We start from the raw sequence: 143437 nt of genomic DNA, 5'->3' as shown, positions 1-143437 counted from the left end.
CCTCCAAAGGAAGGGAACATTGGATATATCTTTGTCTCTGCGTGCTCCAATTAAAACTGACCGAACTCTTTACTTGTGCATTTTCCTTTGTGATAACCTTCGATCTTGAAGTACTTTGTATCATAATATAGGATGCCTCACCTAGTTTGCATTAGGATGACTTATATTTCCGTGAATTATTCTATAATTGTAAAATAAATCAAAGAATATTTGTTGAACCTATATAACCCCCCTCTTGGTTACCATGTACATTATTCTAGATCTAATTTGCTATTTGAGTATTGATCAATTTCAATGCCCTTAAGGACACTTGAAGAAACATAGCATATAAATGGGGTTAATATCTAGTATTGTCTGGATAAGGATTCTTTTAGACTGATCTAGGGATAAAAAATTTCCCTCTACAGAGATTCATTCTACAAAGAAGGTTGTCTACTAGAGGTTGAAAATTCTCTCCGACCTAAATATTTAACAGGAAATTTCCCTTCTACACATTGAAACATATCCAGAAAGTTAGTATGCATGAATTCTAATAACACCCAAGAGGAGGAGATCACTATAGCACCTATCAATGTGAAAATATGGGTAACCGTAACTGCAAGAAGGAAAACTATTTACTCTCTCCAACTAGAGTGTCACAATTCTAATTTTCTATGCACTAAACAAAACATAAAATAAAAAAGTGTCCAATCCTCTAAATGCAAGAGGACAAGACAGATACTTACTCTTATAGAAACAATGGACCCGGGTACATGGTTTCACTTGATCTTTCTCTCTCAAACATTGGTGGCTATCATGTTACAAGATGATAAAAATATACACAATTGTCATTCTTTAATGGATAACATTTATAGCGGCTACATGTCCTACAACACATAGTGGAAAAGAAGTCCACATATTGTATGATGTGTCGTGCAGCGTGTGATTATTGTCACTTCTCCACATCATACTTATCCCCTTTTTACCCAAAGACAAAGGATGTCGGTGGTATCGTTTCTATAACTTGGCTATGTCATTCTGGTCATACACCCCTCATCTACATGCACACATCATACTTTAGGCCACCGCCAACTCCGCAAATGGATAGATTGTGACCGTCCACATTCACGCGGACTAAAAACGAGCCCCAACGGAAGGGAGCAAAAAGCGGTGGTCCATTTTATATCCATTCAACCGCTTTCCGTGAGCTAATTTGGGGCAAGTTTGCTTCCATACGGATAGTGCCAGCGCGTCCGCGACATCTCTGATCCGCAACATCCAGCCTCATAGATGCATGCAAGCCAATAGCTGAGGAGAGAGAGCATGTCACTGGCTACTAATTGGTCCTGCAAATGAGACTTGGCCTAAAAAAATTATTGTAAAGCTGTGTTATTTTTTTCATTTTTTGCTTAAAATATAAGTAATTTTGAATTGTAAATTTGCATGATGTTAGTGTACATCCTTGGCTACATGCAAATATTTTTTTCAAATTTTTTTGAAAACTTTTTTCCTGTTGGGCATCACTGTTGGGGGCGAAGACCATCCCAAGCGGACAGCGGTCCGTTTCTATTCGTGCGGAGACCGCAAATGGACCAAAACGGATAGTTTCACTCCCCGAAATGCTTCCCTCCATTGGAGATGGCCTTATATAAAAATAGACTACAACACTATAAAAAAGGTTTTGTTTGTTGTGCTTATACCGCATCTCTCTCATCTCCTACACTTAGTAATGTCAAACACCCTGTGATGTGGGATGACAAGGAATTACCTATTGACATGGGTGTATGCCAAATGGGCATATCACATATACCCCTGGTTATGTTTTCAAGCATCTGAGGATTTGAAAGACTACGGACCCGAAGATTTGGAGACCCACGAAGCCGAAGATGTGCGGCCCATGAAAGTAGAGTCAATATAGAGGAACTTGTAACAATATGTGAAAAGGCCCAACACGGCGTGATGTTTGTATACTTGTACAACACGGAAAACCTCAGCTTCGCCTCCTATATAAGGGTGAAGTTGAGGGCGAAAAGAGGATCAATTATGGTAAAACCCTAGTCACCATATTATTTCTAGTTAGACGCCTTTGTTCGTATGACCACCTTCGAGTTATACTTGCCCTCTATTTCCACGAAACCCTAAGTCTAAAAACCGTAGGCATTGACGAGTTGATACCTCGTCAATTGGCGCCGTCTGTGGGGATTGGGATTGCAAGGTCCTGATGTCGATGGCATCATCATCATCGTCCGCATCAAGCAACACAATGGAAGGAGGTAAACAAATCCAATTTGATCTTTTCAATTTTGTTTATCACCCTCCCGCCCATTTGCCTGCATATGCCAACGAGAAGCAATAGAGATGACGTTCGGGAGTTTCCGCTTCCTCGTCGGGACAGTAGGTTCACATCGCTTTTTGGCCCTGATTTTTTCTGGACCATCGGCGGCCGAGCCTGAATCCTCGAGATCCTAGACACCATCCATTGACTCAGGCGAAGAGGAGATTTCGCCGTTATGCTTCACCAAGCCTGAAGACAGCGGGAAACTCACTGATCTACTCTGCGAGATCACTTTCGAGTCAACAGCTGAAACCGGTCTGCTTCAGGGCACCAACTCTGATAGCTTCGCCAACTTCGACTTCACCAACAACACCAATCTCACCGCTAGCGAGGTGGTATGGACAGTGTCACCTACCCTCTGCATGGTGCGCATATGCTAATTCTAGTACCACGCAGAAAGAACTTGATGATCCAACATCCCGAACTCGACGATAGCGCAGACTCGACACACCACCAGATATGCATGCTCATAGCGTCGGGTCGCGAAGTAGAGGAAGATGAGCAATCTGAGGCTTTCGACCCATTGGGTAACCCCTATGTCGATCCCGCAGATCTCACAAAAGGAACAAAAAACAAATATGTTGGAGCCTAGCCAAGAGAGCAGGTGCATCTTTCCCAAGCTGCATGGGACAGAGCCGTAAGGTCCATAAACAGCACAGAACCGATGACAACGCAAGCAACGCTGGAGGATCTAACTGCATATCAATATAAACTGGATGCAAGGAAAGTTGCGGCGGACGAATCCAGGGAACGCAGGGCTAATCTGAGTGCACGATCAGGGATTTCAGGAAACAACCACAGAGAACCCCGAGGAAGAGCAAGGTATAGGATGGAAGGCATACCCAAAGCTGAGCGAGGGGAACATCTGATTCAAGATCTCGACATGTCCTTCATGTCGATAGATTCGAGAGGGCATATAACACCCAAGACGCCAGAAGCAGCTTACATCGCAACGCATGCGTATCTGATGGCAACTAGGCCACCTCAGGGTGATCCTCGAGCATCCTTATATCAAACTTCTATGGCGGGTCGGTGTTATGGGGGCAACAATAGCCGGCATAGAAGTCATCCAGCAAACCGCGAGATCTCCATGCCGTAATAGTCCAAGGCAAGGAGGGCATCACAGATCAAGGTCACCACACCGGCAAAATAGCCCTCGGCAGGCAGTGGGAACAACTCGAAATATCCAAACAAAGGGTGATGCAAGGAACAATGCGGCTCAGGCATGAGTCGATAGAGCGCGGGAAGAGAGAGGTCGTGAAGACAGAAGCCGAGAAAATCGTCAAAAAATGGATGATGGCAAAGAGGAATTATGCAGACTCCCTTGCTTTACCCGTAAGGTTCACAAGACTTGCATACCTGCTAGTTTAAAACTACCCGATAGTTACAAAAAATTTGATGGCCTCCAAGATCCAGAGGATTGGTTGGTCGACTACCTGGTAATAGTAAAGTTAACTGGCGGCATAAGAGCGACGGCAATGCCAAGCATTTAGGTTCACCTTAGCGAAGCCACAAGATCATGGATGAGAAAATTGTCAGGGGGGTCGTCGATAGACATCTATGAAACCTTCGAGAGGTTGTTTGTGCAAAACTTCAAATCCACATGCAAAAAAGCCAGCATCGATTGAGCAGCTGAGAACCTGCACGCAAAAATCAGGCGAGTCAATGCGACCATACATCCAGCGGTGGAGTCTCATAAAAAATTCGGCTAAGCATGTGTCTGATGAGAGAGAAATGAATGCGTTCATTGGAGGCATCCGCAGAACAGACCTAGTGGAAGAGCTGGGAAGGGCGAACTGATACGTCTCAAACGTATCTATAATTTCTTATGTTCCATGCTAGTTTTATGACAATACTCACATGTTTTATATACACTTTATATCATTTTTATGCATTTTCTGGCACTAACCTATTAACAAGATGCCGAAGCGCTAGTTCCTGTTTTCTGCTGTTTTTGGTTTCAGAAATCCTACACAGGAAATATTCTCGGAATTGAATGAAACAAAAGCCCACGGTCTTATTTTCCACGGAGTCTTCCAGAACACCGAAGGAGAGACGGAGAGGAGCCGAGGGGGCCCCACACCACCTGACGGCGCGGCCAAGGGGGGGCGCCGCCCTATGGGGTGGGCCCCTCGAGCACCTCCCGACTCTGCCCCTTTGCCTATATATTCTCTCTGTCGCGAAAACCCTATTATCGAGAGCCACGATACGAGAAAAGTTCCAGAGACGCCGTCGCCGCCAATCCCATCTCGGGGGATTCAGGAGATCGCCTCCGGCACCCTGCCGGAGAGGGGAATCATCACCCGGAGGACTCTACATCACCATGCCCGCCTCCAGATTGATGCGTGAGTAGTTCATCCTCGGACTATGGGTCCATAGCAGTAGCTAGATGGTTGTCTTCTCCTCTTGTGCTATCATGTTTAGATCTTCTGAGCTGCCTATCATGATCAAGATCATCTATTAGTACTGCTACATGTTGTATTTGTTGGGATCCGATGAATATGGAATAATATGTCAAGTTGATTATTGATCTATCATATATGTGTTGTTTATGATCTTGCATGCTCTCCGTTGCTAGTAGAGGCTCTAGCCAAGTTGATACTTGTGACTTCAAGAGGGAGTATTTATGCTCGATAGTGGGTTCATGCCTCCATTGAATCTGGGACAGTGACAGAAAGTTCTAAGGTTATGGATGTGCTGTTGCCACTAGGGATAAAACAACAATGCTTTGTCTAAGGATATTTGTATTGTTTACATTACGCACACTACTTAATGCAATTGTCTGTTGTTTGCAACTTAATACTGGAAGGGGTGCGGACGCTAACCCAAAGATGGACTTTTTAGGCATAGATGCATGCTGGATAGCGGTCTATGTTCTTTGTCGTAATGCCCTAAGTAAATCTCATATTAGTCATCATGATATGTATGTGCATTGTTATGCTCTCTCTATTTGTCAATTGCCCAACTGTAATTTGTTCACCCAACATGCTATTTATCTTATTGGAGAGACATCACTAGTGAACTGTGGACCCCGGTCCATTCTTTTACATCTGAAATACAATCTACTGCAATCATTGTTCTCTACTGTTCTTTGCAAACAAACATCATTCTCCACACCATACGTTGAATCCTTTGTTTACAACAAGCCAGTGAGATTGACAACCTCACTGTTAAGTTGGGGCAAAGTATTTTGATTGTGTTGTGCAGGTTTCACGTTGGCGCCGGAATCCCTGGTGTTGCGCCGCACTACACTCCTTCACCAACAACCTTCACGTGGCCTTCATCTCCTACTGGTTCGATAACCTTGGTTTCTTACTGAGGGAAAACTTGCTGCTGTACGCACCACACCTTCCTCTTGGGGTTTCCAACGGACGTGTGCTTCACGCGTTATCAAGCTCTTTTTCTGGCGCCGTTGTCGGGGACGTGAAGGAAAATTACACCACATAGATTTCTAACTCCCACGTCAACTGCACGCCAGCAAATCTTTTTCTGGCGCCGTTGCCGGGGAGATCAAGACACGCTGCAAGGGGAGTCTCTCACATCCAATCTCTTTACTTTGTTTATTGTCTTGCTTTACTTTATTTTATTTTCTGTTTTGCTTACTTTCTTTATATCAAAAACACACAAAAATTTAGTTACTTGCATTTACTTTATTTTGTTATCATGACTAGTCCTGTAGCTGTTACTCTGTCACCTGAGGAATTGATCTTTACCTTTAAACAAGGGGATGAGGAGAGTTTTAAGGGATCTTGGTCTAGAATTTTTGATTCTTATGGTAAAACTGAACCTAAAATGACTCTAAGCCCGCTTCTTAGTAACTTTTATTTTGGGCTTATTCTTCGCTATAGATATGCCTTGGATGCTGTAGTGGGAGGAGATTTCCTTCATTGCGATGGGGATCAAGCTTTTAATGCCATAAAAAAATTGGTTGCATCATCCAGCTCAGCTAATAATTTTGATCCATCTCTTGCTAGTATTTATAATAGATTAAACACTCTCGAGACAAATATATCTTGTTTAAAAGAAGGGTATAGTAAGATTCGTGAGAATTTTGATTATGTCCCAGTAAACTTTGAACCTTCAATGTGGGACCCTACTATTAAAGTTGCTATTTGCGGTGAAACTTTTTATGCCCGTTGTAATATCATGTCTGAGTTTTGCCTTATGCCTAAAAGTATTTATGAATCTTTGACACTTTGGGGACTTACTGAAGGAGGAGAAGGAATAACTCTTACTGATAACTCTGTTATAATTCCCAAGGGAATAGCTGAAGGTGTGTTCACAACCTTTCTTGGAAGAACGGTATCCACTGATTATCTCGTTATTGAATGTGTAGGGACAGGACAAATCACACTTGGAAGATCCCTGCTAAAACTCGTGGGAGCAACCATAGATGTGGGGAAAGGCACTCTAAATTTTACCTCTACACCCAGATGCGGCCATATATTCCCTAAACCAAAGAGTAAGAATAAGAGTAAGAAGGGTAGGCGCAAAGCCCCTGGTAATAATGTTAATTCTTCCTCTTTTGATAATACTTGATTCACACTTTCTGCGCCTAGCTGAAAGGCGTTAAAGAAAAGCGCTTATGGGAGACAACCCATTATTTTACTTCTGCAATTTTTGTTTCATATTTGTGTCTTGGAAGTTGTTACTACTGTAGCAAACTCTCCTTATCTTTATTTTATTGCATTGTTGTGCCAAGTAAAGTCTTTGATAGTAAGGTTGATACTAAATTTGGATTACTGCGCAGAAATAGATTTCTAGATGTCACGAATTTGAGTAGATCTCTCTGTAGAAAACTCAGAAAAATCTGCGAAAAATCATGAGTAATCCTCAGATATGTACGCAACTTTCATTCAATTTGAGCTTCTTCATCGGAGCATTTTAAGTGCCTCGAAAAAATTCGTCTTTACTGACTGTTCTGTTTTGACAGATTCTGCCTTTTATTTCACATTGCCTCTTTTACTGTGTTTGAATGGATTTCTTTGCTCCATTAACTTTCAGTAGCTTTGGGTAATGTCCGGAAGTGTTAGGAATGATTGTGTCCTCTCTGAATATGTGAATTTTTGATTATGCACTAACCCTCTAATGAGATTGTTTTGAGTTTGGTGTGGGGGAAGTTTTCAAGGGTCAAGAGAGGAGGATGATATAATATGATCAAGAAGAGTGAAAATTCTAAGCTTGGGGATGCCCCCGTGGTTCATCCCTGCATATTTCAAGAAGACTCAAGCATCTAAGCTTGGGGATGCCCAAGACATCCCCTTTTTCATCGACAACTTATCATGTCACCTCTAGTGAAACTATATTTTTATTCCGTCACATCTTATGTGCTTTACTTGGAGCGTCTGTATGTTTTTATTTTTGTTTGTGTTTGAATAAAATCGGATCCTAGCATTCCTTGTGTGGGAGAGAGACACGCTCCGCTTGTTCATATGAACACTGGTGTTCTTAGCTTTACTTTTAATGTTCATGGCGAAGGTTGGAAACCGCTTCGTTCATTGCTATTTGGTTGGAAACAGAAAATGCTTCATGTGGTAATTGGTATATTATCTTGAATAATTTGATACTTGGCAATTGTGTTGAGCTCTCAAATAGATCATGTTTAAGCTCTTGCATCATGTAGTTTGAACCTATTAGTGGAGAATTACTGTAGAGTTTGTGATATGGGCACGGAGGCCTATGTGGAGCCCAATTTCAGGACTCCACCAACCTAGGTGGTACGCCATCGAGGATTCAGGAGTGACACGCTAGGACAACCTACGCCATGTAATAATTAAGTCTAAGGTTGTGTCATTCATTCTATGTTAGGAAATAATGTAGCCAGGTCATGCTGTGGGCCATCTAGGGTTTTAATAGAGTCTGTTTGACTTGGGCCTGTCCAAGTCGAACTAGGTTAGGCCCAATAAGGGGGCCGGCCGGTCACCTCTCCCTCATATAAGGAGATGGCACGGCTAGGGTTTAGGATAGAACAAGTTTAGTCTAAAAGTTTAAAGTTTCCCTATTGCGTGTGATCACGTGTATCATCCCTCCGGGGGTACGGCGCTGCCGTTATCTATTATATCCGCTGCGAAGGTTCTTGTGTTCATCAAGGATTGTCTAGCTCTTGGTTTGAGGCGGTCGTTCATCGATCCGTTGCTTGCTGGATTCGTTCCCTCTTCTCCTGGCTGTGTTCATCGCGTTGTTGGGAGGAATCTCTACCCCAGGTTCTCGCTGTGAAAGATCGGGCATCAACTAAGGAGGATCCAGCGGGTCAGCTCTTTATCATGTGGTATCAGATTTCTGGGTTGCTCACGGCGAGGTGTGTTGATCGGTCTCTTTGATCGGTTTGCATCGGAGAAGATTGGCTCTAAGATCGGAGGACTTTGGCTCTCGGTCGAAGGAGGTTGGTTGGAGGAAGTTTGGCGTTGTTTGGTGTAGTTTGGAGGTCATCCATGGCTGTTTCGGAAGTCAAAATCGCGAAAAATCGTGACCGGAATCGGGAAGAAGACGAAATTTCGCGACCAGGAAAAATCTGGTCTGGAATCCGGTCAACCGGGCCAGTGACCGGGCCGGCCGGCGTGGCATCCGGTCAACCGGGCGCCAAACCGGGAAGTTCGCAAAATTTCGTCCGGTTTGGCCCCGGTACGACGCATCCGGTTGGTGCCCGGTCAACCGGGCCAGGGACCGGGCTGGCCGGTCAGGAGGCCGGTCTAACCGGGCCCTAGGCCGGGCGGGCTCCAACTGCTGCGGTTTTTCCTCCGGCGGTTTCTCCTGTTACTCCTGTTTCATCTCCGGCGATGCTACTTGATGCTACTACTGTTGTTGCTTCGTTTTCTGATGATGTACATGGCATACGGTGTTCGCGTGGCACGAAATCCGGTGATATATTCAATGATTTCCTTGACATCCGGAAGGGAGTAACGCATCCCATGTCAGAACTTAAGTGGTATTTATGCCATGACGCGACAATTGAGCAGTACGAAGAATGGGAGAAGTACAAGGAATTGGGTTTCCAACGATGTCGTCGTTACAAAGGGAAGTTCACTGGTTATGATGCATGTATTCTCGCTCACCGGCGAGTGGATGCGGAGTTGGACATATATTGGTGTCATGAAGGTGATAGAGGCGAGTATGCTTATACTTGGGCGGACTTCAATAATTTTCTTCGTGGTGGTTTCGGGTTACCATTGAAGGATAATAAGCAGTCCTCCGGTTTTGGGCATGCATTGAAGGAAGTCAACAAATGTCTAGTGGATGTAATGAAGTCAGTGGACAAGTGCATAGTTACTGCTAAGAGGATTGCTCCACTACCAACAGTCACTGAGGATGATGTGATATCTTCAGAGGAGAGGAAACCTAGCTCTGATACCAAGAGCGCTACTGTGGCTGTTGAGGCGGATGTACCATTGAGCGGGCTGAATATGCAACTCAAGAAGGTACAAGGTGATGCTTGCAAGACAGTTGACAAGGTTCAGCGGCGGAGTTTGTTTCAGGCTCAGTGCTTGATCAAGGGCAAGGCTTGCAAGTTGATGGTTGATGGTGGTAGCTGTACTAATGGCATTAGCAAGGTGATGGTGGCAGCATTGGGGTTGTCTACATGGCGTCTTCCTGAACCTAAACGTCTTGAGTGGTTGAATAGCTGTGGTATGCTGAAGATTACTCATAAGGTGCGTGTGCCATTTACAGTTGAGGATTATGTTGATGAGATTGATTGCGATGTGTTGCCATTGGAGGTGTGTGGATTGCTACTTGCGTGTCCTTGGCAGTATGATCGTAATGTGACACATGCTGGGCGAGCAAATACATATTCTTTTATGCATGGTGGCAAACAGCGGACTTTGAAGCCTATGGGTGATGATCATATCAAGTCCGATGTGGAGTTAGTGGTGCGTAAGGAGAAGTTTCACAAGCCTAATGTGCAGCAAAAGGTGCATGATGATTCGAGCATTGATGTTGGTGATGTTTCAGCCATGCCTGTAGATGACAAGCCAGTTCTTGTTGGTGACAAGCCGGATGAAGCTACACTTGTTGTTGATGTGGATGTTGCAGCATGTGCTACAGTTCCAGTTTGTGTTGATGCCAGTATACAGACTGATGATATTTGTGCTGATGATATTTTGGTACATGTGGCGCAGATGCGCGTGGGAGGAGTGGGAGGTGAGCGCGTCAGTGGAGACAGTGGGCAGCGGCACTACCATGCTAGGAGTACTGTCCAGTTTTCCGCGACACCGCAGATGCATCGAGGAAAGGATGGACGTGTGAGACATCTATGTGGCCCAGGAATTACACATCTTGTGCAGGGTCATGTGCAGCGACACAGGGGTCCATCAAAACCTCGCAAGAAGAAGGAATTGGCGCCGAAGACCAAGCTCATGTGGAGAAGAAAGGAAGCGCCAAGTGCTGTATCAAGTCAAGAAGGCCGCGAGGGATGATGTGGTGTGGAAGGCAAGCAAGACTTGAGGACGGCGAGGACGTGTCATGTTCATATCACGTCACCTTTTCCAGAAGACCCTCACGCGTTGGGGACAACGCTTCTTGAAGGGGGGAGGATGATATGGGCACGGAGGCCTATGTGGAGCCCAATTTCAGGACTCCACCAACCTAGGTGGTACGCCATCGAGGATTCAGGAGTGACACTCTAGGACAACCTATGCCATGCAATAATTAAGTCTAAGGTTGTGTCATTCATTCTATGTTAGGAAATAATGTAGCCAGGTCATGTTGTGGGCCATCTAGGGTTTTAATAGAGTCTGTTTGACTTGGGCATGTCCAAGTCGAACTAGGTTAGGCCCAATAAGGGGGCCGGCCGGCCACCTCTCCCTCATATAAGGAGATGGCACGGCTAGGGTTTAGGATAGAACAAGTTTAGTCTAAAAGTTTAAAGTTTCCCTATTGCGTGTGATCACGTGTATCATCCCTCTGGGGGTACGGCGCTGCCGTTATCTATTATATCCACTGCGAAGGTTCTTGTGTTCATCAAGGATCGTCTAGCTCTTGGTTTGAGGTGGTCGTTCATCGATCCGTTGCTTGCTGGATTCGTTCCCTCTTCTCCAGGCTGTGTTCATCGCGTTGTTGGGAGGAATCTCTACCCCAGGTTCTCGCTGTGAAAGATCGGGCATCAACTAAGGAGGATCCAGCGGGTCAGCTCTTTATCAGTTTGTTGAAATTTGGTTTGCATGATTGGTCTCTCTGAAGTCTAGATATTTTCTGGTAAAAGTGTTTGAACAACAAGGAAGACAGTGTAGAGTCTTATAATGCTTGCAATATGTTCTTATGTAAGTTTTGCTGTACCGGTTCATACTTGTGTTTACTTCAAACAACCATGCTAGCCAAAGCCCTGTACTGAGAGGGAATGCTTCTCCTGCATCCAAAACCTTGAGCCAAAACCTATGACATTTGTGTCCACCATAACTACCTACTATGTGGTATTTCTCTGCCATTCCAAAGTAAATTGCTTGCGTGCTACCTTTAAAATTTCATTCCTTTTATTTGCAATACATAGCTCATGGGAAAGTAGCTTAAAAACTATTGTCGTAAAGAATATGTAGCTTATGTATCTTATTTCTTATAAGTTGCTTGTTGAGCGGTAACCATGTTTCTGGGGACGCCATCAACTGTTACACTTTTGTTGAATACCATGTGAGTTGCTATGCATGTTCGTCTTGTCTGAAGTAAGGGTGATTTGTCATGATTAAATGGTTTGAGTATCCATACTGTTAGAGAAGAACATTGGGCTGCTAACCAAAGCCATGTATCATGGTGGAAGTTTCAGTTTGGATATTAATCCTCAATCTCTTATGAGAATATTATCTGTTGTTGAATGCTTAAGCATTAAAGAGGAGTCCAGTATCTATTTTCTATGTTTTCCCGGTATGGATGTCCTCAAGTTGAGATTTATCAAAAACGAGAAATCAAATGCGATCTATCTCCTTGGACCTTTGTACAGGCGGCATAGAGGTACCCCTTTGTGACACTTGGTTGAAACATATGTAATGCAATGATAATCCATGGATATCCGAGCTAATTAGGACAAGGTGCGAGCACTATTGGTATTCGATGCATGAGGCTTTCAACTTATAGGATGTTTTATGCATAACACATATGAATTATTACTACCGTTGACAAAATTGTTTCCATGTTTTCAAAATAAAAGCTCTAGCACATAAGTAATCCCTGCTTCCCTCTGCGAAGGGCCTTTCTTTTACTTTATGTTGAGTCAGTTTACCTACTTCTTTCCATCTTAGAAGCAAACACTTGTGTCAACTGTGTGCATTTATTCCTACATACTTGCTTATTTGCACTCATCATATTACTTTGTGTTGACAATTATCCATGAGATATACATGTTGAAGTTGAAAGCAACTGCTGAAACTTATATCTTCCTTTGTATTGCTTCAAAACCTTCTATTAAGAATTTATTGCTTTATGAGTTAACTCTTATGCAAGACTTATTGATGCTTGTCTTGAAAGTACTATTCATGAAAAGTCTTTGCTATATGATTCAGTTGTTTAGTCACTGTCTTTACCATTGCTTTGAATCACTTCATTCATCTTATATGCTTTACAATAGTATTGATCAAGATTATGATAGTAGCATGTCACTTCAGAAATTATCCTTATTATCGTTTACCCGAGGGCGAGTAGGAACTAAGCTTGGGGATGCTTGATACGTCTCAAACGTATCTACAATTTCTTATGTTCCATGCTAGTTTTATGACAATACTCACATGTTTTATATACACTTTATATCATTTTTATGCATTTTCCGGCACTAACCTATTAACAAGATGCCGAAGCGCCAGTTCCTGTTTTCTGCTGTTTTTGGTTTCAGAAATCCTACACATGAAATATTATCGGAATTGGACGAATCAAAAGCCCACGGTCTTATTTTCCACGGAGCCTTCCAGAACACCGAAGGAGAGACGGAGAGGAGCCGAGGGGCCCCCACACCACCTGGTGGCGCGGCCAAGGGGGGGGCGCCGCCCTATGGGGTGGGCCCCTCGAGCGCCTCCCGAATCTGCCCCTTCGCCTATATATTCTCTCCGTCGCGAAAACCCTATTACCGAGAGCCACGATACGAGAAAAGTTCCAGAGACGCCGCCGCCGCCAATCCCATCTCGGGGGATTCAGGAGATCGCCTCCGGCACCCTGCCAGAGAGGGGAATCATCACCCGGAGGACTCTACATCACCATGCCCGCCTCCGGATTGATGCGTGAGTAGTTCATCCTCGGACTATGGGTCCATAGCAGTAGCTAGATGGTTGTCTTCTCCTCTTGTGCTATCATGTTTAGATCTTCTGAGCTGCCTATCATGATCAAGATCATCTATTTGTAATGCTACATGTTGTGTTTGTTGGGATCCGATGAATATGGAATACTATGTTGATACGTCTCCAACGTATCTATAATTTCTGATGTTCCATGCTTGTTTTATGACAATACCTACATGTTTTGTTCACACTTTATATCGTTTTTATGCGTTTTCCGGAACTAACCTATTGACGAGATGCCGAAGGGCCAGTTGCTGTTTTCTGCTGTTTTTGGTTTCAGAAATCCTAGTAAGGAAATATTTTCGGAATCGGACGAAATCAACACCGAAGATCTTATAATTCCCGGAAGCTTCCAGAGCACCGGAGAAAGGCCAGAGGGGAGCCAGGGGGCCCCACCCCACAGGGCGGCGCGGCCAAGGGGGGGCGCGCCCCCCTAGTGTGTGGGTCCCCTGTGGCCCCTCCGACTCCGCCTCTTCGCCTATTTAGTCGTCCCTGACCTAAATCCTCGACCCAGTTCGACGAAACCAGAGAAAACCATCCAGAGCCGCCGCCATCGCGAAACTCCAATTCGGGGGACAGAAGTCTCTGTTCCGGCACCCTGCCGAGACGGGGAATTGCCCCCGGAGTTATCTCCACCGCCGTCTCCACCGCCATCTTCACCGCCATCACTGTCTCCATGATGAGGAGGGAGTAATTCACCCCCGGGGCTGAGGGCTCCGCTATAGCTATGTGGTTCATCTCTCTCTCTTTGTGATCAAGTTGAATATCATCTATGTGCTACTCTAGTGATGTTATTAAAGTAGTCTATTCCTCCTGCAAGGTGTAATGGTGACAGTGTGTGCATCGTGTAGTACTTGGCGTGGGTTATGATTGTAATCTCTTGTAGATTATGAAGTTAATTATTGCTATGATAGTATTGATGTGATCTATGCCTCCTTCATAGTGTGATGGTGACAGTGTGCATGCTATGTTAGTACTTGGTATAGTTGTGTTGATCTATCGTGCACTCTAAGGTTATTTAAACATGAATATCGAATATTGTGGAGCTTGTTAACTCCGGCATTGAGGGTTCGTGTAATCCTACACAATTAGTGGTGTTCATCATCCAACAAGAGGGTGTAGAGTCTAGCATCTATCTAGGGTGATACACTTAAGGGAAACTTGCTGCTGTTCTACAAACCTCTGCTCTTGGAGGCCCAACACTGTCTACATGAATAGAAGCACCCGTAGACATCAAGCTATTTTCTGGCGCCGTTGCCGGGGAACGAAAAGCTACACAACAGAGATTTCCTCCCTCGTCAACCACGCGCCAGTCCTGGACAACATCAAGTACTTTTCTGGCGCCGTTGCCGGGGAGGAAAGGTAAAAGGTACTCACACTCCGGATCTCGGCTACTAAGCTATTTTCTCCGTTGTAAGTACTCGAAGCTATTTCCTTTAGATCCTGCAATTGCATCTTTTTGTTTCTTGTTTTACACTAGTAAGGCATAATGGAATACAACTATGAGCTTTTTAATTTATTTCCTAAGTTAAGACATGAATTGTGTGATGCGAAAATTAAAGAACCTATGGAGCCTCAATTGCATGCTAGTAGCAATGTTATTAGTATGAACGCAATCACTGCTAATGCTATGGATAAGTCTAAGCTTGGGGAAGCTAGTTTTTGTGATCTTTTTAGTTTCCCATCTTTAGGGGAGAAAATTTGTTCTGATAATGCTTTATCTCCCATACCCGATAACTCTGATGATGCTTGTGATATTTTAAATCCACCAACTGCAAGTACTGCTTTCAAGATACCCATGAAAATTATTGGACGTGTTATTGATAACCGCTATGAAGGGGATGGAACTGTCCATCCTGGAGATCATTTACTGTTTTTGCATGAATTATGCGGGTTATTCAAGTGTGCAGGTATCTCTATGGATGAAGTGAGGAAGAAGCTATTCTCTGTTTCATTGTCTGGTAAAGCGGCTCATTGGTATAAATTGTTGAAGAATAGTCATTCTCTTGGTTGGGAGGAAATTGCACCTCTCTTTTTTTCTAAATTTTATCCTCCTCATGAAGTGCATATTGATAGAAATTATATTTATAACTTTTATCCTCGTGATGGAGAGAGTATTTCCCAAGCGTGGGGGAGATTGAAGTCACTAATGCTCAAATGTCCCATTCATGAGCTCCCCCGTAATGTTATTATTAATTATTTTTATGCAAGGCTTTCAGGACAACACGAGGACTATCTGGATGCCTGTTCGGAGGGATCTTTCACAAGCAAGGAGGTTGAAGCTAGGTGGGATCTTCTTGATCGGATTGAGGAGAACACTGAAGGATGGGAGAACAACAAAGGTAAAGAGTCAGGTATAAATTATGATTATGAATGCATTGAAGCTTTTATGGATACTGATAAATTCCGAAATATGAGTGCTACTTATGGTCTTGACTCTCAAGTTGCTGCAAATCTTTATAAAGCTTTTGCCTCTCATTTTGAATTGCCTAAGAAGAATTTTGATAAGTATCATGAACCTTTTAAAGAGGCTTGCATGAAGAATGAAATTGTTGTTAATTATTGCAATAAGCATGCTCAAACTCCTAAGAATGCTATTTCCTATAAGCATGTTAATTTTTGTGGAATGCATAGACCTTGTGGAATTAATCAAATCAAAGATGAATATTGTATCCATCATATTAATGAAAAAACTAGAAAGTGGGCTAGGGCTCTAGATGATCTTGGTAAAAAAGTTTGTGCCCTCTATCCTTTTATTTGTGAAGTTTGCCATGAAGTGGGTCATTTTAATTTTCAGTGCTCCTCCAATGATAATTTGAACCCAATGAGTGCTGCAAATTTATATTGTGATGATGAAATTACTCCTAATCAGCATGATGAACTCACTTTATTTTTGTGGTGTCAAGAGTTATCAAGGAAAATTTCTTGGTTAGATATTAATGATCTTGATATTGATGATGTCCTGCATGGGTGTTTTTCTTATTGCATTGATAATAGCCATACAAATACTTACATACAAAATATTTTAGAAGATGACACCCTGCCAAAATATGATAGGATCGCTGTGTGTTTTGAACTAATTAATGAAAAGGAGGAATCCTCCCAAGTTTCTTCTATTGTTTCTGAAAGTAAATCAGGTTATGCGGACAAGCCACCCTTCAAGCCTCTTCCTCCTAAAGAAGGGAACGAGGAGAAGGAAGAGAAGAAGAAGAAGAAGAAGAAGAAGAAGAAGAAGAAGAAGAAGAAGAAGAAGAAGAAGAAGAAGAAGAAGAAGAAGGGAACGAAGAAGAAGAAGAAGAAGAAGAAGAAGAAGAAGAAGAAGAAGAAGAAGAAGAAGGAGGAGAATAAAGAGAAAGAGGTAACGGCATATCCCCGCCTGAATGAGATAACGCTAGGTAACCGTAAGTATGTTGCTCCTAATGATTATTATGATAATGAATCTGAATACAATGATCTTCCTATGCCCTTTACATACATTAGTGATCATGATTTGAAAGAGCACACTACTTTTTATATTGCAAATCTCTGGGAAACTAATTTTGAAAATGATGATGATAATAATTGCCATAGTATCAGTGCTATCCATGCTTCCTCCCATAATGATATAGAAAGCTCTAAGCTTGGGGAAGAGGTGTTTGAAAATCCTTTTGCTACTGATCATTATGTGTTCGATACATCTCCTTCTAATAACAATGATGGTATGGTCACAGATAAACCGACTGTGAAAGATAACTATTCTATTTCTTATGATGACACTGTGCCTCCGACCTTTAATGATTATTATAAAGAATGCTATGGTTATAACTATCCTTATGAAACTTGTCATAGTTATGATTGGACTTCCAAAAACAATTCCCTTAATATGCAATTGTTTACCATGTTCAAATTCTTGATAATAATCTTGCTCCAATTACTATTAATGAGAAGAACTCTTCTTATGCCAAAATTAATGATACTTCTATGCATATGAACCATGATAAGAATGTTTTAAGTGATGGGTATATTGTGGATTTCATCAATGATGCTACTGAAAGTTATTATGAGAGAGGGAAACATGGTTATATGCATCTTAATAATATTAAGTTTCCCCTCTTTATGTTGAGAATCTTGAAGTTACTCGTGTTTTATCCTCTTATGTTTGTCACTTTGTTCTTCATGAATTCAATTGTGTACAAGATTCCTTTTCATAGGAAGCATGTTAGGCTTAAATTTGTTTTGAATTTACCTCTTGATGCTCGCTTTTGCTTCAAATACTATTTCTTGCGAGTGCATCATTAAAACTGCTGAGCCCATCTTAATGGCTATAAAAAAAGAACTTCTTGGGAGATAACCCATGTGTTTATTTTACTACAACAATTTTGTTTTATATTTGTGTCTTGGAAGTTGTTACTACTGTAGCAACCTCTCATTATCTTTATTTTATTGCATTGTTGTGCCAAGTAAAGTCTTTGATAGCAAGGTTGATACTAGATTTGGATTACTGCGCAGAAACAGATTTCTGTCTGTCACGAATTTGGGCAGTGTTCTCTATAGGTGACTCATAAAACTCGGCCAATTTTTGTGTGTGATCCTCAGATATGTACGCAACTTTCATTCAATTTGAGCATTTTCATTTGAGCAAGTATGGTGCCTCTTAGAAATTCGTATTTACGGACTGTTCTGTTTTGACAGATTCTGCCTTTTATTTCGCATTGCCTCTTTTGCTATGTTGAATGGATTTCTTTGTTCCATTAACTTCCAGTAGCTTTAGGCAATGTCCAGAAGTGTTAAGAATGATTGTGTCACCTATGAACATGTGATTTTTTGATTATGCACTAACCCTCTAATGAGTTGTTTTGAGTTTGGTGTGGAGGAAGTTTTCAAGGGTCAAGAGAGGAGGATGATATACTACGATCAAGAAGAGTGAAAAGTCTAAGCTTGGGGATGCCCCGGTGGTTCATCCCTGCATATTTCAAGAAGACTCAAGCATCTAAGCTTGGGGATGCCCAAGGCATCCCCTTCTTCATCGACAAATTTATCAGGTTCCTCCCCTGAAATTATATTTTTATTCGGTCACATCTTATGTACTTTACTTGGAGCGTCTGTTTGTTTTTGTTTTTGTTTTTGTTTGAATAAATGCTTATGTGGGAGAGAGAGACACGCTCCACTGGTTCATATGAACACATGTGTTCTTAGCTTTTAATTTTCATGGCGAAGGTTGAAACTGCTTCGTTAATTGTTATATGGTTGGAAACGGGAAATCTACATGTAGTAATTGGTATGATGTCTTGAATAATGTGATACTTGACAATTGTTGTGCTCATGTTTAAGCTCTTGCATCATATACTTTGCACCTATTAGTGAAGAAATACATAGAGCTTGTTAAAATTTGGTTTGCATGATTGGTCTCTCTAAGGTCTAGATATTTTCTGGTAAAGGTGTTTGAACAACAAGGAAGACAGTGTAGAGTCTTATAATGCTTGCAATATGTTCTTATGTGAGGTTTGCTGTACCGGTTCATACTTGTGTTTGCTTCAAATAGCCTTGCTAGCCTAAGCCTTGTACTGAGAGGGAATACTTCTCATGCATCCAAAATCCTTGAGCCAACCACTATGCCATTTGTGTCCACCATACCTACCTACTACATGGTATTTCTCTGCCATTCCAAAGTAAATTGCTTGAGTGCTACCTTTAAAATTTCTATCCTCTACCTTTGCAATATATAGATCATGGGACAAATAGCCTAAAAACTATTGTGGTATTGAATATGTACTTATGCACTTTATCTCTTATTAAGTTGCTTGTTGTGCGATAACCATGTTTCTGGGGACGCCATCAACACTTTGTTGAATATCATGTGAGTTGCTATGCATGTCCGTCTTGTCTGAAGTAAGGGCGATTTACCACTAGTTGAATGGTTAGAGCATGCATAATGTTAGAGAAGAACATTGGGCCGCTAACTAAAGCCATGAATCATGGTGGAAGTTTCAGTTTTGGACAAATATCCTCAATCTCATATGAGAACATTAATTGTTGTTGAATGCTTAAGCATTAAAGAGGAGTCCATTATCTATTGTCTATGTTGTCCCGGTATGGATGTCTAAGTTGAGAATAATCAAAAGAGAGAAATCCAATCCGAGCTTTCTCCTTAGACCTTTGTACAGGCGGCATAGAGGTACCTGATACGTCTCCGACGTATCGATAATTTCTTATGTTCCATGCCACATTATTGATGTTATCTACATGTTTTATGCACACTTTATGTCATATTCAGGCATTTTCTGGAACTAACCTATTAACAAGATGCCGAAGTGCCAGTTCCTGTTTTCTGCTGTTTTTGGTTTCAGAAATCCTAGTAACGAAATATTCTCGGAATCGGACGAAATCAACGCCCAAGTTCCTATTTTCACCGGAAGCATCCAGAACACCCGGGAAGGACCAGAGGGGGGGCACTGGGCCCCCAGACCATAGGCCGGCGCGGCCCAGGCCCTGGCCGCGCCGCCCTATGGTGTCGTCGCCCCTTCGACCCTCCTGCGCCGCCTCTTCGCCTATTTAAAGCCTCCGTCGCAAAAACCCTGATACGCACGACGAAAACCACAGAAACCTTCCAGAGCCGCCGCCATCGCGAGGCCAAGATCTGGGGGACAGGAGTCTCTGTTCCGGCACGCTGCCGGAGCGGGGAAGTGCCCCCGGAAGGCTTCTCCATCGACACCGCTGCCATCTCCACCGCCATCTTCATCACCGCTGCTGCTCCCATGAGGAGGGAGTAGTTCTCCATCGAGGCTCGGGGCTGTACCGGTAGCTATGTGGTTCATCTCTCTCCTATGTACTTCAATACAATAATCTCATGAGCTGCCTTACATGATTGAGATTCATATGATGATGCTTGTAATCTAGATGTCATTATGCTAGTCAAGTGAGTTTTACTTATGTGATCTCCGGAGACTCCTTGTCCCACGTGTGTAAAGGTGACAGTGTGTGCACCGTGTGGGTCTCTTAGGCTATATTTCACAGAATACTTATTCACTGATGAATGGCATAGTGAGGTGCTTATTTATATCTCTTTATGATTGCAATGTGTTTGTATCACAATTTATCTATGTGCTACTCTAGCAATATTATTAAAGTAGTTCTATTCCTCCTGCACGATGTAATGGTGACAGTGTGTGCATCCGTGTTAGTACTTGGTTTATGCTATGATCATGATCTCTTGTAGATTATGAAGTTAATTATTGCTATGATAGTATTGATGTGATCTATTCCTCCTACATATGCATGAAGGTGACAGTGTGCATGCTATGTTAGTACTTGGTTTAGTCTTTTGATCTATCTTACACTATAAGGTTACTTAAATATGAACATTTAATTGTGGAGCTTGTTAACTCCGGCATTGAGGGTTCGTGTAATCCTACGCAATGTGTTCATCATCCAACAAGAGTATAGAGTATGCATTTATCTGTTCTGTTATGTGATCAATGTTGAGAGTGTCCACTAGTGAAAGTCTAATCCCTAGGCCTTGTTCCTAAATACTGCTGCGTTACTACTGCTTGTTTACTGTTTCACTGTGTTACTACTGCTGCAATACTACCACCATCAACTACACGCCAGCAAGCTATTTTCTGGCACCGTTGCTACTGCTCATATATATTCATACCACCTGTATTTCACTATCTCTTCGCCGAACTAGTGCACCTATTAGGTGTGTTGGGGACACAAGAGACTTCTTGCTTTGTGGTTGCAGGGTTGCATGAGAGGGATATCTTTGACCTCTTCCTCCCTGAGTTCGATAAACCTTGGGTGATCCACTTAAGGGAAAACTTGCTGCTGTTCTACAAACCTCTGCTCTTGGAGGCCCAACACTGTCTACAGGAAAAGGAGGGGGAAGTAGACATCAAGCTATTTTTCTGGCGCCGTTGCCGGGGAGGAAAGGTAAAAGGTACTCACACTCCGGATCCCGGCTACCAAGCTATTTTCCGGCGCATTGTAAGTACTCAAAGCTACTTCCTTTAGATCCTGCAATTGCATCTTTTTGTTTCTTGTTTACACTAGTTTGGCATAATGGACAAGAATGAGCTTCTTATGCTATTTCCTGATTTAAAACATGGATTGTTTGATGCGAAAATTAAAAAACCTATGGAATCTTATTTGCATGCTGGTAGTAATATTAGTATGAACGCTTTGAACACCATTGTTGCTAATGATATGGAAAATTCTAAGCTTGGGGAAGCTGGCTTTGATGAGCATGATCTTTTTAGTCCCGCAAGCATTGAGGAGAAAATTTTCTTTGATGATACTTTGCCTCCCATATATGATGATTATAATGATAGTGGTCTTTTGGTGCCACCTACTATGGAGAGTAAATTTTGTTGTGATTATACTATGCCTCCAACACTTGATGAGAATAATAATGATAGCTACTTTGTTGAATTTGCTCCCACTACAACTAATAAAATTGATTATGCTTATGTGGAGAGTAATAATTTTATGCATGGGACTCATGGTAAGAATGCTTTATGTGATAGTTATATTGTTGAGTTTGCTCATGTTGCTACTGAAAGTTATTATGAGAGAGGAAAATATGGTTGTAGAAATTTTCATGTTACTAAAACACCTCTCTATGTGCTGAAATTTTTGAAACTACGCTTGTTCTATCTTCCTATGCTTGTTACTTTGCTCTTCATGAACTTGTTTATTTACAAGATTCCTATGCATAGGAAGCATGTTAGGCTTAAAGTTGTTTTGAATTTGCCTCTTGATGCTCTCTTTTGCTTCAAATACTATTTCTTGCGAGTGCATCATTAAAACTGCTGAGCCCATCTTAATGGCTATAAAGAAAGAACTTCTTGGGAGATAACCCATGTGTTATTTTGCTACAGTACTTTGTTTTATATTTGTGTCTTGGAAGTTTTTTATACTGTAGCAACCTCTCCTTATCTTAGTTTTGTATTTTGTTGTGCCAAGTGAAGCCTCTAATCGAAGGTTGATACTAGATTTGGATTTCTGCGCAGAAACAGATTCCTATCTGTCACGAATCTGGGCTGTTTTCTCTGTAGAAAAATCAGAAAAATATGCCAATTTACGTGCGTGCTCCTCAGATATGTACGCAACTTTCATTAGTTTTGAGTTTTCTGATCTGAGCAACGGAAGTATTTATTAAAAATTCGTCTTTACGGACTGTTCTGTTTTGACAGATTCTGCCTTTTATTTCGCATTGCTTCTTTCGCTGTGTTGGGTGGATTTCTTTGTTCCATTACCTTCCAGTAGCTTTGAGCAATGTCCAGAAGTGTTAAGAATGATTGTGTCACCTCTGAACATGTGAGTTTTTGATTATGTACTAACCCCTCTAATGAAGTTTATGAGAAGTTTGGTGTGAAGGAAGTTTTCAAGGGTCAAGAGAGGAGGATGATATACTATGATCAAGAAGAGTGAAAGCTCTAAGCTTGGGGATGCCCCGGTGGTTCACCCCTGCATATATCAAGAAGACTCAAGCGTCTAAGCTTGGGGATGCCCAAGGCATCCCCTTCTTCATCGACAAATTATCAGGTTCCTTCTCTTGAAACTATATTTTTATTCGGTCACATCTTATGTGCTTTGCTTGGAACGTCTGTATGTTTCTTATTTTTGTTGTGTTTGAATAAATTGGATTACATCATGCTTGTGTGGGAGAGAGACACGCTCCGCTGGTTCATATGAACACATGTGTTCTTAGCTTTTAATTTTCATGGCGAAGTTTCTTCTTCGATAAATTGTTATATGGTTGGAATTGGAAAATGATACATGTAGTAATTGCTATTAATGTCTTGGGTAATGTGATACGTGGCAATTGTTGTGCTCATGTTTAAGCTCTTGCATCATATACTTTGCACCCATTAATGAAGAAATACATAGAGCATGCTAAAATTTGGTTTGCATATTTGGTTTCTCTAAGGTCTAGATAATATCTAGTATTGAGTTTGAACAACAAGGAAGACGGTGTAGAGTCTTATAATGTTTTCAATATGTCTTTTATGTGAGTTTTGCTGCACCGGTTCATCCTTGTGTTTGTTTCAAATAAGCCTTGCTAGCCTAAACCTTGTATCGAGAGGGAATACTTCTCATGCATCCAAAATACTTGAGCCAACCACTATGCCATTTGTGTCCACCATACCTACCTACTACATGGTATTTTCCGCCATTCCAAAGTAAATTGCTTGAGTGCTACCTTTAAAATTCCATCATTCACCTTTGCAATATATAGCTCATGGGACAAATAGCTTAAAAACTATTGTGGTATTGAATATGTACTTATGCACTTTATCTCTTATTAAGTTGCTTGTTGTGCGATAACCATGTTCACTGGGGACGCCATCAACTACTCTTTGTTGAATTTCATGTGAGTTGCTATGCATGTTCGTCTTGTCTGAAGTAAGAGCGATCTACCACCTTATGGTTAAGCATGCATATTGTTAGAGAAGAACATTGGGCTGCTAACTAAAGCCATGATCCATGGTGGAAGTTTCAGTTTTGGACATATATCCTCAATCTCATATGAGAAAATTATTAATTGTTGCTACATGCTTATGCATAAAAGAGGAGTCCATTATCTGTTGTCTATGTTGTCCCGGTATGGATGTCTAAGTTGAGAATAATCAAAAGCGAGAAATCCAAAATGCGAGCTTTCTCCTTAGACCTTTGTACAGGCGGCATAGAGGTACCCCATTGTGACACTTGGTTAAAACATGTGCATTGCGATGATCCGGTAGTCCAAGCTAATTAGGACAAGGTGCGGGCACTATTAGTACACTATGCATGAGGCTTGCAACTTGTAAGATATAATTTACATGATACATATGCTTTATTACTACCGTTGACAAAATTGTTTCATGTTTTCAAAATCAAAGCTCTAGCACAAATATAGCAATCGATGCTTTTCCTCTATGGAGGACCATTCTTTTACTTTCAATGTTGAGTCAGTTCACCTATTTCTCTCCACCTCAAGAAGCAAACACTTGTGTGAACTGTGCATTGATTCCTACATATTTGCATATTGCACTTGTTATATTACTCTATGTTGACAATATCCATGAGATATACATGTTATAAGTTGAAAGCAACCGCTGAAACTTCATCTTCCTTTGTGTTGCTTCAATGCTTTTACTATGAATTATTGCTTTATGAGTTAACTCTTATGCAAGACTTATTGATGCTTGTCTTGAAAGTACTATTCATGAAAAGTCTTTGCTTTATGATTCAGTTGTTTACTCATGTCATTACCATTGTCTTGGATTGTTGCATTCATTACATATGCTTTACAAATAGTTTGATCAAGGTTATGATGGCATGTCACTCCAGAAATTATCTGTGTTATCGTTTTACCTGCTCGGGACGAGCAGAACTAAGCTTGGGGATGCTGATACGTCTCCGACGTATCGATAATTTCTTATGTTCCATGCCACATTATTGATGTTATCTACATGTTTTATGCACACTTTATGTCATATTCAGGCATTTTCTGGAACTAACCTATTAACAAGATGCCGAAGTGCCAGTTCCTGTTTTCTGCTGTTTTTGGTTTCAGAAATCCTAGTAACGAAATATTCTCGGAATCGGACGAAATCAACGCCCAAGTTCCTATTTTCACCGGAAGCATCCAGAACACCCGGGAAAGACCAGAGGGGGGGCACTGGGCCCCCAGACCATAGGCCGGCGCGGCCCAGGCCCTGGCCGCGCCGCCCTATGGTGTCGTCGCCCCTTCGACCCTCCTGCGCCGCCTCTTCGCCTATTTAAAGCCTCCGTCGCGAAAACCCTGATACGCACGACGAAAACCACAGAAACCTTCCAAAGCCGCCACCATCGCGAGGCCAAGATCTGGGGGACAGGAGTCTCTGTTCCGGCATGCTGCCGGAGCGGGGAAGTGCCCCCGGAAGGCTTCTCCATCGACACCGCTGCCATCTCCACCGCCATCTTCATCACCGCTGCTGCTCCCATGAGGAGGGAGTAGTTCTCCATCGAGGCTCGGGGCTGTACCGGTAGCTATGTGGTTCATCTCTCTCCTATGTACTTCAATACAATAATCTCATGAGCTGCCTTACATGATTGAGATTCATATGATGATGCTTGTAATCTAGATGTCATTATGCTAGTCAAGTGAGTTTTACTTATGTGATCTCCGGAGACTCCTTGTCCCACGTGTGTAAAGGTGACAGTGTGTGCACCGTGTGGGTCTCTTAGGCTATATTTCACAGAATACTTATTCACTGATGAATGGCATAGTGATGTGCTTATTTATATCTCTTTATGATTGCAATGTGTTTGTATCACAATTTATCTATGTGCTACTCTAGCAATATTATTAAAGTAGTTCTATTCCTCCTGCACGACGTAATGGTGACAGTGTGTGCATCCGTGTTAGTACTTGGTTTATGCTATGATCATGATCTCTTGTAGATTATGAAGTTAATTATTGCTATGATAGTATTGATGTGATCTATTCCTCCTACATATGCATGAAGGTGACAGTGTGCATGCTATGTTAGTACTTGGTTTAGTCTTTTGATCTATCTTACACTATAAGGTTACTTAAATATGAACATTTAATTGTGGAGCTTGTTAACTCCGGCATTGAGGGTTCGTGTAATCCTACGCAATGTGTTCATCATCCAACAAGAGTATAGAGTATGCATTTATCTGTTCTGTTATGTGATCAATGTTGAGAGTGTCCACTAGTGAAAGTCTAATCCCTAGGCCTTGTTCCTAAATACTGCTGCGTTACTACTGCTTGTTTACTGTTTCACTGTGTTACTACTGCTGCAATACTACCACCATCAACTACACGCCAGCAAGCTATTTTCTGGCACCGTTGCTACTGCTCATATATATTCATACCACCTGTATTTCACTATCTCTTCGCCGAACTAGTGCACCTATTAGGTGTGTTGGGGACACAAGAGACTTCTTGCTTTGTGGTTGCAGGGTTGCATGAGAGGGATATCTTTGACCTCTTCCTCCCTGAGTTTGATAAACCTTGGGTGATCCACTTAAGGGAAAACTTGCTGCTGTTCTACAAACCTCTGCTCTTGGAGGCCCAACACTGTCTACAGGAAAAGGAGGGGGAAGTAGACATCAGTACCCCTTTGTGACACTTGGTTAAAACATATGTATTGCGATGATAATCCAGGTAATCCGAGCTAATTAGGACAAGGTGCGGGCACTATTAGTATACTATGCATGAGACTTGCAACTTGTAGGATATAATTTACATGATGCATATGCTTTATTACTACCGTTGACAAAATTGTTTCTTGTTTTCAAAACCAAAGCTCTAGCACAAATATAGCAATCAATGCTTCCCTCTGCGAAGGATCATTCTTCTACTTTTATGTTGAGTCAGTTTACCCATTTCTCTCTATCTTGGAAGCAAACACTTGTGTTAACTGTGCATTGATTCTTACATACTTGCTTATTGCACTTGTTATATTGCTTTGCATTGACAACTATCCATGAGATATACATGTTACAAGTTGAAAGCAACCGCTGAAACTTAATCTTCCATTGTGTTGCTTCAATGTATTTACTTTGAATTTATTGCTTTATGAGTTAACCCTTATGCAAGACTTATTGATGCTTGTCTTAAAAGTATTATTCATGAAAAGTCTTTGCTATATGATTCAATTGTTTACTCGTTGCATTACATTGGTTTGAATCGCTGCATTCATCTCATATGCTTTACAATAGTATGATCAAGATTATGTTGGTAGCATGTCACCTCAGAAATTATCCTTTATCGTTTACCTACTCGAGGACGAGTAGGAACTAAGCTTGGGGATGCTGATACGTCTCCAACGTATCTATAATTTCTGATGTTCCATGCTTGTTTTATAACAATACCTACATGTTTTGTTCACACTTTATATCGTTTTTATGCATTTTCCGGAACTAACCTATTGACGAGATGCCGAAGGGCCAGTTGCTGTTTTCTGCTGTTTTTGATTTCAGAAATCCTAGTAAGGAAATATTTTTGGAATCGAACGAAATCAACACCGAAGATCTTATAATTCCCGGAAGCTTCCAGAGCACCGGAGAAAGGCCAGAGGGGAGCCAGGGGGGCCCACCCCACAGGGCGGCGCGGCCAAGGGGGGGCGCGCCCCCCTAGTGTGTGGGTCCCCTGTGGCCCCTCCGACTCCGCCTCTTCGCCTATTTAGTCGTCCCTGACCTAAATCCTCGACCCAGTTCGACGAAACCAGAGAAAACCATCCAGAGCCGCCGCCATCGCGAAACTCCAATTCGGGGGACAGAAGTCTCTGTTCCGGCACCCTGCCGGGACGGGGAATTGCCCCCGGAGTCATCTCCACCGCCGTCTCCACCGCCATCTTCACCACCATCGCTGTCTCCATGATGAGGAGGGAGTAATTCACCCCCGGGGCTGAGGGCTCCGCTGTAGCTATGTGGTTCATCTCTCTCTTTGTGATCAAGTTGAATATCATCTATGTGCTACTCTAGTGATGTTATTAAAGTAGTCTATTCCTCCTGCACGGTGTAATGGTGACAGTGTGTGCATCGTGTAGTACTTGGCGTGGGTTATGATTGTAATCTCTTGTAGATTATGAAGTTAACTATTGCTATGATAGTATTGATGTGATCTATGCCTCCTTCATAGTGTGATGGTGACAGTGTGCATGCTATGTTAGTTCTCGGTGTAATTGTGTTGATCTATCTTGCACTCTAAGGTTATTTAAATATGAACATTGAATATTGTGGAGCTTGTTAACTCCGGCATTGAGGGTTCGTGTAATCCTACACAATTAGTGGTGTTCATCATCCAACAAGAGGGTGTAGAGTAGTCCTATTATGTGATCATTGTTGAGAGTGTCCACTAGTGAAAGCAGGATCCCTAGGCCTTGCTTCCAAGCATTGAATCTCCCTTTGTTTACTGTTTTGTTGCATGTTTACTCGCTGCCATATTTTATTCAGATTGCTATTACCACTCATACTCATCCATATTACTTGCATCTCACTATCTCTTCGCTGAACTAGTGCACCTATACATCTGACAAGTGTATTAGGTGTGTTGGGGACACAAGAGACTTCTTGCATTGTGATCGCAGGGTTGCTCGAGAGGGATATCTTTGACCTCTTCCTCCCTGAGTTCGATAAACCTTGGGTAATCCACTTAAGGGAAACTTGCTGCTGTTCTACAAACCTCTGCTCTTGGAGGCCCAACACTGTCTACAAGAATAGAAGCACCCGTAGACATCATATGTCAAGTAGATTATTGATATATCATATATGTGTTGTTTATGATCTTGCATGCTCTCCATTGCTAGTAGAGGCTCTGGCCAAGTTCATACTTGTGACTCCAAGAGGGAGTATTTATGCTCGATAGTGGGTACATGCCTCCATTGAATCTAAGACAGTGACAGAAAGTTCTATGGTTATGGATGTGCTGTTGCCACTAGGGATAAAACAACAATGCTTTGTCTAAGGATATTTGTATTGTTTACATTACGCACAGTACTTAATGCAATTGTCTGTTGTTTGCAACTTAATACTGGAAGGGGTGCAGACACTAACTCGAAGGTGGACTTTTTAGGCATAGATGCATGCTGGATAGCGGTCTATGTTCTTTGTCGTAATGCCCTAAGTAAATCTCATATTAGTCATCATGATATATATGTGCATTGTTATGCTCTCTCTATTTGTCAATTGCCCAACTGTAATTTGTTCACCCAACATGCTATTTATCTTATTGGAGAGACACCACTAGTGAACTGTGGACCCCGGTCCATTCTTTTACATCTGAAATACAATCTACTGCAATCATTGTTCTCTACTGTTCTTTGCAAACAAACATCATTCTCCACACCATACGTTTAATCCTTTGTTTATAGCAAGCCGGTGAGATTGACAACCTCATTGTTAAGTTGGGGCAAAGTATTTTGATTGTGTTGTGCAGGTTCCACGTTGGCGCCGGAATCCCTGGTGTTGCGCCGCACTACACTCCTTCACCAACAACCTTCACGTGGCCTTCATCTCCTACTAGTTCGATAACCTTGGTTTCTTACTGAGGGAAAACTTGCTGCTGTACGCATCACACCTTCCTCTTGGTGTTCCCAACGGACGTGTGCTTCACGCGTTATCAAGCTCTTTTTCTGGCGCCGTTGCCGGGGACGTGAAGGAAAATTACACCACATAGATTTCTAACTCCCACGTCAACTGCACGCTAGCACGAACCCGAGAACGGTTGCGGAACTCATGGACATAGAAAATAAGTGGGCTGATGGCGAAGATGCCATCCAGAACAAGCGGCCTCGTTGACCCGAGGAAGATCGTAACAGGAACAACAACCAATATAGGCGACGATTTTGAAGCTTTGCGGAATACGACGGTCCCAGCCAAGTTTCGGCTGACTTCCGTGGCAACAATAGTAACAACCACCGCGATGATTACAACGGGAGCAGTGAGCAGCGAAGTGACAATAGAGATGCACAAAATTCTAGCAAGCAGAGCAATCGGTCCAGATATTCACGATCATACAACATGTCACCCGAGGAAATCATGAATGGACCATGCCAGATGCACTTTTATATAGATCCTGAAGGCAGGAGGGCATCAAGTCACCTCAAAAGTATTGTCAAACTTTTCAGGCTCTGCGAAGGATCATGGAAAACGCACAAGCCGAAGCAGTCAACAGAGGATATGCGCAAGGGCCAAGAAGTGACGTGCATGTACCACTACCAGCAATCACCAATGGGAACCAACAAAATCAGTTGCAGATCGTGGGTCCTCCAAACACTAACAGTGGATATAGCCAAAGGGATCAGTAGTAATGATCTAGAAGGGTAGGCCAACGAACATGTCACAAAAGCTAATTACTCGATAGGTAAACATGGAAGTGCTATCACCACCACCAACTGTTGAGTACCTCAATTGGTCCAATCAGCCAATAGGATTCAGTAGAGAGGATCACCCACCCCAGGTGGCGCGGCCAGGACATTCAGCGATGGTGTTACCAATAGTTATCGAAGGGTACGAGATTCCTCGAGTATTCATAGATGGAGGAAGCAGCATAAACCTAATCTAAGCGGATACATTAAGAAAGATGAACATTTCGATGGCTAATCTGATGCCAACGGACACGCGTTTTCATGGAATAATGCTGGAGAAGCCAAACTACCCCTTTGGCAAGATAGCCCTTGATGTACAGTTTGGGACAATGGAGAATTTCAAGAAGGAAAAGCTCGAGTTTGAGGTTATAGACTGGCCATCACAGTATCACGCCCTCCTGGGGCGACAAGCATATGCCAGATTTATGGCAGTACCGCATTACACATACCTATTATGGAGGATTCCCGGACCCAATGGCCCAATAACAGTCAGTGGAAGTTTCGCCGTGTTAGATAAGTGCGACAAGGACTTCCACAAACTTTCCCAGTTGTTTGGAATGCAAGCTGAGTAAGAGGCGACAAAACTCACCACCAACCACGATGTGTTACCAGATGGGGGTAGATCCTTGCAAGAACAAGCTTTTGACACCTCCAATGACTCCAAGGAAGTACAAGTCCACCCAACAGATCCCAAGAAGACAACATCCATTGCGGCCAATCTGGACTGCGAATAGGAAAGTGCGCTCATCGAGTTCCTCCGTGAGCGCGGAAAATTTTCGCATGGTGTCCAATTGATATGCCAGGAGTACCCAAGGAACTTGCCGAGCAAGCACTTAATCTGGATCCAAGAGCGAGACCAGTTCGACAACCTTTGCGCCGCTTCTCCAAGCCAAATCGCAGTGCCATGCTGTCAGAAATTCATCGCCTTGAAGACTCCGGATTCATCAAAGAAATAAAGACTTGGGCCACTTGGGTCACCAATCAAGTGTTGGTCCCAAAGAAAAACACGGAGGTCCTTCGCATGTGCGTCGACTTCACGTGTCTCAATAAACATTGCCGAAAGGATCACTTTCCCCTCCCTTGGATCGACCAAATCATCGACTCCACGACAGGCTGCGAATGTCTTTCCTTTGTAGATGCCTATTAAGGTTACAACCAGATCTGATTAAAAATAGAGGAGAAAGTCAAAAGAGCTTCCATAACCCCTTATGGCGTGTTCTGCTACAAAACAATGTCGTTCGGGTTGAAGAACGTGGGAGCCACATATCAGCGCATGATGCAGAAATGCCTCACAACTCAGATTGGCAAAAACATCCAAGTATACATCGATGACGTGGTCATCACGACAAAACGCGGGTCATCACTAATCGATGATCTCCGTGAAACATTCGACAATCTTGATAAGTTCCGCATCAAATTGAACCCGACAAAATGCTCCTTTGGTGTTCCTGCCGGAGAACTCCTCGGATATTTAATGTCGGCTAGAGGAATTGAAGCAAATCTAGAAAAGATACAAGCCATCCTGACGATGAAGAAACCAACCAAGCTCAAGAAAATACAATAGTTAACGGGGCGTGTCACAACTTTAAGAAGGTTCGTCGCCAGGTTGGGAGAAAAAGATTACCATTTTATGCACTTATAAAATAGGGAGAAAAGTTTGAGTGGAACAAGGAGGCAGATAAAGCTTTCGAGCACTTGAAGTGCACTATTTCGACACCACCAATTTTAGTGACACCAAGTGAAAAAGAACCTTTACTATTGTATATCGCAGCTACCCCGCAGGTGGTCAGCACCGTACTTGTCGTGGAATAGGAAGAAGAAGGAAAATCCATGGAGTTCAACGCCTAGTGTATTTCCTCGGCGAAGTCTTATCTCCATCCAAGCAGCGGTACCCGCATTACCAAAAGCTAGCATATGGTGTCTTTATGTCCGCGAGAAAGTTGAGACCCTACTTTTCGGGTAGTCAATGAAGCGCCCCTCTCGAACATCCTGAACAATCTGGAAGCTACATAACGTGTCTCCCTTTGGGGAATAGAACTTTCCCCTTGGGACATCACGTATGAAAAAACAAAAGCAATCAAGTCGCAGATCTTGCCAGATTTCATCGCATAGTGGATGGAACTCCAAAACATAGGACCACCAGCCCTATCGAGGGGTCCAAGAGAACAGAAGGAGCAGGAGCTGGGGTGATACTCACCTTCCCGCAAGGCGATAAAATGAAGTACATATTGCGGATGACTTTCCCAAATGCATCAAACAATGAAGCGGAATATGATGCTTTGCTCCATGGGATGAGAATGGGAAAAGCATGTGGCGCAACACACCTGAAAATCTTCGCAGACTCACAGCTAGTAGCGCAACAGGTGATGAACAAGTGCGATACGGTCAATGATAGCATGATAGCATATCGGGATGCATACAATGACCTTGAAAAAACCTTCGACGAATGTGAAGTAAATAATGTGAGTAGATTAAGTAATGATGAAGCCGATATTCTGGCAAATATTGGATCACAATGTCTGCCTATACCACCATGAGTATTTTGGGAGGAAATCAACGAGAGGTCAACCAAGCCGAAGAAACTCGCAGCACAGGGGCAGCCAAAGAAAAAGAAGGACAAGTAGAAAAAAAGGCTCGGGGGCTGCAGTAGCCCTAGAATTGTCGACTTCGGACGAGGAGGAGGAACCAAATGAGGTGCTGATGATACAAATTCCATGGATGCGAGCATACTTGGCGTACATCGTAAACAAAGAAATACCAGAGGATCCAGGCAAGGCTCGCAGAGTCATCATGCGATCTAAAGCATTCACAATTGTCAAAGGCGAGCTATATAAACACAGTATCTCAGGCGTCTTACAAAGATGCATCACACCCGAAGAAGGACAGCTTATACTGAAGGACATACATGAAGGGATATGCGGCCATCATGCAAGTAGTCGAGCAATAGAAGCCAAAGCATTCAGAGCAGGTTTTTACTGGATTTCAACCATAGAGGATGCGAAGAACATCGTGCGTACATGTGAAGCTTGCCAAATATTCACGTCCAAGCCACATGCTCCAGCAACCGAGCTGATGCCAATACCTCTGGCATGGCCGTTCACCCAGTGGGGACTTGATCTGGTAGGAAAATTGCACAAGTCCTAGATAGCAGGCCATGTTTACCTACCGGTGGCAGTCGACAGATTCACCAAATAGGTTGAAGCGAAACCAGTGACAACAACAGATCAAACGGCAGCCATAAATTTCATCAAGGGCATCGTCTTTCGGTTTGGTTTACCGAAAAACATAGTAATGGATAATGATAGTAACTTCACCTCCCGAGAATTCAAGGATTACTGTGAAGGACTTGGTATCAAGCTACAATTCGCATCAGTGGCGCATCCAGAAACCAATGGTCAAGTCGAAAAAGCAAACGGCCTCATCTGCAACGGCATCATGAAACGCTTGTTAGCGCCGCTCGAAAAAGCAAGGCACACTTGGGTCAATGAGTTACCCTCCGTGTTATGGAGTTTGCGAACAACACCAAACGTAGCAACTAAGGAAACACCCTTTTTTCAGGTACACGGCGCTGAAGCCGTGCTTCTGGTAGAACTGGCTCATGATTCTCCATGAGTCACAAAATATGACGAAGAAGCTTCGCAAAGAGCACTTGAGGACGGAGTTGATGCAGTCGACGAAGCAAGAGACGTTGTTTTATCTCGAGTAAGCGCATGCCAACAAAACCTGAAGAATTATCATAGTCGTCGACTCCGCCCCCGATCTTTCGAATTCGGTGATCTAGTCCTTCGACTCAAGCAAGATGGCCATGAAAAGCAGGAGTCTCCATGGCTGGGACCATACATTGTCACAGAAGTTATTCCATGCGGTGCTTATCGACTCAAGGATAAGAAGACATGCAAAGCCGAAGGGAACCCGTGGAACGTTGCACAATTGCGATGTTTCTACGCATAGAAAGAAGCAATCAGAGTTCTTCACGTAATGATCATGTAAATACAATGTACCTCGCAAGTTTTCATATGCACTCTTTTCCTTTAAGGGTACCGAGTGGAACTGAAAGTTTTTTAATGAGGTGGGCTTGCTTTGCTGAAATATAGCATGGTCTGAATAAACATAGTTGTATCGATTATTATTATTATTTTGTTCTTTGCAGTCAACGCTCGGGGGCTCAACCCACAAATTCAGTATATCTTAACTCGACAAACATCAAAATATACTCGCTCTGGCTTTGCACAAGTCTCGCGGGTAAATCAATCGTAACCAAGAACTATGGCCACTTGATACTCAGGGGCTTAGTTGGAAGACAAATATTGAAACAACTTGGGTACTTAAAAATATATTTGCCTTGACCACACAAGAATCTAAAAATAGTTTGATAATATGGCGCGCATGGTAAACGACTCTGGCTACCCGATGACCGGGAGCTCAGCCGAAAAATATACACCAAATAAAATACACTTACAAATATGCGTCTTGGTTTGAAAATAACCTCACGCAAAAAATCAATATAGATATACAAGATTATAAGGCAGTATTTACATCCATCTGTCTATATTCTCGTTCCAGACGTGCATTTGTTGTGTCGATTCATCATACCGAAAATTCCTGAAGAAACCAGAGTCTACCTCGAGTAGCGTATCAATTATCTTTTCTGCAGGACCAGATACAGCTTCAATATGACGATCAAACTTTATTTTCCTCTTTGAGCTCTTCAAAAGAACTCCCTTTGCAACTTTGTCGAGATCAATCTTCGGTTGATGGATCCTCAGCCAGATCAAAGCAAACTTTGCCCCAGCAACCATTTGCGCTTTCATGAAGCTATGAATGTCCCGTACATCCTTGAATTTTTGCATCAGTTCAGTAAAATTCTCAGGTTGCGGATTGCGAGAAACATGGAATCGTATACCATACCCATACCCAGTGAACTGCGGGAAAAGTCGATAAATTCACGTGCTTGAGCGGCGCAGTTCTGAAATTGAACAATCACGCGACAGCGTTCTTCGCCCCCTCCCCCCATAAATCAAATTGGCTTCAGCCGCAAGCCGCATGAGACCTCTGGCCCAAAGGTTCACCCTTTTTCTTCAGTACCAGTATCCAAAGAAGAACCTATGCGAAAAGGAAAGCAATATAGTAAGTAATTATCAAGACAAGATTCTTCTATTCAGAAAATTTGGAAAAGGAAGAGTACCAGCCACATCTTGGCCTGCAGTAGTCATAAGCTCAAGCATGTAATTTTCTCATTCAGTGGCACATGTGGCTTTCAAAGAAGCAGTTTTCCAGATTGGTAGATGTTTGTGCTTGAAGAAGAGCAGCTTGTTCACGCTCAGAAAATTTCCTTGCTAGATCCAGGATAGACATGGCTTGTTTCTTCAGTAACTGCAGTTGTTGCTGCAAATCTTCCATATCCCTTTTTAACGAGTCAGGCACCACCGATATGGTTCATTCAGTAGTCTCATGGGTCTCTGTGGACCTCGGTGCATCGTGAGAAGTATCGACATATCCAGTATCAGCATAGTCGTCAAAAAATAACTGGAAAAAGTGTATAATGTTCGACATCAATTACTTGGCAAGCTGATCTTTCATTCATCGTCAAGATATATTAAAAGGGAGAGTCCAAAAGGCCGCAGCCGATAAGTTGCATACAAAATAGCCAAAAAGAACAAAAGGATAAAACTTCTACAAAAACGAAGGCACAAAGTTATCTACTTGACCTCAGTCTGAGTAGTACTGGTGGAGGAGGAAGCCGACGGGTCGATAATGGCGATCAGTTTCTTCGAGAAGGCCTTCCCGTTCCTCAAGAGACCAGTCCATTTTTTCTTTTTTCAGGCCTCGAACAGTCGCCACGTTTGCCCAATCAACCTTTTCACCACTGGCTATTAACAACACAATGGTGCCTTCAACGCCAATTTCCAGAGCAGTTTGGCGATGCGCCAGAACATGGCCGTCCTTGCCTGTAAAGCACTTGGTGAGAGGTTCAAACTTGTCCGGCACAGGATCCTTCGGGAAGATGTGCGGGAACAAATGTTCGAAAGCAGCTCGACTTTACTCCAAGAAGTTGCGTGCAAGGGTGCAGTTCATCTCTAGCGTCTTGAGGGAATCAAAAGTTCATCTTCTTCTTGCTCCTGGTTCTTGGTGTACATCTCACCAATACGCTCTACTGGAAAGAGGGTAATTTGTCAGTACAAGCATGACAACGACATAAGCAAAAATTCAAAGTAGAGACATGGTAACAGTACTCGAGAATCTATCAGATTGTTTGTCGAGCCGCTCAGTTATGTCGGCCTCTCGTTCGACAATCTGCTCGGCCTTGTCCTTCAAGGCCTATTCTGCGGCATCAAGCTTAGATTGAAGATCCTTAGCACTTGCAGTATTTCCTTCGGCATCTCTGCAGGCTTCTTAGCTAGCCTCGATCTTCTTTTCGAGCTCCTTGGTGTGCTATTGTGTGATGCGTAAAGCTCCTAGAAAAAGAAAGTTACATCACAACAATCGCTAAAACGATATTAGAACAAATGCACGAAACTCACTTCTCAAGGTGTTAGCTTCATCGCGGAACCCGATAAAACGAGTAGCCATGTCGAGCATTTCTTTTGCTATAGGCTACAAAACAGTCGAAATGCATAAGAGGGAAGAAGTATAAGAAGATGGTACATTTTAAACAGGAAGGAAGCAAATGAGAGAGAGAGAAGTAAACTTACATGACCAAGATGGGGAGTCAACGAATTTCCGGCGGTAACAACCCCGTTGCCAGCAGCACCCGTTCTTGGTTTTTTCTTTAACCCCCGGGGTATTTTCGTAGGATCGGTGGCTTCAAGGGGGATTTTTGGGTCCTCGGAGAATAACCAATGTTTGTGATGCACTTGTGTTTGCCGGTCCAGAAGCATTATGTTCCAAGTGCATCTCGTCATCCCTGACATAAGAATTATCAGTGTTAAGATAAAAGGATGAAGAAGTCAAGTATAAATGGTGCGGCAAAGGAGAAGAAAACTTACGAGTTCAACTCGACAGCTATCTCGAATGGATCAAAGGCTAGAGGTTGTTCGTGGGAAGACTCTTCTGCCTCATGTTCAGCTAGCTTTGAAGTACCCGAGTCTTCTTCATCAATTTGCCTTTTTCTACCTTCTAGGGAAGTCGCAGAAGGAGGAACAAAGTACGTTTGGGATGAGTCAGAGATGTGCGTCAAACCCGCACTTTTTTTAGATGAACCCGCACTTTTTCAGATTCCGCGGGTTCACAGTCACGAACCGAAGCTTCCTGGGAATCATCAGCAACAATGGTCCATTCGGGCGCTTCCCCATCTTCGGGAACAGGGGGAAGGGAGGAGATTGACTAGTGTTTCTACACAAATAGGTTGCGAGTTAAATTGTGAAAGGTAAGTTAGGCAGGAAAAATAAGTATAATTCGAGATGGGAACTTACAGCTGGAAGGGCATGTGCGCTACTGAATGGCTTCATGCGGCAAGATGCGGGAACTTCAACTTTCTTACTCAGCGAGGTAAAGCGGCGCACCAATTTCTCCAAGTCCTTAACAGGAAGATCCTCGGGTATCCTTGTAGCATCACCAGTGCTGGAATAAAGCCAAAGAGGACCCGAACGAGCTTGGATAGGATGTACAGGAATCCACAGGAAATGTGATACTATGTGCACACCAGACAATTCTTTTCCTCGAATATTCTGCAACTTTTTAATTTGCTCCATCAGATGATATGTTAGTGCGATTTCTTCTGGAGTAGCTTCGGCATCCCAAGACTGATGCCTCAAGATTTCCTGCGACATGCCAAAGGGAGCGAGGCCATATTGCTGGTCGCTAGTTGTTTCATCCTTCACATAGAGACATTTATTGCGCCAGCCTTAGACCGAGTCGGCGAATTTCAAATCAAAATACCCGGCTTCAGGCCGAACGCAGATGCAGACACAACCTACGCGTAGATGGCATCCCTAGAGTTGTTGCGTCAGAGGTAGAAGATGTGTTTCCACAAGCCCCAGTGGGGGTGGATGCCGAGGAAACATTCACCAATTGGTACAGCTGAATCCCGTAAAGAAAAAGGAGTCCCGAAGGAACTCATGAACAGGCAGGGAGAGCCCGCGAATGAGGAAATCAGAAAAAATACCCGATATCCTTCGGGCAGATTGGGGTCGCTTCATCTCCGGGAATCTTCATCTTCCCATCATCCGTGAGCAGCCCCAACTTCATCAGCTTCCGATGATCCATTGGAGTGAACTTAGATCTGTCCCATCCGGACACTTTCTTCTTTTCTGCATGTTCATAGGCGGCGATACCGGCGACGATGTTCTTGGTGCGCTTTGCCCTAACCACGGTGGCGAAAGGAGAGCTAGACCGCGAAGAGGGAGCAAGGAGCAGCACGCGCTGGCAATGGCGAGGAGATGGTTTGGTGCGGCAGAGTAAGAAGGGGAAAATGAGGACCATGGTTCACCTTTTAACCTGGGAGGCGAAGCGGATCAGCTGTTCAATGGAAAAGAAATAAACTTAATCCTACACGTGGCAGAGAAGTAAAAACATTTTTTACGCTCCATTTGGAAGTAATGGATTTACCGCATGCGTGCCAGGCGATTCGGAGAACGTGCGAACTCCACTAAGCACAACGTGGAGGAAGGGCAGTTATACTGGACCCACAAAACAGTGGTCCTGTAACAGTCACAATCTAACAAGTCGACATCACACTACCTTCGTCAGCATTGATGTCAAGGGTAGGAAAATCTTCGAGTCGACGAGACAATATAGGATGCGCAACATAAATTTTGGAGCCTATGTCTAGCTGCAAGCACCCGATCATAGGCTCGGGGGCTACTCTTATCGGCATCATTGTTCATGTTCCCGATAAGACGTAAAATAGTGAAAGAAATATAGAGTTGATTAAAAGTAAGTTGAGCCTACACACCAGTGCTAACACTCGGCTGTAGACTCGGGGACTACTCCCATCGGGAGCGCTGGTCGCGCACCCGATTAAATTTACCAATAAATAAAGTGCAATAAAGTAAGTCAATATAGACTAGTTTGAAGAATTTCGGCGGTGGTTGGACATCTTCGAGTTTTATAAACTCGTCATGTACTCCCATCGGGAGCATCAAGATATTATTCAATAAAATATATTAATCTGAAGAAATGGAGTATTCCATCAGCCGAACAAAGGCACTCGACAATATATTCTCAGAGTGCATCCGTCACGGTAAAAACTCTGAATGCCGTGACTTGTAAAAAGGTTACGAAGGTAAGACCCTAGGATCCGTCTGGTGTGGCGTGGAATCGCACCCGAATGCGCTCTCCCACTGTATCCGCATCAACGAATGTGAAAAAAATCCCAGCGGACACGTTGGGTACCCGATAACTTAGGTAGAATTCAGTTTTTGATAAGTCCTAAAGCAACACGTCCTGAATTACGCCAATATCCCAGGTTCGAGTCCGGGGACTTAAACTTGAAGTAGGTTTATGCGGATTTGCCACAAGAGTCCGGGGCAATTAACTGGTACCTGACCCATTAGATGAACCAGCCTCATTTACCAATATCCATGTACAATATAGATGTCGAAAAAAAATAACGTCTTAAATGACTCGAAATATTTGCGAAGGCGATGAAGAATGGAGATTTTACCCGATTCTACGACTAGTATAATATCTCGGGGATACTAACATGGGTATGCCTAATGGGCATATCACAAATATACCCCTAGTTATGTTTTCAAGCATATGAGGAGTTGAAGGACTATGAACCCGAAGACTTGGAGGCCCACGAAGCCAAAGATGTGCGGCCCAGGAAAGTAGAGTCAATATAGGGAAACTTGTAACAATATATGGAAAGGCCCAACACATCCCGATGTTTATATACTTGTATGACATGGAAAGCCGGCTTCGCCTCCTATATAAGGGCGAAGCTGAGGGAGAAAATAGGATCAATTATGGTAAAACCATAGTCACCATATTATTTATAGTTAGACGCCTTTGTTCGTCTGACCACCTTCGATTTTTACTTGCCCTGTATTTCCATGAAGCTCTAAGTCTACAATCAGTAGGCATCGACGAGTTGATACCTCGTCACCTATCATTACCCCGATGCTTTCGTGACTTATAATAACAAACCAATGCATATATAGGTATCATGAACATGCTTCCAAAGTATGACAAACTATGATCATAGGAATTACACAGATAGCGATGTATCATCTCATATACCACAATATCCACCATAGGAATTACATTGTAATCATGTAGGGAAGCACCACCGGTGGTGAGTTCAACTCCACCGACGACGAGCTCGACACCAACAACAACATCGGCTACCATGAAAGGGGCTACCCCGTCGAGGGAGTGACGAATTCATGGCAGTTTGTGATATAGTATTGGCGTTATTTTTGGCGGGACTGATTTAATTCAAACTTTTGAGCCGAATGGCCATTTGGGAGCGATGTATGGGGGCACGGATGAAAACTGGCGCCTCTCCATGCAAATAACGCTCGCCGACGCCCCTAGACGGCAGGCAAAACGGCATTACCGGACGCCATACAAGGATGCCGAGTGATGATGCTCTTAGTCATTAATTTGAGTCCAACTAACTCAACTAATCATATGTAGTGGCACATTCTTTTTTGAGGTAAATGTAGTGGCACAAATAAACGAGCCCAACCTTACGTGACCAAAAAAGTTAAAGAGGTTAGGGCATCTCCAGCGGGCCAACCGAAATCGGCGATCTAAACTGTCCGTTTCTGTTCATTTGGGTCGGCCCGCAGATACGATGGGGCTTGCGGTCCGTCCTGGCCTGGACAGTGCTCGCAGCGGCGTGACCCATTCGGTCCGCTGGCTAATTGTCCCACGCACAGGAGATAAATAAAATGGCATGAAGTTTTTAAAAAATGATAAATTTTCATTGATTCAAACATAATTTACATAGTTTAAACTAAAATCTACACTAATTCAGGCGTCGTCATCGTCGGAGATGAGGTCGACGAAGGGGGCCTTCGCTGGTTGCGCGTACTGCGGTGGTGCCGATGGCGGCACATACTGCTGAGGAGGTGGAACCTCCTGGCCGTCCCATGCTGCCCATGGAGTGTCGAACCCACGAGGAGCTGATGGTAAACTATCTATTCTCTACAACCCTATAACCCATTTACATGGCCTTTTATGCAAAGTTAGGATCTATGGTGTGTGTATGAAGTGGTTTCTACTAAGAACTAGAAGTGCTGAAATTAAAATGCAAGAAGTAAAAGTAATGCAACAAAAGTTAAGTGCAGTAAAGTAATATGAGATGAAGTGAAGTGAAGTGAAGTGGAGTAACTCAAGGGAGCAAGTGTTTTAGCAAATTTTAACTTCATTTTTGTGGTTGTCATAATTAGTGAAGCACAAAGATAGTCTTTTTATTGTTTCTTCTAGAGAGGAGCCATATATAGGTGTAGCCATGGACATGAGCAAATACACCCCGTGATTGATCCCAAGGCCAATTAAGAGTAAACAAGGGAATTATTAAGACATAAAGTCCAACCACCGCTGTAAGTTTAAAGGTCCCTATAATGAAACCCTATGTTTTCTTAATCATGATTAATACACCATGCATCTAAGAATTAGGACATGGTTTCTGTCAGCTCCCGTTGTCCCTCTCCCTATCAACATGTAACGGTGACAACCTTATGCATCCCCCAATATATGTGTGCACTCATATAGCAGTACAAAATATCATCATAGAAGATAACAAATACTAATATGCAACCATCAAAAAGTATCTCACAATTGCCATGAACAAGACATTACTCAAACATTGACATAGAGATACAATAGATTATGGGAAAACAATATATTGCCTCACACATCAAGTTTGCCGAGAGATTACAAGGGGTAAATGGATATGGTGCTGGTGTAGATGATGATGGATATGATGATCATGCTAATGATGCCCTCACCGGAGCGGTGGAGTCCACCGGATTCCGGTAGCGTTTCCCCCCTCCGATCTCCGGCGGCGGCGGCCTGCTGACTCTCTGTTTATGTCTTTTTTACCTCCACCATCGTAGCCTCGACAAAACACCTAGGGGTCGTATATATAGTGGTTTTTAGGTCAAATTTTTTTGGTGGGAGCGAGATTGAGTTTAATTGGAGGGACGAGATCGGAAAGGACCCAGGTGGCGCGCCCAAAGGGGGTGGACGCGCCACCTGCCCTGTTTCCCATCATGTTGACCACCTGGTGGCCCACTTTAGCTCATTTTGTTTGTCTCAAAATTTTCGAAGCGTGGCCCCTGACCTTGCCCTTTTTGGAGTCTCATAGCTCATGTAATGTCAAAAACAATAAAAAGAGGCGTTTTCTGCCAAACAGAAGTAAAACAGGAAGAGAGTGTATTATTTAGAAAATCCCCTAAAACATCATAAAACATGGGAATAACATTATATAAGATGCAAATAGGTGGTAATATGTTGCAATAAAGCGCACAGTTCATGTATACATTTTACATGCATCGGCGTGCGACAATAGCGGTGGCGGTGGTGGGAGGGAGGGAGGCAACTTGCTCCGCCACCATTGCCGAGAGCTGGACATCCTCCAGTCCTGGCCAGGACCACTAGCCTCCTCGTCATCCATTGACGCGGCCAGGGTGCCGGTCGTGGCTGTCTCCTCATCGTAGTCGTCCGGGACGACTGTAACATCCCAAATTTCAATAAAAAGAAAGTTAGAGAATTCCAGAGAGCAAAATTTCAAACAAACAAAAACTTTTTAAATTGCATATAGTGCCATGCATAGGACTTGTGCATTTGAGTGATATGCCATGATGATTGTTATTACTTGTATTTGCCATGCTCTAAAACCCTAATGTGATCATATGAAGATCACCAACCAAATAAATCAAAGAGGAAGAAAATCCAATAATTGAAAAACCCTAAAAACCCTAACATATGCCCTATGGCATTTTTATAAATTTTGACCCTAGACCAATTTGGTCTTCACCATTAGTTGAATAATGTTATTAAACACTTATTACAACCTTTGGAATCAAAGAATCACAATTCAAATAAATTCCAAATGCAAAACTAGCTCACATATGATAATGGTCAAAAGTGACAATTATAGTCTGATCACTACTTTGAGCCATTGCCATTCAATTTTCTCAAACCAAATCTTGCTAACTCTTTGCACCATTTCAAAGTCAACATCAAGGTGAACAACTTTGGTAAAGATCACCATGCCAAATTCATTCTTGATCAAGAGCTATGCTCATCCAAAGATTCAACTTTTTAACATATGTAACAATCTCCACTTAGCCAATTTTGCAAATTCTTGAATTCTGCAATTCCACCACCACCTCTAATCATCTCTGGTCAATTACAACTTATCTAAACACACACATTTCAAATTGTTCAACCATTTGAATAAAATCAAATTTGGACAAATTCATAAATTTCCAAATATGACACTATTACACACTATTCCAAATAGTGATCTACTCCACCTAATCTACCTCAAACCTATACCAAATTGTCCCCTGGTCCCCTTAAGCCATTTCAATGCTCAATAGAAACCTAGGGAGAGAGAGGGCAAGGCTAGACATGGCCATGCCGGCCATGTCGCCCAACCCGACGAGCTCCCCCTCTCCCATTGCATCTCTGCCCTGGCCACCGCGCCACAGCACGCCACCGCATCGCCTAGCATCGCCTAGCACCGCCATGGTCGAGGAGGACGACGACACTGGCCGGAGATCGCGCGCCCAGCACACGCCCAGACGCCGCTCGCGTCGCGCCAGCACGTGCATGGACACGCTCAGTACACGCGCCGCGCCGCCACCCTGCACTCGCCCTGGCCCCGCTCGAGCGCCGTTGAGCATCACCTCGCCACCTGGACGCCGCCAGACATCACCACGACCAGACCCTGGACCGCCGCCGCCGTGAACGGAGAAGAAGATCCCGCCACTGCCGCGCCATGCCTGGAAGCAACGCGACCCAACCAAGCCTCCCCCGACCAAGTTGTCGCTGCCATTAGACTCGCCTGGACACGTAGAGCACTGCCATGACCTCGCCTAGCTCGACCACCCGCCGGAAACGCCGCGCCATGGTCGACCGCCACCATGCCCCGCAGCACCCATGCGCTGCTATAAAAGGAGAGCTCCCCTGAGCAATCCAAGCACACCACCGCACTCCCCACCTCTCACAGCTACTCAACCACCTCACCACTCATCTGATTCACGCCGGAGCAAGGCCAATCGAGAGCTCGCCACCGCGGAAGCTCTGCAGCGATCGCCGGTGAACCAGTCCACCTCAGGCGACGCCACCTGTACCTGGAGCTTCGCCGTCGTCCACATCTACCCCAAGCACACTGCCATCCCTCGCTGGAGCCCTGGTTAGCCCTCCGACCCCCTACCGCCGCCGCCAGAGCGTCGGGTTCTCGTCGGAGACGACGATGAACTCGAGCCGTTGATCTCTGATCTAATCCTACGTCTCTGGTTCGCCCATACCGTTTCGGGTTTAAACACTCGCTGACACGCGGGACCCGCTGTCAGGCAGCCCGAGCGGCACTGGACCGTGGCTGGGCCGGCTTGGGCCGTTTTATTTGAATCTGGCCCGTTTAGTTTTTCCGCCGGCCTTTTTATTTAAATTGGATTTAAACAAATCTCAAATAATTTCAATACTGCCTCCACTTTGAAAATCAATAGATTTAAATTGGCTAAACCAAATTTAATGAACTTTATATTGTTGGAAAGCTAGTGAAATTATCTACAACATACCACTGGTCCCATGACCAGATTCTTTGTAGAATTAATCTGTTAAAAATAACAAGGCAAGGACTTTTCCCTATTCAAATAATTATTAAAAATCAACCAAAATAGATATTAAGTTAATTCCAACTCTAATAGCTCACATTTGACTTACACTAATTGATTATGCAATAAAATGGTGTGGTCACTTTGCATGATCATGCCCTAGTTTAATTAATGGATAATATGGCTAGTTTAACTAGTTGATATTGTCCAAAACTATTAAAGTAAATTATGTGGAGTCTTATACTTCATTTAAACTTGTCTCACATGAATTCATGGGATGTTTGTACCTCTGGTCCAAACTCTCTCATATGAATCACTTGAGATTTAAATCATATGTAGTGTTATTAAATGATATGAGGTGATCTACCTCATTTAAATCATGTTCACAAATGATGATGATGAACATTTGACTTAGGTCAATATGAGTTCATATATGATTGTTTGAGAAATTAAATCTTAAGAAGATTTCAATGAGAGGAAATTATTTCTCAAGAACCCTATGGAAACTATCATTTACATATTAAATACAAAGAAATGAATTCTATTTAAATAACACAACCCATGCACCCTAGTTAAATTATTTGTGTGCATAGAATAGTTTGTGTGTTTATATGTGATGTATGGAATAGCCATTGAATTAGTGAGTAACTATACTCGTATTCAAATTTAGACGGTAGCACCGGAGAGTACGCCGAAGAAGAAGGTTGCTACCAAGAGGAGGAGGAGGAACAGTTTGAGAACTACCAAGGCAAGCTAATATTCTTGAAAAGTGCAAAGCCCCCTTGGGGCAAGGCACCATAAATCTTACCTTCTCTTACATAAGCCTATCCCAAGTTTTTACTTTACAAGTTTTACTTGTTGTTTTCCCAAGAGTTACTTTTATAGTTAACTTTGATCAAAGTAAAGGATGGTTACTAGAGTAGTGAAGTAGACTAAATCAAGCAAAGCAAGATAGCACCCCTCATGATTTAGAGCTAGTGCTAATGAAATAAAACTTGACTACTTTAGATGGGAACAATGTGAATTTGAAATGAATTTGAAACCTTGGAATGATGAAGCATTCCATTGAATGATTTTTGAAGGTGAATATGACCAAGAGAAGATAGTGATTTTTGATAAACAATGATGTTGGTTTGAATGCGATACCTTTCCAATTATTAAGTACCCCCACAATACCTGATTATGGGTAGGGCTTAACTGGAAGTTTATACATCTTAGTATGGGTTCCCTCTGAACACACATTATAGGGGTTACGCTTGAGACTGCCTCCGTTGTTGAGAAATGATGTGAAATTGAGGTGAATTGTACGGCCAAGCCCTGTGCAGTTCCCAGGTTGACAGTTGGTCTTCACTGGGAGGCCAAGCTCATGGGGAGAGGTGCTCATACTAGGATTTGTAAGTGAAAGGTTATGGTTGATGATCCGCGTACTGTGTTACGATGATTCGGGGTAATCCCGACGGATGAAATCAAATGTTGTGGCACAAGTGTGCAACCTCTGCAGAGTGTAAACCTATTCGAATAGCCGGGCCACGGTTACGGACGGTTGGAAAGGCCATACAGTTTCCGATGTCATATCTTTGAAAAATGATGTTGAAAGATGATGGTGAAACGACTTGTGGTGAATAGAATTGAAATCACCACTTGAAGGGTGGGAATGACACTAATGTTCCCACTTGAGTTAGTTAGCACTTGAATAAGCTTTTCTCAAATATTGCGAACTAAAACTAGCTTTATGCAAATAAACTAGAGCTTAGCAAACCATACTAGAAATGTCTAACACTTACATTAGTATTAGTTTGCGAGTACCTAAAGTACTCACGGCTTTGTCCCTGGCTATTCAAATGGCCAGAGTATGAAGATGAAAAAGGAGATGACCAGCAGGACGCCTACGACAACTAGGAGTCTTCCGACGTCAAGCGTTAGCCTGTGGACTAGAGAGTACTTGTATCTTACGCTTCCGCTATGAACTATGAACTTGTGTTTGTTCGTTGATCAATAGATCAACTATTCGTGTAATATGGATCATGTGATTCCAAATTTGTAAGACTTATGGTTTGTAATGAATGATGACTGTGATACTTAACTATTATGCCTCGCAACAACAATATTCCTGGGATTGCGATGTATGACATAATAGGCATCCAGACTTAAAAATCCGGGTGTTGACAACGACCGCCTCAAGCTTCACTTCGGCTGGAGGCACGCCCTCCTCCTCGTTGTCGTCGTACACGACCTCGTCTTCGCAGTCGGGCGTGGCTTCGCCGGGCATGAAATCCCGGTGGCCACGGATTCCGACGCGCCTTGTGCTCCCAGGCAAGGAAGGCGCGCTGGTACACCTTCTCGTGTTGCATCGCCGGCGGCAGCCGCTCGATTCGCCAACGTATCTCCTGACACAACGTGTGCCGGTCCGTCGGAGGAGGCGGAACAGGGAGCCTCCCCCTGTTCAGGTGTCACCCGTGCGGGAGGGAGACGTCGCGGTGGAGGCGGGGGTCACCCTGCACCCACCGCCGTTGCGCCTCCTGCACCGGCACGTACCACCTATTGCAGCCCGATCGGTGTGGAGGAGGACCCTGTCCCGCTGCCGCAACATGTGGATCGGCAAACAGGTGCGGCTGCGGGGGTGGAGAAACGAGGTGGTCGGTGACGGTTTTCTTCATCCACCTCGGCAGGTTCATCGTTGGCGAGATCGTGGAAGAGTGACAATGGTGGCAGCTGTGGGAGTGGGGGAGAAGAGGCGGGCGGGCGACTGCGGTTTAAGTACCGTTGGCCATCAATGTCGAAGCGTGCACGCGACAGCTTCCAGTGCCACTGGCTTCAATGCCGACGCAAGAGTTGGGTCAGCGATGGCCTTGATGACAAACGTGCAGGCCTGCAGCCGGTCAGCCTTGTGCCATCGAGTCGTTTCCAAGCGGGCCCACGGCACGCGCGGCCGGACACGTGCGCTCTCTGCGAAAGGTCTTTGTCAATGCATCGGTCTCCTAAATTTGAATCACCGATGAGTCGCGGCGCGAGTCGGTCCGTTGAGCGTGCGCGGGCTGTCTGTGTGTGAACCGTTTCGGGAAGCGAGGATCATTTAGATCAGCCGGCTCGAGATGCCTCTCCAACCATGCGACCCAAACGGACGCGCCGGGCCGTCCGTTTTGGGCCGTTTGGGTGGCCATGCGGACACCCGGACAGCGTCCCGCATCCGCGTGTCCGTTTGGGTCGCACGCTACGCGCAACACGCGGATGCAGCGCAAATTCCGAAAAAAAACAAAACGAAATTTTAAACGCTAATTCAAACTAAATTTCATTAAAATATGCCCTATTTTGGGCACATTTGTACATAACCCTATTTTGGGCAAATAAACTAAGAAAATAAGCCCTCTATATGGGCTTTAAAATTAAAAACAACTTAAAAAACCCTAAGCTAGGGTTTGGTCGACGGCGCGGTGGCCGCCGGTGCGCCGCCTAGTCCCTGTGGGCATCGTCGGCGTCGACGACGTCCCAGGGCGGCGAGGCACTGTTGTAGCTCGACCGCGCCGGGGAGTCCGGCCACGGAGACCACAGGGCCTCCTCCCAGGCGGAATGGGGGTCCGGAGCCACCCGAGGAAGCGGCGGCGCACGGAGCAGCGCCTGGAGGCGCTGCTCCCACTCCTGCCAGGCGCGGCGCCCGGCCTTACGCGCCGCTCCTCCTCCGCGCGGCGCCTGGCCTACTCCCGCCGCTGCTCCTCGCGCCGCTCCTCCTCCGCGCGGCGCCTGGCCTCCTCCCGCCGCGCCGCTTCCTCCTCCTCCCGTCGCGCCTGACGGGCCTGGGCGTACAACTCCCAGGCCTCGGCTTCCTCCACCGCCTGCCGGATGGCTTCCTCCATCTCGGAGGTGCGAATGGCCGCATTGAGGTGCGGCCATTTCGCGTCCTCCTCCGGCGCCGAGATGAGCAGGGCGGCACGGAGGTCGGGGTCCTCCTCCGAGGACTCCAGCTTCGGCTCGAGGAGCAGCGGCGGCGGTTGCGGCAATGCCGCGCCGCCGCGGGCGGCCTCTCCGATGTGGAGGCCACCGCGGTTTCCTCCGGCCCGCAGCGCCGGCGGAGGACGGCGGCTGCTGCTCGCCTCCTCGTTGTTGGCTCCGGTAGCGAACCTGTCGCTTCGGGGCCATGGCGGCGGTTGCTCTCGGGGAGTGGACAGTGGAGTGGACTGGAGGGACAGATCCCTCCAGTCCACATTTAATAAGCCTCCCCGGTCACCGACAGGTGGGCCCAAGGGAGACGAGCATCCAAGCGTTCGGACGCGACCGGACGCCGCGTGCCATCCGCTTTTGCGGTGCGTCCCTGCGTTGGGCCGCATTTTTGTCCGGACGCGCGGGCGCGGGATGGGTCGCCGCGTTGGCCCTTATAGATTGTTGAAAGCTGAATCCATCTGGAAAATCCCATGGCCCACGTCCCATGCTGTTGTCTGTGCTACTTCTGCACATGCGACCGCATGCTGAATTATCCGGTTTGACCAAACGGTAGACTGCTGAACCCACCGAACGAAGCGCCTGGCTTCTGTTGAGATGCACTTGGCCCGCGCCTGCATGTACCTGCCTTCCCCCGTTTCCTCATACAAATCCTACGTTTCTCTCCCTCGATCATCGCAGCTCCCTGCTCTCACGACTGAAGCCCTCGCAAATTTCTCCTCCCCCTCCTACTCCAAGCAATGGGAGATCTGGCCGCACCCCTCGTCGCCGATGCCAGGTCTCTCATCCATGATTCGACGACTTCTCTCCAGTCCAAGGCAACTCCAACGAGTTTGACGACGATTGGAGGCTCCTTCCAACATGGTAATTAAGCGAATTAGATCTTACCAGTCCCGTAGATTGGTTTTAGGATCGTATGCACCAGTTCATGAATTACACTTTCCTATACTATATGTACGCGCCATCCCTGCAGTACTAGTTGCATTGCAACGTCCGTCAAGGCGTCAACACACGAGCTTATTATATCCCTTCACTCCTAACTCAATCGTTCTGAAAAACTTGCCAGTTATATCTACTTTCTGTAGCACGTGCAAGCAATGCCATGAAAATTTGAAAATTATATATGTCACAGCAACTGCGTACATATACGGTGGCCAATGAAACTTGCAGTTACAAGCTAACTCTGCACTAGTTTATCATATTTAACCCGTTTACTTCATGGTACAGCATTTCTTCCTTTCAGAATACACGAAGGACATTGCACTTTCTTTAGGCGACTCATGTTAGCAAAAACTAAAAATACATACTCAATAATTTCATGGGTGGAATCTCATTGTTCATTTTCTATGTAATGAATCAAAGTAAGTTGTATCTATTGGTTCAATTTCAATATAATTCCGTGAGCCGATAAATTAAGGTTAAATTTCATACTAACTTTTATAAAAGGACCCCCCAACATTGGCTCACCCTGGACCCATAATGAGACGGGAACGTCCATGTAACTTATTTTCTTACTTGCTATTGTTGCAGCCAGCGGAAAAGTTCGTGACTTGGGGACAATGGACGGTGCAGTGCTACTTGCGTTTGCCACGTCCATCGGCAACATGCTTCAAGGCTGGGACAATGCAAGTATTGCAGGTAAGAGCAGTCGTTTATTTCATTTGATTTCGTTACATCTTCGCTAGCTCGCTCGATAAGTATACTTGTTGTATAATTATCAGCACAGCCGTATGTGGAAGTTTAATTGTATGGAAAATTCTGCCAAGTGGTTAAATTGTTGGCTACAATATTTTGCGCCAAGCTGGGATCCGCATGGGACTGCTCAACCATATCGCATCCACCATGTTATAATCTTTCGATAACCCACATAGCGAGCCACATGTGGTAAAGGTCGTGTGTGGGATCATCGCTTATAGGTTTCAAATAGCATTAGGGAAAAACCTTTAGCTAAACATGCTATTTCACAGTGGGACGGATTCTATATGATATGATTGTCAATAGGCAGCCACAGAGGTGCGGGTGTATTGTTTCTATTTCCTAGAGATCTTTGTTGATATGTACTACATGCTAGGATTTGAAGAAAAAAATGGTCAAGACCTATCACATCTGTGAGCCCATTTAGCTTCAGTGTTAACATTGCAAGTTTGAGCATTAACATGTACAACATTATGTGGGTTATTCCCATGAAGCACCAACAATACATCTTTGATATATACTTGATTTGAATTTCCACGTAATCTAAAATATGCCACGAGTTCGTGACTTGGACCTTTTTCTTCATAGTCCCCCCTTCCCTAGGATGTATATAGTTTTTGGTCAAAGTCAAACTATTTTGAAGTTTGACTAACTATATAGAAAACACATAAATATCTACAATACCAAATGCACACAATATGAAAATACATTTCACGATCATTCTAATAATATTGGTTTGGGATTATAAATGTTGATATCCTTTTTCTATATATTGTTGTCAGACTTTAAGAAGTTTGACTTTGATCAAAAAGTATATGCATCCTATTTTTTAAGGAGGGATTATTATAATGTATGAATCAATATATATGCATAGAGTAACACGTAAATGCATGATAGATATATAAATGCGTACCATTATTCACTTTTATATTTTATTTTTTCTAGAGGTGGTCAAACTTTTACTTTTCTGCTAACGGGTTATAAATTATTGTGTATGATCTTACCAGGTGCTATGTTTTACATAAAAGAGGAATTTAACCTCGATAGCATGCCTATGGTCGAGGGTTGTATTATGGCAATGGCACTTTTTGGTGCGACAGTAATCACAACACTCTCTGGATTGTTATCCGACAAATTTGGCAGGTGGGCAATGCTACTTACCTCAGCAGTATTGTCCCTTGTTAGTGCATTGTTGGTCATATTTTGGTCTCAGCATGTGTACATGCTGCTCTTCGCGAGGCTTATTCAGGGATTTAGTATTGGTTTGGCAGTCACTCTTGTACCATTGTATATCGCTGAGACTGCCCCTTCTGATATAAGAGGGAAATTAAGCACGTTTCCCCAATTGAGTGGTTCAGCTGGTATGTTCTTATCATACTGCATGGTGTTTTGGATGTCTATGCTGCCAAATGTTAGTTGGAGATTCATGCTTGGGATACAATTGATACCCTCGGTTATATACTCCTTATTGGTTATCTTCTATCTACCGGAGACACCAAGCTGGCTTGTGAGCCAAGGAAGGGTGGATGAAGCGAAGAAAGTTTTGCAAAGACTAAGAAAAGAAGAAGATGTCTCAGGTATATTTTACCGTTAATTGATTGGCTTCAAGTCATACCCTTCCATTGTCTTTGTATTATAATGAAACATTTTTATAGTACTGAATATTGATATACGGATTTTACTATAGGTGAAATGGCTAGTCTTTTGGAGGGCACAAGAGTTGGTCATCAAGCTCCATCTATGGAGGAGTACCTAATTAGCACAAATGAAAAATCGTTAAATGACAAATCGGTACCCGCTGAAGAAATGATAAAATTATATGGATTCCCAGAAGAAGTGCATTGTGTTGCCTATGCACTTAAGAGACAAAACACAGAAGATAGAGTCATTGGTCATTCTACCGGACATGGAGCATCATTCTATGATTCGATTGTCAGCATTACTAGGTCCTTTCACGAGAGTTTCATAGAGGTAATATAAGATTTAATATATTTTTAATAGGCTCTTCAATCATAATCCGATATCATGTTTTACTTACATGCTTTTCAAATCCCAATCTATATGTACATATATGCTCGATAATATTGTTTTTACTGCATTCTATTATCGTTTCTAGAATGAACTGAAATACCTTAGTTCCAATGAATAAAGCCTTTTTTTTTGCAAGTCAAACTACGTTATGGGTGACCAAGATTTTAGAAAAAATCATTAATATGTACTACAATCTAAAATCAGCACCATTAGATATATTTCATAGTTCTTTATAGCTTATTTATAGTTTTTTCTATAAAGAACTATATAATATCATAGATCTTTCATGATTTGTTTTTATAGTTTTTTCATGATGTATTTTATGATGATATACTATCATAGTTCTTTATAGTTTTTTCTAAAAAAATTGGCAAACTTTCCTTAGTTTGACTTTTTTTAAACCTTATTCATTGCAATGGAGGGAGTATTATATTAAATCATGTTATAGATATTCATAGTCATTTGCTTTTCTTCAAATGATCTGGTGCACAAACTTTTTTTATCAACTTGATATTTTCTAGTTTCACCTTTTAATCCATTATTCCCTCTAAATACACTGTCGTTTTCTTATACTAGGATGCACATAACATATTCAATGAAGTAAAAGAACATGGTCCAGTTGAAAGGGATGAGGAGAATCAGGACGATCCCAAAGAGCATGATCTGGAACACCAGAGAGATGATGTGGACGATGTTGGTGAGAATGACCAACTTATTCAGTCAAAACCCAAAATAAATGGTTTGCTAGCAGGCGGCAAAAGTGGCTACATTGGTGGGGGGTGGAAATTGGCTTGGAAAACATCATCAGTATACTGTTTGGATGGGCATATGGATAGTGGCATGGAACGATTATATCTACATGAAGAAGTTGTACCAATATCTGAAAATGTCTTGTTAATAGATGTTCCAGCAAGTGGGGATTTGATAAAAGCAACTGCATTGGTCAACAAATCTGTTTTTCATAAGGACCAGACTGGAAATAACAATATTGATTTACGTTCACACGAGAAAGGTTTTAAAAGTACAAAATGGAATGATCTATTGGAGCCTGGTGTAAAACGTGCATTGGTCTTGGGTGTTGGGATACAAATACTCCAACAGGTACGTTTCTTTTACTTGGCATTCAAATATATCATCTCATTCTGTTTTATGCCACTCAAATTTCTACGTGTACACTTTGTCTCCTAGTTTGACACTTTATTAGATCTCTCACATATTTGAGTATATATTTGCATAACTAAGATAATACAATAACCAAAGAGCGCATCGATTCAGACCATTAGTTTCATATGTTATCTTGTTAAGCACATAAGGTTTTCACCAAAACCAAATAATGCAAGGTTCTATTTTATTTACTTATTTTGTTCAACCTATGTTGCATGAAAAATCTTATAATATTTAATTATGTTAACAACTTTGCAGTTTGCTGGTATCAATGGTATTCTCTATTACACTCCTCAAATACTTGAGCAAGCTGGTGTTGGAGTTCTTCTATCAAAGGTTGGCATTAGCCCTTCTTCTGTGTCTATTTTGATGAGCGCTATTACAACTTTGTTAATGCTTCCCTTTATATGCATTGCCATGTGGCTTATGGATCGCAAAGGAAGAAGGTATACTCAATATCCTTAAGATTCTAATAATTATCTCCCAATTTACTGCTTTGTCCAAATTTGATATTGTTAAGATAAAATGAAGTGACATGTTTCATCGTCTAATGCAGACGGCTACTTATTGTCACAATACCCATCTTGGTAGTGTCACTCATTGTTTTGGTTACTGTCAACATCGTGAAATTGAGTGCTGAATTGCATGCATTGCTCTCAACAATGAGTGTTGGCATCTACTTTTGCGTCTTTGTCATGGGATTTGGTCCAATTCCTAATATTTTCTGCTCAGAGATTTTCCCCAACAAAGTCCGTGCCATATGCTTGGGCTTATGCAGCCTAACCTTTTGGATCTGTGACATCATTGTCACATACACCCTTCCTGTATTGTTGAGGTGCATCGGTCTTGCAGGTGTTTTCGGAATTTATGCCGTTGTTTGTGTATTGGCATTTGTATTTGTATGCTTCAAGATGCCGGAAACAAAAGGTGTACCTATTGAGGTTATGGCGGAGCTCTTCGCATTCGATGCATCACATCCAAGTCAGCAAAAAGAAAATGTATATTCTCAAGAAGAAGATTTGTAAGAACAATGAGGATACTTAGGATTTTCTTATTGTTTGATGTATCACCACTCTTGCTGGAACATGAAATGTGTACTGCAATATTTTAATGCTATTACAATTCAAAGTTATTTGTGATATGTTTGGTTATATTATTATTATTATTAAGATCTGAACTGTTATATATGGTATGCTTGGCCTTAATTATAATTAAGGTGTTCAATTTTAATTACATTGGCGTGGTGCTTGATCTTCTCCATTATCACAAAAGAGACGTCTTGGAGCAATGGTGAAGCCCACAACTCGCAAGCCTCTCGACAGTCTAGCACAGCACATCTGATTGACGCGATCAGTTGTGCGACTCTCCTTTCGTGCAGCTATTGTTTAGTGTTGCATCCAATGCACAGAAGAGAAAAGGTAGAGAGCATGTAAAGAAAGATGACACCTAGACTTGTTTCAGAATAGACTTATTTTCCAGATTCCCGTACATTGGGAACAGGAGGTATGAACTAGAAAAAGAGAGTATTGGCAGCAGACGCAAATGCACCACTAATATTGAGCATTTACCGCAAAAGGAGTCCAAAGGGACCGGTACCCCAAGAATATTTCATGATGCAAAATTTAAAGCAGTTCCAAAAAGGTTACCGTGCTTATCATGTTACATGGCCTTTTCAAATCCAAGTCTCACGAACTAGGATGATGGGTTATCATTTACCAAACACAACATCTAAGAGTATATATAGATTCAACAAAATAAAGCTTAGGTGGTCTTCAGTCTAATCACTAATGATATAAGATGACACCAGATTTGCTCATATCTCGCTAAGGTACTCTAAGAGAGACTCAACCTCTTGCCTCAGCGCAGCAATTTTCTGCTGCTGGGAAGCAATCCGGTTTTCTATATCTTGCCCACGTAGCTTCTTCTCGAAACTGTCAACCACGGTGGAATGCCTTGCCATGAGCTTATCCTGCATCTCCCTCTCCTTTGCAGCCAAGTCCTCCAACTGCAGCACAACAGTAACCAAAATAGTATTGTAATCAGAAATTGCGGAAATGCCGTCAAGATTTAGATTGCAGATTTGGTGTTATATGCAAGACATGACAACTTAAATGTCGTAGGAGTATTAGTTAATAACAAGTTTGTTTAGCAAACCTTTGGCCATATATGATAAGACTGAGGGGACGACTGTACAGACATCAGCAGTGGTTTCAGCTCTTTTGCTAATTCCTTGAACTGTGCATCAGCAGCTTTACGAGCTGCTTTGCAAGACTTAGTATCTCCTGTCCTAGACAAATCGTGCAATGAGGTCTCTAGTTTATCATGAACTGCTAAGCACTGGTCAAAGATGCCCTGAATTTGCTGGACAGTAGCTTGCACCTACACCAGAAATATGAAATAGCAATCAGGAATCAGCACTGCATAATATTACATGATCAAAAGAGAAAGAAGATGAAACTGCACAAGGATACCACCAACTTTTTTTACGAGGAAAAAAACATGGTTCCAGTTTAAGCAAATAGCAATGACAGTCCTATAATTCCTTGAGTTGCAAGTTTAAACTGCAAAAATGTATGATTTTTTATGAATTCTCAACTAGATGATTTTCTTTGTATTGAAACAACGTGGGGTTTTCTTTATATTGCACCTGATATTCCGTTCTTAGTCAACTGATCAACTGCCCTTACCCTTATATAGCTAGGGCTAGGCATTAAGTTAAACCAAACCGAAAAAATTTGGTGCTGAAAACTTGAGGACAAATCAGTCAGAGAAAATGCTAACCAACTTATTCTATCGACCTAGAATTCGGTTCGGTCCCTGGTTGAGACCGAGCTAACCCATAGATTATAGAGAAAGAAACAACAGGCACACATCTGAAATTGATTTGAAAATAAACAGGATGCATCACAAGATCATATATGTAAAAATCAGATTCTACGTGAAAGAACATCACGTTAAATCATTATTAAGAACTCATATAATCAGGAATCTCCAATCACAAAACGAGAAAAGCTGTCATCGCAATGCACTCAAAGGTGGCGGGAGATCACGATGCAGGCCACTGCCACTGCAACCCACACTGTGGGGAGAAGGACGGTCGACTGCAGGACACCACCGGCTGCTGGAGCATAGAGGACCATCATCTGCAGGGTACCACAGCCCAGGGTGGAGAGGAATGTTGGCTGCAGGCCACCACCACCACCGGGACCAGGGTGGTGAGGAGTCACGCTGGGCGTTCGGGTTTACCCGAAAATTCGGGTAGGGTAGTTCGGGTTTTTGAAATTTCGGGTTTCAGAAATCAGCACCCGAAAATCTCGCTAAAAAATAGAAGCCCGAAAATTCGGGTACCCGCAATTTCGGGTTCGGGCTCGGGTAATCCCGAATTGCCCGAATTATGGCGGTCGCCATCAACATTGGTGCGTCTGCGAGGCTGAGATTGTCGCCCATGCAGATCATCGACTCGCGAATCCAGCAGTTCGCAGCGTCGGGCTCCAATTCCCTAGGAGCGACGTCAGGCTCCCACTCCCTGCTAGGAGCGACGCGGGCGAAGGGCACCGCAGATTCAGCGCGCAGATGAAGGTCGCCGCGCCGGCGGGAAGCTCTGTGTGGGCTGAGCTGTGGCAGGCCAGGGAGACATCTGTGGTTGCTGGTTGGAGACAGCAGCGTCGCGGTGACTGCAGCAAGCTATGTGCGCTGTGAGATGTGAGTGGGAGGCGGCGCTGCGTTTGGGGGAGGAGAGAGACATCGTGCAGATGGGATCAGGTGGCGGCACTAGGTTACCTTTCTTTGTTGGGCTTGGGCTGAAAGTGGGAATACATCTGTTAGGCTGCTAGGAATATACCTACTACAATTTTAGTTCGGGTTGATCGGGCATATCTGGTAATAGACATTGACACCCGAACTTTCTCTACTAAATTCGGGTTTCAAGATTTAAAACCCGAACGAACACCCGATTTTTCGGGTTCGGGCTATTCAGGTTCGGGTGTCGGGTTTTTCGGGTTTTATGCCCACCGTGAGTGAGGAGCGTTCGCTGCATATCACCAGCGCCGCCGCCTGCCAGGGTGAAGGGAAGAAGTGTCGGCTGGATGACACCGCTCGCTGGAGTGGAGAATTGGAGAGGCAGCGCACTGGAGGGTAGGGTTAGGCAGGCTATGGGTGAGGAATGGGAGTGGAGGCCTAGAGGCAGAAGCGTGGAGGTACTACTGGATTTTGGGGCTGCAGCATACTGGGCGTGGAGGACGAAGGGTACCTCACAGCCTCATGGCAGTTAGAGGTGTTGGGCACAGGACTACTGAGCTGGATTACGTAGACTTTGGGTCACGTGCACACCTGTTCGGTTTTATTGGTTTCTTCGGGTAACCTAGACACATGACTGAACTAACCTAATTAACTTCAGTTCTTAAGAAATGATGACTGAATTAGTTAGTGAAATTCTTGGTTTCGGTCCATTCTGTTTCAGTCTTGTTTTTTTTTATCAAGTAGTTCAGTCGTTGGTTAAAATGTCCACCCCTACTTATAGCAACCTGAGCCCTTCATTAGAGTATTATTATTACAGTTTATTTTATCTATTCCTCCATGCCTAATCACACTTCATTGTAGCTTCTCAATTCTAGACGAAAGACCAAATCCCCAGCTCTTATTCTCATACAATTGTTTAGAGAAGTGCCAGGTTACTATCTGAATCACCTTCTGACTTATTATTGGAAAAAAATAACAGTTTACTAGATTTTTTCGTGGGTCCTTGATCTTATAAATTTGGAGGGGTTTGAGGATTTAAAAGAATAATACCTCATCCCATTGAAGCTTTGCCAGATAAGAAGGAGAGCTTTTAGAAATTGACATGTCAGTGTGCATGTAAGCAATACAGGCAACGAACAGGAGGAAGAAGCCAATAATCAACATCATCGGCTCTATGAGTAGCGAGATGTTATTGAATTTGTAGTACACCTGCATATTGCAAAGGAATGAGCAAACAGTTAGCTAGAGATCACAAATTTGCACATTAGATACTGCTTTAGCTGTTAGTACACAAACAACTCAACGAAAGCATTGTTGAAAAACAAGCCTTTCCAATATCAGCTTTAAGTACTAGTAGGTGTGATGAGAACAAGTGCTATAATCCCTTTTAGAGATTATTCAGTTAGGCTAACAATTGACACAGCTTACTAATAATGCACCAATAAATCCAAAGACATACCTGGAAATGTAAGTTATGCTCTGGAATGACATCGGGTTTCTCCAAGACAAGCACTGGCCTCCCAGCAATATCAAGGTGTGAATACTTCACCTGCACCGCACATCACTTATGTTACAACAATGAATAGGACAGGCTCCATTTTCAGTTACATATCATCCAGTGAGGAACCACCTCTTGCCGTTGGTTTGTTGGAAATGGAGCCGACACATCAATATCCTTTGAACCTTCAGGTAGAACAACCTGTTAAGAAAAGAGATACAAACAATGGTAAGAGGGAAGAAATGTAAAATTAGTCACATTACTGGAAGCGACAGCACACACAAAAATCAATAGCGATGATATAAATTATCAAGTTCTGGGAAACATGGACAGTTTTATGTTTTATCGTAAGCATGGATTTGTTTCAATACAAAAATAATAATCAAATCATTTAGACATTATGCTTACGGTCTGCAACTCTGGAATAGCAGAACCCAATAAATCAAAGGATATGTGTACAGTTTGTCATTTTACTTTACGTTTGCTCTGGTAGCTCTCTATTAGGTTTGTGTTTCAATTTTTTTTCTTTTTTCTATTGCCTGTACTTTCTGTTTTTTGCCTGTAGAACCTTCAACATCTGGTTAGTTTATTCTAATGCAAATGACACACACTTAGCTCTGTGTTTGACAAAAAAAAAGGGGGCAAATTTTTTTTAAAAAAAAGCTATGTTCTTGATGCAACTAACAGCATACCTTTACGATAAGCTTTTCTATGAGAATTTCCTCCATGGGAGAACCAAATGTGATATTGAGAAATCTCTTTCCCTCAGAACTGAAAACAAAGTCTTGAAGAGGTAAACCATAACCGATGGTGAAGGTTGTTTGCCAACCACCAAACAAAGGAAACCTTGGCTCGATTTCCAGCTGGGTCTGCAACAAGATTGTTGGGCACGTAGAAGTATTGAGCATAATGCTTTGCAATTTTGTTGGAAACATTAAACATTGACAAATGAGATAAATATAGCAGCAGTACCTTCTTAGCATCACTCCATAAGTGTGATGTTGAAATGTTACCGATTTCATCTCTGAAATAAATAGAGTGGGCCCTTGGAGGCAATTTAGCAACAAGATGCCTAAATGATGAAACCCCTCTTACGTAAGGTCTAGACTGGTAGTCAAGCCTACAAACAGAAACATGAAATTAGTTATTTCTGGATATGACTTCTCACCTCGCCTAGAAGTTGAACTACTTGAAACACAAGTTGGAACAGAGATATACACCTGGAGAATTCACCCTTCAGTCTGGCACCACCATGAACAATGTTGTAATGCTCTGTAATCTGTACGTTCCCCCAGTGAGATATCTCTATCTCCCTTACAAGTTCCTTTGCGACTGCAAATGGGTTGTTGTTCTCAAAGTGCACAATCATGGGGTTGTAGGAGAACGGGGCAAGATCTTCGTATGGTCCATATTTCAGCTCGGAGTCCACAAGTTTAGTGTTTGCATGCTTTGTGTACGACTCAACCCTTCCACCAGGCAGTCTGATACTAAGTGTCTGCACCTTAACAGGGTAAGGTGACAGGTAGTGAGAGCTGTCCTGGAAGACAACAAGCTGCGAATCGGCCTGGCCGATTTCTTCCGGGAATGGCTGGAGGGAGTGCGTGAACACAGTCAGGACATCCAAGTGAAGAATCCTCCCCTTCTCCAAAGCTTTGTGCAAAGACGCCGAAAAGAATGTCAGTTCTGGCGGCGCTCCAGAAGGCTGAACAACTTCGATCGGGACAACGGTGCTCAGACCCTTCACTTTTCCTTCGGTACCGAACGCACGTATCGCTGCCAGGTTTTTCGCTTGGATATTCGGGAATGCCAGCAAAACGTTTGAGACGGGTTCTGACCCGACATTTTCAACCTAAAGAACAATCGAGGCTATGTAAGTAACAGTAGAATTCCCAACGTGATACATAGGGATGTACAGAGGCCATCATATATAGGAATATCACTTGCGAGATGCACGCGTTTTCTCACGATAGAGCGGTTCTAAATGAGTTCAACTTCAGAATTTTTTAGAACCATAGATCCCCTATTACTGAATGCAGATACAGTAGAACTATAGTCTATATATGAACCAAAGATTCAGAAGGCACTTGGACATGACTGGACATGTTTCACTCTGAATTAGACAACACTGACTCAAGATTAGGAAGTGACAGTAGCGAGCGACCGCTAGCATGGACTGATCAAGGACTCAAACTCGCGAAATGCAAACTCCATGAACACATCACATCACAGCATGTTTCCCAAGGCTAACGTGACAAGTTACATGAGTTACACATGGTAAACCATCGTGACTTGGGGGGCTTAACAGGTCGCAACAGACCAAGAGTGAGGTACAGCAGAACATCGTACCTTGAGCGAAGTGAGGATGCGGACGATATGCGAAGTCAAATCAACCTGCACAAGGAAGAGAGAACATCCACACACACCGTCAGATCCGAGAACGCTGCAGCGGGCCAGAGATCTGGAGAACGAGGAGTGGGGAGGCCACTGACCTTCCGATCCGCCCTGGAGATGACGAGATCGGCGCGCGCGGCGGAGGCGGCGAAGACTGCGACGACGGTGACGAGGAGGAGGAGCGCGGCGAGGCGGAGCGGCGGCGCCATGCTCGGCGGCCAGATCGCGTCGTCGGGGGTGTTTGTTTCACGGCGAGATGCGGTGGTGGACCGGAGGATTAGTTAGCGCTTTAAACCCTCCTCGGGCTCAGACACGATATGGCTTCGACCGAGCGTTTTGTTGCGACCTGACTGACTCCACCCGTTCACCAGCCACAGCTCCGAGCCTCTCCACGCCATGGGTGCCGAGGCGACCCAGATGAGCGCCGCCACCGCCGCGGCCGCCCACGCGATCTGCCTCGCGGGCCTCGCCGCCGCCCACTCCCTCGCCGGCCCCAACGCGCTCGTCTCCGACCCCGCCCTCACCCTCCGCCTCCTCGTGGTACGATTCGGATTCGTTCCCCTCCCAACACATTACCACTGCTGCTCCCCACAGTAGTATCTTCTGACCGATGCTTTTCTCTACTAGGTCTGTGAAGCCCCGCTTGTCATCGCGGTGTTCAGCTTGCTCCGGCGAGATCCTAAACGCTGCTCGGTGCGTGTCCAATAGTTTCTCCCTACTATTTTTTCATAACGAACTTCATCGTTTGCTCAGTGATAAGGTGATTTTTTCTGCTCAACTGCAGTTCCTCAAGGCGGCTGCTCGTGGGTTGCTTGGCTTGCCCGTAGGTTAGCTCTCCTTGCTGCACTTGCACTTTGATCCATCGCATTTGCCTGTCTACTGTGAAGAGTATGAGTACCTATAGGATAAGACTAGATGGACCTAGCGCGCTTTGCTGCGCCGTTTTCCGTGCAAATGTCATTTAAATTCTACTCAATAGGTGTGAAGATGTGTTGACATGTGTAGGGCCTGGGTTGGAGATGATCCGGAGCACCCTGTCTTCCCATTAGCAGCACCAGTCAAATCTTAACTACATCAAAATCTCCTGTAATGTTGCAAAGAGTTAAAAATGTGACACAATTGAAAAATATTACATGTGACTCAACTGAAGAAGACATCTAATATTTTATCTATTTATTCTGCTAAATGGGATGAGCAGAAAAAAGAAGTTTCTAATCAAAGAAAGACATCAAGCATCCAGCAAGACATGACATTATAATTATTATTTTTCAAGAATGTTCACTCCAGTATTGATGGATCTAAATAGAATGTCTATATATGTACATGTACAATGGTCAATGCACTCAATAAAAACGAATGAGTGAGCACCTGATAGTCTTCACCAATAACTCGTAAAATATTCGATACATTTTGAGACAATCAATATTAGCTATGATAAAGGCTCTTTCTTTACGGACAAAGAGAACTACCACATCCCCCAAGTATGTATGAAGCAAGGAATCCACTATTTTTTCCAATGCACAAGCTAATCAGATCTATCTATTTTCTGAATAGATGTAAAAAATGAACTCTGTGACACTGATCATGCTGCTCTTACTATTAGAAGCAATAATAAACTTAGTTGAAAATGACTCTACCAAACAGGGTTTGCAGATAAAGATGTGTTACTAATTAGTGTAGCTTATCACCGACGCGCACGTCTAGGGTTTGCTGCGGGGTTCATGCGGTGGCATAACGCAACAGCGGTGAGGAATCAGCGGAGGACTCAAGACCGAGAAGAACTCGCGCCGGTGAGCAGCAATGCCGGAGGTGGAGGAGGAAGGCTGAATCGGAGGAGCCGTTTTGGCCGCATAATAGAGAATAGCAAAGGGGATCAGGAGAGTTGTGCGAGAGCGAGAGTTGACTTGGGTTCGTTCACAACTTGATCTTGCTCGGCGCAACCGACTTGGGCCACAACCCCACCGTGTACCGACTCCACGGGCAGTCAAACGATGTAGGCCCAGCGAGAGGGACGTGCGGAACGACCACAGGCCATGGCAACCCTGGGAGCTTAGAGCTCTTAGAAGATGCCTCATTACTAGTACATGTCGAATGCCTTGTACCACACCAAAACCTCAATGCCGAGTAATTAGCCAGTACTGATTGCTACTTAGTAACATATGTTGATTTGCTCTTTGGAATAAAAATAAGTCGAGCTGAGGTATTGCGGATCTCCCCATATTTATGTGGTTCATGTATTTATTCTTGTTTTGCACTCTTCTCTCTGCCAGGGGCACTCCTAAATGCATTTGGTGCGGTTGTTCTTGGCGCTCCTGTTGGCATCAAGTAAGTGTCAGACTGACAAGGATGTTTATGGTTGCTGTTAGTCCACATGGTACACGCTAATTAGCAGCGGTTTCAAAGATTTTCACATCGGATATTTTTATTCAAATGTAACAACACACACCAATAATGCATTGCCTGATGGTATTTCACATTTGCAGGTTCTGGACAGCAACAATATACTGGTCGCTTCTTATGTCGCTGTTCACAGTAAGTTGCCTTTGCTCTGGTATACCAATTCAAGAGTCACCACTTGTTCACAACAAGGTTACCAACTGCAAAACCGGCACATGTGCTGGTCTTGTACTGGTACTTCCAGATGATTCATGATTTACCATGAGATACTTGTATAACTGAGGTGTAACTAACTAAATGCGTGACATTGTGACATTGCAGTTTGTTCCTGCAGCATGTGTCTTTGGAGCATCCAAACTCGATTGGCAGAATGTGCTTTCTTATTCCACGTATATTCCTGACTCCTAAATAAGTTTATGGTGTGAGGAGTTCATTTTGTGTTGTCCAAGCTTACCTGATACCATAGTTGATTTGTGTTTTCGCGTGCCAGTTATTTCACATCATCTGATGTTGGGAATTACATGATCTCTGCGCCATGTCATGGAGCTGTGATAGGAGCATGGCTTGGTGCCTGGCCTATGCCCCTTGACTGGGAGAGACCTTGGCAGGTAAGGATACTGATTGTGACTCTCATGCACTTTGTTGTGAGCTACTTATGCAAACAAACGAGTATTGTGATATAACAGGATCATGTGGAAATTTTTATGCATGTCCAGTAGATACCATACATGAGTACATAGCAACTTAAAGACTAGCTCGTGCACTATATTTTCATATCTGTTTGAACTGGTTATTTTTTGTATCATGCATCTTTGTTTATTTTGAAGTATTCAGTAGCACATGGACGAGGCTTCCTTTTTTGAGTCTTGTAGTTGACAGTCTGATCTTGTTGTTTCGACCTCGCTTGCAACTCGTGATTTTTTTCCTCTGATCTTCCCTAGGAATGGCCAATATGTGTCACTTATGGTGCAATTGCTGGGCATTTGATTGGCATGGTACTATCGCTGGTCCTGATAGTTGCTCACAGGAGAAGAGTTCGTGTCAAAGCTGACTAGCCTTTTTGGATAATGAATGGCCCTCTTTTCCTTATCTTCCAGTAACGATTTATCCAAATCATAGTGTACAGTCATCTTCTAAAAAATCTACTTATGCCATCCAAGTTCTTTCGTCGTTGTAACGAAAATGATTGTCATTTAGTTTTTCCATAGAGAGGAAAGAGAGTGTTTGATTTGTTCCAACTTTACAAACCTAGCTAGCTTTGTTCTTTTTTTACTCGGTGAAATTTCCGATCCTTATTGTACCAATCATCACTTCACATATTTTGCTCCTATGTAAGCTATACATTGGACTGATCTATACAGAAACTTGTCTCATCAACGTTGCATGCTGAAGGAAAATTCAGCACTGGCTTCGGATTCGAGGGCCGACGACGAGGCAGACCTCCTCCTATCCGCAGGATTTAGTCTGTGCACTGGATGTACCACAGCCGGGTACATGTCCCTAGCCTCCATCTCGCTCATTGGCGAGGGGGGTGCGCTTGGGAGATCATCGGAGCGCTTGTTCTTGTGAAGCAGGCGCACTGGCGACGTGCCTCGGCTTGGGACCGGCGAGGTGCCTCTGCTCGGCGTAGCGTCGCCGATCATCTGTTGCATCAACATGTCCGTGTCTCGGGTCTTCTTCCTCTCCCTGGCTGTGTTCCGCCAGTTTGATAGTGCCTTGGCCGTCTGTTCGTCGAATATGGACCTCTTCATGTTGGAGCCCATCTGCAAGCGAGCACAGAGACACACACGCACACATGATTAAGATTGGTGTTCCCGTTTCCTTGTCCAGGGACACACAAACACACCAATTCAGTATACCTGTGTGACGAGTGCGTAGAGGGGAAATGTGATGTAGCTGCACATGATCTGAAGAGTTATCCCCACGACGACCTTCATGATGCTGAGTCCTATGTTCTCGTGGTAGCATTTCTTCAAGCCGGGTGTGGCCTGCGATAGAGGAGCAATTGTGTCATTTGCAAGTTGAGCAGCGAGTAGACATCAGTTGATGATGATGAGAAAGTGACAAATCGCATACCAGCGTCCACACGAAATGAGCCATCTGAAACGCATTCTGGTGGCAGAAAACAGATTAATGGATGTCAGCAATCCCACGTTGAACACTCCCTATTCATGCAAGTATAGTATACGCAAATATTCACAGATGGTGTGGTTGTATTAAGGTTACCTGGAACAGTGTCAAATGTATGAGGAAGAGGACCCAATCAGGGCGGCTGAACCAGAAGAACTTATTGCTGGGCTCCACGACAGGAGCCCCCTTGATGACGCTGGCTCGTTCTTGGATCTCTTGCGCCATCTCCATGATGATGATCTCTAGCTTGGTCCCAACCGCCAGGAGGATCTGAGGATGACATGACATGTTGGATTCAGTACGTTTGCAATATATTGGGAGGTTTGGCTAGCTGTTCCTTTCGTGCAAGGAAAAATCGGTGTTTACCACGAGGGGGACGAAGGAGATCCAGGTGAGCGTGGCGATCCCTTTGAAATCAAGGAAGAGCGTGAGGATTGCGACGAACCACAGCGGGAGGCTGCACGCACGCAGAGACACAAGGGCCAAATGTGTCAAGATCGATCATTCCAGGCGCATGAAATATTGTATGGAAGCTAGGTAGCGGCAATATATAATGTAATCCGTAGGGAGTGGAGTGTAGAGGAAGGAGGATTTTGAACCTGATTCCGACGACGACTTTGAAGTCGTCCTCGAGCGACCGCTTGATGTACTTGTGGAAGTCGAATTTGGTGTTGGGTGACAAATGCGCCTGCATCAAGCAAAAAAAAAAATCCATGAAATCCTTGTGCTATGAAGATAATGGCGGAGAGGAGAGGAGATGGTGTCAGTACGTACGTTGATGAAGCCCATGCGCAAGGTTAGGTAGTCCACCTTGGTGACTGACGTGAAGAACTGCCTGAAGAAGGCAACCTGAGACCAAGACAAGATGTATGTAAATCACAAGAGGTAGGTCTGTACAGGTGAATGAGAGGGCGAGATGATGAAGAAACTCACGATCCATCTGACGCCGGTAACGCTGGAGAGGCCCATGTGGCGCTTGACGAAGGACGTCTGGTGCGTGAAACGGAACCGCGAAGGATCTACAATCCAACCAATGATATAGTACATCAGTGAGTTCTCTACTGGGATGATGCGTGCGTGCGTACGTTTGTAGAGGCATAATCAGGTTCAGAAAGAAAGGAAAAAAATGTACAGTACCATTCGCGAACTGATACTCCAGCGATGCGGTCTCTGCCTCCCACTTCTTCCACCTTCTCATCTGCGCACCAAATTAAGGGGCGAGATGTTACTGAAACTGAACGGAGTGCTATGCCTGACTGACAGACCGACCGACCGACAGATAGGCATGCGGTTGATTAGAGCAGCAGAAAGTAGTACTCACCTTGAGCCGGCTGAGCGCCATGGTGACGACGCTGTACGCGACATGGAAGACGGCGAGGACGAAGATGAATATGTGGAGCTGGTGCAGGCTGCCGGCGGACATGAGCGCCACCTTGCCCTGCGCAACCATTAGACCCAAATTAAGGTTACTAGTAGATGCTCGTCCTGCGCGCATGCAGGGTGGGTCTGAGAACACCTTAGGTAGGTAGCCTATAGTAGCGGCGATTGACGCGCGCAAGGCAAGATGCTCACCTTTTCCGCGCAGACGTCGGCGACGGCGGCGGCCAAGGACCGGCGGTGGCTCATCTCGGCCTGGAAGAGGCTGAGGAGCCTCCGGCGGCTGCCCTTGTCGCCCTTGTCCGCGTAGTCCGCCGCCTTCGGGAGGTGGCAGGGCAGCATGACGTCTCCGGCCTCCTTGGAGATGCATATCTTGGAGATGGGGTCCTGGAAGACGGTGAGGAGCAGGGAGATGAAGCCCACCAGCATGAGCTCCGCCTTCATCTTCTCCAGCGCCTCCGCCAGGGCCTTCTTGTGCCGGTGGTGGAACCACTGCATGCCATAGAGGAGGGAGGGGTAGAAGAGTTGCGTTAATTAAGCGGCCGTGAGGTAGAGCGAGCTATCGATGATGATGATCGCAGCAGCCGGCCGGCCGGTGCGGCGGCGGGTACTACGTACGTGGGTGAGCTTGTGGAGCGCGTGCTCGAGTGCGACGGAGATGAGCACGAGGACGAGGACGACGACCGCCACCGCCCACGTGGGCGTGTCCGGCAGCTCACGGCCTCCCGCCGGCGCCATGGATGGATCGGAGGAGCAGAGGTCGGTAACGGGAGTAGGAGCAACGGCAGCAAAGCAACCTCCTTTTTGTCCTCAGCAAACCACCGGCCACCTGAACAATCTTTTGAGCAAGCAAGGCCACCTCGGTAGCTACGTGGCTGGCCGGCCGGAGCAAGCAAGGCAAGGGAAAGCAGCAAAACGCGGGCGGCTACGTACGTCGTGTGTGCGTGGGCTCTGTGTCGGCTTGGTGGTGGAGGAGCAGGAGCAAGGACGGTGTGGCACGGGCCGGGGGCGAGCTTGGTTTTTATGGGCGCGCACCGCCGGCGGCCGGGTCAAAGCGCGGGCGAGTGCCAAACGGCGCGCGGCCGGGGAGCGCGCGCGCGAGTGGATTATCCAGCGTTTCAGCTTGCGCTCTGCTCTGCTCGGGTCGGGTCGGGTGTACCCGGCAGGAGGATGTCTTTTTGCGGTTGGAGTCGGACGCATAGGTCGGTCGGGGCCCATCACGTCGGGTTAAACTCAAAATCTCTCTCCTCTGAGCTTTGAACTTCAGGTCTAAATTGAACCCTGGACCAGTTTATTCATGTCAAAAAAATATCCTAAATCACTACACTCACTTATAGTATTGAGTATTGACACATCTGTCATAACTGTTTTCTACATTAGTCTTTTTTTGCCATCGCATAAACACACATGATCGTGAGGGCTCACGGTGCCGCTGTTAACCCCCCGCAAACGGAGGCTATATCCATTGTGTCACCGACTATATAGTCGATGACACAGTAGATATTCCGGTCCAGGATTATTTATTGTACAAATATCATGGGTTTAGAGTTTTTTTACGGTGAATAGCAGGTACTCTGCTTATGCATTGAAGAAGAGGGAACAAAAGTTTTACAGGGAAAAGGCTGACTGAAAAGAGCAGCGACACCTAGAAACTGAACATGAATAAATAAAAAAAAAACCCAGTTGCCACATACGGCGACTAACTAACAGGCAAAAACTCTCCATGTCCGACCCTAGTTAACTCAAGAAGCTCCAGGTCTGATCTGATCAAGCTTGCAACAGCCGGGGCAGTCATTGACTCACTCTGAAAAATTCTACGCCCCCGTTTTTTCCAGATGTGCCAGATCGTGTAGGCAATAAACGAATTGTCTTTTTGCCGTTGAGTGTCTTTCTTGTCTCGTCTTACCAGGGGTTTAGAGTTCAGGGTTCATTTCAGCGAACACCTACGAATTCAGGATGTGTAATACTCTCTTCAATCCATATTAATTGTCACTACTATAGATGTATCTAGACATATCTTAGTTCTAGGTACGTTCATACCAATGATAAGTAAGTATGAACAAGAGAAAGTAGGTTTTTTTTCCTTGGGTGTGGTGGTTGGTCGTCGACGCCAGCCGTTGGGTTGGGTACTGCTCGTGCTCGGCCGGCCGGCCGGAACCTCAGTGAGCAAAGGGGGCCACCCGATCGGTCGTCGCGTTTTCTTTTCCCTGACCATTGGTTTGTTGTCATCGCCCCGCCGTTGGTTGCAGCTACGCGCGCGAGACAAAAACTAGCGACGCGGCTTCTGTATCGGAATGATGAGCGGCGACGGAGATCGACGGCCGGCCGGCGGGCCAAGACAAGTCAATACACGTCCTAGCCTAGGATCGAGCTGTACGCGTGACGTCCGGTGACCGTCGCTCGTGTCGGGACGCTGTTCCGGCCGGTGATCGCGCGCCGACTCTTTTGCAAAAGTCTATATATACATATATATACTCACCATCAACAAAAAGAAGCAAAACCTGTAATGGCGGTGACGTGTTTGTGTGTGCGCGCGTACGTGGCCGCGCGCGCCAGGTGAAAGGACAATGCTGCTACGGACAGTTACAGCGTAATGCTACGTCGTACGCAAGTGCCGATAGATCGATCGGCGACTTTCGTGCACGTTTGCGAGTGCGCGCGCTCGCGGAGGTCCGCGTGATAGTCGCCGCTTTGACCGCGTCGAGTCGCGCCGCGATCGACGTTTGTGGTGGTGAATCTGATGCTGCTTCTAATAAAGGTTGCCCGGCGACGGGGTCCGATGGATCGAGCCAGCCGGCCGGCCACCCCAAAGATCTGGAAGCGTTCACCACCGTGATCGACAGCACGTACAGGCTGGTCTTAGCATGGGTTAATTGCTCGCGGCGTACAGTACTATACAAATATACTGTACAGCAACAGAATTGTTTACCCGCGCGCCCACACGGTTGACCGCCTGTGATTGTTAATTGTTAATTTCATTTCACATGCTTTGGCGTATGTCTGTTTTGGACTCGATTAGCAGCCGGGGACGGAGCGTCCGTTGGGTAGGAGTAGCACAGAATCCGTCTGTCTGTACAGATATAAACAAGGGGCACATCGAATTGTGTGACGTACGTACGACTTCCTTTCCAATCAAGCACCATTTCAGGCGCATATGATTGTAGACCACTCCATATTATATATCTTCAGCATTTCCTTCCATTGACGCTGACGTGCACCCTGTATGCGTTGAGCTGAAAATGGGATCGCAAATACGTGCACGGCTTCGTTGCTACGTACGTAGTAATGTAGTCTAGTAGTTAACGGGGCACGCCCGTAAATGAAAAAAAAACATAGCCCACGTAGAATTTTTTTCCTTTCCCTCTCTGTTTTCTCTAAACTTCATACATATCACGATTACAACATTAAGAAGGCTACAACTTCACACCTAACATGATACATAGCTGAGAGGAAAATAATGCAACTTCTACATACACGATAATAAATGACTCGCCTTAATTACCCAACATCAAACCATATACTCCCTCCTTGCCAAGGCTTAGGGCGTAATTTTTTTTGCATTTTTTCTCAGGGAACAAGGCGCGGGCGATGCTAGGAGCGGATGCAATCGCTGAACTCCTGAATATGCCCCTCCTCTTCTCTTGGTTCCTCCTCAAAAGTCGCTGCATGTAAACCGCCGTTCCTACTTCCAAGCAGTCACGCGCGCAGATTTAATGGCCGTGAACGTGTCGTGCTAGGCACACATGCTACAAAAGGTTGCCTGATTGGGTCGTGGGTTAGGAGAAGTTACAGCCATCTCTCACGTGGCGGCAGTTAGCGAGAAACGAGGAGCCTTTGCACAACAAATGAGAGAGATTAAAGCGACGGAGCAAGGGCAAAACTGGAGCCTATTATGGTTCCAAACTCCATCTTAATCGGCGTGCAAACAAATATACACCCTAAGCCTTGATAAGGAGGGAGTATAATTGGCGAGGAGAAGGAGCACCCTCTATAGACACGATAATAAACCACTCACATTGCCCAACATCCAACCACAAAGAGCGAGGAGAAGGGGCACCCTCCACAGACACGATGGTAAACGACTCGCATTTCCCAACATCCAACGGTGCCAGGTGCAGCCATGGACGCAACACCACAGGTCTGCCTGACGTAGGAGTTGTCGTCCACAATAGTAGCAGGGGCAACATTTCTAGAAGAGGTAGAGCCCCCACCTTCGTTGTATTTGAGCCGCACAAGCCGTCGGAAATCCACTACTCCACTCCGCCAGATCTACAAGAGTCGTCGTAGCCTACCTGTTGTGCCACTGCTAACCATTAACAGTGGCGTGTTAGTAGTGGCGCTCCATGGGGCGCCACTGGTAGGAAAAAGAGGTGTGTTACTGGTAAGGTTCTTCCTAGTACTGAAAAGCCCAGTGGAGCCTTTCGACGGCAGCGAGGAGGGGCGAAGCGCTAAGAGGGCCCGCTGACAACAGGATTTAGGGTTTCCCTGTGTCACCTCTAGGAGGGACACCATATTTTCCTCTATGCTTTTTTTGTGAATCTATCTTAACGAGTAGGCAGTTGCTCTAAAAAAAATGTTAACGGGTGTATGTGTAGGTACGTATTCCTAACAAAAATTAAGAAGATAACAGGATACATACGTACGTGCTGTACCAGATGTACGTGCTGTTCCTACTGTTCCACGCATGTAGTACGTCACCACGCGAGGACGTGGCTCTCCACGTGGCAGGTTAACTTTGACTGCGCTCTGGTGGGTCTGTCGGTCGTGCGTGGAAATTTGAATAGCCCAATAGCGGCAGGCGCGCTCCGGGGAAGTGGCGTTCCAGTGGAGAAATGTATACTTGTACGCCGGAGCGAGTCAAGTCAAAGTCGAAGGAAGCATCCATCTTGTAGAAGCAAGGATTCGCCGCAGCTACTAGTAGTATACGCATTAGCGAAGGTTTACTCATTCGATTAGTGATTATGTGTGTGTTAAACAAACAGGGTCAATTGTCGCTGCCTGACCAAGGAATGCCGAGATTAAACTATATAATATCCACTTGGTTTCTGCAGCTCAGGGAGATTAATTATTTCTGACAAGCCATGCATCACTCAAGTATTGAAATGACCTCGTGGTTAAGTTCGTTGGCATAATGCGAGTTGATGATTCTGATTAGACTACTTCAAATGGTAATTGGTAACACACACTTGTGACGGCATCTTCAATGTACTACTCCTCTTCTCCACGGAAGTGGCGACGACGTGGAGGGTCCATGCACGAGGTGAGATATAACAAAAGATGTGGCACTGCATGCCGACTTTCAAACTTTTGCGTATCTGGATCTGAATCAAATTGTTCGATAATAAGCGAGTTGCTATTTCGTATGTAAACAAACTGGTGGTCAGCTCTCCCGGAGAGGCGGCTTTGACGCTGCTAATTTTTATACACACGCCACCGTCGACCGGGTAATATTGTCAGTTCTGACCCGCGGGACACGGCACCAAGATGTATACCCAAAATGGATTACACAAACAGCTACGTACGTACGTGGGCTACTAGTAGTATACACATTAGCGGAGGTTTACCCGATCAGCGAGTAGTGATTAATGTGTGTGCTAAAGAAACAGGGTCAATGTCACTGCCTGACAAATTAACGAACTCCGAGATGAACTACATATCCACTTGGTTTCTGCAGCTCAGGGTGATTAACTAAGAGATCTCTGACAAGCCATGCACGAACTAAGCCTTGAAATGACCTCGATCGTGGTTAAGTTCGTTGGCATTATGCGAGTTGATCATTTGATTAGACTAGTGCAAACGGGAACACACTGACGGTCTCTTCAGTGTACTACTCCTCCACGGAAGTGGGGATCGATGCTTCCACACGCGACGACGTGGACGGTCCACGCACGAGGTGAGATAGGGCCATCGGTCCACTGCTAGCTACTTTCTTCGTTTTCAAATATGTATATTTTAAAACAAAATACGAATAAAATAAATTTCTAAGTTTAAATTTGCTTTCAAATAAGTCCTACTGTCCTAGTATACATCTACATTATCAATGTAGTTAATCAGTTAATGCAATTAGCATCTCGTAATCACTTCTCAACTCCATCCTTCAATCCTCATTCCTCCCCTCCATCTCAACCACCAACTATTATTTATCTCCTTCAATTAATTAAATAAAGACTTATAAAATATAAAAGAGAACTAAGTTGTCTACTATTTTTGGACAAGGCATTTCTGAACCCAGATGTAGATGATCTGATTGAATAAAAAATCAAAAAAATAGCAAAAAAAATTAAAAAATTCTAAAATGTTTGTATAACTAATATGAACAATGTTCTAATAACTGCACACCAAAAATCTCCGGAAAAATACATATGTAGTGTTGTATGCAAAAAAAGACAAATCGAGGTGATGTAAGCCATAAATCTAAATGTTCCAAACAGCACCGCATTTTCTCTTTTTTTGCACAGACCACTACATATGTATTTTCTCAGAGATTTTTGGTGTGAAGTTAGTAAACTTGTTCATGTTCATTGCCAAAAGTTTCAGATTTTTTTGATTTTTTTTTTGTTTTTTTTTCAACCAGAAGCATCTACACCCGAGTTAAGAACTGATTTTTTTACTACTTTTTAGATATATACTACCTATCCTAAAGCTTAAGGCTTATATTATTTTTAGAAAGACAAACTATATCTAGTTTTACTAAGCTTTTACCAAAAATCATTAACATGAAAATATAAAATTAATATTATTAAATAGATAATAAAATATATTTTCGTATGGTATCTACAAAATATTATATTTGTTGGTAGATTATTCTAAAATTTTGATCAAACTTTACTTGATTTAACTTTTTTTTAAATACAAACCTTAAACTTTCAAATGGAGGTACCAAGATAGTACTTATTTGCGGAGGGAGTAAGTAAATAGACTACTACCCCATGCTCGCGTAACAACAACGGGGTTTCCGTTTCCGTTCGTACTCGGAATAAGAACGGTATTGCAGAAAGATATGGCGTTGCTGGTGACTTGAAAGCTTGGCATATCTGAATCTGAATGAATTGTCGACAGACGGGTTGCTATTTCATATGTAAAACAAACTAATGGTCAACTCTCTTGGAGAGGCGGCTTTGACGCTGACCTTTCATTTTGTTTTAATTATACTGTAGATTATACACACACAACCGTCGACCGGATAATATTGTCTGATCTTGTCAGTTCTGACCCACGGGACACGGCAAGAAGATGTATGCCAAAAACGGGATTAGACAAGGGACAGCTCACAGATATTACCATAGAGAACAAGTTAGATGAAATAAAATAAAAACAAAACAAATCTTGAGGGGTGGTGAGGTATTGCTCACATTTTTCCCTTATTGGCAATAAATTAAAAAAGTGTTATAAAATCCGTACAAAAAGCAGCACATATATATGGAGTCTTGTATTTCATGTGAAAATACAATGCCAATTACCGAGTCTTTTTTAATTCTCAGGTACCGTAGAGAACCAAAAGGCGGGCGTGCTAGACTGCTAGTTATCGGAATGTTCCTGGAATTTATGATGATGTGTAGGTTTGCTCTAACTTTTGTTTTTCGTGCTCGGTTCAGGTACAAAGGCATTGATATCAGTATCACAAGTTGTGATTCACAACACAAGTTGCCATGGGCCCTGTTTGCACGGGATCTGATTTATCAGCCCCGGGTCGTCAGCCGTCGGATCGGCCATCTTAAACGGCTAGATCTGCTTTTACTGAATGTAGTAAAAAAACACCTCCCGGCAGCAAAAAAAAAAAAAACCGCTTTTGCTACATTGTAGCAAAAAACGGTTCAGTCACGAAATCAAATAAAACGGTTGTGCTCGCCGGAGATCTCGTCGAGACCTCGCCGAAGAGCTCATAGCAAAAAAATTATGCTATTGTAGCAGAAAAATGCTAATGTAGCAAAACCTAATATCATCGGAGACCTCGTGGGATACCCAGTAGCAAACATATTTTACAATTGTAGCAAAACTGTAAAAATATTGTAGCAAAAAAAATATTCCTAGGTTGCAAACCTAGTTGGAGATATCAACGACCTCGCCGAAAATCTTATAGCAAAAAATTTATCGATTTTTAACATTGCCAGAACGGCTGTAGCAAAAAAAAAGTCTACCATCTCTGACGCTGGCTGATGGCAACGCGAATCAACATGGGTAGCAGACTTGACCACGACCGGTAGCAAAATTGGTCAGCATTTGCAGCGGGTGTGCCTGACTTGGTGCCGAGCATGCAACAGGTGAACCACCGGACGGTGTCTCCGACAAGATGAAGAAGTCCTGCGCCTGTAGCGAAGCTCGGTCTTCCCAGGAGGGGTCACGAACCAGGTGAGTACTTGTGGAGCCAGGATCTCCTCGGCGCGAGGAGGATGTGGCGCCAATCTGTCCGGGCTTGGAAGGCTCGACCGCTTGAGAGGGGCGGCGAACGGCGGCGAGGACCCTGATGGAACTTGGTGGCACGGCGGAGAACGTTGAGGCGGCTGGTGTTTTCGCCGGTGGCGGGCGTGGTTGGGGCGAGGCGGCGAGCCCGACGCGTGCCAACGGCGACCGGTGATGGGTCGCGGTGTGCGGCGGCGAGGCGGGACACGCTGGTCGCGGCGGCCGGTTCAGCCTCGTCGGTAGCTCCGTCGCCTGGTCTTCCCGGTACGGTGGCGGCTCGCTCGGTGGTTAGGCAGGAAAGTTTCAGTTCAAGAGGAAGACGATGGGGAAAATGAGTGGAGGAAAAACTTCCCGTGTGAGGATAAGGTGAAGTGGTGGGACCTGGATGGGGACACGCGGCGCCCAACGAAGGCGGAGGATGCAAACACGCCGTGCCCCCGGGGGAATAGCATCATTTTCCAAATTAAAATACGAGTCGCCAAAGTAGATAGTGGAACGTAAGTCTAAGTGGACACGTCTTTCCAAAAAAAACAAATTTTTATTTTTAAATAAAAAATAAATTACTTTTTTTGCATATTACTTTAGTACTTACTCATGCAAATAAAATAAAATATGATTATATCTTGTCTACACCAAAATGACAAAATATCCACACACACAAAAAAACTCCCTCCAATCCTAGATACTTTAGCATATTCAACGAATCTAGAAGATTTTTGGCCTATATTTTAACTACAGGTATTTACAGCGAGAGGGAGTATAATGATTGAATTTAGTTTTTATTTTATCATTTTTGTGTAGGCCACATACGATCGTAATTTTACTTGCAAATTTGCACGAAGTATCAAACTAATAGGAACATGCATAATTTTTTTAAAAAATAAAAATTTGAAATAACATATTTTTATTTTCGAAAACCATATCCACCTAGTCCCAGGTTCACCAAATCCAGGTCAATTCATTGCTAGGGAATCGATTTCGTGACAATATATCTTCGGCTTGAAGTTTTAGAGATTTGCAAGATATTCCATATTCCTCATGTGTACATGACATAATGCTAAGATGGTCAATTAAGAGTTCTTTAAAAAAACAAGGAAATATATTAACATCACAGACGAGGGTACAATATTACATGACAATGGAGCGCCAACTAGAGAATACGAGTGCCTAGAAGCACAAAATAACATAAGGATGATCTAAACACGAGTAGATGACATTGAAAACTGCCAGCCTGAAGCCAAACAGTGATCGTTTATCCAAGGACAATGCAGACTCAATATTGTTGTATCTGCAATCTTCGAAGGCCTCAGTTATGATCCATACCAGTTGATGCTCCGAGGGTGGCTCTCCCAACGATCTATCTGGTGTATGCATTCGAGGTTTAATTGAACTGAGCATTAGATTTTTCAGAACCATCTCCGAATTCAGTCTTGATGGGCCCCTGTGGTTGAATCTGCGGATCAGGGACATAGGTGTTGTGGTGCACCTCTGGTGAAAAGCCCCGAACAAAGGGGCAATATCTTCTACAGGGTGATCATTAGCCATGAAGAACTTTGTGCATCTAGAACTGAACATGCAATCTTGCTCATGCTTTGAGGCATTATCCATTTTGAGATTTGCTCCTGCGCAGCAAACATTATGAAGCATAAGCTTTGTATGAGGAGCTGGATCGGTCGATCTTGTCACTATTTACATATCTCTGTTGGGTTTGAGCTATGGGGAGAGTACCACATATGAGTAATAATATTGAAATTCATCTTCTCGACCAAAATTTTCAGTACAATCAGATCCATGATGGTGCATTGCCTTCTCATTCCATACTACCATGTACGAGGCTTGTAGCAACAAAAAAAATTGCAATGGAGAGTTCTTGGAAGGACAAGATAATATTAGTACCCCTAGGTTGTTGAGTTTTGTTGGAAGGCTTTTTTTTTCCAAAATTGGTAAAAGGATGTTGATCTAGAGATCGCGTAGTTGTGTGAAGAGGGGATACATGCGTCTGGCAGTATATACAACTATACTTATGGTGTGCTACTGGTGTACACATTAGCAGTGGTTGACTCAGGTAGAATCGAAAACTCTCCCGTAAGCTAGTGGTACAAAATCTTCCAGCTAAAACAAGAAGAACGGACCAAAGTTCGGGAGGTTGACCTAAAGGTTTTTATTACTGAGTATTATAAAAAAGATTTATGGTGCTCCTGAACGAAATAATTTTTCCATGATGGAGGAAAATACTCATGACATTCCACAGCTGTCCACCAAGGAAAATGAACTCTTAACATCCAACTTCACCCAGGAAGAAGTGCATGTGGCTATTTCTTAGATGGAACAAGATACAACTCGTGGACCTAATGGTTTTCCGATTGAGTTTTATCGGGATTTTGGAATGTAATTAAAATTGACTTGGATGCTTTGTTCAGATAGTTTCGAATTGGAGAACTCCCATTTTTAAACTAAATTTCGAGGTTATTACTCTTCTTCCAGAAAAAGAGAATGCAGTGGAAATCCAACAATATAGACTAACTTTTTTTGTTCAATGCGACTTTTAATTTTTTTCACAAAAGTGGTCACAAACCGCATTTCAGATTTGGCCCATAAGGTGGTTAGACCTTCCCAAAGTGATATCATGCCAGATTGACACATTTTAGAAGGTGTTGTTGTTCTTCATGAAACTGTTTATAAGCTCTATAGGAAAAAAAATGGAGAAATTTATTTGAAAAGGCCTACGATAAGGTAAAGTGACCTTTTCTAAAAACAGGTGTTGAGGATGAAAAGGTTTGATCCTAAAGGGTGCGAGTGGATTAAACATTTCGTGCAATGAGGTAGTGTTTGAATAAGGGCTAATGATGATATTGGCCATAATTTCCAAACACGGATGGGACTAAGAGAAGCTGATCCCCTGTCTCCAATTCTTTTCAAGATTGTAGCTAATATGTTGGTTGTTCTTATCTCTCAGGCTAAAAACGAGGGATACGTTTGGAGTCTTATTCGTCATCTGGTTGAGGGTGGAGTTTCCATCCTTCAATAGGCAGATGAAACAATTTTGTTTATGCAACATGACGCTGAAAAGGCTATCAATATGAAGCTCATCCTTTGCATTTTGATCGAGCAACTGTCTGGACTGAAAATAAATTTTCATAAGAACGAGATTTTTTTTTTGTAAGTCTAAGAATATGGAGCATCAATATAAGCAATTTTTTGGATGTGATTCTGGGGCTTTAGCTTTTAGGTATCTAGGAATACCGATTCATCATAGAATCCTCCGTAATTCGGAATGGAATCTAGTGGAGAGTCGTTTTGTTTCTAAGCTAGGATGTTGGCGAAGTAAATTACTCTCTTACGAGACCACCTTATTCTTATCTATTCAGTATTAACAAGTTTACTAATGTTTATGCTCTCCTTTCTCGAAATCCCTAAAAGGGTTAGGAAACGCCTTGATTTTTATTGTTCTAGATTCTTTTGTCAATTGTATGATGATAAGGAAAAGTATATGTTAACAAAATGGAACATAACATGTTTTCTTAGCAAACACATGTTCAAACTTCTTACGGAAGACGACATGCGGCAACAGTTGCTTCATAATAAATACACCAAGAACAAAACTTTTGCTCAAAGGTGAAACCGACTAACTCTCCTTTTTAGAAGGGTCTTATGAGGGTGTATGTCTTTTTAGTATAGGTTTCTTCAAGGTTGGAAATGGTTCAACGGTGCATTTTTGGGAGGATGTATGGTTGGGAGATTTACCTCTTGCATAGCAATATCTGTCTTTATATAACATTGTTCAACATAAGCATGTTTTGGTGGCGACTATTCTACCTCAAAGCCTTCTAAATATTTGTTTTAGGAGGACGTTTAATTAACCTAAGTGGAACGAATGGTCGCATTTATGTCAAAGGCTAATGGCGGTATAACTCTAAAATGAGCCAGATAAATTTGTTTGGAAACACACACACTCTGGTGTATTTATGGTCAAATCTATGTATTTATACTTGATGAATGGTCATACGAGGTTTCACCGTAAGTATCTATGGAAGTTGAAAATACCCCTAAAGAATAAAAATTATGCGGTTTCTAAGTAATTTGTTAACTAAAAATAACTTGGCGAAGCGAAATTGGAATGGATGGCAAAGGTGTTGTTTTGGGATTCAAATGAGATTGCTTGGCCTATGGTGAATTTCATGTAAAACATTCTTCCACCTGTTAAAAATACCAATATGTTTGGTATTAAACATAGTGCATAAAAAAGATAAAACTAGTATACCTATTGGCATTTCAGCCTTATGTTGGTCTATTTGAACTTGCTCAAAGATTTTATCTTTAACAAGCAGAAGGGTACAATTTTTTTGCAGGTTGTTTGTGGAGCTTTGCACAGTTATGGGATTTCCTACTTTCGGAGGATTAGCCAGAGCATATGGTTACTCAATGCAACCGCTAACGGTTGCACATGACTTCTTTTTCTAAGCTACTGGGTGGCAATATACTTGTAGAATAGAATGGATAGCTTTGTGAGGCTCTAAATAACTCATACCTTTAAATAAATGAAGCGGCTGTGCGCATATATTAATGTAGAGGTTAGGGCTAGGCTCCCCATTTCGAAAAATAATAAGGGCCAGACCGGGGTTGAATTGCCCATGGCCTTGTTATTTTCTAACAAGCCTTGAACCCTGAAGTGAAGTCTTGAAACGACGTGTTCTTTTCTCTAGGGACTAGGGAAAGGTCTTGAAATGACTTCATATGTTGTTGGCTGTAGTATAATGCCGAGTTGATGCATGTGATTAGACAGAAACGGTAGTAGTAGTAACCAACTTTACGGTATACTATTAATTTAGTGCATGCACTACTACTCCGCGCAAATGATTTCAAATATTGTTGGTCCACGCAATTGGCTGCTTGGCTTCGACTCTTCCGTTGGTCGCGCGACGCAACGGGGATGACAAGTCCAAGGACGAAACAGGAAAAGTATTGCTACGGAGCAGCTTTTATCTTTTCTTTTTGGCCTATCTGAACCTGGATGAATGGTTCATAAACGGATCGCCATTTCTGAATGATTGTGTGCGGTTCACGTATGTAAACAAACTGACTGTCAACCCTCTGAGAGAGAGAGAGAGAGAGAGAGAGAGAGATGCGGCTTTGACGCTGTCCCCTTTTTTATGTACACACACCACCGTGGAGGCGTGGACCGGATGCTGTCATCTGATCCTTTGAGCTGTGACCCACGCCACACGGCACAACGAAATGGATTTGACAACCGACAAGTAGAACAAGTGCTGCCTGAAATAAAACAAGAATATCAGGAAAAAGATAGAAGTGCCATAAAATCCTTACTTATTCCAAAAACAAATGCACATATACGTATAACTATTTTTTTAGGCTGAACAGTCTTCTCATTGTGTATTTTTTAACACTAAAAAAGTTTGTACATATACGTAACTATTTCTGCCTTCTATATCGATCCCGTATATGCTACTCACTACAGGAATCTCTACGTATGCCGACGGCCTCCGGCCCTCGGCGTACCACAGCCTAGCCCTCGGCGTACGGTACCCCGACGGGGGCCGTCGGCGTAGCTCCTCGGGGAAGATTGGCCTCGGCAGAAGCCACGTGGCCCTCGGCGTATCGGCGACCGTCGGCGTAGAACTAGAGGGCCGAGGGCCAGGCAGCCCGTCGGCGTACTAGCTCTCGGCGTAGCACGCTAACGGGCGCCGTCGAGCTGACGGCCGTTACGGCTACGCCGAGGGGGCAGCCATCGGCGTACAGTGCCACGCGTCGCATCCTGGCGAGCTGTGTTGCACGCTACGCCGAGGGGCGCGGCCGTCGGCGTACCCCGCCACGCGTCGCATCCTGGCAAGCTATGCTGCACGCTACACCGAGGGGGGTGGCCGTCGGGGTACCCTGCCACGCGGCGCGTCCTGGCGGGCCGTGGCGCATACTACGCCGAGCGGGTGGCCGTCGGCGTACACTGCCACGCGGCGCGCCCCTGTTTCATCTTGACGCTACCCCGAGGGGCAGGCCGTCGGCGTAGCATGTGCCATATGGTCCATGTCGACGCTACCCCGAGGGGGAAGCCGTCGGCGTAGCATGTGCCATTTGGTACAATTTATCGATTTCCTGCTGTTTCCCACATTTTCCAGATTTGGCAGGATACAAAAGCACATATAATTCACATGAAATTCATAGGCATGAAGTGCAAATACACATAACATCAAGTGCATACATAGTGGCATAGTGCCATAGGTTGCATACATAGTGTCATAGTGCCATAGGTTGCATACATAGTGTCATAGTGCCATAGGTTGCATACATAGTGCCATAGTGTGCATAAGATACATGGGACAACTAGAGGAGCTCGTCGCCGCTAAACACCGGCCCGGTCGGATGCCTTCCAGTAGAAGCTGCGGAAGAACCACCAAGAGAAGTACCGGGAGAAGTACCGGGAGAAGCACCGGGAGAAGCACCGGGAGAAGGACCACCATGATGAACCGGTGTCATCTCCCTCCCACCACCCTGGTTTCCGGAACATCCCGTTCCCTACACACATGTTCCCGAGATGTTAGCAATTTGCGAGGCAAAGGAAAGTCGTAGTATTCGGTTTGGTGAAGAACTTACCGATGTTCTCCCATAGTACTCCGCAGCGAAAGTTTCCTTCGATGGATAGTTTGGCGCCGGCCCCGGAAAGGGAGGCATCGGCCCTAAATCCACTGTCTGTCCAGTTTGATTGGCCATCATCGACGCCTGCAAGATAGTTTGCATGTCAGTCTTTACAGAAATGAAGCATCAAACTAGGGGAAAGTGGGACTTGTCATCATTTGCGAAAACAAAGGTTGGAACTTACATGTTTATATGCCATGTACTCCGTGAACTGCTGCTGCTGCCGGTTGAATGCCACCTGATATTCTTGATGAGCGGCCGCGTAGGCCGCCTCGAAGTCAGGCTACAATTTCACAAATTCATGTCTCGTTAGCACTTAGCAATGTATGAACGAAAGTCGGAAAGAGGATGGAAATGAGGGAAACTTACGTCGTATGCGGGTTGTTGCCGAGCCCGGCGACGAGGCGGGAGAGGGGGGCTGTCCTTGGTGAGGCCCGCCTTGAGATGCGTGAAGGTCGTGGTGAGGGTATGCTTGACGGCCTTGTTCAGCATGGCGAGACGGCCATGCGGCAACCCTCCGGACGACAGGACCAACGACTCCTCGTCGACCTCCGCGCTCATGGGGTCATCCACCTCCGGGTGACGATGCCTCACCATCTCGCAGTAGTTCTCGACGTCCTCGGCGTAGGTGCCGAAGTACTCAGGGAGCGAGGGCTGAGGCTGCGAGAGATCGGGCTTCTTAAGCCGCATCTTGTTGTATATCTCGAGGTCAGACATCTCCTCCTCGGGTCCTAACGCGGCCCTCTGCATCGCGAAAGGAAATGTTGTGAGTACCAACTTTGAACCTGAAGGAAAATAAAATGTATACATACCATCTTCCCCTTGTAGCGCTCGTAGCTGAGGTTTCCCCCACAGTGTGTGCCACCGTCGCCTCGGTTCTCCGCGTTCCGCCTCGCCACGGCTGCAAAGTCCTCGTCCATCTTGAACCACCTCGTCCTAACCATCTCCTCCCATGCCTCAGCATGCGGCTCGGCCCAATCGGGGATAACCTGAAAATGCAATACTCAACTCAATCTAATGCAATTGCAACTTAGTAGCAATGTAGAATCTCATTGACATTTTACTCACCGACATGTAGTCCTCCACCGTCATCTCGTACTCGGCCTTAGCATTCTTACCGACAATGTCCGGCTTATGGACCCTCTCGCCTCTCTCTGCCCAGAAGTGACCCGCGGACGTGATCCTTTGGTTGTACCACACCTGCGGTGTCAACCTCTCACAAGTCGCCCGCAAAGTCCTGTTCGCGGCCGTCTCCTCAACCTCGGGCGCCACACGATAAAAACACTTCAATCATGCAAAAAACAATTGTGAGATTCATGAGTTAGAACATTGGGGTCATCAAATATGAATGAAGCTCGAGAAAATATGTCTTACCCAAAACTTTCTCATCACGGCCTCAGCAGCCGTCGGGAAGCCTACGCCAGGGGCACTCTCGTAGTCCGTCCAAGTAGTGGCTAGCTTCTTCTCGCCAGCTGGGACAGTGCCGAGGGGATAGTACTTGCCCGGCCAGAACTTCCTAAGCAAAGCTCCAATCATGCTGCTAGGCAGGCGCCCCTTGACCCCCGGAGGAAATGTCCAATTGCTGCACATGAAAATCAAACATTAGCACATGAAAATCAAACATTAGTACATGAAAATCGAAATTGCCAAATTAGTACACTTACTCAGGGCCAGCAGGAATAATAAGGGTCTTCGCCTCATGGGTCTTAGGCTCCTTCCTCTCGTCGGGGACTCTCGCTTCCCCACGAATCTTCAGTGGCTTCGGCCGCCCATCCTCCTCCGTAGTCTCAAACCCGCGGCTAGAGTCCTCCTCGGCTCTAGACTCCGTCTCCGCCTCCTCTCTAGACGTCCCCTCCAAAAAGAACCCGGAAGCAACGTCGCCTGAAGCCGAGGGTGGTGGCTCAAAGTCCGGTCCTCCCCAGCCACCTCCACCTCCACCTCCAGCTCCTCCCAAGCCACCTCCACCTCCACCTCCACCTCCACCTCCACCTCCAGCTCCTCCCAAGCCACCTCCAGCTCCACCACCTCGTCCCCGTCCTCGTCCTCGTCCTCGTCCTCCTCCTCCTCCCGCGCCGTCCTCGTAACGCGGATTGCGACGCGGTGCCCTCTCACTCCTTCTAACATTGTTCTTGCGTTGTTGCATCTTCTTAAGCAAGCTCGACGAGTCCTCCTTGCCGCCGCTCATATTGTTCAATCACCTGCATTAAGAAAGAGAAAACAATTAAGAAGCATGTTGAAAAATATATAAATAGTAAGCATAAAGACACTAAACAATTAAGAAGCATGTTGAAAAATATATAAATACTAAGCATAAAGATACTAAACAATAAAGAAGCATGTTGAAAAAAATATAAATACTAAGCATAAAGATACTAAACAAATAAGAAGCATGTTGAAATATAAACACATAAAAGACCCTCACCAGCCGTCATCAATCTCATCGTCAATCTCATTTTGTTTCTCCTTGCCACTATCACTATCACTATCTTTTGAGTAGTAAGTTGGATCTTGATAGACGGGTGGAGGCTCATCATCGCTATCATCTTCCACTTGTAACTTCTCGAGCATATCTATGTCCTTTAGATCCACCACTGACTCACCACGAGTTTCTGCATCGTTCCTGAGGTCCTCTTCAAGAACACATTCTAACTCAAAGTGCCCGAAGTCCTCTTCCTCTTGATAGAAAATTCCCTCGTATGTTACAGGGTCAATGTTGTTGTAATCGTCCTCGGAGGGAATCGGTGGGTTACCATGTGGCGATACCTGGAACACGACTTCCCAGCCGTTGAGGGCCGCTTTCTGGCATGGGTACGGCAAATAATAAACTTGCTTGGCTTGGTGAGCAACAATATAGACATCGGCTTCGGTATAGGTGGTGGAAGGCTTAACTTCAACTAACCCAATGGACTTGGTAATTCTCTGTCCACCTCTTGGGTCGAACCAATGACACTTGAACACAACGAGATTGAGTTGTTTGTTTGTACGATTGAAGGTCAGCTCATATACATTCTCTAACCTCCTGTAGTAATCAAAGGTATCGGATCCTTTAGTGAAGACACCAGTATTTATCGTTTTTGGATTCGCCCGGCCCTTCTGGTGTGTCTCTGTATGGAATCGAAACCCATTCACGTCATACTTCTCATACTTCATGACGTCTGATACGTCTCCGACGTATCGATAATTTCTTATGTTCCATGCCACATTATTGATGTTATCTACATGTTTTATGCACACTTTATGTCATATTCGTGCATTTTCTGGAACTAACCTATTAACAAGATGCCGAAGTGCCGATTCTTTGTTTCTGCTGTTTTTGGTTTCAGAAATCCTAGTAAGGAAATATTCTCGGAATTGGACGAAATCAAAGCCCAGGGGCCTATTTTTCCACGAAGCTTCCAGAAGTCCGAAGGAGAGACGAAGAGGGGCCACGGAGGGGCCACACCCTAGGGCGGCGCGGCCCCCCCCCTTGGCCGCGTGGCCCTGTGGTGTGGGGCCCCCGTGCCGCCTCTTGACCTGCCCTTCCGCCTACAAATAGCCTCCGTGACGAAACCCCCAGTACCGAGAACCACGATACGGAAAACCTTCCAGAGACGCCGCCACCGCCGATCCCATCTCGGGGGATCCAGGAGATCGCCTCCGGCACCCTGCCGGAGAGGGGAATCATCTCCCGGAGGACTCTACGCCGCCATGGTCGCCTCCGGTGTGATGTGTGAGTAGTCTACCCCTGGACTATGGGTCCATAGCAGTAGCTAGATGGTTGTCTTCTCCCCATTGTGCTATCATTGTCGGATCTTGTGAGCTGCCTAACATGATCAAGATCATCTATCTGTAATTCTATATGTTGCGTTTGTTGGGATCCGATGAATAGAGAATACTTGTTATGTTGATTATCAAAGTTATGCTTATGTGTTGTTTATGATCTTGCATGCTCTCCGTTACTAGTAGATGCTCTGGCCAAGTAGATGCTTGTAACTCCAAGAGGGAGTACTTATGCTCGATAGTGGGTTCATGCCTGCATTGACACACAGGACGATGTGAGAAAGTTCTAAGGTTGTGTTGTGCTTTGTTGCCACTAGGGATAAAACATTGATGCTATGTCTAAGGATGTAGTTGTTGATTACATTACGCACCATACTTAATGCAATTGTCTGTTGCTTTGCAACTTAATACTGGAGGGGGTTCGGATGATAACCTGAAGGTGGACTTTTTAGGCATAGATGCAGTTGGATGGCGGTCTATGTACTTTGTCGTAATGCCCAATTAAATCTCACTATACTCATCATGATATGTATGTGCATTGTCATGCTCTCTTTATTTGTCAATTGCCCAACTGTAATTTGTTCACCCAACATGCTGCTTGTCTTATGGGAGAGACACCTCTAGTGAACTGTGGACCCCGGTCCAATTCTCTTTCTTGAAATACAATCTCTTGCAATACTTGTTCTCTTGTTTTCGCAAACAATCATCTTCCACACAATACGGTTAATCCTTTGTTACAGCAAGCCGGTGAGATTGACAACCTCACTGTTTCGTTGGGGCAAAGTACTTTGGTTGTGTTGTGCAGGTTCCACGTTGGCGCCGGAATCCCTGGTGTTGCGCCGCACTACATCCCGCCGCCATCAACCTTCAACGTGCTTCTTGGCTCCTCCTGGTTCGATAAACCTTGGTTTCTTTCTGAGGGAAAACTTGCTGCTGTGCGCATCATACCTTCCTCTTGGGGTTGCCCAACGAACGTGTGAAATACACGCCATCAAGCACATTTTTCTGGCGCCGTTGCTGGGGAAATCAAGACACGCTGCAAGGGGAGTCTCCACTTCTCAATCTCTTTACTTTGTTTTTGTCTTGCTTAGTTTTATTTACTACTTTGTTTGCTGCACTAAATCAAAATACAAAAAAATTAGTTGCTAGTTTTACTTTATTTGCTATCTTGTTTGCTATATCAAAAACACAAAAAAATTAGTTTACTTGCATTTACTTTATCTAGTTTGCTTTATTTACTGTTGCTAAAATGGCCAACGCTGAAAATACTAAGTTGTGTGACTTCACAACCACAAATAATAATGATTTCTTATGCACACCTATTGCTCCACCTGCTACTACAGCAGAATTCTTTGAAATTAAACCTGCTTTACTGAACCTTGTTATGCGAGAGCAATATTCTCAGTGTTAGTTCTGATGATCTTTGCTGCCCATCTTAATAATTTTGTTGAACTATGTGAAATGCAAAAATATAAAGATGTAGATGGTGATATCATTAAACTAAAATTGTTCCCTTTCTCATTAAGAGGAAGAGCTAAAGATTGGTTGTTATCTCTGCCTAAGAATAGTATTGATTCATGGACTAAATGCAAGGATGCTTTTATTGGTAGATATTATCCCCCTGCTAAAATTATATCTTTGAGGAGTAGCATAATGAATTTTAAACAATTAGATACTGAACATGTTGCTCAAGCTTGGGAAAGAATGAAATCTCTGGTTAAAAATTGCCCAACCCATGGACTGACTACTTGGATGATCATCCAAACCTTCTATGCAGGACTAAATTTTTCTTCACGGAATTTATTGGATTCAGCTGCTGGAGGTACCTTTATGTCCATCACTCTTGGTGAAGCAACGAAGCTTCTTGATAATATGATGATCAACTACTCTGAATGGCACACAGAAAGAGCTCCACAAGGTAAGAAGGTAAATTCTGTCGAAGAAACCTCTTCCTTGAGTGATAAGATTGATGCTATTATGTCTATGCTTGTGAATGGTAGACCTAATGTTAATTCTAATAATGTTCCGTTAGCGTCATTGGTTGCTCAAAGAGAATATGTTGATGTGGATTTCATTAAAAATAACGATTCTAGGCCATATCCTGTTAATGGTAATTCTTATGGTAGATATGCTTCACCTAATGAAGAAAAGATGCTAGAAATTGAAAGATCCACCAAGAGCTTTATGCAATCACAATATGAGCAAAATAAATTGTTTACTAAAACTATGAATGAGCAATCTATCTTGTTGAAGAATATAGGGAATCAACTTGAAAATCTGAATAGGGAGATCTCGGGGTTGCAAACTAAACTTGCTAATGCTGAAACCCGAATCTCATACATGTCTGCATCACAATCTTCTTTAATTAATAAAATGGCTGCTAAACCTGAGGATTTAGATGATAAAATTACTACTACAGCAAATGCCATTCAAGTTAGAATTAATGAGAATATAAGATTAATGGCTGAACTGCGTGCTAGGTGGGATAGAGAAGAAAATGAAAAACTAGCTAAAGAGAAGAATATAGCTAAAGTTTGGACTATTACCACCACTAGTAATGCTAATGCTACACATGTTGCTGCACCTCCTACTCATACTAATAAAAGAATTGGTGTTAGCAATGTTTCCACTTCTAATGCAAAGCGCGAAAAACTGCCTGAAACTGCTAAAAAGCTGAAACTGCTGTGATAAAGCTGCTGAAATTTTTTCCAACATTGGGGATGATGATCCCATTGCTTTAGATTATAATGGTTTGAATTTTGATGATTGCCACATCTCTGAAGTTATAAAGTTCTTGCAAAAACTTGCTAAAAGTCCTAATGCTAGTGCTATAAATTTGGCTTTCACGCATCATATTACAAATGCTCTCATAAAAGCTAGAGAAGAGAAACTAGAGCGCGAAGCCTCTATTCCTAAAAAGCTAGAGGATGGTTGGGAGCCCATCATTAAGATGAAGGTTAAAGATTTTGATTGTAATGCTTTATGTGATCTTGGTGCAAGTATTTCTGTTATGCCTAAGAAAATTTATAATATGCTTGACTTGCCACCGCTGAAAAATTGTTATTTGGATGTTAATCTTGCTGATCATTCTACAAAGAAACCTTTGGGGAAAGTTGATAATGTTCGCATTACCGTTAACAATAACCTTGTCCCCGTTGATTTTGTTGTCTTGGATATTGAATGCAATGCATCTTGTCCCATTATATTGGGAAGACCTTTTCTTCGAACTGTTGGTGCTATCATTGATATGAAGGAAGGTAATATAAAATATCAATTTCCTCTCAAGAAAGGTATGGAACACTTCCCTAGAAAGAGAATGAAGGTACCTTTTGATTCTATTATGAGAACAAATTATGATGTTGACACTTCGTCTCTTGATAATACTTGATGCACACTTTCTGCGCCTAGCTGAAAGGCGTTAAAGAAAAGCGCTTATGGGAGACAACCCATGTTTTTACCTACAGTACTTTGTTTTTATTTTGTGTCTTGGAAGTTGTTTACTACTGTAGCAACCTCTCCTTATCTTAGTTTTGTGTTTTGTTGTGCCAAGTTAAGCCGTTGATAGAAAAGTAAGTACTAGATTTGGATTACTGCACAGTTCCAGATTTCTTTGCTGTCACGAATCTGGGTCCACCTCCCTGTAGGTAGCTAAGAAAATTAAGCCAATTTACGTGCATGATCCTCAGATATGTACGCAACTTTCATTCAATTTGAGCATTTTCATTTGAGCAAGTCTGGTGCCATTTTAAAATTCGTCAATACGAACTGTTCTGTTTTGACAGATTCTGCCTTTTATTTCGCATTGCCTCTTTTGCTATGTTGGATGAATTTCTTTGATCCACTAATGTCCAGTAGCATTATGCAATTGTCCAGAAGTGTTAAGAATGATTGTGTCACCTCTGAATATGTCAATTTATATTGTGCACTAACCCTCTAATGAGTTGTTTCGAGTTTGGTGTGGAGGAAGTTTTCAAGGATCAAGAGAGGAGTATGATGCAACATGATCAAGGAGAGTGAAAGCTCTAAGCTTGGGGATGCCCCGGTGGTTCACCCCTGCATATATCAAGAAGACTCAAGCGTCTAAGCTTGGGGATGCCCAAGGCATCCCCTTCTTGATCGACAACATTATCAGGTTCCTCCCCTGAAACTATATTTTTATTCCATCACATCTTATGTGCTTTTTCTTGGAGCGTCGGTTTGTTTTTGTTTTTTGTTTTGTTTGAATAAAATGGATCCTAGCATTCACTTTATGGGAGAGAGACACGCTCCGCTGTAGCATATGGACAAGTATGTCCTTGGTTTCTACTCATAGTATTCATGGCGAAGTTTCTCCTTCGTTAAATTGTTATATGGTTGGAATTGAAAAATGATACATGTAGTAATTGCTATAAATGTCTTGGGTAATGTGATACTTGGCAATTGTTGTGCTCATGTTTAAGCTCTTGCATCATATGCTTTGCACCCATTAATGAAGAAATACATAGAGCATGCTAAAATTTGGTTTGCATATTTGGTTTCTCTAAGGTCTAGATAATTTCTAGTATTGAGTTTGAACAACAAGGAAGACGGTGTAGAGTCTTATAATGTTTTCAATATGTCTTTTATGTGAGTTTTGCTGCACCGGTTCATCCTTGTGTTTGTTTCAAATAAGCCTTGCTAGCCTAAACCTTGTATCGAGAGGGAAATACTTCTCATGCATCCAAAATACTTGAGCCAACCACTATGCCATTTGTGTCCACCATACCTACCTACTACATGGTATTTTCCGCCATTCCAAAGTAAATTGCTTGAGTGCTACCTTTAAAATTCCATCATTCACCTTTGCAATATATAGCTCATGGGACAAATAGCTTAAAAACTATTGTGGTATTGAATATGTAATTATGCACTTTATCTCTTATTAAGTTGCTTGTTGTGCGATAACCATGTTCACTGGGGACGCCATCAACTATTCATTGTTGAATTTCATGTGAGTTGCTATGCATGTCTGTCTTGTCTGAAGTAAGAGAGATCTACCACCTTATGGTTAAGCATGCATATGTTAGAGAAGAACATTGGGCCGCTAACTAAAGCCATGATCCATGGTGGAAGTTTCAGTTTTGGACATATATCCTCAATCTCAAATGAGAAAATTATTAATTGTTGTTATATGCTTAAGCATAAAAGAGGAGTCCATTATCTGTTGTCTATGTTGTCCCGGTATGGATGTCTAAGTTGAAGAATAATCAATAGCGAGAAATCCAATGCGATCTTTCTCCTTAGACCTTTGTACAGGCGGCATAGAGGTACCCCTTTGTGACACTTGGTAAAAACAATGCATTGTGATGATCCGGTAGTCCAAGCTAATTAGGACAAGGTGCGGGCACTATTAGTACACTATGCATGAGGCTTGCAACTTATAAGATATAATTTACATGATGCATATGCTTTATTACTACCGTTGACAAAATTGTTTCATGTTTTCAAAATCAAAGCTCTAGCACAGATATAGCAATCGATGCTTTTCCTCTATGAGGACCATTCTTTTACTTTCAATGTTGAGTCAGTTCACCTATTTCTCTCCACCTCAAGAAGCAAACACTTATGTGAACTGTGCATTGATTCCTACATACTTGCTTATTGCACTTATTATATTACTCTATGTTGACAATGTCCATGAGATATACATGTTACAAGTTGAAAGCAACCGCTGAAACTTAATCTTCTTTTGTGTTGCTTCAATACCTTTACTTTGAATTATTGCTTTATGAGTTAACTCTTATGCAAGACTTATTAATGCTTGTCTTGAAGTGCTATTCATGAAAAGTCTTTGCTTTATGATTCACTTGTTTACTCATGTCATATACATTGTTTTGATCGCTGCATTCACTACATATGCTTTACAAATAGTATGATCAAGATTATGATGGCATGTCACTCCGTAAATTATACGTGTTATCGTTTTACCCTTCGGGACGAGCAGAACTAAGCTTGGGGATGCTGATACGTCTCAGACGTATCGATAATTTCTTATGTTCCATGCCACATTATTGATGTTATCTACATGTTTTATGCACACTTTATGTCATATTCGTGCATTTTACGGAACTAACCTATTAACAAGATGCCGAAGTGCCGATTCTTTGTTTCTGCTGTTTTTGGTTTCAGAAATCCTAGTAAGGAAATATTCTCGGAATTGGACGAAATCACAGCCCAGGGGCCTATTTTTCCACGAAGCTTCCAGAAGTCCGAAGGAGAGATGAAGAGGGGCCACGGAGGGGCCACACCCTAGGGCGGCGCGGCCCCCCCCTTGGCCGCGCGGCCCTGTGGTGTGGGGCCCCCGTGCCGCCTCTTGACCTGCCCTTCCGCCTACAAATAGCCTCCGTGACGAAACCCCCGCACGAGAACCACGATACGAAAAACCTTCCGGAGACGCCGCCGCCGCCGATCCCATCTCGGGGGATCCAGAGATCGCCTCCGGCACCCTGCCGGAGAGGGGAATCATCTCCCGGAGGACTCTACGCCGCCATGGTCGCCTCCGGTGTGATGTGTGAGTAGTCTACCCCTGGACTATGAGTCCATAGCAGTAGCTAGATGGTTGTCTTCTCCCCATTGTGCTATCATTATCGGATCTTGTGAGCTGCCTAACATGATCAAGATCATCTATCTGTAATTCTATATGTTGCGTTTATTGGGATCCGATGAATAGAGAATACTTGTTATGTTGATTATCAAAGTTATGCTTATGTGTTGTTTATGATCTTGCATGCTCTCCGTTACTAGTAGATGCTCTGGCCAAGTAGATGCTTGTAACTCCAAGAGGGAGTACTTATGCTCGATAGTGGGTTCATGCCTGCATTGACACAGGACGATGTGTGAAAGTTCTAAGGTTGTGTTGTGCTGTTGCCACTAGGGATAAAACATTGATGCTATGTCTAAGGATGTAGTTGTTGATTACATTACGCACCATACTTAATGCAATTGTCTGTTGCTTTGCAACTTAATACTGGAGGGGGTTCGGATGATAACCTGAAGGTGGACTTTTTAGGCATAGATGCAGTTGGATGGCGGTCTATGTACTTTGTCGTAATGCCCAATTAAATCTCACTATACTCATCATGATATGTATGTGCATTGTCATGCTCTCTTTATTTGTCAATTGCCCAACTGTAATTTGTTCACCCAACATGCTGCTTGTCTTATGGGAGAGACACCTCTAGTGAACTGTGGACCCCGGTCCAATTCTCTTTCTTGAAATACAATCTCTTTGCAATACTTGTTCTACTGTTTTCTGCAAACAATCATCTTCCACACAATACGGTTAATCCTTTGTTACAGCAAGCCGGTGAGATTGACAACCTCACTGTTTCGTTGGGGCAAAGTACTTTGGTTGTGTTGTGCAGGTTCCACGTTGGCGCCGGAATCCCTGGTGTTGCGCCGCACTACATCCCGCCGCCATCAACCTTCAACGTGCTTCTTGGCTCCTCCTGGTTCGATAAACCTTGGTTTCTTTCTGAGGGAAAACTTGCTGTTGTGCGCATCATACCTTCCTCTTGGGGTTGCCCAACGAACGTGTGAAATACACGCCATCAACGTCACGGTTACAACCTTGGGAAACACATCTCAACTCATCTGTCATCTCAACGTTTGCATCAGCTCCCTACAAGCACGGTTCAAATTTGTTGTGTGCATTAGTTACGTGGAATAACAGGGACAAGTCACATATTGGTAGGTAAGAGGGACAGCTTAGACATTACTTTTTTCATGAACCAAGACACAAAGTTTATTTTTACTTCGGGAGCACCCTCTTTCAGTAGAGTGTCCAACTCCGCGCCCGTGGGATCGCGCGGAAGCCACCACTGTTCATCCGTGAATTCGCTGAAAGGATACAATAAGCATTAGACCGAGTTGAGTGTAGGTGATCGAAACTAGATACAATAAGCATTACACCATGTTACCTAATGAAATCGTGACCGCCATCGTCGTCGTCCCCCCCCCACCACTTCCTTCATGTTCATAAGCACATAGAGCATTATGCAATCCTTCTCTTCCCTCTCCAATCTATATTTTTGTCCTTTACCAGCCTTGCCACCGGGACATTGGAATAGTTGAAGCTTGGGGTCATTCATGGGCACGTCGACATTGTAACGAGAGACCGGGTTATGCAGAGTGGGAACTTCATCAGGATAGTACGTTGTTGCGGCATCTGCCATCTCCCGAAGGCACGTTGCCTCAGCTATGCATGCTTCAATCTTGGCTTTGTTTCCAGTTATCTTCCGAATATACTTGAACTCTCTCTCAATACAAAACTGCCACCGAAACTGCACTGGGCCACCCAAGAGTGCCTCGTTTGCGAGGTGCATAATGAGATGTGCCATCGGAGTAAAGAAGCCTGGCGGAAAGATAATCTCCAAATTGCATAGCAACTCCGGCACTTGAACTTGCAGCTTCTCAATAACCTTAGGACATATCTGCTTAGCACAGAGCGTGCGGAAGAAATGGCTCAACTCCGCGAGCACTCGCCATATTTTCTCGGGGAGATACCCTCGAAGCATCACCGGCATCAGCCGCTCAATCCATATATGATAGTCGTGACTCTTGAGCCCGGTGACTTTTCCCGTCGAAAGATTGACTCCCTTGCTCATATTCGAGCAATAACCATCAGGGAACATCACAACGTATTTTAGCCACTTGAATGCCTCCTTCTTTTGGATGGAATCAAGGCAGAAGTCGGCGTGCGGCTTGAACCAATTCTTTCGACGGCCAGTAGGACGTTGCATGTGTAATTTCTTCCTATCACAGAGCTTCTCAACATCGACTCTAGCCTTGACATTATCCTTTGACTTCCCGGGAATGTTTAGGCACGTGTGAAATAAGGACTCCGCGACATTCTTTACGGTGTGCATCACATCGATGTTATGGGGAAGTTCGAGGTCCTTGTAATACTCGAGCTTCGTTAAGGCTGCCTCGTGAGTGCAGTTGTGCGTTACACCATATCCCTCAAATTGATGGCCAGCTTCCGATGCCGCTGGCACGAGAGCACGTAGCTCGGCATCAACAGCTATACCATCGAACTTTGGCACCTCTGTTACTTCATGCACAACTTTGCCTTTCTTGAAGTTCTTTTTGTCTTCTCTGAACGGATGCCTCCGTTTGAGGTACTGCCGATTCGTGTCAAACGCAACATATCCGCATTCAGGGTCAGCGTTAATGGAATAGAAACATAGAATCTACATACCAAAAGATGACAAATTCACAAACTAGCAACTGAACAAATAAACTACAAACAGCGGCGCATCATATCCCAGTAATTTGACAGCAATTGGACAATATTTGTGTCTTAGAGCAAGTCCAGTAATTGGAGTTTGGAGAAAACCTCACTTAATTTCCCAAACAATTGGACTTCATCCACAAATTAATTGGATAGAAAGCAGTACCAAATAACAAACAGTAGCAAGCACTAGCAAAATAAACAGAGAACTTATGCAATAGGTTTCAAATTCAGTAATAAACACTCAAGCTGCAGAATTTGGAGGCTGCTACTGCGCTGCATATGTGGGCAGTCTAAGTACTATTCGACTTTGGAGAAGACAAAAGTGTACCCAATCCGATCTAAACCACCAAGTTATTGCAGCCCTGCAGTCAATCTAGCTAGTACTGCTCTACAAACAGCATCAAATTTCTAATACAACAATTAAAGCATAACAAAAATGAAAAAAAAAACAGGGGCTAACCTAGCTTACCATGTGCAGGCCGGGTACTGGGCAGGGGTGCGAGGTGGAGGAGGGCGGCGCGAGGAGGAGGCCGGCGACGGGAGGAGGGCCGGGGCAAGGAGGAGGGCGGCGCCGGGAGGAGGGCGAGGAGGCCGGGTACGGCAGGGGTGCGAGGTGGAGGAGGGGGACGGGAGGAGGGCGGGGACGGCAGGGGTGCGAGGTGGAGGAGGGGGACGGGAGGAGGCCGGGCCGGGGCAAGGAGGTGGGCGGCGCCGGGAGGAGGGCCGGGGGCGAGGTTGGGGACGGGAGGAGGGCGCGGGGCTCGGGTCGAAACGAGGAGGAGGGCGCGGGGCTCGGGCGGCGGCTCAGGTGAGGAGGAGAGGGCGGCGGCGCGGGGCTCAGGTGAGGAGGAGGAGGGGCGGCGGCGGCAGCTCAGGTGAGGAGGGGTGGCGGCGGCGGGCGGCGCGAGCGGTAGGTGGCGGCGTCGCGCGAGCGGCAGGTGGCAGCGGCGTCGGCGCGAGCGGCAGGTGGCGGTGGCGTCGGGCAGGAGGCGGCGGCGGCGGGACTTGGGTGCGAGGGGGAGTGGGAAAGACCTGAGCGGGAGTGGGAAAACGCGTGCTAGAGGTGGCCGACCAGGTGAGTTTTTCCCAGATCCCGATCCCTAGCTATGCCGAGGGCCAGGCTATGCCAACGGCTGCCCTCGGCATATCCAATTTTTTTTTCAATTTTTCATTTTTTCTGCTCTCAATTATTATTATAATATAGTATATTAATTGAATATGTAGTACCAATATAGTATAATATAGTATAATATATTGGTACTACATTTTTTAGGTCATAGGACATGTCTATCGGGCGCGCGGGTGGTCTCGCGCAAAACGGGGCCGCCGGGACATGCGGTATGGCCGTACCGGGCGCGCGCGTGCACCCGTCCGCCAACGCGCGAAACGGAAAACATTTAGCACATAAAATGACGCGTCCTAGACCTAAAAACATTTTTCCCTCCATTTATTGAGCGAAGGAAAGTGTCGCCCCAGTTCAAATCCGGTCAGTTTCCAGCGGATTCGGCGGGACACCGCAGGAAGCGGGAGGGATTCCCAGATGGCTACCGCACGCATATGGCATGTGATAGGTGGTGCGTAGGAGGTATCCTACGGCTGCGCGGAGGTCCCGCGCGATACTGAAATGCGCACCATGTAGCTGCTTCACAAAAAAAGCCCTTCCGGCACCCCGAAAATGGAAAAACCGTCGCCCGTGGTTCGGATTGGAAATCCACGACCGGGGCCTTGCTTCCCATCCTAAGGCCCACGCACGTGCCAAATATGGCCTCGTTCCGACAAACTATGTGGTGAAACGGGCCGTTTCCTACTCATTTCCCCTAAAAGCCATAGAACTCCGGACGAGATAGCCCTGTTCGTGAAGGGTTTTCCAAGATAATTGCCGTATCCCAGTTCCGTCTTTTGCAGTGGTTACTAGGACACATAAAATGACGCCACGCGACTCCGCTCGAATTTTTGGCTCCGTTTGCTTTGCCAACTGCGCAAAACGGGGCCGCCGGGACATGCGGTATGGCCGTACCGGGCGCGCGCGTGCACCCGTCCGCCAACGCGCGAAACGGAAAACATTTAGCACATAAAATGACGCGTCCTAGAGCTAAAAACATTTTTCCCTCCATTTATTGAGCGAAGGAAAGTGTCGCCCCAGTTCAAATCCGGTCAGTTTCCAGCGGATTCGGCGGGGCACCGCAGGAAGCGGGTGGGATTCCCAGATGGCTTCCGTGCGCATATGGCATGTGATAGGTGGTGCGTAGGAGGTATCCTACCGCTGCGCGGAGGTCCCGCGCGATACTGAAATGCGCACCATGTAGCTGCTTCACAAAAAAAGCCCTTTCGGCACCCCGAAAATGGAAAAACCGTCGCCCGTGGTTCGGATTGGAAATCCACGACCGGGGCCTTGCTTCCCATCCTAAGGCCCACGCACGTGCCAAATATGGCCTCGTTCCGACAAACTATGTGGTGAAACGGGCCGTTTCCTACTCATTTCCCCTAAAAGCCATAGAACTCCGGACGAGATAGCCCTGTTCGTGAAGGGTTTTCCAAGATAATTGCCGTATCCCGATTCCGTCTTTTGCGGTGGTTACTAGGACACATAAAATGACACCACGCGGCTCCGCTCGAATTTTTGGCTCCGTTTGCTTTGCCAACTGCGCAAAACGGGGCCGCCGGGACATGCGGTATGGCCGTACCGGGCGCGCGCGTGCACCCGTCCGCCAACGCGCGAAACAGAAAACATTTAGCACATAAAATGATGCTTCCTAGAGCTAAAAACATTTTTCCCTCCATTTATTGAGCGAAGGAAAGTGTCGCCCCAGTTCAAATCCGGTCAGTTTCCGGCGGATTCGGCGGGACACCGCAGGAAGCGGGAGGGATTCCCAGATGGCTTCCGCGCGCATATGGCATGTGATAGGTGGTGCGTAGGAGGTATCCTACCGCTGCGCGGAGGTCCCGCGCGATACTGAAATGCGCACCATGTAGCTGCTTCACAAAAAAAAGCCCTTCCGGCACCCCGAAAATGGAAAAACCGTCGCCGTGGTTCGGATTGGAAATCCGCGACCGGGGCCTTGCTTCCCATCCTAAGGCCCACGCACGTGCCAAATATGGCCTCGTTCCGACAAACTATGTGGTGAAACGGGCCGTTTCCTACTCATTTCCCCTAAAAGCCATAGAACTCCGGACGAGATAGCCCTGTTCGTGAAGGGTTTTCCAAGATAATTGCCGTATCCCAGTTCCGTCTTTTGCAGTGGTTACTAGGACACATAAAATGACGCCACGCGGCTCCGCTCGAATTTTTGGCTCCGTTTGCTTTGCCAACTGCGCAAAACGGGGCCGCCGGGACATGCGGTATGGCCGTACCGGGCGCGCGCGTGCACCCGTCCGCCAACGCGCGAAACGGAAAACATTTAGCACATAAAATGACGCGTCCTAGAGCTAAAAACATTTTTCCCTCCATTTATTGAGCGAAGGAAAGTGTCGCCCCAGTTCAAATCCGGTCAGTTTCCAGCGGATTCGGCGGGACACCGCAGGAAGCGGGAGGGATTCCCAGATGGCTTCCGCGCGCATATGGCATGTGATAGGTGGTGCGTAGGAGGTATCCTACCGCTGCGCGGAGCTCCCGCGTGATACTGAAATGCGCACCATGTAGCTGCTTCACAAAAAAAAAGCCCTTTCGGCACCCCGAAAATGGAAAAACCGTCGCCCGTGGTTCGGATTGGAAATCCGCGACCGGGGCCTTACTTCCCATCCTAAGGCCCACGCACGTGCCAAATATGGCCTCGTTCCGACAAACTATGTGGTGAAACGGGCCGTTTCCTACTCATTTCCCCTAAAAGCCATAGAACTCCGGACGACATAGCCCTGTTCGTGAAGGGTTTTCCTAGATAATTGCCGTATCCCAGTTCCGTCTTTTGCAGTGGTTACTAGGACACATAAAATGAAGCCACGCGGCTCCGCTTAAATTTTTGGCTCCGTTTACTTTGCCAACTGCGCAAAACGGGGCCGCCGGGACATGCGGTATGGCCGTACCGGGCGCGCGCGTGCACCCGTCCGCCAACGCGCGAAACGGAAAACATTTAGCACATAAAATGACGCGTCCTAGAGCTAAAAACATTTTTCCCTCCATTTATTGAGCGAAGGAAAGTGTCGCCCCAGTTCAAATCCGGTCAGTTTCCAGCGGATTCGGCGGGGCACCGCAGGAAGCGGGTGGGATTCCCAGATGGCTTCCGCGCGCATATGGCATGTGATAGGTGGTGCGTAGGAGGTATCCTACCGCTGCGCGGAGGTCCCACGCGATACTGAAATGCGCACCATGTAGCTGCTTCACAAAAAAAAGCCCTTCCGGCACCCCGAAAATGGAAAAACCATCGCCCGTGGTTCGGATTGGAAATCCACGACCGGGGCCTTGCTTCCCATCCTAAGGCCCACGCACGTGCCAAATATGGCCTCGTTCCGACAAACTATGTGGTGAAACGGGCCGTTTCCTACTCATTTCCCCTAAAAGCCATAGAACTCCGGACGAGATAGCCCTGTTCGTGAAGGGTTTTCCAAGATAATTGCCGTATCCCAGTTCCGTCTTTTGCAGTGGTTACTAGGACACATAAAATGACGCCACGCGGCTCCGCTCGAATTTTTGGCTCCGTTTGCTTTGCCAACTGCGCAAAACGGGGCCGCCGGGACATGCGGTATGGCCGTACCGGGCACGCGCGTGCACCCGTCCGCCAACGCGCAAAACGGAAAACATTTAGCACATAAAATGACACGTCCTAGACCTAAAAAAAATTTCCCTCCATTTATTGAGCGAAGGAAAGTGTCGCCCCAGTTCAAATCCGGTCAGTTTCCAGCGGATTCGGCGGGACACCGCAGGAAGCGGGAGGGATTCCCAGATGGCTTCCGCGCGCATATGGCATGTGATAGGTGGTGCGTAGGAGGTATCCTACTGCTGCGCGGAGGTCCCGCGCGATACTGAAATGCGCACCATGTAGCTGCTTCACAAAAAAAAGCCCTTCCGGCACCCCGAAAATGGAAAAACCGTCGCCCGTGGTTCGGATTGGAAATCCGCGACCGGGGCCTTGCTTCCCATCCTAAGGCCCACGCACGTGCCAAATATGGCCTCATTCCGACAAACTATGTGGTGAAACGGGTCGTTTCCTACTCATTTCCCCTAAAAGCCATAGAACTCCGGACGAGATAGCCCTGTTCGTGAAGGGTTTTCCAAGATAATTGCCGTATCCCAGTTCCGTCTTTTGCAGTGGTTACTAGGACACATAAAATGACGCCACGCGGCTCCGCTCGATTTTTTTTGGCTCCGTTTGCTTTGCCAACTGCGCAAAACGGGGCCGCCGGGACATGCGGTATGGCCGTACCGGGCGCGCGCGTGCACCCGTCCGCCAACGCGCGAAACGGAAAACATTTAGCACATAAAATGACGTGTCACACTTGTACATATATGATAGGGGCAGATGCAAGTTTTCGAACAATTCTGACGCTCCGGTGATCTGTATCTTGGGAAACCCTAGGGCGGGGACCCCGTAGATCTACCCCTATAGCTTTCTCCGTGCGAGAGTTTACCAATGTAATTTTTTACTTGTTTTGGTTTATTTAGGACATATGTACATGGAAACCATAGGTTGGGCATACTTTACCATAAAATAGGCTCCATTTGAGCCGTGGCGAGAGTTTCCACATACAGATCCTGGATTTTACCAAGTGTTAGCCCATGTATGCGGAAATCATCAACAACGGGTACATCCAAGGTTAGCCAAACCTTACATCACACTTGTACACATATGTTATGGGCATATGCAAGTTTTCCAGCGATTCCGACGCTCCGATGGTCTGTATCTTGAAAAACCCTAGGGCGGGGACCCCGCAGATCTACCCCTATAGCTTTCTCCGTGTGAGGGTTTACCAATGGACTTTTTTACTTGCTTTGGTTTGTTTAGGACATATGTACATGGAAACCATAGGTTGGGCATACTTTGCCATAAAATAGGCTCTGTTTGAGCCGTGGCGGGAGTTTCCACATACAGATCCTGGATTTTACCAAGTGCTAGCCCATGTATGCGGAAATCGTCAATGCCGGGTACATGCAAGGTTAGCCAAACCTTACATCACACTTGTACATATATGTTAGGGGCAGATGCAAGTTTTCCAACAATTCTGACGCTCCGGTGATCTGTATCTTGGGAAACCCTAGGGCGGGGACCCCCCAGATCTACCCCTATAGCTTTCTCCGTGCGAGAGTTTACCAATGTAATTTTTTACTTGTTTTGGTTTATTTAGGACATATGTACATGGAAACCATAGGTTGGGCATACTTTACCATAAAATAGGCTCCATTTGAACCGTGGCGGGAGTTTCCACATACAGATCCTGGATTTTACCAAGTGTTAGCCCATGTATGCGGAAATCGTCAACAACGGGTACATCCAAGGTTAGCCAAACCTTACATCACACTTGTACACATATGTTATGGGCATATGCAAGTTTTCCAGCGATTCCGACGATCCGATGGTCTGTATCTTGAAAAACCCTAGGGCGGGGACCCCGCAGATCTACCCCTATAGCTTTCTCCGTGTGAGGGTTTACCAATGGACTTTTTTACTTGCTTTGGTTTGTTTAGGACATATGTATATGGAAACCATAGGTTGGGCATACTTTACCATAAAATAGGCTCTGTTTGAGCCGTGGCGGGAGTTTCCACATACAGATCCTAGATTTTACCAAGTGCTAGCCCATGTATGCGGAAATCGTCAACGCCGGGTACATGCAAGGTTAGCCAAACCTTACATCACACTTGTACATATATGTTAGGGGCAGATGCAAGTTTTCCAACAATTCCGACGCTCCGATGATCTGTATCTTGGGAAACCCTAGGGCGGGGACCCCGCAGATCTACCCCTATAGCTTTCTCCGTGCGAGAGTTTACCAATGTAATTGTTTACTTGTTTTGGTTTATTTAGGACATATGTACATGGAAACCATAGGTTGGGCATACTTTACCATAAAATAGGCTCCATTTGAGCCGTGGCGGGAGTTTCCACATACAGATCCTGGATTTTACTAAGTGTTAGCCCATGTATGCGGAAATCGTCAACAACGGGTACATCCAATGTTAGCCAAACCTTACATCACACTTGTACACATATGTTATGGGCATATGCAAGTTTTCCAGCGATTCCGACGATCCGATGGTCTGTATCTTGAAAAACCCTAGGGCGGGGACCCCGCAGATCTACCCCTATAGCTTTCTCCGTGTGAGGGTTTACCAATGGACTTTTTTACTTGCTTTGGTTTGTTTAGGGCATATGTACATGGAAACCATAGGTTGGGCATACTTTACCATAAAATAGGCTCTGTTTGAGCCGTGGCGGGAGTTTCCACATACAGATCCTGCATTTCACCAAGTGCTAGCCCATGTATGCGGAAATCGTCAACGCCGGGTACATGCAAGGTTAGCCAAACCTTACATCACACTTGTACATATATGTTAGGGGCAGATGCAAGTTTTCCAACAATTCCGACGCTCCGATGATCTGTATCTTGGGAAACCCTAGGGCGGGGACCCCGCAGATCTACCCCTAGGGTTAGGGTTAGGGTTAGAGTTAGGGTTAGCAATGTATGTGGAAACCCTAGGGTTAGGGTTAGGGTTAGAGTTAGGGTTAGGGTTAGAGCTAGGGTTAGAGTTAGGGTTAGGGAAACCGTAGGGCGGGGACCCCGCACATCTACCCATATGTACATCAATAGCAAATGTTGGGCCTAGTGGCTCCGGTTGACCCGTCTGCGAAGAGCGTCACTCGTGGGACCTACATATGCCATCTACCAATTCTTAAAAAATAGAACCATTTTTTACATAATTCATACTAGTAAATAAATAATACAAACATAATATAAATTAATATAAGAGAGGAAAAAATAAAAAATAAACCCTACGGCGGGGACCATGCAAATCTACCCCTAGGGTTAGGGTTAGGGTTAGCAATGGACTTTTTCCTTTTTGGTGATGCACTATGCGGGAGAGAAACGACGGGATAAACTTGGCAGAAGAGAAAAAGGGCGGGAGAGAAAGAGTGGGAAAGTTTGGCAGGAAATCGGGCGGGAAAAAGAAAAACAGCGTGGTTATGCCGACGGTGGCCCTCGGCATAGACTTCGAGTGTGACATCATCTAGCAGGAGGAGAAGAAAAAAAATGGACATGCGCTACACCGACGGTGGCCCTCGGCGTAGGCTTGACGTCGTTAGAGGGACGTTAGGGCACGGTTAGGCTGGGCTGTCTACGCAGGGATACGCCGAGGGGCAGGCATACGCCGAGTGCCACCGTCGGCCTATGCCTGGCTACGCCGACGGCTTCACTACGCCGAGGGGTGAGCCGAGGAGCTGGGCTGGCCGGCCCGTACGCCGACGGCCCCGATGTTTGGCCGTCGGCGTATGGCACGGCTGTCGGCACCTCGTGCGATTCCTGTAGTGACTCCCTCCGATCTGGATTCTGGAAAAAGTGTCGGGCGGCTAATACAAATGCATTTTATAACTATACCCTTCTAGAATTAGAAAGAAAAAAGTGGTGGAACCTTTGCTCGCTATCTAGGTGGTCGGCGGGAGAGCGTCGTACTGAGAGAGAAGGGAGGAGGGGACATCCAGGTCTGGCATAGCGCCGACGAGGCCCAGCCGGAGTCGTTCAGCCTCCCACCTCATGGCCGCGCGCCGTGTGGGCTCCGTTTGTAGTTAATTTTGCACCAAAACGTACAACGTCGCAGAAATAATAGAGCCACCGGGAATCACTTTCGTGTCACCTTCCTGCTCTTATCTCCACGTTGAAATTTCAGAGCTTCAAGAATTAAGACGATGTGAATCTTCGTAGATTTTTTTTCTTGTTTCCCATGTAGAAACTGTAGAAGCCGCAAATGTGTTCAGCATATGTTTGGCACCAAGGTTGTCTGTGGTCGATCATCGAGCCTTGGGGCATGCATCACTATCGTATCACCCCTATGACACTTTATCACGGCGCTTCACGGCGCTCTCTTGCACTTTATCTCTGTGTTGAATTTCGTGAATGGTGTGTGGGAGGCGTGCATGATTGTGAGGGTTACTTGTGCTCATAGCTGCCGGAGGCATTGATCGACCATGCGATTGTTGTTACGATGTGAGCTTCGTGGTGGAACCCGTCAAATGTAGGGTGGTTTCTTGCTTTAAGATTGGTGCTGCAAGTTTTATCGTGTCTCGGAAAATATAAGTCTGATTGAAACGGAACGAAACACAGTGAAATAGTGCACGCGATAGAAGGACATTTCTGCTACATGGTGGTCATGTATGCTGGGTTTTGTAAGTGGAACCGCCGGATTCTCCTGCGAGGAAATGAACCAGTACCCATCGCAGTTATTCTCTCTCGGATACAGTGATCCTAGTTTATCAAGACTTATGAGTTCGGTGGGATGTTGAGTGACTGTTGTAGTTCACCCTCATGTACATGGTGTTGTAAACTTCGACGCGGTCTACGAAAGAAGAGCCCAGTTTTCACCCTGAAAAATTCCTTTGTCTAAAATCAAGCTAGCTAGCAAAAAGGAAAAGCAAGATACGCTAAAGATCAGGCGAATCCATGCTATTCTTGTCATGAAATGGTGTGTAGCATATAGCATGTACACCTTGGTTACTGATTCTGTTTGTGTATAGGGAATGGGATGGAGATCTGTTTCAGGACACACATTTCTACTCTGATACTATGACTCACGTCATAGTGATACACACGGTATCAAAAGGAAGGTCAGTATCAAATAATGTGATCTTTGATGCGTTCAATATCACATTGAACCTTCTGCATACGGGGACTTCTCGTTTAATTCCCACGGCGGGTTAGACGATGCTTGCAAACTCTTATTGAGAGCGTCTCTGGAAGAAATTAAAGCTGAAAGCACCACTCAGTATATAAGAACGGACGCGCGCGGTCACTCGATCGATCAAGTGGCAGTGAGCTGCACACGTCGGCGAGGATGTACGAGTCCACGAGACATCGACCGATCGATGTACTGCTTCGACTATTTCATGACGATCAGTCATGTAACGGAAAGAGTCGCGCGCCAGGGCAAGGGAGAAAAGTTCCCGTTGTGGTACTAGTAAAACATTGATGCTGGAAGAAGTAGCTTAATTATAATGGGCCGGCCGGCCGGGGGCCGAGCGTGTCAGTCAAGTGAACCTTTTCTCTCCCTTGTCATCCGCAAGTAACATAATGGTCGTTGTTCTTTAGCAAGCTCGTGACATGAAAGTGACATGATTTTCCTTCAGGTAATTAAGCAAGGCCTAAGACACGACAATAGGCCCTCAAACAAGAGTAAAACGACTACTCTATGGGGAGTGCACCCCTAAATGTTTGGCTCCCGCCAAGACCATGCTGGGGAATTATGTTTAATTAACATAAGGCAAACAATATTAAGGCCATCGTGGTCAAGATGTTGTAGAAGACCCATTGCGCTCCTTCTAGATCTCACACAAGGTTGACATGAAGATGGATGCTAAGGGTTGGGTTTTAGATGATGGTTAATCTTTTTCACTAGCCTTGTATAAGCGAAAAGATGACGGTGATGGTGCACCGTTCCCTTGTTGAAGGCGTCGTTTTTGCAGAGCCTGTATTTTAGGTGTTGTCGCAGCGGTGGTCGTATTGTTGCTGCTAGGTCTAAAATGTTGAAGCGGGACTTTTATTTCTTAATTTTCTTTTCTCTTTTTTAGTTGTGTGCATCTGTACTGACACTAGGGTGTTGCGTTGTTGTAGAGGCTGGATGTAATTGGTATTTTTTGATATTAATATATTCCCTTCATAAAAAATAAGCGAAAAGATGTCGTTCTATCTCAGTGGCTACTTTCCCTTTATCGAAAAAATCTCAGTGGCTACTTCTTCAACGAAAACAATATGCCGTTGGTGCATTCTAGAAAAGAAATTTGACACTTTGGTCGGTTGAAATCTCTCTAGCCATGTCAATTTGCTGAGTGGAATAATTTTCTCGCACATTAATTAATTTGACCACACCGTTTCTTCCTCTTTGAGATAGCAAGGGTACAGTCTTTTGCTCTTTTACTGTCAAGGCAAGCGGAGAAAAAATCAGCTTTTTCCCATGTATCAAGGGGCGGGGCTAGCACATACAACATTGGTGTCAAATGACACCAACAGATTTCCAAATCCTCCTTAGAAACCAGAGAAAAAAACCTTAGTAATAGAGAATGACACAGGTAGGTTTTGAAAAATGACATCAATGGAGGATTTTCATGGCTTCGTCCCTTGATGTATCCAATCGTTGTACCAACATAAAAGAGGTCCATGTGGAGCTGTCGCCGGTGTCCCGCGCTCCATCCAGATGCAGCGCGCTGCATCGGCGACTATACAACGCCAGATGATAGAGCAAATGCTGAAGATACTCTAAAAGAGGTCCATGTGAGCTTCATTGCATGGGCTTCCGATGCTTAATGCAAGGAGCTGCGAACTACTTTCATTGTTTGGACCGATCTAAGCGATAGCGCGATTGTAATGCTAATAGCACGAGCTCGTGCAACATGCGGCAGCATCTCCAATTAAGCAGCCCCAGCGTCACATCGGAGGTGTCTACCTCCTGGCCGCCGTCCGTCCGCACTGGCCAGGCCGAGTCAACCAGCAGGTCGCAGGAGAGGAGAGAAGAGTACATCTAGATCATCCAGGACCAGCGGCCGGGTACCGTCTCAGACTGGGACGTGCTGTTGCGGGTCAAGCAAGCACTACATTTTCCCTTCTCTCTAAGCCGTCAGGGTCACATTATTCCTGCATAAACCGAGAACTCTGACCAATCGCATATGCAACCCAGTAAGAGATACTGAAGTTCACATTGCCAGTATCTTTTCAAAATGATTGAAAAAAGAGTGTGCAGTTCGATCACACAAAAATACGGTCAGCTCCCTGATCGATAGGCCGCTATACCCTGGTACAGTACCACCGGTTTATGTATATAATGGATTTTTGTACAAGTATGGACAGTTTTATACAGAACCCAAATACTCCCCGCATCCTTACATGCTACGAAGTCTTTGAATATAGTTGTAACGCTGTAGGGAACACCTAGAACAGACCTGTTAATTAAATCGATCGGCTCCTAGAATTTAAGACGATGCAGAGGTTTTGACGTGCTATTCCAAGTTAAGTCGTTGATCCGCCATATGCAAGTTGTGTAGATGTGGGCTCTGCTGCAGCCAAAACTTGTCTGTCCGTGTTTATCATCACTTTCCTCCCACCCACTTAACCTTATCTCGGCATTGAATTTCGTATAGCTCAGATTTCCTACTATTAGATATTTCGTTTCAGCAAAGAGTACTTATCTTCAGTAGAAGGTCACAAACGCATCTAGCCGCCGCCTCTCCCTAACCTCCCGGGTCGCCCCCGCCTGGGCGATCCCGGAGGAACCGCGCCGCCGCCTCCAGTCCGCCCCTCGCCGGCCCTGCCTGGCCGCTGCCGCTGCCCTCGCCGGCGGCGGTGGCGGCACCCTTCTCGCCAAAGGCGGAGGGCAGGGGAGGGCACGTACGGCTTTGCATCTGGGCGGGGGCGCAAGGTGTCGGCGGGCTTGGGTGATCTGCAGAGGAGGGCTGCGGTGGGCAGCGCGGAGGTGTGGCGGCCGGCGATGGTCTACGGCGGCGGTGGGGTTCCGGTGGCAGCGGCGGCTTGATCTAAGCCGAGTCGTCTGCTTGGGCCGTTCCCACCAAGCCTGTAGCCGAGCAGGTTGCCTTCCTCGATCGCGGCACGTCGTCTCCTCCTCTGCTGCCGGCCGATGGCGTGGGGGCTGTTGGCGCGGCTGCTTTGGATAAAGGTGGTTGTTCTAGGGTTCCTCTTGCGCGAAGATGAAGATTTGCCTGAGTGTGTCCTTCTTTGATCTGGCCGGAGTGTTGAGTTCCGGAAAGCATCACCGGCGAATGTAACAGTGCATATATTGCCTGGAGTTTGCCGGACGTGATGGTATTCGGTCGTGCGCACCCATGCGTTTATTCCGACCGTTTGGTTTCGGAGGGAGCGTCACGAAGCTCTGTTCTTTCTTGCCATACAGTGACTTTGGTCCTGGGTGAAGTCAGAGGCGGAGAATATCATGATGGCCGGATTGGGAGGTCTAGCAATGGAGGTCAAAGTCTATGCGCTGGTGAGGAACTTGCTTGGTGTTCTGGGCTTGCAGCAGCAGTATGAAAGTGGGGGCGGCAGCACAGGTGAAGTTCAGAGTCCTTCCATTCAGGATGAAAATCTAAGGTCTGGTCTTAATTGATTGTGCCTGGCAATGACCTTGTTGAAGTCATTGTTTTGAATGCGCGGACTATCTTCAGGGTGAAAACCTAAGATCTTTGATCGGGCGACGACGGCGTTGGTGCACCGTTCCCTTCTTGGAGGCGTCGCTTTTGAAGAGTCTGGAGTTCAGGTGTTGTCATGGTGGTGGTTGTATTGTTGTTGCTAGGGCTGGAATGCTATGGCGGGACTCTTTTTTCTTAGCTTCTTTTCTCTTTTTTGGCTGTGTGCATCCGTATTGTCATTAGGACGGTGCGTTGTTGCAGAGGCTGGGTGTAATTGGTATCTTCTGATATTAATATATTCCCTTTATCGAAAAAGTAGAAGGTCACAAAGTTAAAAGCAATTCGTGTGTACGGAAATTCGTCTTGGCTCCCGGGAGCATTTGCTCCCGGATTTTTGGGGAGAAAATTTTGTTTTTCAAAACTTTTCAAAAAATTCCAAAAAAAATCATGCACGTACCTGACCATGGCACGCACCACCTTGTGAAATGTCGCTGCGAAATGTCATCGTATGCATTCTGGGGAAAAATGACAAATTTCCAGATCTGAGATTCATATTTTTGGATCTCATTTCATGTCAGAAATTTGTCATTTTTGTCCAGGGCGCATACGATGACATTTTGCAACAAAACTTTAGAGCATCTCCACTAGTCCCCCCGAACAGGCCCCCGGCGAGCGTTTTTTCCATCCGGGCGGCGTAATTCGGCCCAGTCGCGCCCCCGGTTCCTCGTTTTCGTCCGGATTTGGCCCTTCATCCATCCGGCGAGCCCACGCCATCCCCGGCCCCCCGGGGAGCGCTCGGGGAGTCCGGACGAAACGAAAGCGCGCGTGGCCCCAACTTGTCGGCGACAATGGACTGGGTTTGTACGGCAATACCCTCGTCTTCCCGATCTACGGCAATACCCTCGTCTTCCCGATCTACGGCAATACCCTCGTCGAACGAAAGCTTTGAACTCTCAACTGGTGCAACATAGATAGATTATATATATTTCGAATATAATTCGAATGAACATAAAAATTACATATAAAAACTTAAACTACTTCTTCTTCCTCGATGGCCCCGCCTCATCGTCGGGGCGGCGACGCTTCCGGCTCGTCACCTCCTCGTCGGAGGAAGTTGGGTCCTCCTCCTCGTCAGTGTCCTCAGCCTCTTCGTCGTCCTCCTCCTCCTTTTCCTCGGCCTGCTCCTTGGCCTCTTCGTCCTCCTCCTCGTCCTCCTCGTCGTCATCCCATTCGTCCTCGCTGGCCGGCGGGGGGGAATCGTCGCTGCTGGACGATGCAGCTTTATCCCACCAATGGCGACATCCAGGCGGCTTCCCCTCGCTGTCAGTGTCCGATGGCCAAGAGAGATCGCTCATGGTTGACGGAGGATGGTGAGGAGAGAACAGATGAATGGCGTCGGCCGTCGTAAACCGTATATGTAGGTCTCTCGACGAAGAGAGCGGCGGTTGCTCTTCCGCGGAGTTCGTGCTCCATTACGGCGGTTCTCGCATCGAGGCCACTTCGGCCGTTCCCGACGAGTCGTTTGGGCTCTCCAGACCACTTTGCGACGGTTCAATGCGTCGAGGGCACTCCGACGATTGCCCTTCCCGGTGACTGCGCCATCGCTATGCACGCGGTGGGTGCGCGACCATAGGCTCGCGGCTGGGAAAATGGGCCTCCCCAGGCCACAAAATACATCCATCCGGCGATAACTAACGCCGGATTTCGGCCTGGGGAGCCCCAACGGCTGGGGATGCTCTTACCCGGTGGTGCGTGCCATAGTCAGGTACATGCATGATTTTTTTCGGAATTGTTTGACAAGTTTTCGATTTGTTTTAATTTTTTGAAAAAACCGGGAGCAAATGCTCCCGGGAGCCAAATCGCCGCTCCCCTTCGTGTGTAGGACTAATTTGTTCGTTGCTAAGGTCAGGACAGGATCATCACTTTCATATATGTCGCTCTCCTGCACTCCATACCCTGGTTGACGCGAGTGCCTCATGATAAGATCATAACAATACAGTATTACTACTTACGTACGTAAATACCCTCTTTCTACGGCAAAGACCTAGATCGAGTCTGCCGTGCCAGGACAGAAGGTAGTAGAACACGTGGCTGTTTCTCAATAAACAACAAGGTGATCAGTCAAACGTACTACACATGTGACGTGTGACGAACTGACGACCCTCTTTCCTACTTAGGGCATGTACAATGGAGGGCTCTTAGGCAGACCCTTAAGTATCCAAAATAAATCAACCACCAGGGAATTTACATCTAAGAATCCTGAGCCACAACGGTAGACGCTAACTTCAAGCGCTTAAAAGATTTTTTTACTGCGCTTGGATAGGGATCGATTCGGTTTTTTAGGAACGAAAAATGGGGAGCGCCCGGCGCAATACTTAGCGGCGACGCAAGACGAGTTCCCGGCATCGACTGGGATTTAGGCCTAACGGCTGGGAATTTGGCCCTAGCGCCTGGTGTTAGCACTCGCATTGTAGATGCCCTTAGAACTGGGCCTTTTTTACGGTAGGGACTAGGAATTATTGACCGTTCAAGTAGGAGATCTAATGGTCATAATTGATCAATACTTGTTGATTAAATGAGTAGTATTTTTCCACCAAAGTACAGATTAGGCAGGTAAAAAGGAGACATGTATCTAATATTGGAAACTACCAAGGAGAGTGTATGCGTATCTTTGCCTACCATGTTTCTTCCGATAGTTACAATGCGTCAATAATTCGTGAGATGCATGTACCGTATTAACTAGTGTGTATACGTAGGCCACAACGAAAAATTTCTTTTAAGGACAGGCTTTATGGAGCTTGTTTTTGATATTCTTCGAAATTAGGATTTAATTTTTTGAAAAATTCCAACAAAAATACTAGAAGTTGTCAATGACGTACTGTATTGCCTGCAAAATATCAACACAAAACAGTTTATTTTTTTGCCTACATAAAAATAATAAATACCGATAAATCTGGTGGTTTCTGAATTTTGCGCTGTGAACCTTAGATCTAGAAATTTGTATTTTTTATATAGCCTAGAATACATAGTATATGTCGCTTTGATATGCGCCATAGAAATTTGTAATTTTTATACAGCCTAGAACACAATAATTCTGTGAAGCATTTTTTTATGCGTCATAGAAATATTTCTGTGGAGCACGTCTTTTTAAATGTGCCACATAATCCATTTCTGTCTGTAAGCGTTTTCCTATTTCTGTGAAGCACGTCTTCCTAAATGCCCCACAGAAAATATCTTAGTACTACGTAATTTTATTTTATTTGTTCTCATGATTTTTTAACTATTGTTAATTAAGTGGAATAAATAATATGGTGGGGCTTTATCCAGCAATATACGTGGTCTGTATCATTAAGTACCAAATTCTGATGTGACACAATTGCACTTACCATAGTAGAAAATGAATTAAAATCTCCATCATGATTTTTTCCTAGTAATTGGTCCAAAATATCCATAAAATCAACGGTAGATATTACTCAATACTACTAGTCCTATGGACTAGTAAATTGTACCGTAAAAAACCTCTAGAACTGATAGTCTGGCAAGGTGATACTGGCAAATGCAAAGTCATCATCTTTTATTGGGTTTGAAGTGTTTGAGAACAAAGTTATGCATCCAAGGATATCACATTACATGATAAAAAAAACTGCGACTATCAAATATGTTACGTTAAGTAAAACACATTATAATTGTCTAAGATCTTTAACTATCTTAAAAACTATGGGTGAATGATTATGACAATATCTGTCAAAACACCTGTGTGTGTTATTTGTAAGTGATATTAGCTTAGTAAATACATATAATAAGTGTCCTATACTTTTTAATCTCACAACAGTACCTTGAAAGTTCATTAAAATCTTCAAAAATCTGAATTTTATTACTCCATATGAACAGTGCTTTACCCCTAGATGTCCAGTCAACTGCTGCGCCTCAACGCATTTCGGGGAGAACCAGCTAGCTCTGGGTTCGAGTGGCATTTCACCCCTAACCACAACTCATCCGCTGATTCTTCAACATCAGTCGGTTCGGACCTCTGCTTAGTTTCATCCATATGATTAGATACTCAGCACATTATCTATTCTTAAATTTCTTAGATACTGCCGCAGGTTCTGAAGTTGAGTAAGTAAATGAAAGATAGAATGACGATTACCAATTAACAGAAATAATTTTCCTTTCAATTCATGTACTCCCTTTATCCATTCACGCGATGAAGCTTGATTGCTCTATCTAAGAAATAAATTGAATGCTTCATTTCAAAAACGTCCTTAGCCGCCAGCGCTGTGGCTGACCAAGAGGAGAGTGATGTTCTGGTGGAATCCCATTCTATTGGAGTACGGGTCGGAGCGAATCAAGTCAAACTGAAGCTAAATTTGTCTACAGTATGTCTTCCGCAAAAAAAAATTGTCTACAGTATGCATTATTCTACATATGCTACATGCAGGCTACGAGGACTAATAATAGCAACTGTTGATGCGATCAGTGAGTGTGATGGTGTTTCACAGACGGGATCAAGTCGCTGCGTAAAGGAATTCGGCCGGACCAATTCCGATTGGAGAAAAATGATTTGGGGTTCAACGATCGAGAGATCCGTGACCTTCTGATTAAGAAGAGACATCTTAGCTCACTGGTGTTGATTTTTTATTAAGTATGTAAGGTACTGTATGTGATTGTTTTTGTGGACACACTTTGACCCACCATGATGGGTCACAGGGGTGACCGAAAACGAAGCAGTCGATCTAGCTAGTTCAGCGAAGAACCGGATTGTTAACAATTAACGAAAATGCTTGCGTGCTAGGTGTTCAATTTGTTTATCGATACTTGCATTATAGATCCATCACCAAAGGATATAGTAATATCAAATTGTACCTTGCTTCGTACTACATCACTCGATTTTGACAGAAAGTGTTGTCGGCTGATTTCTTGTATTGAAGGATATGTGGCCGTATTTGCTCTAGCTCAGGCGATTGCTTGATTCTGAACTTGTGATTACGATTACGGACGGAGTTACCAAGGCTCCTAGAATGTGGAGGGTCGAGACAACTAGTTTAGCAGGGTAGGTTGCATGAAGAAGAAACAGGATGACCACTGGTTCTAGTCTTACTAATGCGTCCTGGTAGAACGTCGTCAGAGATAATGAAGTTTACATTTTAGTACTACACCTTTTGTAGATGATTGAAAACTGGTTTTGCGGTTCATCTGAACAATGAGACTGTCAACTATCTGAGAGGCCGTTATACCCTGATACAGTACTGATTTATACTCCATAAAATGAATGAAATTGAATTTTGCAAGTATGATGTGACTGCACACCACCTTAAAAACAGCACGCATTTACGGTACTAGCAATAACCAGGAAGCAAGTGTTACTGTAGAGAATCCAAATATTTGCAACTGGACGAAAAAGATAAGAGCAATAATGCCCATCCTTACATGCCAAGTCTTTATTTATTTACAACTTACAAGTACTGTATATGATTACATGATGATGCTCCTAGAATTTAAGACGATGTGGAGTTTTCCTCTAACTTTATGAGCTTTGTGCTCAATTTTCGTATCACCCTGATGTTCTTGTCTGGGGCTCTGGGCAGTCGGCATTGAATTTCCTAGAGCTCTTTCAAGTCAAGACGATGTGAAACTTCCCTAGATTTTTCGTTTCGGCGTACTTATCTTCGGTAGAAACGAGACAGAAGCAAATTGTGTGCAGGAATCGGTCAGCGCATAGGATAGCTGCCGTTGCTCATGAGTAGTACCTGGGGGTGGATGCATCGCTTTCATAGCATCACTCTCTTGCGCTTTATCTCGCGTTGAATTTCATAGATGGCGTGCGGGGCGCCTGATCGTGAGGCTTACTCGATCGCACTCATAACTTGATACATGCACTGACTAGCTCATCTTTAGCATAAATTAGAGGTATCGACCAGTAGCCTACTGCGATGGTGAGCTGAATGTCCGTATGCAATGCCCCAATAGCAAGGCGGCGTATGTTGTTTTCTAGACGCCCTCATGCTCCAAACAAGTACAATGCTCCATACAAGTGCACACACACTTGCACATTACCAGGGACCATCCCGGGAAATAACAAGGAAAACACTTACCATAGATGGACCAACAGCACAACCAACGGCACTAGTACGTACAGCAAGTGCATAACCGGAGCCATCAAGCGGAATCTTGAAGTTGAAGACCGGCGGCGACTGGCACCATGACGAAGACGAGAGGCTCAGCCCGACCCAACTTGACGGAAAAGAGGGCAACTTGCAAATAACTCCAAGCCGTTGTCTTGTTTTTTTTTCTTCCACGTTCACTGCACCGAAGGAGGCGATAGGGATTTATCATCCTTTTTATCAAGTGCCCCATTTACTAGCATGTCTGTTTATCCAGCTATCTTCTCGAGTTCATCTCCATTGCCTCAACTGCTTGAAAATTTTGCTGCCCTTTCCATAATTATGTATGTATACATCATCACGGAAGATTATAAGATTTAGACTTGCTTGTGCTCATAATTGGAGGCATGCATTGACTTGTTCTTGTTATCATAAATAAATTGGAGGTATCCGACTAGGCTACTCCGTTTAAAGAAAAAGAATAGCCGCGTACCATGGCGAGCACACTGGCTAAACCTTGGCCCAAAAACACTTGCGCATTTGCAGGGACAAGAGATGGACCTAGGACATCCAGCGGTAGTAGTACGACCAGAGCCAACAAGGGGTGACTTGAAGGCAGGTGACATCTGGTGGCTCGGCCCGGCCCAACTTAAGATATGGATGAAAAATAGGGACACATGCAAATAGCTTTTTTTTTCGATATGGGAGCGATGCCCCGGCCTCTGCATCAATCGATGCACACAGCCATTTATTTAAAATAGTACTGTAAACAAGAGTGTTTATTACACATGAAAGTGTGCCATTGAAGCAACACTACGAACCAGCTAAAGATGAAAAGTACAAAAACTAGCCATCTCGAATCCTACTAATATGACGCCATCCAAGAGGCCCGGAAATAACAAATTCTGCGTGACCTTGAGTAGACGGCTGCATCCAGTATCCATAATACCCCGCTGGTCCTCCGGAAGCATATATGCCCATAGCTGTATCCATTGCGCCGCACGAAGAATAACCTGCAAAAAAATTGTTCCCTTTTATCTGTTAAAAATAATATCATTTCGGCTAGTCCAAATTGACCAACATATTGCCGAAATACCAATCCGAATATGAGCCTTATCCTCTTTTTTAACACCATTTAACCAATTACCAAACATATTTGTTACATTAGCCGGTGGTGGAATGTTATAAGCAAAATATATCATCCGCCAAACAATTTTTGCAAAAGGGCAATGAAAAAACAAATGATCCACAGCTTCATTATTGTTACAGAAACAACATGTTTGACTCCCTGTCCATTTTCTCTTCACCAAATTGTCCTTTGTAAGCAAAACTTTATTACTAAGAAACCACATGAATATCTTAATTTTAAGAGGAATTTTAATCTTCTAAAGATATTTCCGTAAGAATCTAGTATGACCATTCATAAGGTCCATATACATAGATTTAACAGAGAATAATCCACTATCAGTTAATTTCCAGATAAATTTATCAGATTCATTTGTTAACTGAATATTCATCAACCGTTGACATAAGTGTAACCATAGATTATATTTATATTCATTAAGCGTTCTCCTAAAACCAATATTAAGAGGATGCTCGGCCAAAACTGTAGATACTAACACATTTTTCCGTTGGACTATATTGTATAACGACGGATATTGGAGAGAAAGTGGAAGATCACCTAGCCAACTATCTTCCCAGAAGCGTACTCTCGTTCCGTTACCAACCTTAAAGGCTCCTCTTTTGAAAAATTCATGTTTAACCCGCATGAGTCCCTTCCAAAAAGGAGAATCTGTGGGTTTGGCCTCAATTTGTGCTAAAGTTTTATTCTTGATATATTTATTATGTAATATCTGTTGCCACACCCCATCTTCATGTAATAACTTGAATAACCATTTACTTAATAAGCACATATTTTTCAGTTCAAGTACCTCGATTCCCAAACCCCCTTGATCTTTGGGTCTACAAATTATATTCCACCTAGACAATCTATATTTCTTTTTATCATCATCGGACTGCCAAAAAAACCGAGAACGATAATAATCAAGCCTCTTTCTTACCCACTTAGGAATTTCAAGAAAAGATAACATGAACATAGGTAAGCTTGTAAGGACCGAGTTTATGAGCACAAGACGGTCCCCATAGGATAACATTTTACCCTTCCAACATCCTAGTTTCGACGCAAAACGATTCTCCACTGGATTCCACTCAGAATTGCGAAGCATTCGGTAATGGATGGGAATTCCAAGGTAACGAAATGGTAAAGCCCCAGATGTACACCCAAAAATATGTTTATATTGGTGTTCCATTTCTATAGCTTTTCCAAAGCAAAATATCTCACTCTTGTGAAAATTTATCTTAAGGCCAGACAACTGTTCAAAAATACATAGGATGAGTTTCATATTAATGGCCTTGGCTAAATCATGTTCCATGAAGAGAATTGTATCATCAGCATACTGTAAGACAGATACCCCACCCTCAACTAAATCTGGAATAAGACCACCAACATGACCCTCCTCTTTAGCCCTAGCAATCAAAATGGCTAGCATATCGGCTACAATATTAAAGAGAATAGGTGACAAAGGGTCTCCTTGCCTTAGCCCCTTTCGAGTCTGGAAATTATGACCAACATCATCATTAACCTTAATTCCCACACTTCCCCCTTCTACAAAGCTTCGAATACGATCACACCACATTTGGTTAAAACCTTTCATACGAAGCACCTGTTGGAGGAAAGGCCACTTCACCTTATCATATGCCTTTTCAAAATCAATTTTAAAAAGAACGCCATCTATCTTTTTACGGTGTAATTCATGAATCGTCTCATGTAAAACGACAACCCCCTCTAAAATGTGTCTACCCGGCATAAATGCTGTCTGTGTAGGTCTCACCACCTTATGCGCTACAGACGACACTCGGTTAGTGGAGACTTTCGTAAAGATTTTGAAACTGACATTCAACAAACAAATTGGCATGTACTGCTGAATTTGCATTGCGTTTTCTTTTTTAGGAAGCAAAGTAATTATTCCGAAATTGAGTTTGAATAAGGGAAAGCCACCATTTTGAAAGTGTTTAAACATGGCCATCAAATCTCCCTTAATCACATCCCAAAAATTTTGATAGAATTCCGCGGGAAAGCCATCCGGCCCTGTGATTTATTACGTTGCATTTGACTAATAGCTTCAAACACTTCTTCCTCGGTAAAGTCTTTTGATAACAATGCATTCTCCTATACCGACACTTGAGGAATATCATTAATGCGACCTTCATCCATTTTAATTGAACTATTTTCAGGTGCTCCAAAGAGCTTCTTATAATATTCAGTGATATAAACTTTCAGATTTTCATCCCCAACAATAGTCCCCTCCTCCTGTTCCAGTTGGAAAATTTTCTTTTTCCTATGTTTTCCATTAGCAATAAGATGAAAGTATTTAGTCGATAGCTCAATATCATTGTCTTATTTCCTTTCTTTGATAGTCGTTGCGCCTGAGGAGATGATAAGGATTTTAATCAGTTACTTCATTTTTGTTGCTAACATCTTGATTCCATCTTTGTGTATCAACTGCTTGTAAATTTTAGAAATCTTATTTGTTCTTTCTACAATTATGAACGCAGATTATAATGAGCTAAGTATGACAAATCAATATGGGCTTACTTATGCTCATAATTGGCGGCACACAGGGATTTGTTCTTTTTAGCACACTTGCAAATGTCGATTAGCGCCCTACTGTAATGGCCCGCATAGGTTGTTTAAACTACATGCCCTCACCTTTTCTTGGAGGGCGGCTTCTAGTTCCCTAGCTAGAGAGGGCAATAAGTTGAGAAGGAAAATGCATGTAAGTGGGTTGTGCAAGATATGTAGTATGGATGTTGAGGATGAAGTGCTTAGCACACCGCATCCCCGTGCGACGTCTATGGCACTCGAGGAAGAAATTCTAGCTCCTTCCCTCAGATACTGACCTCCAAATGTCCTCTCCGACATGGTTTCACTCAATTGATTCTTCTAGCGTTGCCTGGCCATATGATTGGCCATACCTTTTTGGTAACTTGGAGGGCCTGGAATGAACGGAATAAAATAACACATGAAAAACCTATTTCGTTGACTGAATTCATATGCAGATACCCGAAGATCTTGGGTTCCATGAGATACCTACTGAAGAAGAAATCTTGAAAGGGAAGCAATGGGTGCTTGATGGTGTTGCTACATGAACTAAAAGGAAACTGAAGAAATCCCCTAACAAACCCTAGGCATGTCCACCTTAGGGTTGGGTGAATCTAACCGATCGATGGCTCCTAAAAAATGATTGTGGTTATGGGGCTACTGGCATGCTTCTTTGTAATGATGCTGGTGCGATCATTTTTTTTTGGCTTCTCGATCTTTACCTTCATGTGAGGAGGATGTGGAAACGGAAGTGATGGCCTACTTTGAAGGTTTGGAACTTTCCCTGCACCATAGTGTGACGCCCCGTTACGTTCGATTAAATCAAGCGTAACGGAAAACGTCACTTCAGAGTTGCGCCAGGACCAGCCAAGGAGAATAGTAGCATGTACATAGTGGAAACTTTCACCGTTTGAAAGCGGTGTCCTTTATTACATCGTCACACAAACTATGGCAATACAATCCCACCCGCTTGAACTACAAGCCATAAATCTACTCCTCATAGCCTTGGACATCGACTTCCCCATACTCATACTCCACTTCAGCAAAGTCAGAGTCAAAGTCACCACAAGTGCCAGATTCGTCATAAGCACCGGTCTCTATCTCCTCAGAGTTGTCATACATCACGGCCTCTGGAAAACAACGGATAAAGCAAGGCTGAGCACGTATAAAATACGTACTCCGCAAGTCGCCGGGGGTGGAGGGGTGGCGTGTGATTAAAAGGGCAAATAAAAACTCAACGGCTCGGTAGCCGTCCGACCGACAACACTTTTAGAGAATAATTCCCCGATTCCCCGTTTGTTGGAAAATCCATATTTTTATTTATGAAATCTGCTGGCGGCAGACAACAACGTGGGATCTTACATCCTGTGTTAGAGGAAGACCCACACGACGCACTTCCAAACCCGGAAGCTGGGAGTGATATCACATTTTACTCTGATCAGAGGTGTACTGCTTTGCCCATAGTGTCACTTGGTCGATTTCGTTCATGCGCTACCACGGCGCACAACTAGACCAAGGGACCAAAACCTTTAGCCAGCCCGTACACTACCTCTGCTTTTCCGCCTTGCCTTATTCGCCAAAGGCCCGCGGGTCGAGACCCCTAACCGGCGGTCTCGCCCTAGGGTGACCGTACCTACCCGGCTACAGTCACCTTCTCACCCGTGCAGAGGTAGCTACTTGGCATGGGTAATCGGTTAAGCCTGTCCCATTCCAGGTCTATGGTCAGTACGGGTTGCGCCGCTTTTGATGTAAGCGTCAGTTGGTTATATTTTTATTAGATAATCCCCTTGTAGAGGAGCCTGACTTCCAAGGCAACCCTGAGCGGGATGCTTCCACCAATTCTGGCTCCTCTATCCACCAAATATTTAAAACACAACCCTGCCCGGGTTTTGATGACATACCTCATACAAACCACCGGATCTGGTCCATTCGCCAAATCGGCGGATCTTTCCGACCCACTTCTCACATTTCATTTAGAATACCAAAAGCTTTGTATTTGCTTCTCATGCGGGATTTTGGGATAAACAATAACCCATAAAACATTTTAGAAAAGAAAAACATAGGAGCCCGACAACTTGCCTGGCAGCGCTCCGACCGACTCGGAAACACCGTCAGCGTCTCCTAAATTTCCATGATCGACTCCTAATATTTATTTCACAAATATTCTCAATATTTTAGCTAACTTACCAAAATTAGTAGGCAGCGTATTTAAACTGGGCAAATCTATTTACATAGCTAACAAACATATGCTAGTGTGCTACTGATCCATCGTGTTGTGAGATGGCATGCATACATACATCAGGCCAAAACGACTATGCATGTCTATCTCCAGTTCTCCACCGAACGGGGAAAATTAGTTTAACATTTGGTCACGGTCAAAGCCGAGGCTATCAAGTATCAACCCAGGCCAGTTCAAAAAAAAAAAAAGTATCAACCCAGGCTCCCGGCTCTGTCTCTCCCCACGCGCATCCTTACTCGACGCTCTCTCTCCCGTACTACTCTCTTTCTCTCTCAAAACAGAGTAGCAACGCCGGATGCAGCCGGCTCGATCTACCACGCCCGGCCACCTCCGGCGCCATAGTTGGCATCCACAGAACCCCCTCATCCTCCCCTACTCGTTCCCCACACTCATCGCTACCGCCGCCGCCTGGAACGACCTCGCCCAAACCCCAGCGCCATCGTCCTCGGTTCCGGCAGGCTCGCCGCCGTCCCCGACAACGACGACTCCTACCTCCCTCCTTCCGCTCTCCATCTACGCCGCCTCGTCCAACAAGGCACACGGCCATGCCCCACAGTCATGCCCTGTCAGGGGGCGGCCATCACCGGCCGTACGGCTCGACGGACGACAGCCATGGTCGACGTCGACGCCACCAGGGCCGGACCGAGATCGCGGCCGAGGCAGCGCTACGGCAAGCAAATAATGCAGAGGCAAGTAGTAATCAGAGGCCTAATTAGTGTTACAAAGACCAAATCAAAACTAGTACAGCAGTAGTAATCAGAGGCAAGTTTCAGATTAACTTCCAGGTCAAGAACATGCAAGGCAAGATCTCTCCAATTAAATCTAGTTCTTACAGATTCTAGTGAAGTATGAAGAAGAGACACTAGGCATGCTAGTCACAATTTCTGAAATCAATCCATTCTTCTTTATTGCCACATTTCAGGTAATCAGAGCTTGCACACACGCACACAGAGACTCTACAAGATTAGAGTAAAAGCAACATCAAGTGGCATTGCTACTGCTGTACCTGATCAAGCAGAGATGCCCAACACAGGAATGACTGGGTGAGGAGATCAGATGTGGTGGAGAAAGGGATGGTCGGAGAGAGTGGAGTGTTTGGTCGAAAATGCTGAATAGTGGAATGGACAGTCTATTTATAGTATGGAGAGGCTAGGTCGGTTTAGCACAATTTGTGCCAGGTGGGCTGCATGCACAGCTTTGATGTACATGCGTGTGTACACTTGTATCTTTTCTAGCTGTAATTTTTACAAGTGGATGAAAGTGAGCTGTTTGTGAGTTGGCTATTACCTTGCCACTAAGAAAGTGTGGGCAGGGACTTAATTGTAAATTTCGAAATTTCTATTAGGGGCTGAAAAGTTAACCTGATGTATATGAACTTGTAAGCAAATAATGCAAGGACTTTGGTGATTGATTTTTTTTTTAATATGGGTTTAGCGTGAAATCATGTTTAGCGACATGTGATCAATACTAATGTTGTAAAAATGGTGTTTTTAAATTTTGGGGTTTTCACACATAGTCCATTGCCCATTGTTTTTATGTCAGACTGCGCACAGCTGATCTCGATTGTTTGTGCCAAAGGCCAAGATCGTTCTTTGTATCTGCATACTATCCCAGAGATTCAAAAAACGGCGAGAACTAGTAAATCTTGCAATTTTGTAAAAGTAGACCGTAGTCTAGTAAGGATTAGCTAGTGCCTTTGCCAATTGACAAAGGACAGGTAATATAACCATGTTTTGGCTTGGATCAGCCCCTGAATTTCTCCGTCAAGATTTAATACCGAGTTCCATGAAATCCCTAATTATTAATAAACAAGCTAAAATCATCACGAGCTGTTCGTGAGGCTCACCGGCTTACATGTGTATCTCCTAATAATATCAAGCTAAAATCATTGTTTGGCTTTGTTCGGTATTGCAATAAGATGAGCTAAACGAGTCAAGCAGACGAGCTCTCTTTAAGCTCGTAGAGCTTCGAGATTTATGTCTAGACCTAGCAGTTCGGATTACAAGGGACTGTATGTTAATACTTAGCCATTGCCTTTCCTAATTAGCCACGATACTAGTGGCATGGCCATGTTTAGCCTTTTTTTTCCTTTTTGATCTGCTTTTTTTAGGAAATAAAAGAATCTATACAATTGTTTTTAAAAAGGTTAGTGGCGTGGAAATAAAAATACGTCAAGGGTAAATAAAAATTAGTGGCATGTTGATAAAATGCTCATGCCACTACGGTTTGGTAGACTGGTTGGCTCGTGGGGCCCACATTGTTGCGGTGTGGCAATTATTCTGCCATGGCAGTGGTAGGCCAATACCGGTGGCGCGCCAAAAATACCTACGCCACCAATATTACATGTGGCGTGCTTTTAGTTTGGCATGCCACGGATCACTTGCATTAATCCTATATTTTTCGAAAATGGCAATAATCCTATATATACGGACTGCTCGTATGGAATTAGTTTACCTATGCAACGTGGCCACGTTATGCTCTGATTGTTCCTAAGAATGCGGATGACAGCCCATGGCTGATTGCCACCTCAGTACATAAACCAATCCGTAAGAAAATTTATATGTAAGTGTTAGGGCATGTCCAGCGGCGCGACGTATTTTAATGTCCGCGAGCGTTCGTTTGCGCCGCGCTGCGGACGCAAAAATGACCGTTTTTGTCCGCGCGTCCGTTTGCGTCTGGGGTCTGCTCCAGCGGGACAACGCATTTTTTTCTTTTCCTTTTTCCCCTCTTCTCTATTTAAACATAGTTTCAAATATAACATTTTGAAACATGATTTTACACAAACTAACACATAGTTTGGAACATGGTTTACACAAACTAACACATAGTTTGAACCATTGGTGGACACAAATTTAAAAAAATTTAAAAAAGAAGTCAGTTGTGTTGATTTCCGTATGTTCGCTGCCAAGAAAGAACATTCGAGGGCACACCCAATCACCCAAATTGGAAAATCCAGTGGGAGGAGATGGTGCCCTTGTTGGTTCTACCGATGAGACGAACATCCAGAAACCTCCACTAGCGGCTTCAATTGGCACGTAGCCAGATTCGCTGCAAAGAAAGAACACTCAACGTTCTAACTATCGGTGTCGGAGCCGGAGTCGTCGGTGCGATAGTGCCTGCGGTAGGCTGTGTCGTCGAACACCTTGACGATCATCTCGCCGTCCCCCTCGTAGAGGAAGGTGAGCTGGCAGCCGGGCTCGAGGTCGAGGTCACGGGCGAACTTGTCCCACCCCGTGTGCAGGTACATCTTGCCCTGCCCGTTGAAAAGGACCTCCACGGTCCAACGGCAGAAGTTGCAGCTGGCCTCCCGTAGCTGCAACTGCGCCGGCTCGACGCCGTCGACGAACTCGGCGAACTTGTCCGGTAGCCGCTTGATGGCGAGTGGGTCGTTGTCGATGCGGAGGAGGAACTCGAAGCAGCGCTCCTCCTGCGAGGACGAGGAGGGCGCAGGCGACGACGGGCGTGGGGCCGTAGCTGCTCCACTACGGCGGTCCCTACCCCGGCCACGGGGGCGCCCAGGGCCGCGGCCTCGACCGCCTCGCCGGCCACCAGGACCGGCCATGGACTTCCCCGCGGGCTTGGCTGCGTCGCAGGAACACCTAGGCGGCGCTACGGTCAAGCTTTGTGGCGGCTAGGGTTTCTTTGGAGGAGTGGATGTGCAAGAAGAACGCGCGCCCCCTTTATATAGGCCGGCGGCATGCGGTGGCCGCGGGACGCGTGGCGTCGCCATTAACGTGGTTGGCGGAGGTGGGCGGCCGCTCGGCAGCCGAGGCATCGTCGCCATTAACGTGGTGCAGAGTGCCGAAACGAGTGGCTGCGCGTTCGGTTAATATAGTTAATTCGGTTCGGTAAATACGGTTTTTGAGTAAATACAGTTTCAATACTTCGGTAAATACGGTTTCGTATAAAAATACGGTTCGGTTTCGGTAATAACCATATTAATTCGGTTCAGTTTCGGTAATAACCAAATTAACCAAAGTTGACGCGAATTTTTGAATAACACCTATTTTTTATGGATATATATTTCATTTCTATTTTTTTAAAGTCCAAACTGATTATGTTATAGGAGACATAAATGATAAATAATGAAAATACGGCCAAGTTTTAAAAATGTTGCACGTTATAGATTTAAATAATGAGAATGCGGCCAAATTTTAAAAAACGCTGCACATTACAGACTAAAAAAAATGAAAATGTGGCAAAATAGAAAAAAATGATGCACAATACATACTTGAACTCACGACCTGACAACCATTTATGTAAAATTCCACATGCAAACCATCACGTTGTGCTACCACTCTTGTCCATTATGCACTTGTGAACATATATAAATGTTTTACCTAAATTAGGGATGGGCCTGCAAAGTAAAATTTGTTGTTGGCTTGGCTATTCGGTTTTCTTCGGTTAACCACGGTTTTCCGGTTTTTAACCGAATTAACTGAGTTCTGTATGGTTAGCACTTTTGCTAACTTAAACCTAACCATAAAACCATAAAAACTGAAATTCGGTTTCGGTTAGGTTTTTTTCGGTTCGGTTTTCAGTTTCAGTTCGGTTATGTACGCAGCTTTGCAGTCGCTGGCGCGTTTGAGAAGACGCATCGACGCAGGGTCGCTGCCAGGTGCCAGGCGGGCCCACCGAAACGTCCGCTGGAGATGCCCTTAGTGTAGCATTACTCGATCACATGACCCGTATAAGCTATTCTTTACTAGTGTGTCTTTCATCCTAGTCGACTCCAGCTCAAGCAGTCTGGGTTGATAGTGTCTACTGGCCCATTGGCTTGGTCACAAACGGGCCGCCCGGGTCTCCGCGCGCTTGTCGGCTCTCCTCTTCTGCTTCAAGGCCTCAGGTACGGCTCAGCGTCTGTCTATTTGGTTCTTGTTACTGCCTGGAATTCTCAAAAAACAAATATTGTGCCTGGAACATTGCGGCAGTAGACGAAACACTTGAGTGAAAGGTGTCGTTTCTCCCTTATTTCTGAGCAAGCAAAACACATCTTGCTTTCTTCAGGAAACAACAAATGTTTCGTCCGCGTAGAGGAACAGATGGAAGCATCTGGGTGTTGGTTGACACGCGGAGAAACGTCTGCGGCTTCCAGTGCGGCCATAACAACCAAGCGGTTGCGCTGCATGGGAAGATCATCGGCGGCGGCTTGGGGTTCTTGACCAGTTTCTCTCGGAAGCTGCAGGCATTCGCATGATCTCTTTCTCAGAAAGCATCCCAGACACGAAAATCAGGCATCGGTGAGATACAGTTTTCTGTCGTTCTTACTCGACTCATGGCGCAATTTTGTGCACTGAACTGCGATGCCAAACAAAGGTTGTAGCTGCTTGATGATGCGGGGTTAATTTCTGCCAGTTAAAACTTCGCAAGATGAGGTTCTGGTCTCTGCTCGTCGTCGCGTGGATGCCCGTTCTGCAGGTCCTCCTTGCAGGCATGCTCGGAGCTTGTCTCGCGTCCAGCCGGTTCAACGTCCTCACCTCTGATGCTCGAAGGAGCATAAATAAGGTACTATTCAGAATCTAACACCGCAGCTACACGCATCGAATATAGAATTGCATACGAGTACTACTAACGAGCTTCCATTTTTCAGATTGTTTATATTGTCTTCGTTCCATCCCTCGTCTTTTCGAGCTTGGCAGGGACTGTAACGCTCAAGGACGTCATTTCCTGGTTCGACTTTGGCACTGCAAGATTTTTCACCGATTAATGAATAATTTGGCATTTGATTGCTCCTTGCTGAACTTGGTGAATTAAGGTGGTTCATGCCAGTGAACATGAGCATCATATTCCTGATCGGAGCAACTCTAGGATGGCTGGCCGTGAAGACCCTAAGGCCAGGAGAACATCTTCAGGGACTTGTCATTGCTTGCAGCTCAGCAGGCAAGTCATCAGTCACATGCAGAGTTGTTTTTTTCTTTTTTTCAGGTAAGTTTTCTACTGTGTGCTCAGTCACATGCATTTTTTCAGGTAACTGGGGAACCATACCCTTGATGATAGTTCCAGCGATTTGCAATGAGGAGGACAGCCCCTTTGGTGATGCCACCACCTGCAAATCTCTCGGCATCTCCTACGTCTCATTGTCCATGGCGGTAAACTTGACAACCGCCTCGTTAACTCTGTCTAAGACTATCATGCATGGTACATTTTGGATTCATGCAGCTAGGAAATTTCTTCATTTGGACCCATAGCTACAGCGTCATGAAGAGATCTGCTCAGCTCTATAACAAAGGATGTAATGATCACCCTACAACTAATAACGTAAGAAAGGAACAAAATTCAGGAGAAGATCAAAATGGTAATTATGTCGCTTTTCTGCCCATGTTCTCGTCTGCAGATTCTTGTGAGGATGTCCCGAACAACTCAGTAAGTAGTAGCACATCCTTTCATTACGTTCAAAGAATCTAAACTGAGAGACTGGTGAAGGGACCTTACATTTTCTGAATTCGGGTTGTAGGTTAGTCCTACCTTGCCTTCCAACAGCCTTTCTGGTACCTTGATGCACTATTTCAGAAGAGCAAAGGATTTGCTGGTAGAGATACTGAAAGAACTGTGGTCACCTCCCAGTGTTGCCGCTGTATGTAACCTCATTTGATCATCCGAATGAAGTCTAGAATTCAAATCTAACTGCTATCACTCTGTAGCTCGTAGGGTTTACTGTCGGAGCAATCGATAAGCTGAAATCACTCGTTACGGAGGAAGACAGCCCTCTCCGAGTGGTCCAAGATACTGCACAGTTACTAGGGTATACCACTGCTTCTTCCTTGGGTGTTGCATCTTGAGGAAATCTGTTACTGACCTTCTCTTGGCTGACAACCCAAACTTGGGAGCAGAGATGCTGCAATACCTTGCACTGTCCTCATACTCGGTGGAAACCTTACCAAAGGTACGATTTATCCTCTGTCATAAACTTTGTGTCAGCTTGGTCATCTCGAGGTCTAAGTTTGCGACACATATAACCTCACCTATGTCTTAATTATTTTTGTTCACCAAAATTCTACACGGCCAGGCAGAGGAAGGACGACGATGAAGCCTCTGGTAGTCATATCGATTATTGTGATACGCTTCGTGATCCTTCCTGCCTGTGGAATCGGCGTGGTCAAGGCAGCCAGGGAGCTTGGGTTCCTGCCAGGATCACCCCTGTACCATTACGTTCTGCTGTTGCAATCTACAGTTCCCCCAGCCATGAGCATCGGTAAGCCAGCATACAAGAGTTCATGAGGTGTTGGGTTCTCCAGTGTTTTGAGGTGTGATAGGGTGCTGTGTTTTGAGGTGTCGGGTTCTCCGGTGTTGCAGGAACCATAGCTCAGCTGTTCGATGTTGGGGAAGAGGAGTGCTCCATCGTCTTCCTCTGGACGCACCTGGTTGCCGCACTGGCGCTCACACTCTGGTCGACTGTGTTCATGTCACTGGTGTCCTGAGCGTCTCTTCAGTAAAACATTGCATCAGTCGGCACATTTGTTGTACTGCCTCCGTTCATAAAAGAATATCGAAGATTTATCTAAATTCGGATATATCTGTATACTAAAAAGTGTCTATATACAGGGAGGGGCGTTTCTGGTCCCGAGCTAAGATGAGCCCGTTTTGTGGACCGTCCAAATCGCCTGGGGATGGGTGCAGTGGCCAGAATTCCTGTCAGAACAGCGTCCTGGAACCAGTCCTCTACGCGTAGCGTTCGTATGTGTACGTAGCGATAGGTGGTGACGGCCGTAAGGTTGTCGTGTGGCAGGCAGGTGGGAGCAGGCTCGCAGCGCCGATACAGGCGTTCATTTTCCCTGTACTGATGGAATCAATACGTGCTCAGGCTGGGCTAGGACAGAGCATACGAGATTCAAATAAAGAATTCGCATACGACACTTCATACGAATGGATACCACCAATGGCAACGCGAATGCCCAGTTCAGAATACAGGTGCATCTGAGCTCGAGATCAGATAGGCATTTTCGCTATATACATCCAAACTTAGACAAACTTCCGACATCCTTTTATGGACAGAGGTGGTACTATAATATGTTTCAAGTATTATAAGTTACAAACTCAAATAAGATTTAGACGAGCATGCGGAAAGTTGCAGTACAGAGACAAAAAGAATGTAGCAGCCTAGCAGGACATGGACTTTTAGCATCAATGAAGAGAGATGTCACACAACTCAGTAAACAGAAATTCTATGGCTGATTCAATAGTATCATAAAATCATCGAAGTTGAATTAAAGAATTGACCCTGGTACAATGTTGTATGGACCCACTAATATTACAGTTTACTTGTACATCCTGTTATATGAGGGTGAGCTGCAGCTTCGGGCGGTGAGGCTGAGGCTCCACCACTTCCATATGAATCATAACACTCTGCAACACAGCATAGCTTATGTTTGCTCCGGGCTTGGTTACTTTCTGGTTCACCTCGTCTACTACCCAGTCACCCCCTTTGTCTCCCTTCGATGTAAGATAGATTGGCCCTTCTATGCCAAACCTGTTTTTATTATAAAAAAAAACAAATGGCGTAAGATACATCAAGTCCCGCAGCACAAAAGAAGCGCTAGTAAACACATGCAGATTGAAGATGATGTTAAACAATTATTCATTAGAGAAGCATTTGGAAAAACTAAGTGCCTTTTTGGTCGGTACACTAAGCTTGCCATACGTTGCCACACAACAAGTTAGTCAAGTTTGACTGAGTTAGGCAGTCATTTGGTTCGCAGACACACCTGTGGCAAATATTCTTTTCATGCAACATTGACATATGTGTCACTGACTCAGAAAATTATGGCAAGCTTTCCTCAAGTGTGGCAAGTATGGCGCTCATTTTAACCGCCAAACTTATGCATGAATTGCAAAAAAAAATGTGGCAAATGATGGCAACCTTACTGTAGCAGCCAAATAGGACGAGCAGCCAAACAGGACCTAGAAGGCTAGAACTCAACTGATCAAGAACAGAATAGAGAAACATCGGGCATGTTTAGTTCATTCATTGCACAATGTTTACAAACCAAAATCAGGGCATGATCAAATTATTGATATATTTGATCGAATGAAGTTATACTACAGCAATATATTTTGTGATGAACCTAATGGAACTAATTCAGTGCTGGGGACATTGATATATTTTCCTATAGACTTGCTCAAACTTAAAGAAGTTTGACTTAGACAAAGCTAGAACTTCAATTAATTTTGGAATGGAGGGAGCACTAGCCAAACTCCATGCACATTACCAATTTTTGGCTTCACTAAGGTAGTGAACCAAAACAGAATGTGCCGACAAAATGCTCCAATATCTCAATATTTATTATGAACTAGGAAAATAGCAATCACGTAATTTGTTCAAGCACAACTTCCATATGGCATGTCTGGTCACCAAATGGACAAACAAACATCAAGCTCAAAGTCCGTAGCAGTTAGCAGATCCTACTTTGGGTTACTTCAGGTACGTCAGCCACTCGGTTTCAAGTTAATATAAGATGATTGGGCTGGTGTTGGTGGGAAAAAAAACAAATTTTTGTCCTCGTTGACTTGTGAGCAGCATGTTCACGTAATTTTTGGCTTCACTAAGGTAGTGAACCAAAACAGAATGTGCCGACAAAATGCTCCAATATCTCAATATTTATTATGAACTAGGAAAATAGCAATCACGTAATTTGTTCAAGCACAACTTCCATATGGCATGTCTGGTCACCATGGTTAAGGCCGTCCTGAGCGCCATCCCCATCCATCAACTGCTCGCCTACGCCCCGCCGAAGAAGACCCTGAAGATGATCGAAAAGATCAAGCGCGGCTTCCTCTGGGCCGGGCGCGCTGCCGCTAATGGAGGGCATTGCCATGTCAACTGGAAGCGTGTCTGCCGTCCCATCTCCTACGGGGGTCTTGGCGTGCAAGACATTGAGCGCGCTGGTCTCGCCCTGCGGCTGCGCTGGCTTTGGCTCTCTCGCACTGATGACAGCCGTGCCTGGAGTGGCCTCGACTTGCAGTTCTCCGCGGACGAGCACGCGCTGTTCTTCGCCTCCACCACCATGTGCATTGGGGACGGGCAGCGCGCATTATTCTGGGAGGACCGATGGATTTCTGGCAGGGCGGTCAAAGAGCTTGCGCCGCACCTCTATGCTTGCGTCCCCAAGCGACGCCGCAAAACCAGGACGGTGGCCGACGGCCTGTTACAGAACTGCTGGGCCAGGGACATCCAAGGGCTGCTTGGCATCCACGAGATCGGGCAGTACCTAACCATCTGGCAAGCGATCCAGGGCACCACGCTCAGCGCCATGCCCGACCAGCTCCTTTGGAAGTGGAATGCCTCTGGCACCTACACAGCCAGCTCATGCTACCTCGCAACCTTCCACGGATCCACATCTTGTTGTTCCTGGAAGTTAGTTTGGAAGACATGGGCGCCGCCGAAGGTTAAGTTCTTCCATTGGCTTGCAAACCTCGACAGATGTTGGACTGCGGAGCGCCTGGCACGGCACAGCCTGCCCCATCATCCTCGATGCCTCCTCTGCGACCAGGCGCCTGAATCCATGCAACACCTCATGCTCCACTGCCCCTTCTCCCGGCAGGTTTGGCACGAGGTGCTTGCTTGGCTCAGGATGACCACCAGGGCTCCGGTAGACGAACCCACCCTGATGGATTGGTGGTGCCGGGCTCGCCAGGAAACGCCGATGCCACTTCGCAAAGGCCTGGCGTCGGCAGCCCTGCTCATCCCATGGATGGTCTGGAAGCACAGAAACGCTAGCGTCTTCGAAGGAGCCCAGCCCTCCATGCCGCTACTGCTGCAGAACATCAAGGAGGAGCTATGCATCTGGGCTAGGGCAGGTGCCCAGGGTTTACGTGTTGTCCTGCCTCCCAGTTGGGATGTGCACTGATTTTTCTGCTTTTCCTAACCTGTAACCGGCCTCCTAGGAGGATGTAAACGATTCCCTATCTTTTCAATGCAATGAAACGCAAAGGTCCTTTGCGTTTTCTCGAAAAGAGAGAGAGAGAGAGAGAGAGAGAGAGAGAGAGAGAGAGAGATCCATACTTTGGAACGAAGACTATGAAACCATTTGCCTTGATCTTTACTATTCTAGCTTCAGTGTCGACCGGCCTGCACGAAAAAATGTGTAGATGATTATTGATTAATGATCATAACTGGGATCATTCAGAAAATATACTTACTCCTATAACAGATTTCAACCATTTTTTACTATTCTCGTCTAAATAATAATTTAGCTTGATATCTACTGCTAACTTATCACTCTTTTATGCCATTGACAACTAAAACGTACCTTGTCCTGAAATATATGAGGGTGTGTAGCTCAACAGATGCTCTGCTTGCCATCTGGGCATTTCGGTGCCTATAATTCAAGTCTGGGATGATAATAATGTCAGTACCAAAATTAGTAATAATATATATAGAGGGAAAGCTTCAGCAGTGCATTGGGTTTCTTACTGTCAGCAATGCCTGTGAGCTGTGGACCATCCTGAAAGATTGGTGGAAGCTTTGCTATATCTAGAGCAGCAGCTAGCAACCTATGCACAATTACATCTGCAATGAGAGGACACTGAATCAGACACCAACCTCACAGTTTATATGCTTCCTATTCTCTTCTACAGCTTAGACTGGAACACATAATTACTTTCAAGGTTCATGCACGAGATACTAAAATGCTAGACCATCAACAGGTAATGCATCTTTGTGGACATAATATAATCCCTGTCCTTTAATTTTGTCTATAAAAACTACACTGAGTTACAAAGAACTTCCATTTTGTGTAAAAAGTTCATGCAAACAATTATTTCAACTGCCAGTAAGCTAATTAGTAGTTTAGAACATAAGCTGGACTAGTGACATGTTCAAATATCTTGCGTACACAACAATCATCAGTCAAATTCAAGTACTCCCTCCAATCCATAGTTAGTGTCGTGGTTTTAGTTCAATTTGAACTAAAAGCAAGACACTTATTATGGATCCGAGGGACTGATATATTTTAGCATCAAAGTATCCAAGGGAGGAGGAAAACTGACCTGCATATCTGCGAATAGGAGAAGTGAAATGAGTGTAAAGAGCAGATGCGAGACCATAATGGTAATACTCAGACAAGCTCATATCTCCACTGCAAAAATAAACTGCCTGTGTGTTGCAAGAGGGAAGATATAACTTGTATGTATATATAGTTCCAATCACTAAAAGCTGATATGTAGCAAGCTTCACTATAGCTATCTTACTTGTGTCATGCATCTAGTTGCCAAAATCCTGATAAGCTTGTTGAAGTATGGGTCATCTCTCTGCGAGTCAAGAAGTAACGACAGGTCAGTATAATGCTCCAAACAGATACTGTCCAGCTACATAGCAGTGTCGCCTAAAAGTGAAGTGCTCCCTACAGTAAAATACCTTTGCATTATCAAGTGATTCAGCTAATGCTTTTGAGGATGACGCGTCCAGATTTAGGCCAACAGAAGAGGCAGTACGGAGTAATGGCTCAAGCATCTCCTTTGTTGGGCTAGGATGACGCCTGATGCCAATCAAAGGAAAATTAGCAGGTTGAGAAAAGGTAAGGTTCAAATGATCCATCAGCTATAAGAGAAAAGTAGTGCGTTATTACTGCATAAATCTTGGAAAACATAAAAGATACAAATAAATTCTTAAAACAATTCCTTGACAGAAAAACAAGTTGCTGGCTGCACGTTTTTTTCTAAATCTGCAATATGTGCCAACCTTCTTGAGCGATCATATCTACTCCCTCCGCCTCATGAAACTTGTCTTAACTTTGTTTAAATTTGAGTGTATCTAGATGCTAAATATTGTCTAGATACATCCAAATTTCGACAAAGTTAAGACAAGTTTCATGAGACGGAGGGATTATGCAACATTAGGAGATGTCATAAACATAATAATTTGGCACCCTGCCTCATTGGAGCTACGGGTTATTTCATGATTGCACCTAAGCAACTCTGGAAGTCTGGCTCTATATGGTTTGGATGATCAGGTCAACAGGTCAAAAAGTGTGCTCAATTATGAATAAGATGTGAAAAACATTTTCCAGGATATTTCCTAGGAATCCAGATATATTTGGCTGCACTACCAGAATGGTGATCTAAATCTGATCTGAACGTGACAAGATATAACAACTTAACAAGGACATAGCAAATGTGTACCGTAGCAATGAACACAAGGGATAGTGCTGCAAAATCTTCTCAGCAACAGAAATATTCGCTGCCAACATGAACTCTTCAATCATTTGATTTGCCTCACGAATTTGATAGATTCCTGTTGAGCTTAAGTGTAAGCACTTATATTCATACCACAGGCATAGAAATGGTTCAGTCAGGTTTACAAATCTGCATACCTATGTCAAGAGGATCATGAGTTTCGCTATCAATTTCGAATTTGACTTCTGCTGAAGCAAGAGTCAGAGCCCCCCTTTCGCAACGCCGATGTCTCATTATCTAAATAAGCATTGAAAACATAAGCCTAATAGTAGTACTGATAGCAAATATCAATTGACAAGATTATTTATTGAGGTACGAGATAGGATAACAAAAGAGCAAACCTTTGCTAATGAATTTAAGTTCCGCAAGTCTACAGTCAGTGGGTCGACCATACGGCTGGAAAATTCAAGGGGAAATGATCAATCTTATGATAATGTTTTTGACCTACTAGACCACTTAGAATTGTATTTTCACATCTAAGTATGGTCAAACTGAGAAGGTTGAAGGCCAGAAAGCACCTGTCATCCATTCTTGCTTGGGCTTCCACATAAGACATTGCAGCACAAGACTGGATAACACTCTTTGTATATCTTGTAGCTATGATATGAGCATCAGGTGTCATTTCCTGTACCCAGAACATTCCAGAAACACCACAGCACCAAGATTCAAGTATTAGCATGTTCACTTGACATTTTTATCACTTCAAGATACAAGAGAATGAAAAGGAAATGCCAAAGGCAGATGACAATAATACTCTGCTCATGGTACCACAAGATCAGAAATGAATCTAAGTTAGTAAGCTTTTACGCACACTACACGCAACAGGTCTTAGAGATGGTTTTCCTTTGAGAAAGTACAGCACCACAACACTACTTATTCATATATGCGGTTCACAAGAAAAAAAGAAACAACAATAAACTAAAAGGCTAGGGTGTACACCGACGAAAAATCTTAGCGAAGGCTGAAACGGAAGACATGTTGAGTCATCCATTGTCTCTGAAATTGAATATAGTATGCACAATATGCGTTCATAAAGCTAGTAGGACAAGGTATTGTGGACATCTGGTTCACACAATACCTTATTCAATAAGAGCAGAAACATAATGACTAAATTAATCCTCTTATGTCCGACAAATTGACATCCCAACAACACAAATTCATGAACTAGACTTACCCAAATGACAGAGAATGCAAGCCTTGCAGTATCAGCACGAAGAGAACAAACATCTGGAGAACAACATAATTCAGAAAAAACATCAGTCACTTCCACTCATATGTATTGACATTAACTTGAGTATTGTCAAATTCAATAAGGAATGCTCCACTGCTGTGTATGCCAACAGTGATACCTTCAGTTAGAGGCTTTGGAAGCATGTCAATCCGTTGTCCAACAAGATAAACAGAAGTTGCCCTTTGTGAAGCCTCCTCGTCAAGAGGAGTACCAGGATGGACAAAATTAGTGACATCGGCGATATCTGGTCGGTCCAAGTTAAGAACTGCAATCTCCACATCAATAGAAACAGTATACAAGGTGCATGAAATGGAATGAAAGTGATGTGTCTCACATGAGCCTCCTATCCAATCTGCGACAGATAGCTTTCATGAACCAAGGTCAGATAAATTAGTTTGTAGCTGGAACATAAGGGCTTGCTAGCATCACAAAAACTGCCTATATTACATCTGCAATGCTCAGGGCATTCCCAATGATTTATATGCATAGCTTGTATCGGTGAGAGAATGCATGTTACGAATGTGTAGATACAACCCTCCCCGGTGCATCATTATTACCTGTTGTATCTAGTTCTGTTCTTCAGCATCCAATTTGTTGTTATCTTACATGAGATATGACCTTCATCTCTCTCTTCATTAACTCTTCCACCGCCTCATCTTTAATCCTAGCTGGCAAGCCATATATACTGCCTACATAAAACTATTATGAATGGCCGCGAAGCCATTTTCCATACGGAAATTATATCCGTCTACTTTATGTCATTTAAGTATTCATGCCAACCAGGAAGGTGGCATTTCGTATTAGTAATTGAAATCGAGTAATCCCCTTGAAAAGAAAATTGATCTATCAACTGAAAGGATTTACAAATTGAGTTTTCTCAACATAAATAGAACTAAAGAGCATGATTTGGTCCACATGTTACAATTAACCAATCAATCTTATGGAGCTCAAGCCCAAAGCAGATGCAACAGATCCGATAAGCAATTTACACAAGCGAAGCTATCATAAAGTAAAAGGAAGTGATAAGGGAAATATTAAGTCAAATGTAGAGAAGTACAAATTCAAAAGCAAGAGCATAAGATTGACTTGCATTCCAAACTTGAACTGAGTAGCTAAGAGAGAAATATATAAAGGATACGAACTCCGACTTCAAAATTCCCATTTGGAAGTGGCGTGCAATGTAGTGCATCATCAATATCCCTACAACCTAAATGGCAATTGGATGGTATTCAGTCAATCCAACTACAGAAGAAAAGGGTACACTTATCATGGTAAACTCACCAGGTGGGTCCACACTAAAGACTCTCACTTGCCGCAGGTCTTGCCTATTGGGATTAGCCAAATCCTCAGGTGATAATGTCCAAGGCAAAGATGGCAAACAAGCAAGGACTTGTGTAGAGAAAGGTCTTGTGTTAATATCATTCTCTATTAGGACAACCTGTTTCATATGTAAACATCACTTAGCATGCTAGCATCAAATGTATGATCTACATGCAGCCATTAGTTCGGGTAAGGTAGGCTACTGCAGCTCCTACGTAGTAACTGACTTCTTGTAATAAATATTAGGTATAGAAACTTGCCTCTGTTTCGGTTTCTTTGTCGCCAATATCTCCTATAGTCCTTACATAGTGTCCTGATGGGTATCTAGACATGACATCCCAGGAGTCAACTGCAACGACAATCCTTTTATTTAAAAGATTCCCCAGCTGTCTAGTTTGAATCCGGATCTTAGGAATTCTACGATCTTTCGACACAAATAGAGCATGAGCAACGCCCCCGCTACCAGCAGGCATGGGCATTGGCTCCAAGGATCCACAATACCTGCAGTATACAAGCATTTTATGTATCAAAGTGCAGAAGCTGAAACAAAAACTTACAGATAGTGATCTATGCCTAACCAACCAAAGACAGTAAGAAATGCATGACAAATAAATAAAAACTTGCTTGTCAAGACTACTAGTTAAACCCATGCATCATTTAGGCATGTAGACGTAAAAATCATCAGGGTCGATCCCGCTGAGTTAACAAAAATGATTGCATAATTGTACATCTTCTAAGGCCATAACTTCACAACAGTAGTTAAACCCATACACTATTAGGCATGTGAACGTAAGTGAAAGAACCAGGTCGATCCGTATGAGTACGTTTGCATTGATTGCATGAATTGTGCATTTTCAGAGGGCATTTGGCAGATAAGTAGATTATAATTACATAAGCATTATTAAGAACATCTAAAACTCACGAATTCCAATTCCGTTTGATGATACCAACAACACGTCCAACTGGTCTGCTGGAGACAGAAGCAACTGTTGATTGCATGGAATTGGTGTTTCGTGGAGCATCATCCGCACTATCTGGAGCCAAACGGACATCCCCTTCATTATCATCTTCTGAAATAACAGAAACATCCATTGAGTAAGAAAAATAAGATCAGATAAGGAAAATGAGATACGTCCAAGATTGAAAAATATACCATCATCATCTGCAATAAATGACTTCGTCTCATGCCATTGATCTTGTGGCAGAAGTTCAACAGAAACTATATCTCCATCAAAGGCCCTGTTCATATTTGAACGGCCACGGATAATAATCTCATCGCCGATGCTCTCACTTCCAACATATGCTTCAAATGGATTGTACCGATTAACTCGAAGCTTCCCTTGATGGTAAATACCACAACGTAGACCAGATGTAATTTCTGACATAGGTTTATGCTGCAATATTATCAGGAGAGCATAAATTACATTTAAGACTAGATGGTTATTCATTATTATATCGAGGATGCAGAAAAGGAAATTGCATCGTTAATGACTTGGTATACCTCAATGTAAATTACTTTCCTTTTGGATGGTCTAAGATCTTCTACATCTTCCATGGTAACATCTCCGCTAGTTGGAACAACCACCAAATCAAGCAAACCAGGCTGTGCAAGCGATCGTACATATGACTCAACTGGAAGCAGAAATATTTTGATGAGACTACCATAAAATCATTAAGTCAGTATTGTAAAGGGTTCAGCTATTCGGTTATGTAACAGAATATCCAAATAGCACCTGTCTCTGCATTTAGACCTTCTTCGGTAGCTTTTCGTTTGTTATCTCGATCATTTGTAACAAGCAACACTCTGGCACTGTCACCAAGATGACTTTGATACCAACGTGCAGCAACACGGATTGCTGAATAGGCAAGAAATGTCCAGTAAAGAGGAGAGGATGCATAAAAATGTCTACAGAATAACTGATATGAGTTATACCCAACATAATAGAGCAGCTAGGTACCTCTATCATTACGATCATTTGGGCTCTCCCCAGCCATCTCTTTGATGTAAGTATCCCTGATTTTTCAGTAAATTAGTAATCCTAATCATGTGAACAAAAAAGACTAACATCGCTAATGCTAAGCAGAAAGTTTTGATATGAACAGCTAGCACATTTAAATATAAAATCAGAAGGACAAAATTGTAGCAGTTTCACATTTGTGGGTGCTGCTTTTACAGAGAAGTTTTACAGATGCAACTACATAAAGGATGCCAAAAGATATATGCCATTTGGAGGGAACACCGCTTGAACGCACTTTGAGTTAAGGAAAAAATCAACTTTAGAGAATTTACTCCACATCAGAAGAGATGCAGGAGTGATCTCAGTGACTTATTCCTAGAGGAAAATACTTCCATAAGTACTACTACGGTTGTTTGTCCTCACCATTCCATCAGCTAGGAATCTGAACTTGTTTTGCTTACATTATTAGGACCTAAAAAAACTGTAGCAGATGCTAAATTCACACCCAACTAATGGAAACAAGCATTGGGATTTGGGAGAACCCAAGGTGGAATTCAGGACGGCGTACCTGTGGTGTTCGTTGGTGAACACGAAGAACCTTCGAGCCGTGTTGGTGCATAGGGCCTTGAGCCTGTTGTACACGGAGAGGTTCTTATTCTTCACTTCGTCCAGCACCACCGAGAGCACGACGATATCCTCAATCGCTGGATTCTCCAGCAAATCGATCTGCAGCAACCCCTCAGAGCATCAGCAATCGGACACACGACCGTATAGGGGCACGCTAAATACGAGAAGTGGGGGCGGGGGAGCAGGGCCACCTGGTGGAGCACGACGTTGGTGTCGATGACGAGGATGGCTGCCGCGTCGGCGTTGAGGCGGCGCGCGGCCGCGTCGCAGGAGGAGCAGGAGGCGGCGCCGCAGGGGATGTCGTCGCGGAGGTAGTGCTCCCGGACCACCTGCGCAGACGGGGAGACGGGGTTAGCTAGGGTTTCGGCGGGTGGGGGTGGGGGTGGGGGTGCGGCCGAGTGGTGGTGACCTTGACGACGCGCCCTTGCTTCGTCTTCTTCACGAAGGACTTGCTCTGCAGCATGTTGGCGAGGTCGGCGGCGCGCAGGCGAAGCGGCGGCGGCGGTTGCTGGGAGGGAGAGGGAGGGGTAGGGTACAGGCAGACCTTCGGCGGCGAATGGCGGCGGCGGCGGCGGCGTACGGGGGTTTAATAGGTTTGGTGCGGCGTGGTAGGATTACTGGGTTGAGCTTAGCCTGCGTTTGTGTTTGCATTCGCCTCCCTCAACCGTCCCTCAGGCCTTGTTTGGCAAGAGCCAAGAGGGCTTTAAAGCGTTTTTCGCCGATTTCATTCTTTGAGTTGGGGAATCTTCACGTCGGTATATTTCTTGCTCGATTCATGTATTATTTGCAGTAATAAACGGTTTAATTTCTCATATTGAGCACTTAGATGAGTTCATACTTTTTGAATTTTCTTATTGATTCTACGCGTTCGAATTTAAATTTTATTCATGTAATCGTTGTACTACATCATAGAATTCTAATGCCTATACTTTTGCTATGAAAAAGTTTCAACACCATGAATATTGGCGGTATGTTCCGCAAGAACTCGACCAATGGTGCTAGTGGCTCGAGCAGCCACCCCAACTTGCGCAAGAAGTCGCGTACGGAGAGGGACGGTCTCCAGAGCGACCTCGACAAGGAGTACAAGCGTTTGGCTGAATGATAGTGGGTCGACTCCGAGTTTCTCTCCCGCCAAGGCCTCAGCAGCGACTTCGGCCTGCCAGTGCACAATGCCGGCATGAAGGTCTTTGCATCTCTAAATCAGTACACCTACAGGCGTGTCACCCTGGAGTTCCTCTCGACTTTCCATGACGACCTCGTCGTCCTCGGCCGAAACACCACTCTAAGCTTTCGACTGAACCATGAATTGCATGTCCTCACTTTCGAGGTATTTTACACTTGCTTCGGGTTCTCCACTGATAGAGAGCTTGATACTAATGAGGAGGTTGTCCAAGAGGCGCAACACGCCTGGCAGCAAATTTCTGTTTTCAGGAACACGAACTTCATGCGAAGGAAGACCGCCACCATCCAGAACCATGCCATCCGTTACTTCACCACCTTCTTGGTGAACTCTATTTTTGGCAAGGGAGACACGAGCGACGCGGCTAGTCTCGAGATGTGTGTCATCTACAACGCCCTTCACCCCAACATGGAGAACAGGGTGAACCTCGTCGCCCTCCTTATTCAGCACTTCCGCCAACAGAGGTCGGCAACCTCAGGAGATATCTGTTGCAGTGGGTTGGTTACCCAAATTTCTTATTTGTCGTGGGGAGTAAGTATTTGGATACTAACCATATGACTAACACACAGTTGGGTATGTATTGGCCGAACAATCAACTTCTTGCCTATCAATTTTATTTTGAGCCTAACGGTGACTTGTTCCAAGAGTTGCTTCCTTTTTCTGCTGCCTTTGGTATTCTAGGGAGGAACACTTGGGTGCTTTCCCCGGATGAGTTCCACGCTTTGAGGGTGGCGGCTGGGCGAGAGCAGGCCCCGAAGGGGAATGCAACTTGGGAGCAGCAAAACGACCAAGCTGGAGATGATGACCAGCAATGGGGAGATCAGGGGTGGAATGACTATTTCCAACAGCACCAATACCAGCCACATCAACCCTTCATGCAGCCACGGCCTGGATACGACTACGTCCCAAGAGAGGAGTACGACACCTTGGTGGGTCGCGTCGGTGATGGCTGGTATACATATCAGTTGCACCTAGTTTCGAAATAAGAGTATCGAACCATGAGGAGCTACTAGTAATGATCTTGATATCCTTGCTACTTTCGACTAAAGATTACTTAATAATTGTATTCTAATCTCAAATAAAAGGGGGTGTTGTAAATGGTTGCGGGAAAATAAATAAAGCAGTAAAAACGTTATATGAAAAGGGAACTTTATAAGGCAAGGTGTTCTGAGGGATTATTGGATCCACCATTAGCACTAGAAATCATGTTAATCAAGATGAAATATGCTTTCAAGCATGTTGTGTGTGGGAGAGCTCCATAATAAGATGTGCCCAGAAAGCCATCGATCCTCGCATCTCTAAATAACCACAGCATCTAGCCTTCTGCAGGTACATATGGACTAATGCTATTAAGGGGTAAGCCTCATGGTCATCGATATGAGCTTTATAAATCACTCTTATCCCCCTTATCCATGTGTCAAAGCGCCGATACGGTAATGTTACTTCTCGTCGTTCGCTTTACCACACTTCAAAGGGTAGTTCTCTCTGAAGACCAATAGGCAATATTACATGGTGCCCAACATGTAATAACAAGAGAGAAATTAATACTTGAAAATATAAATCATCTTCGATTCATCTCATATTCATGTTAGGGTTTCTCCATCTTCCCAAGAACTAATAAGACTACTCACACATGGAGACAATCAAGAACATCATCATAATCTTGTGGAATGAATGAGAGGAATGGAACGAACTCAAGTACGAATCCACAATATCAATCAAGATTACAACTATGGTTGGAGAATGATGGTGATGATGGTGGAGCGGTTGATGATGCTGAAGGGGATGATACCTTGTCCTCCGAGGATCCATGTAGCAGCCCGGATCTTGTCTTCTCCAAAGTTCCTTCTTGAGATCTGATCTGGGGCGGTGTTTCTCGGTTTCGCGGAACTGTGTGTGTCTGGTCTCTGATCCGTCTGCGGGAGGTGAAAGTATTTGACGATGCGGTGCTCATGGAGGGTTGTACGTGCGGACGGTACGGGCGGGTCCTACCCGTACTGATGCCCGTTAAACTCTCTAGAAGTTGTTCTCGCATTGTCCTTTCGCCTAGACGCATTATTAAGTGCAAAAATGATTTCTATGATGTCAAAATGCCAGAAAATGACAGTTTTTATTGACATTTCATGATTGACTTATTATTTTAGGATCATGTGTAGACAAGCATAAAAGGGTGCAGTAGCGCGGTGAAATACAAAAATCCTACCACTACTTGATGATAACTTGATGAAATAGTAATGCAAAAACATACTAAAAATGCACTCATCAACTTCCCCAAGCTTAGACTCTTGCTCGTCCCCGAGCAAGATATGAGCTTAATGCACAGAGTCATCTTTGTTCATGAAGCGGGAGTCGTTAAAACAAATGAGGCATTTTTCAAGAACAAGGGCTATAATATCGGATATAAAATTAGAGCATGAATGAAACCATAATATTCTCAAACTCAAATGACTTAAAGGCCTCCACACCTTACAAGGTTTAAGGAAAGACAAGAAGATTACTTTATCTAGGTATCATCAAATCAATAAGTTAGCTTTTCTTCATGGTTATTGCTAATAGCTTTTCTCTTTTTCACACTTTTTTTTATTTCACAATCTTCTTTTCTTTCTTTCTATGTTTGTTTTTCTCACACGAAGGAACCAATGATCATAAAATACTTTATAAGTAATTTTCCTACATCCTATCAAAGCTTTCTGGTGTGGAGGACTATAAATCATTATCATGATGCAAGTACAATTATACTCATCTTAATTCGTACATCTAATGCAACAATCATAATTCAATCATACTTCAAATAAGATAACGGCTCAAGATTCATTGGATAGAAATCCTTCACTCTCCAAGGGAAAGTAAACAAGTGCTAATGCAATCCTTATCGATATTCGAACTAAATGCATACTGAAAGTAAATACTCAAACTAAAGGGGATAGATTACAAGGTGTTATAGATCTCCCCAGGCTTGGAATCACGCCAGGTGGGATCAAATAATCCTTGCGATTATTTGATACCGTATTTTATTCTTTTACTTCAAAGGGGCTTCCCCCTCGAGCTTACGGATCTTGGTCTGCAGCGCAACGGTGAAGGCTTTGAGATAGATGATGCGGGCAGAACGCTCTTTAACCAGCT

The 143437-nt window shown here is 44.6% G+C and overlaps 7 protein-coding genes and 1 long non-coding RNA gene across 10 annotated transcripts; 4 read left to right on the top strand and 4 right to left on the bottom strand.

The window, feature by feature from the left end:
- Nucleotides 1–51792: 51792 nt before the first annotated feature.
- LOC127348097 (monosaccharide-sensing protein 2-like) lies at nt 51793–55041 on the top strand. Its single transcript, XM_051374196.2, has 5 exons — nt 51793–52347; nt 52458–52741; nt 53378–53902; nt 54224–54411; nt 54522–55041. Exons 1-5 carry the CDS (start codon nt 51819–51821, stop codon nt 54988–54990), a joined length of 1995 nt encoding a protein of 664 aa, XP_051230156.2. The 5' UTR covers nt 51793–51818; the 3' UTR covers nt 54991–55041.
- Nucleotides 55042–55571: 530 nt separating this feature from the next.
- On the bottom strand, nt 55572–61908 carry LOC127297227 (dolichyl-diphosphooligosaccharide--protein glycosyltransferase subunit 1A). Its single transcript, XM_051327523.2, has 10 exons — nt 61691–61908; nt 61548–61592; nt 60422–61050; nt 60174–60321; nt 59894–60070; nt 59334–59402; nt 59163–59252; nt 58754–58912; nt 56120–56344; nt 55572–55970 (listed from the first exon to the last, which is right to left on the bottom strand). The coding sequence occupies exons 1-10, from the start codon at nt 61799–61801 to the stop codon at nt 55779–55781; spliced, it is 1845 nt and encodes a 614-aa protein (XP_051183483.1). The 5' UTR covers nt 61802–61908; the 3' UTR covers nt 55572–55778.
- LOC127297229 (uncharacterized) lies at nt 61907–65362 on the top strand. Its single transcript, XM_051327525.2, has 8 exons — nt 61907–62132; nt 62220–62285; nt 62377–62419; nt 63863–63917; nt 64076–64124; nt 64311–64378; nt 64480–64597; nt 64931–65362. The coding sequence occupies exons 1-8, from the start codon at nt 61989–61991 to the stop codon at nt 65042–65044; spliced, it is 657 nt and encodes a 218-aa protein (XP_051183485.1). The 5' UTR covers nt 61907–61988; the 3' UTR covers nt 65045–65362.
- On the bottom strand, nt 65282–68552 carry LOC127297228 (protein MLO). The gene is made up of 12 exons (XM_051327524.2): nt 68115–68552; nt 67692–67988; nt 67441–67557; nt 67257–67317; nt 67053–67138; nt 66894–66968; nt 66719–66807; nt 66486–66576; nt 66216–66389; nt 66066–66101; nt 65849–65977; nt 65282–65752 (listed from the first exon to the last, which is right to left on the bottom strand). The coding sequence occupies exons 1-12, from the start codon at nt 68232–68234 to the stop codon at nt 65363–65365; spliced, it is 1665 nt and encodes a 554-aa protein (XP_051183484.1). The 5' UTR covers nt 68235–68552; the 3' UTR covers nt 65282–65362.
- A 15006-nt stretch (nt 68553–83558) lies between these two features.
- LOC139830343 (uncharacterized) lies at nt 83559–108089 on the bottom strand. The gene is made up of 5 exons (XM_071818347.1): nt 107924–108089; nt 107336–107399; nt 84209–84385; nt 83919–84126; nt 83559–83828 (listed from the first exon to the last, which is right to left on the bottom strand). Exons 1-5 carry the CDS (start codon nt 108087–108089, stop codon nt 83559–83561), a joined length of 885 nt encoding a protein of 294 aa, XP_071674448.1.
- Nucleotides 108090–121020: 12931 nt separating this feature from the next.
- On the top strand, nt 121021–122269 carry LOC139830732 (uncharacterized). Its single transcript, XR_011744122.1, has 2 exons — nt 121021–121517; nt 121751–122269. It is a non-coding gene; the product is annotated as an uncharacterized lncRNA (long non-coding RNA).
- Nucleotides 122270–125730: 3461 nt separating this feature from the next.
- Nucleotides 125731–129261, top strand: LOC127297226 (protein PIN-LIKES 7). 3 transcript variants are annotated; one of them, XM_051327522.2, is made up of 12 exons: nt 125731–126068; nt 126184–126333; nt 126419–126498; nt 126584–126708; nt 126796–126917; nt 126988–127191; nt 127283–127402; nt 127470–127570; nt 127659–127711; nt 127835–128020; nt 128122–128288; nt 128371–129261. In XM_051327522.2, exons 2-11 carry the CDS (start codon nt 126199–126201, stop codon nt 128244–128246), a joined length of 1251 nt encoding a protein of 416 aa, XP_051183482.1. In that variant the 5' UTR covers nt 125731–126068; nt 126184–126198; the 3' UTR covers nt 128247–128288; nt 128371–129261. The 3 variants fall into 3 exon arrangements, with proteins under 3 accessions (XP_051183482.1, XP_051183481.1, XP_051183480.1); XM_051327521.2 differs by having other exon boundaries at nt 126145–126333; nt 128122–129261; XM_051327520.2 differs by having other exon boundaries at nt 125732–126068; nt 128122–129261.
- On the bottom strand, nt 128979–139813 carry LOC127297223 (exosome complex exonuclease RRP44 homolog A). The gene is made up of 24 exons (XM_051327519.2): nt 139544–139813; nt 139326–139463; nt 139076–139233; nt 138508–138563; nt 138283–138405; nt 138051–138181; nt 137703–137943; nt 137472–137619; nt 136810–137050; nt 136511–136667; nt 136368–136436; nt 135348–135473; nt 135173–135225; nt 134517–134623; nt 134340–134394; nt 134136–134235; nt 133945–134056; nt 133181–133301; nt 133015–133074; nt 132814–132919; nt 132239–132334; nt 132075–132156; nt 131828–131893; nt 128979–129295 (listed from the first exon to the last, which is right to left on the bottom strand). Exons 1-24 carry the CDS (start codon nt 139595–139597, stop codon nt 129100–129102), a joined length of 2796 nt encoding a protein of 931 aa, XP_051183479.1. The 5' UTR covers nt 139598–139813; the 3' UTR covers nt 128979–129099.
- Nucleotides 139814–143437: the final 3624 nt, after the last annotated feature.

Source organism: Lolium perenne, chromosome 4, assembly GCF_019359855.2.
Source record: "Lolium perenne isolate Kyuss_39 chromosome 4, Kyuss_2.0, whole genome shotgun sequence".
Classification (NCBI taxonomy): domain Eukaryota; kingdom Viridiplantae; phylum Streptophyta; class Magnoliopsida; order Poales; family Poaceae; genus Lolium; species Lolium perenne.
Note: the sequence above shows the minus strand (reverse complement) of the source record. Positions and strands in the feature narration are given on the sequence as shown.

Excerpts from the sequence above, each read along its gene's own strand:
- LOC127297226 (XM_051327522.2), top strand. The coding sequence starts at position 126,199 with ATGAGGTTCTGGTCTCTGCTCGTCGTCGCGTGGATGCCCGTTCTGCAG. Across the intron at positions 126,499-126,583 it reads CTCAAGGACGTCATTTCCTG|GTGGTTCATGCCAGTGAACA; the intron begins GTTCGACTTTGG and ends TGGTGAATTAAG. Across the intron at positions 127,712-127,834 it reads CGGTGGAAACCTTACCAAAG|GCAGAGGAAGGACGACGATG; the intron begins GTACGATTTATC and ends CTACACGGCCAG.
- LOC127297229 (XM_051327525.2), top strand. The coding sequence starts at position 61,989 with ATGGGTGCCGAGGCGACCCAGATGAGCGCCGCCACCGCCGCGGCCGCC. Across the intron at positions 62,133-62,219 it reads TCACCCTCCGCCTCCTCGTG|GTCTGTGAAGCCCCGCTTGT; the intron begins GTACGATTCGGA and ends TTTCTCTACTAG. Across the intron at positions 63,918-64,075 it reads GGCGCTCCTGTTGGCATCAA|GTTCTGGACAGCAACAATAT; the intron begins GTAAGTGTCAGA and ends TCACATTTGCAG.
- LOC127297228 (XM_051327524.2), bottom strand. The coding sequence starts at position 68,234 with ATGGCGCCGGCGGGAGGCCGTGAGCTGCCGGACACGCCCACGTGGGCG. Across the intron at positions 67,989-68,114 it reads CGCTCCACAAGCTCACCCAC|TGGTTCCACCACCGGCACAA; the intron begins GTACGTAGTACC and ends TATGGCATGCAG. Across the intron at positions 66,969-67,052 it reads TTACCGGCGTCAGATGGATC|GTTGCCTTCTTCAGGCAGTT; the intron begins GTGAGTTTCTTC and ends TCTTGGTCTCAG.
- LOC127297227 (XM_051327523.2), bottom strand. The coding sequence starts at position 61,801 with ATGGCGCCGCCGCTCCGCCTCGCCGCGCTCCTCCTCCTCGTCACCGTC. Across the intron at positions 61,593-61,690 it reads TCTCCAGGGCGGATCGGAAG|GTTGATTTGACTTCGCATAT; the intron begins GTCAGTGGCCTC and ends TTCCTTGTGCAG. Across the intron at positions 56,345-58,753 it reads CAAAGCTTCAATGGGATGAG|GTGCAAGCTACTGTCCAGCA; the intron begins GTATTATTCTTT and ends TTTCTGGTGTAG.
- LOC127297223 (XM_051327519.2), bottom strand. The coding sequence starts at position 139,597 with ATGCTGCAGAGCAAGTCCTTCGTGAAGAAGACGAAGCAAGGGCGCGTC. Across the intron at positions 138,564-139,075 it reads TTCACCAACGAACACCACAG|GGATACTTACATCAAAGAGA; the intron begins GTACGCCGTCCT and ends CTGAAAAATCAG. Across the intron at positions 132,335-132,813 it reads TCCTATTCGCAGATATGCAG|ATGTAATTGTGCATAGGTTG; the intron begins GTCAGTTTTCCT and ends CTCTCATTGCAG.
- LOC139830343 (XM_071818347.1), bottom strand. The coding sequence starts at position 108,089 with ATGCAAAGCCGTACGTGCCCTCCCCTGCCCTCCGCCTTTGGCGAGAAG. Across the intron at positions 84,127-84,208 it reads ATTATTCCTGCTGGCCCTGA|CAATTGGACATTTCCTCCGG; the intron begins GTAAGTGTACTA and ends TTTCATGTGCAG. Across the intron at positions 83,829-83,918 it reads CCGTGATGAGAAAGTTTTGG|TGTTTTTATCGTGTGGCGCC; the intron begins GTAAGACATATT and ends GCATGATTGAAG.
- LOC127348097 (XM_051374196.2), top strand. The coding sequence starts at position 51,819 with ATGCCTATGGTCGAGGGTTGTATTATGGCAATGGCACTTTTTGGTGCG. Across the intron at positions 52,742-53,377 it reads TTCACGAGAGTTTCATAGAG|GATGCACATAACATATTCAA; the intron begins GTAATATAAGAT and ends TTCTTATACTAG. Across the intron at positions 53,903-54,223 it reads GGATACAAATACTCCAACAG|TTTGCTGGTATCAATGGTAT; the intron begins GTACGTTTCTTT and ends ACAACTTTGCAG.